Source organism: Aedes aegypti, chromosome 3 (assembly GCF_002204515.2).
Source record: "Aedes aegypti strain LVP_AGWG chromosome 3, AaegL5.0 Primary Assembly, whole genome shotgun sequence".
Classification (NCBI taxonomy): domain Eukaryota; kingdom Metazoa; phylum Arthropoda; class Insecta; order Diptera; family Culicidae; genus Aedes; species Aedes aegypti.
The window spans coordinates 407,444,097-407,580,375 of NC_035109.1; the positions used below are offsets into that span (position 1 = coordinate 407,444,097).

The following is a 136,279-nucleotide window of genomic DNA, read 5'->3' on the forward strand; positions in this document are numbered from 1 at the left end:
TTTAGGTGGTACAAGGCTAAGGAGGTCATTTTTGTGCCGAAGAATCTCAACCCCTCCAACGCATCGGAACTGCGGCCATTTGAAAAGAACTGAGCCTTCATGAAGCAGGCACTTCGGAAGCATCCTAAGGAAGTTAAAGCGGAGGAAGATATGAAGAAAAAATGGACTGCCGCGCCTAAAAAAGTTGGTCCAAGTCCAAGTCCAAGGACCTAGGACCAAGGAGTTGTGTGAAGAGAAAACTTCGTGCTTTTGGATATAGAATTGAAATTGAATAAAACAAACATGGGAAAATATTCATAACATGTTTTATTTTACTCCCTGGAAGTTTGAAGATGATTGGTTGAACGTGCGGATTTAGCCAAATATTTGTGTTTGCCGCAATTTGATTTCGTACACCCTTTAATCAGTTGTCCTCACTGAAGCAAGGTCTACGTCGGTCAAACAAAGCGGTCTCTCGGTGTTAGATTTAAGTAATACTTAATGGAAATAGGAAAAGCTCGGGAGACGATAGAAGGGGGATGACTCACGATTTCAAATCTATGGTCGCAGAACATGTCTTTTCAGGGCTTATTCCCACATTTCATAACGCTCTAGGGGGTGGGTGGGTTTCCTCATGATGTTACGGCTCATACAAAATTTGTTAAATTTTCATACAAAAGGCGTTACAAGGGGGTGGGTGGGTATCAAACATGGCCATTTTTGGCGTTATGAAATAAATGAATGAGCCCTTCAGAGGGTCATAACATAAAGTAGCCTTTATGGTGGACGGAGCCTGCTTCTCAGCTTCGTGTTCTTATGCGCATTTCCAGATTTGTGCTTTTGAATATTTGAGATTTGGCTTAGATTCATCTTCACCTTAACCTTCGGGCTGTCGCTCTGTAGAGATATCTATCGACACCAAACCACAGTTTTTGTTCACAGTGTGGCTCTTTATAATGCGGTAAAATCAACAAACGTGTACAGAAGTCGCTTAATTATGAACACACTATATACCGTTCGAGTAGATCACAGTTGCAAATCGGTATATCTCAAAATCCAGATAATTTCGAAACTTGGGGTCTTCAGTTGTTCGGGACGTAAAGCGCTATCTGATGAAACCTAATTCAATTCGAAATTTGACCGCTAGATGGCACTAGTAGGCATAGAACTTTTACTTTCGGTCTGCAGATATTTCAGGATCCTGACCATTTAGTAGGATGGCGTCTTCGGCAAAGTCCTTCAGTAAGTGAAGGACTATCATTGTTCAAGCTAGTTGATTTAAAATTTTGCCAATAGGCGGCGCTAGTGAGCATTAAACTTTTGTTTTGCAGATATCTCAGGAACCTGACCACTTAGAAAGATAGCGTCTTCGCGAAAGTAGTTCAGTAGCTCAAGGGCTATCAATATTTGAGCCAGGAAATTGGATATTTTGCCATCAGGCGGCGGTGGTGAGCATTAAATTTTTATTTGAAGATACTTCAGGATCCTGACTTTTTAGAAAGATGGCATCTTCGGCAAAGTTGTTCAGAAGATCAGGGGCTATCATTATTTTATCCAACTTCAAGGATTAAACAAAGAAAGCATTTGAGCTACTGAAATACTCTACCGAAGACGCCATCTTTCTAAGTGATCAGACTCCTGAGATATTTACCAAAACAAATGTATTATGCTCCGCCTGGTGGAAAAATTTTGAGTGATCTAGCTCGAACAATGATAGTCCTTGATGTTGGGACATCAATCCAGACGCGCAAGTTGTCTTAGGTACTTTGTTTATTTCTCTCTATCGTTACAGTGTTGCCAATAATAGATGTTAATCACAACATATCTCATTTGTTTTATCAAAAGATAAATAGTTACTCAAATTCGTAGCTTACAGCAAATAATCCTCGAAACGCTTAGGACGTCGCTTTTCACGTGATGGTCGTTCCCCATCCTTCCCTTCGTGTGCTGTGCTGTTCGATTCTGTTATGTTAGCTGGTACCTTGGTCATGGCCTCGACGTTAGGACTCGCAACAAACGGCCTAATATGGGACGTATTACGTTTGTATAGCTGGCCCTCAGATGTCTTGAGCGTGACGCTATTCCCGACTCTATCGACTACTGTAGCTGGCGTTGTCAGGAATTTTGTAGACAGTTTGTTCTGCGGCAGAAGGTTCTTCATTAGAACTTGATCCCCGACGTCAACCAAAGACTCCTTTGCTCCCACTCTTTTATCTCTGTTTTCTTTGGCCTGGTACTTGACAGTCCAGTCCTTATCCCGCAGTTCTCCATCGTCTAACGTAGCTTCTTGCAGATGAGGTATCAGGTCTCGAAAACGCCTACCAAACATCAACTCAGCCGGAGCAACGCCGGTCGTCGAATGCGGAGTGATCGAGTACATGTAGACATACTCTTGTAAGCCGTCTTTCCAGTCTGTTCCGTTATTCTTGCTAATCCGTAAAACCTTTAGTAGCGACCGGTTTTGTCGTTCAGCTTCACCGTTCGCACTTGGCCAGTAGGGAGTGGTGTGCGTCAGCTTAATGCCACGATCAACGCAAAAATCTTTCAAAAGTTGGCTCGAAAAGTTCATGGCGTTGTCCAATGTTATCACCTGGGGTAGTCCCATCCTGGTGAATATTTCCTTCAGGGTACGGATCACATCGCTCGATGAAGTTTGCTTCATAGGTTCCACAATCATATACCTGCTGTACAAATCGATCAGTACAAACAAGTAGAAACCGTTAGGGAGTGGCCCCAGAAAATCTCCGGCCAAGTGAACCCATGGAGCACATGGCAATTCCCTGATTCGTAGCGGTTCTGGTTTTTCAAATGGCGCAACCACTTGACAGTCGAAACATTCCTTACACGATTTCTTCACATCGCCATTTATTCCCGGCCACCATACAGCTGCTCGTAGCCTTCTTTTCATCTTCTCTTGTCCTGGATGTCCTGTGTGTGCTAATGAAAGCACCGTACTTCGTAGTTGTTTTGGAATCACGATTTTGTTCTTCCTCAGTAGTACTTCGGTTGCAAAGCCAACTCCGACTTGAACGGTACGTACTTTTGGAGTGTCTCGTCCCAGTTGTCGCTATGCAATGCTTTCCTCACCTGTTGTGTTTCACCGTCGTCTTGAGAGCACTGTACGATCTCGTCGAAAGTCACCGCTGAGGGTCTGTTAACTTCTACGATCGAGCAAAGGACTTTCTCAGACTCCTTGTCGAACGTTTTTGCGTTTAGCACCTCGCATAGTCTGGACAAAGGATCAGCAATGTTCAGCTCTCCTGGAACGTGCCGTATTGAATACTGGTATGATTGCATACGCAGTACCCATCGCTCTTGACGCTGGTTTGGAATCGATGTCTCGCAGAAGATATTAACCAGCGGTTTATGGTCCGTTAGGATCGTAAAATGCAGTCCTCGTAGATACATTTGGAAACGCTCCGTGGCCCACACGATCCCGAGTGCTTCCTTGTCCAAAGTAGGGTACTTTTTCTCCGTTGGCGAGAGAGTCTTGCTTGCAAAACTGATCACTCGCGGCTGACCATTTACTGTTTGCAGTAGTACTGCACCAAGGCCGCAATCGCTTGCGTCTGTGACCAGAGTTGTTGGGTTGTTAGGACTGTAGTAGCCTAGGTATTTTGGATTCGAAAGGGCTGTTTTCACTTGCTGAAATGCTTCCTTGCGCTGCGCGGTCCAATGAAACTTGGACCCTTTTTGGCTCATTTCACGAAGCGGTGCCGAAATCGTGGATAGATTAGGTACGCACTTACCCAGGTAATTTACTAAGCCTAAAGAGCTTCGCATCTCTTTGGCATCTTGTGGTCGTCGAAAGGCCTGGACTGCCGCTACTTTGTCGTTGGTTGGCAATATTCCTTCCGGTGACAGCGTGTGCCCCATGAAGTCGACGGAAGCCTTACCCAGCTCACATTTTTCTTCGTTTACTGTTAATCCATTTTGTGATAGCCGGTCCAAAACTGCTGCCACTCGCTTATCGTGTTCTTCCTTCGTAGCGGCGTACACCAGGACGTCGTCAATGAAAACTTTGGTTCCAGGTAGACCTTGTAGAACTCGCTGTATTTCGCGCTGAAATATTTCGGCAGCACAGTTCATGCCGAACATCAATCGTTTATAGCGGTAGTAGGCATTCGGTGTAACGAAGGTGGTGATTTCTCTGGATGCGGGTGATAGTTCCAGCTGATGAAACGCTTGAACCAAGTCTATCTTGCTGAAGAATTTGCAACCGTCTAGATGTGGCATGATCTCCTCGAACGTCGGTAATGGATGTCGATCTGGAATGATGGCTTTATTCGCTTGTCGCATGTCGACGCACAGGCGAACACTTTTTCCTCCGTTCTTTGGCGTCACAACCAGTGGTGAAGCCCAGGTGATTCTCAACGGGGCTGGTTCGATAATATCCTGCTGCAACAGTTCCTCCAGCTTGTCCTCGACGGGTTTTTGCAGTGGAATAGGCAACCGCCGGCACGGTTGTTGCACGGGTGTAACGGTCTTATCGATCTTCACGTCGATCTGCACCCCTTCCAGTTTTCCCACCGTCATCTTTCCACGCTGCGAAACGTTGAAAACCTCTCCTCGGATCTCCAAAACTCCCAAGTCGATCGATGTTTGCTTACTGAGCAAGTTGACGCCTTTCTGCTGGTCCACGACATATATCTGATGGTTGACTTTCTTGGACTGCGTTGCAATGTCAGTCTGAATAACTTTGTAGATTCTCAGCTCGCCGTCACCGTATACACGAAGCGCATTCTGAGGCTTCTTCGCAGAAGTGTAATGGCATCCCTTCTCCTTCAGCTCCTTCCATGTTGCCCTGCTGATCACATTCACATGAGCTCCGGAGTCGATCACCCAGTCCAATTTAACGCCACCCGTGTAGCATGTAACGTATGCTTGTTTGCCATTTATGGACCAATGCACGAGTTCACTAATTTGACGCTTGAGCGGTGCCGAATTCACTTGTTGCCATGGTCACGTAAATAACACGGCACCGCTCAAACGTCAAACAGTGAACTCGTGCATCGGTCTATAGCATAAATATGACACACATCGCTGTCAGTGTCACTGGCGCTTACGCTGTCAGCTCCGGAGTCAGCTACCATCAGTACTTTGCCGCGCTTCTTATCTTTCGATGAGTCGGATTTTGTCTTGCACATTTTCTTAAAATGACCAACAATCTTGCAACGGTCGCAGATCTTGTTCCTCGCCTTGTCGTTTGCGAAATGCCCAGTCAGTCCACATCGGAAGCAAACCGCCTTCTTCTTAGTCTTGATCCGGTTGATGCTGGATTCTCCCACTTCAGTTTTCATCGCAGCTTCCTTTCCTTCGTCCTTTTCCTTTGCCATCAGCTCCTTATTTCGATAAACGGTTTCAATCATTCGCGCCTCCTCGACGATTTCGTTCACTGTCATCAGCTTTTTCTTCAAAATGACCTCGCGCAGCTCCTCCGAAAGGCAGTGGTCGAAAATTTGTTCGGTAATCCGCATGTCGAGGGCGTCACCATAATCGCACAGTCTTCCTTGTTCTCGCAAACGACTGACGAATTGGTCCACCGTCTCCTCCTCCTGTTGTCTAATACTGCGGAACACAAATCGGTCGTAAGGAACACTGGCCATTGGCGCAAAGTAGTCATCCAGTAATCGAACCGCCTCCCGATAAACATCTGATCCCATCGGGGGGGCTGCATCGTGTCCTGCAAGTTCGTAGAAGATGTCCTGCACCGCTGGTCCAGCATAGTGCAGTAAATACGACTTTTTACGGGACGCCAGTGCCACCGAGTTTACCTCCAGGAACAATTCCAACGACCGTTTCCATTTCCTCCATCTCGTGGCAATGGACGAAGTGTCTTTCGTGTCGAAAATCGGCAGGGACGTTCTGTTTGAATCCATCCTCACTTGTCTTTACGCAACTCAGGCGAAATCACTTTTCAGGATATTTTTCTTCGGGTCGTCACCCATCCGATAGTATGTTCACTCACCGACGCGTCGCGACGCTGCTCCCGCACAGTGATGTCAATAACAACTTGTAGCCGACAACTTTCCGGAAAAATATGAACTTTTCCCGGCTTTCCAACGAACAACTCCACGTTATGCCGCCGCTAAATTGATCAAATTAACTGCAGCCGACCGAATTTAAACCGATAAACTCGAATTTAATCAAAAAAAAATCTCTGAATTCGTCGCCAAATGTTGGGACATCAATCCAGACGCGCAAGTTGTCTTAGGTACTTTGTTTATTTCTCTCTATCGTTACAGTGTTGCCAATAATAGATGTTAATCACAACACTTGAATTATTGAACAACTTTGCCGAAGACGCCATCTTTCTAAGTAGTCAGGATACTGAGATCCGCAAAACAAAAGTTTCACGCTCACTACCGCCGCCTAGTGGCAAAATCCCAAATTTTTTGGCTAAAATAATGATAGACCTTGAGCTACTGAACAATTTTGCCGAAGACACCATCTTTCTAAGTGGTCAGGCTTCTGGGACTACTCGCGTTATAAAAATTCGCCCGACGACCGAAAGGTTAACAACAATTCAAAATGATAGCAAAACGAGAATAAAACATAACATAAAATATAATAATAAAAAATTGATATTGAATTTAATGATGAAAAACAGACATCAACCGAATAGAAGCAAAGTTCTGACAATCAAAAACTAATTGATTGCTCAACCTGTGCCGAATCTCTAAGCTTCTCGCTTCACGAAAAATAAGAGAACAAAAGTGTATTTTTTCTAGTATTGATGAAAATGCAGTTCAGATCGAAGCTTGGATCGAACGCAATTTATTCCGATCCGATGCAAAATACCCGAAAACCAATTCTGGCTGAACTATTTTTATGAACACTAATATTGACTCTTTAATGAATGTTCGAATCCTCTGAGCAGAATCTCAAATAGAGAAACTTAAAAGTAGATGGAGTACCGTGTACCTTTTAATTCCGCTCCTAAATGCTTATCTTTGACAGATACGCGTATTTCGACTACCACTTGCAGTCTTCTTCAGTGTCAGTTACCCGTATCCACTAATATTGACTTGATGTCATGAGATAGAAGATCTTCAGATAATATCAAACAGTTTCAACACTAAATAAATTTTCATAATTTCACTCATAATCAATAATATTCATCTTTACCACGCGTACTGATTTAATTAATTTAAAGACCATGCGGATTGGATTATCGAACAGCTCATATGGGTCAATATGCAATTTTGTTTCCGAAACTTCTGAACCATACTAAAATTTGATGTTTGTATATCTAATGAATAGCTTGTAACTATTGGTCAGATCTTACAAAAGTTTCAGCATTGTTGTTGGAAAAAGGACCGTGTTCGAAGCTTTCTAGTTTTGTGATATGCTTGGCATTGAGTCTTAAGAGTTTACTTGTATTTGCAGGTAGATTTTAATTTGTTTTTCACGAGACGTTAGGCTTTGAAAACATGTCATAATTATAGCTGAAACAACATTACACATCTCTGTCCTCTGAGCTTATCATCTATTGCATTCACCATTCTCATATACCTCTATGCTTCTTTGCACTTTGCTCCAACCGTTTATGCTAATTGCATTGAGCGCACTTTCGCTTTCCCAACTGTACAACTATTCAACCACCAGTCGCCGAACTCATCTAAATAATTGATTGTTATTCGGATTGACGCAATCTGCGAGAATGTCGATAAACTTAGTAATATTAGAGTGTTAGCTCCACCGTCGTCTTTCTTTCTTTCTTTGTTTCTTGTAGAAGAGTGTCAGTGTAGTTCCGTGCCTCCGGTTCACTGTGCGTACTCGTTGATGACGGCCATCTCGTCGGCCAGGTTGCTGCCATGCTGCTTGAGGCTGTTCGGTGAAATGGCCCCCAGGTCCTCGACCTCCCGGAAGAGTCGCTTGTTGAATTTGCCGTACCGGTCGATTTCGTCAAAGTTGCGCTTGCCGTAGCCGGACATGCTGGGCCGCAGGCGAGAGTTGAATCCTGGGTAGAAGACGAAAAACGAAACAATTGAACATCTCTTAGGTATTATTAAAGAACTTGAGATCAGGTTTAGCCTGTCATCAGTTTTGGTAGCGACGATATACATTTGCAGCTCGTAATTCCAAAGTAATAAATGTTAATCCTCATAGTTAACCACAGACAAACAGACGTAACACTTAGAACAAATCTCGATCCAAATCATAGTCACAAGGACATGTACGCCCAATGCTAGAATTAGTGTATTTGGCCGACGGGCCAACAGATGGCGGTAGTGTGTAAACGTCAAACGCGAACAAAAACGATGCGAGCGCTGCGGGTGGCGGATTGGCCACCTACCATATTTTTGAATCGACCGTTAAAAAGGTGGTCAATGGACAATGATGAGAGTGTGACGTCTGTTTGTCTGTAGTTAACCCTTCTAACGGCAGCAACTCTTTAATTACAGAAAGTATTGCTTAGGTTTTGATATTTTTGCACCATTTTTCACATTTTTCAAAGATATTCTTCTAATTTTAGAATTTGTGTCGATTATGATCATTGGTCATCTAGGTTTGCAGATATTCCGATACTGCTTGGTGAACAAACAAATCCCATATAATATTTATTTTCCGGGCTGGTTGCAGGTTTCCTTTTTAGAGATTTGATCTCTATTTTAATGCAAATATCTAACAAGTTTTTAATTTAAATCGAAGGTTTTTTTTACCAAAACAGTCTCAAAAGTTACTAGTTTCCTCATCCTCATTGCAAGAGTTCTGACTCTAGATACCATATCAGTAAAGGATTACTCTGAAATCATATATTTTTCCAAAAAAATTTCCACCATTTTTTCCAGAAGTTACTCTAGCTTTAGCAGATCTTTCAAAACTTCCTGCAGGGGTTCTTCCATAAAAATCCTCAAAGGTTTATTCCACAGTTTTTGAAGTTAATTTTCCAGAATTCCTCAAAGAAGTTTTTACGCCGATTATCTCATTTATTTTTCCAACCATTTTTAGATGTTTTTTTTTTGTAATTTCAAAGAATTATTCCAGGAAATCTATTTCGAACTCTTCTAGAAATTCCTCGATAAGTTTGACCAAAAATTCATAATTAAGTTCCTTTAAAATTCAGGTGGGATGGAATGGAGACCATCCACGATTGTCCCAAACCGAATATTACTGCAATTATTCCGACCATTTATGCACAAGACTTTTATAGGTTTATGTTTATATTTTTCAAGGAACTCCTCCGAAAAATCCTGCAAGGTTTTATCCATGGATTCGAACATCGATAAATACTCTTAACTATTCATCTAGAAAATCTCCAAAATTTCCTCAGATAATAAGATGTTTTTTTTTCAGAAATTCGCGCAAATTTTCATCATACATTTCTACAAAAGTTTCATCCGAGATTACTATAGGGTTTATTTAACCCTCTAATACCCAACTCCGTCTTTAGACGGGGTACACTTTGGAATTTTGTTTATTTTTTCGTAGCTCGGAAATCAAAATGATTTTATTTTTGGCTTAAACCTTGACTCATAACACGCATATAATAAAAGTTTTTTATGACTGTTAAAACTTATTTGTATTTTTGAAAATTGTTTGAAAAATTGTATTCTTATATAACCTACAGATACCCGGGGTACATTTAACGTGTAATATAAAGAATCGTACCTTTAATATTTTTCTACGATCAACCTATCACAAAAGAAGAGCTTTGTTGTATTAAAATAATTTCAAACCTGTTTTTCCGTTAATTGCACGGAAAATAAAAATATTTCCAGAAAAATATTAAAAATTCAATATTGTTAAAGTATAATAAAAAGTTGAATTTTTATTATTGCCAAAAATCATTAACTAGAAGAGGCTTCAAGAAAAAATGAAAAAGTGTAGAGATGTTCAAAAATAAAAATTATAAAAATCAAAAACCAAAATTCATAGATTAGCGAATAAAAATAAATAATTGCCCAAAACGTGTTTAGAACGATTTTAGATAACTAAAAATGATATTTAGATCGAAAATAAAAATTTCGGTATTAGAGGATTAAGAAATACTTTCCGGGCTTTTTCGGAGATTTCTTCGATATTTTTCAAAAACGTATCTATGACAATTTTTCTGCAAATATTCCTGGATATTGTTTCAATGACTTCATTTGTTAAAGAATTTCTTCAGGGCTTCCTGAAGAAATCACAGAAGGAAACTTTGGAAAAATTTCTGATGGTTACATCAGAGAAATTATTGTTTAAAATAGTGAATAAAATTTTGAACCATTCTGGAGGAAATCGTAAGAAATCAGAAGAAACATCTCTAGAAAAAATCTTGCTTGAGTTCTTGAAGATGTCCTCAACGGAAATATACAGGGTGATTACTAATTCCTGTCAGTAAAGTAAATGTTCGTAGATAAAAGATGTATGTATGAATTTTAATTTCCGGTGTACATTCTGTTTTGCACATCTATAAAGTTTGTTTTGACAAAGTAAATATTGAATCTTTTTTCATTTACCTTAGTTTTTAGTCATATGTGTTGTTTTAAAGGCATTGCACCTGGCACGCACGTTTTCCACAGATATGTATTTTTGACTAAACTTCGCTGACAAAATTTCCTGATTGAAACAGCATGTTACCACAATCTTTTAGACTTACTAAGGAATAGAATGAGACTGATTATGGAAAATTTTAGCGAAAAAAAATTGTATTTTTTGGTTAAAATATATGCTTTTGAATAACGTGCGTGTTAACTGTAATGCTTCTGAAACAATGCTTGTGGCTGGAAATTGAGGTAAAACAATTAATTTGTTATCTGTGTATAGCAAAGACAAATGTTATAGATGTCCTAAACTGGATATGCACTGGTAATTAAAATTCATTTAACCATTTTTTTTCTATTATCACTTTTTTTACTGACAGGATATAGTAATCACCCTGTATAGAGGTATCACTGGATGAACTCCTGAAAAACTTCTTTAATAAAAGTCTCTGGAGTCGGGAGGGACGAATGACCCTCGGGTTAAAGTACCCCTGATCAAACAACAACAATCTCTGGAGTCATTCTCAGACAAATCATGTTGAATTCTTGAAGATATCTTGAACTTATTTCTTGGAGGATTCCCCTGAGAAGGCCGTTAAAGCATCAATAAGTGAATTCCTGTAGAAATCTTAGGAGAAATACCTGAAAGTAACTGGGCAGATACATGAATTAGTTTCTGAATTCTGAAGATGCACACAGTAAAATGCAAGCAGAAATATGTACTTGTAATTACAAAAAAATATATTCATATAAAAATGCATGGCTAGAAATTCAACATGTTGAGTGTTAACAGAGTAAAAACTCATTCTACTACTTAAAATGAAGATGGCGTCAAAATCCAAGATGGCCGCTAGATTTTTTTCACTTGGATTAATACTCTTATTCTTCACTCGACTCGAAGAAATCGATCAACTTGTTTCTTTGTTATACAAACAATTATGTTTTCATTGATTGCCATATACGTCATAATCGTAGAACATGATTTAGAAAATTGTTCATTTCATAGGGTAAATACCATTGGTCACCTAGTTTTTGTAGCCTATCTTACTCAGTTTTTTTTCTCAGCTTTTTGATGGTGACCTTAGAATTCTAAACGAGCGGTACGCTAATGGCGAAAAAACGGTTTTTCTAACAAACTTCAAGATGGCGTACGAGGGGTCCACCAATTTGAGAAAATCACCACAAAACCACCCTTTAGTATTAGCACATACTAGGATCAGTGACAAAAAATTGGAATTCTAACGATGTGTGCCCATGGTGGCCTGGTTTCAGCGAGAATTGCTCAGATAAGCGTCGGTCCCCCCAAGGAAATATCTTCGAAAAAGATGACACAAAATAGAAAAGAGTTTTCGAAAACTTGTGGAAAAATGGTGCTGAAATATCGAAGAACAAAAAGTAATCGGGGTTTAAATATATTTCAGATATCAGAGCTGCTGGCAGGTCTCTTTTAAGAGATTGGTCACTTTATCAATGCAAGTCCCTAACGAGTCTCTACTGTCAATGAATGATCTCTAACGTCTCTTTTTCATCCAACATAGTCTATAGAGTTACTTTTTTTGCCTTTTCTGCTTATAGTGAATCCTGATGCGAAATTTTTACTCTTACGAGAGCATTCCACAAGAATTTTACAAATTCCTCGAAATGCATCAGCAATTTATCGAATGCCTAATACAGAGATTTTTCCTGGAATACCTTCATGTACTCCTTTATGGATCTATATTTGAAAGCAATTTCTCCAGAATGTGCTGCAGGAAATCCTCGAGAACTCCAACGTTACTACTTCCAGTAATTTTTACCGTACTTTTCCCAGGGACTATTTCAGGACTTCCTACAGAAATGTTCGCACTAATTGACAGACCAAACTAGATGATATTTTGAGCTTGTAAAAATAAGTCAAGGATTCCAATAATTCTGATCATAGTTCCTCGCTGTCACTATCAATGCTTAAAATTAGTTGTTTTGTACAGGCCGACTGTTATACAAATCGGGTCATTCTATATCACATCAACATCATGCTGTCTACTCCATCACCAGTGCATTGAAGGTGATAAACTATGGGTATCAAGTTGGGTGAGTATAAGTTTAGCTTTAAATTAGGCAATTAAAATGGCAATTTATCAGTACGATATTTTTGATAGTGCTGCCAATGTATTGAAACTGTATGTTGGTCACTGAGGCTGTGAACCATTTCACCAGTTCGTTTAACTATTTGTTAAAATTTGACATTTCGATAGTTATTTCCCCTCAAATGGTTAAATTGAACTTCGCGGTCGACCCATTTGAGCTTTGACAGTCGAGTAGTTACTTCCAGGGTTATGAAAAATCTGAAATTCACTCTACAGTAGCCAAGCAAAGCCAATCACAGTCAACGAAGCCAGTGAAACTCACGCCCATCGCTGCTGTAAGCAAAATGCCTTGAAAATAACAAAACACCCGTTGCTAAGGGCAACCCAGAATTACTGTAGAAAAATGTTCTATTTCCCGCTGCATTTCCCGCATTTAGAGCCTTCAATGACACTCATGATTTAGAAAATTCGTGCACCTAACATAGGCTACTTGATGAGATTCACGTTTTTGAACTACTGTACTTGGAGAGCCACGTGATTTTCGCGAAAATTCAAGCCTACGACTATTACCATTCATCGGTGAAATGGTTCACAGCCTGAAAAACATTAATAGCTTGGATAATTACCACGTGATCTCTCATTCTGCAGTGATTATGATCTAGAGTGCGATGTCGCATCACTGCTGTTGGTTGTCAAATCAAAGTGATATTGATAGCTCGCAACTGATATTGATAGTTTTAAAACATCAGCCATCAGCTGATATGACTGACATTGAGCAACTCTTATTCTGATATCAAGATGCGATTTTGATACAAATGTTTTATCAAAAAGATAGGCTTCATAATTCAATATTACGGCAAATAATTAAAATATTTTGTTATTCCAATTGCATGAATACACGGGAAAAATATGTTGTAAAAATTACTATTTTAGCTGACTATGCCCATTCTTAAAGCTACCATGGAATTTCCGAACAAATTACTATGTTTGTAGTACATTCCACCACAATACCTGGTACTTTTGACAGCAATCATTTTCATCAATCTGATTTCGACTACAGACATGGTAAAATTAAGCGCATATCTGGTCTGCTGGAAATTGCCGGTGCGAGCGCTTAAGTTAACCCCCTAAAATGGTAGGTTTTACGCACAATTTTTTTGCATGTACGTTTTTGTAAAAACCATTGAAAAGGTCCAGTTTGGTTTACAGGGCTGGTAACAAAACACTTTTTAGTGACTTGGTTACTTTTTTCGACCTTGTCATTAAAAAATCACTAAAGTCGATTTATTTTCAGAAAAATGGTCAATAAAGTCACTATTTTTGAGATCTGATGATAATGAAATTTCAGGCGGGGTTAGCTGTTCAAATACAAACTGCAAGAAATAGATATTTGTTATTATAAAGACAATTATAATTTGACTTGGAAATCAATGTCAAAATTCCTGACTCAAGAAAAATAGGACTCTAGGCTTACTTTCTGGAAGAATTTGGATAAATATTCTGTAGACATTTCTTATGGAAAATGTAAAAATTTTCTGGGAAAAGTTTTGGAGTAGATCCTAGCAATACTTGGAAAACGAGCTTGGGATGAATTTTTCGACAGAAATATTTAAATAAATTTTAATAAAAACCAAGACCAATATCTAACTAACCTACTGAATAAATTAATAGTGAACTTTCTGCAGTAGTCTACGGTTATAAAAACTACTCCGGAAGATAAGGATTAGGAAAAACAACCAAAACAAATTGAAGGTTTTGTCAGAAACTCGTCCAGGACGTCCAGGGACGAGTACTAATTTTGCTAGAAATCATTTCAGTAATTACATTATAAATTACAACATATAAACTATAGAGTGCGTTTTGAAAGCCCGAGCATGTATAAGTTTTTTCCTCTCGAGTTGCGTGATCCTTTTGCCGGGCAGAGCGTTGAAAAGGCCCGAGCAAGCTGTTAATTGAAATATAGATATTTTAAGAACGCGAGGAATAATTTTGTAATTCCTTATGCACAACATTCTCGTTTGTTTTGAGTTCATTTATTTGGAAGAAAGTGTTTAATTTTACAGACATTCTGTCATGAAACCCACGTTAAAATTTCTATTTTTTGTTGTTGATTTTTTTAGAATATTCTGTAATTCGTTTACGATTTTCGCCACAATTTTGTCTGCAAAGGAAAAGTGTTATCCTTCGATGTATTCCACAGATATGTTAAGAAATCTGTAACCGTTTGATTACAAATTGTTGATTTTTGTTTTGTATATGTTGATGTTTGTTGGACCCTTCACGTTTCTTGTGCAAAACAGAAGGAAAATACCACAGGAGTAATAGGGTTAAATAACGCTGTCAATGTCTTCGTCCTTCGTGTTTGCTACCAATTATTAATCATGGCGATGATTCATGAGAAGCGAGATGGCATGCTAAAAAGATGTACTTTGTTGAAAGTGGGAAATCTTTAAAAGAACGGCCATTGCCCAAATTCGGCCTCTTTTAGTATCAGGCGTCCGTGTGCTGTGGACAAGAATTTAGTGAGTGCAGTAAAACAAGTAGAACCCCCCCCCCCATTTTCCCTTAGCAGGAGCTAAGTGGATGCGAGGGAAAATATATCGCTCAGGTAATATAATTTATCCTGCACTGTACTCATGAAAGTTCTATAATTCCCCTGAGTCCAATAGGACCTCTTGTTCTTGTGTTTCGGACCATGAATAGGTTCCGCCGTCCAGCACACGGCTTGGCTTGTGAAGCCATTAGGCTTCCAGGCCTAAATGTTAAGGACCCTGTTCTCTAGTAGGACCAACATCTCGGGCCGAAGGCCCTAAACGTCAAAGAGTTCCCCCTCTCAGCCGCCCAAGATGGCCATGCCACGTTCGGCCGATTGCGTCTAAGAGGGCAGACGCCAGCCCACCTAGTCCAGCAACGCCCGCTGGCCCGTCGAAGAACCCGTCTGTACATCCGCCCGCTTCGCCATTCCGGCGAGAGTTCCGGTCGCACAGCAGGATTGGTGTCGCTGTGTCGGCCATTCGTCCATCATCAAGCAGAAGGCAGCGGTATGTACCGGTACGACAATTAGAAATAGATTACACATAACAAATTTCCACAAAATTGGAACTCGGGTTCTAGCAAATGCTATGAACTGTGATAGATCGACTGCGGTATATTACGAGTTGAAGACAGAAGCATGTGAAATATACAACTACAAACTACGAGAATCGGGATTGAACCCAGCGACCTTCTGGTTATGAAGCAGAAGCGGTAGCCATTGGACCACCAACCCCGTCTACAACAGCACGACAAAAAAAAGGTTTATTCCAGAGTTTTTCGTGTTTTTTTTAGGAAATTGTACAATATTGCCAACTTTTCTAGTGATTTTAACAGCAATTACTGTATGTATTTATTCAGTAATTCATTCACACTTTCCTCCAGGACGTCCCCCAGAGATTATTCGAGGGAATCGATTGAGAATTCTTCCATAAGATAAGATAAGATGACATAAGATGATGGACTTGAAATAAAAAATAAAAGGGATTTACGCAACCATTACTCATCCAAAATCATCAGCTACCGCTGTATGAATTTTTACCTGCAAAATATTTTCTAATGCTTACCAGAGCAAATGAAAAACATATTGGGTGATCATGTTGGATAGCATCTCACAACATTTTCAATGTGGGCTAGTAATGAATATGCATAAAGACCGGATGAAAATTGTGGATAACTATGATACTCCTTCCATTGCATGTGATACGTTGCATGGGTACTAGAAGCTCTGAACGTTCGTCAAGGCTCCATTAAATTCTTCACGAATCGCACAGCAAGTGGATCACGAATCGGAGCAAGAATCGGCTGTGGGACAAACATTCCAGTGGCGAAGCGAAACTATCCAACAATATTCGTAACGAAGGTTTTTGCTTCGTGTCTGTCTTAGGGGAAATTTAGACATGCATTTTTTTCTTGATAGTAAAACAACATTGAAGGCCGGAGACGAACCAGGCACCGGCTGAAATTCTCGATAATAGAGGTAATAATAATGACATTGAAGGCATTGGGCGCATATCTAATTAAAGGCATTTAAAGGAAACGAGCAGATAAGTTCCAGTAGTGTAATCTATGCAATCAATTAGAATCCCAAATTTAGTTTCAACTAAAAACTCATATGACCGTAAACTTCAAACGAAACAGTACGAGTTTAAGTTTGTAGTTTCTTTTTTTATCTAAGATTAAGCTTAATATCCGCTTTGGTACGCACCAAGCTCGTATCAAAGCTGCCACTTTTCAGGTTTAGGTTTACCTTATCGTAGAGGCTTTTAGCCTTAGGTAGGCCCACCTCTTAGCCGTTTTTTATTTGAGCGTTATATTATAACATGGAATCTGATAATGCTACTCGCTCTATGAAAGTTAGCCGAATCATCAAAGATACCCAATATTCTGTAAAAGTGTGCGAACTATTTTGTTTTTATTACTTTTTGAAGGTGTAAGCGCTACAGTTGGAAATGACGGTGCTAAACAATTCACTGAGACTATGTTAACATGTTAACTTTGAGTGTTTAAAATGTTGTGTAAGCTTAAGTATGATCTACTGAACTCATTTTTGATATCATACAGCACAGCAAGTATGGTTTTAACAGGTTTTAACGCATAACACCGTTTATTCTCAAATAATATTCTTATTTCAAGAGAAATTGTCTACATTTAGGCGCACTAGGCAGATTTTCAAAATTTAATTTTGCAATAAAATGATAAAATACTCGAGTTGTAAGAACTTTAACAATATTTTCAGATTCAGGAGACCCAAATTTAGTAGGTAGGGATTTTTTTATTCTTGATCCTGCTTTGTTATATGGTGATCAATTTCGCCCCGAAGTGTCATGTTAATTTATATTAAAAAAAACTATTTTTATGGTACATTTAATATTATTTCATGTAAAGCCGATTACACAAACTTTTAAAGATCAATGGAGTACTGATTGTTTCGAAATTTATTTGACAACAAGCTTACCCAGCGTGGCTAGCCACGCTCGAACAAAATTTGAAAGCGGAAAGCTATGCATAATCTTTCAAAGATTGATAATGTTTATGTTTAACTGCATAATGACAATATGAACTAATGAATTTCTCTGTTCATAACTGTGAAAGTGCTCTTTAATTAATAAGCTGAGAAACACACTCTGCCCCAGTGGAGCTGTAACGTTGGAAGTAGAGGATAATGGTTATAATTTTATTAACACGACCCGACATTGACATGCATCATATATATCATATCATATATATATATATATATAAAATCCTAGAGTTGTCTGTCTGTCAGTAACGCTTTGAAATGTTTCATCGAAAGTTTTCATGCAGCATACAACACCAATTTTAGAGCACTACAACAGTCAATTTTAATATTTGAACAATAAAATTGTAAATGATGGAGCACTACAATAGCTCTTTGACAGAATATTCTGGAGTTTTCTGGAACACTGTCCATCCCAATTCGTAGAATATTCTCGAACCCTTCATCAATGTCATTTGTTCAGGAATCTGCTTGATGACTAAAACGTAAACAAATCAACATCAAGCAAATTGTAGTTCGGACGAATTTGAATCGGGTTGGAGTTGAAAATGTGAAACGGGTTACTTCAGTTCCAACTCAGGTTCAAAAACGAATTCGACATTTGCAAAAGCAAGATAAATATGAATGAGATAAATGTGCGCCAAATATCCGAGTGTTATTAATTTACAGTGAAACCTCCATGAGTTGACTTTCAATTACCGTAAAACGGGGTAACTTTGATAGTTTTTTCGAAGAAAACTTGAATATTTATGCATGCTGTTTCAAAGAATTTTAATTCATATTTTTAAAACAAGTACTGGTATCCTAACTATCGATTCCAGTTGATAGATTTCCAAAAGATTTATTCTTAATGGGTATATAATTTTTCATATAATCGAAAGTCGGTTTTCTGTTTTGGGGTAACTTTGATAATGGAGCATCACTCGAACAAAATTGAATGAATTACAGAACATTTGTAGGGCGTTGCATATCTTTAGGCGTTTAACGCTATATGGAAACTTCTGACTTAGATTACAAAAATGGTCCCAGTTTGTAAAAATAGTATTCGCTAAGAGTTTTGAGATCGAGTTCGAGTTCTTCTATAACTAGGCTATCAGGTATAAGTGACGAATTCATTATGACTTCATCAAATAGTGATCGTAGAACAAATTGTTTGAGAGCATTTCAAAATTGCTAAAATCTTATATATTTTCCATATATGTATATAAATCCTCAAATGTACTTGATTCCAACGGAAATAGCTTTAACATGAAGTGTCATACTAATACTCTTTACTTTTGCATTCGTTTTGCTTAACAGATTAACAGGAACTTTGTTATTTCGTTTAGTATGTTGAGAGTCTCGCATTATCAAAGTTACCCGCATTATCAAAGTTACCCCGTTTTACGGTACTCGATATCGATTCATGCATGGGAAAAAATGCTGTGGTAAAAATAACTAATTTAGCTGACTACGCCCATTCTTAAAACTACCTTGGAAATTCAAATCAATTAACTACGGTACACCCCACCGCATTACTAGTACATGTGACAGAAATAATTAACAACAATCTGATTCCAACTACAGACATGGTACGATCAAGCGCATTTCTGGTCTGCTGAAAATTGCCGGTGCGAGCGCTTAAGTTAATCCTCCAAAATGGTAGTTTTTACCGCACAATTTTTTTGCGTGTGGATGCATACTTAAAACAAAATATTATGCTTACTATGATGATCCCTTAAAACAGTTTTCCAAAACATTCCTGTTCCATGATTCGTCTTTTTATCACAACTTCTTCTTCTTCTTCTTCCTCTTTCTGGCGTTACGTCCCAACTGGGACAAAGCCTGCTTCTCAGATTCTCAGAGTTTTTATGAGCACTTCCACAGTTATTAACTGAGAGCTTTCTTTGCCGATTGACCATTTTTGCATGTGTATATCGTGTGGTAGGTACGAAGATACTCTATGCCCTGGGAATCGAGAAAATTTCCTTTACGAAAAGATCCTCGACCAGCGGGATTCGAACCCACAACCCTCAGCATGGTCATGCTGAATAGCTGCGCGTTTACCGCTACGGCTATCTGGGCCCCTGTGATATTAAAATATGACAATTAATCATACTACACTGCAACAGCTATTGAGGAGAATATGATAGAATTTTTGGTAAGATTCTACTCTCTAATTCATAGAATATTATGGAACTTTTGAATATTTCACAACATAAGAAACATTACAACAGTAAATAAAGCAGTAATTATTTCATAATAGAACACTAAACAGTATTGAGGCCATGTGCTCAAAGGGGTATGGCCCGAGCAGGGATGCCAAGCCAATTTTTAAAAAATCTGGAAGATTTTTAAAATTTGTCTGGAAAAGTCTGGATCGCTTATAACGTATATCAAGAACCTTACAAATTATTGAAAAAATCTTACAAATTCATTTCAATCTTTATCTGGAGCTTCCATATTTTTGTAACATGGGGCCTCAACAATCTGGAATATTTCAGACAAACCTGGAAGGTTGGCAATACTGGGCCCGAGCATAAATATAGGCGATTTGGCGGTCATCAGTATCATACGATTTGAAAGATTCTACATAGCTATTCGCTTTAAAGTTTCGTTGGAAAGTGGCTAGCCACGTCGGGTAAGCTTGTATGATACTAATGACCGCAAAATCGCCTAAATTTATACTCTAACCATACTCTATTGAGCACGTGACCTTAATGCTGTTGTAATGTTCTATTTTAGAATATTTACAGCTCTAATGCTATTGTAGTGTTTCTTCAGCTGTGAAACATTTCGAAACTTCCAGAACATTCTATGAATTAGAGAGAAGAACATTCTCGAATATTCTACTGAACAGCTGTTGCAGAGTTCCATAATACATTGTTGTCTTTCAAAATCACAGTTGTAATGACGCTTGAAAATATCGACTCATAGAACAGGAATAAGCATATATTGAATATGATAGCACAAAATTGATTTTGCAGCATTAGTGAAAATTACACATACACTCCCGTGCATAAGTTTGGGTTCACCCCCTAAAAAACATGCAAAAGTTTTCTGTCCCTATCTCTGTGATTACACGTCCAATTGAAACTCTCTAAGTCGCATTCGAAAGGCAAAGAGTTATTCTTACTTCGTATGTATTTTTCCAAAAAACATTCTTTGAACTTTGTATACTAAATTTTTACTTAAAGTTGTGACATTTTTCAAAAAACACACTAAAAAATCATATCTAATTTCCTCAGCATTGGGTCGACCAAAATTTTAAATCAAAGTGTCATTAGAATCGTAATCTTATATTCTTTGAAGAGACCCCACGAAATGTTTGCGGAAAAATCTGAAAAGTATTCAAAATTAATGAAACATTCAGTCAAGTCATCGTGCAAAAGTTTGGGTTCACTCCTCAGTATGGTGTATCGTGCAAAAGTATGGGTTCACTTGAACTTACTTAAATCTGTGAAATCTCAAACCAATCATGTACGCGCCATTATTTGCGCTCAAAAAAGTTTCAAACTATAAAAATCGGTTGAAAAATGGCAGAGATATTGACAAAATGCGTGCGGCTCAGGTGAACCCAAACTTTTGCATGATTTGTATCATATTGAGGGGTGAACCCAAAATTTTGCACGATGACTTGACTGACTGTTTCATTGATTTTGAATACTTTCCAGATTTTTCCGCCAAAATTCCGTGGGGTCCCTTCAAAGAATATAAGATTTGCCTTTCGAATGCGGCTCAAAGAGTATCAATTGGACGTGTAATCACAGAGATATGGACAGAACACTTTTGTATGTTTTTGAGAAGGTGAACCCAAACTTTTGCACGGGAGGGTAGATATATTAATCCAGAAGAGCTCGATTTTGTTTAAATTTCATTTGAAAGAGAAGTTCCCAAAAATTAAAACAACAACTATGAAAAATTCTAGAACATTCTACGAATGAAGAAGAAATGTGTTCCACGAAACTAGAATATTCTGTCAAATAACTGTTGTAGTGCTCTACATTTGAAATTTTAATGTTCTAGCAATCAAATTAACTATTGTAGTGCTCTAAAATTGCTGTTGTAGCGCTCAGCGAAACTTTTCGGTGAAATATTTCAAAGTGTTACTGACAGACAGACAACTCTGGGATTTTATATGTATGATATTTAAATTCCGAAGGATAATACAACAAAAATTTATAAAATGGTGATCAATTTGCCCCCGGATTACGGTAACAAAAGATATGAAAATGCCATGGCCTCCTGTATAACCATTAATACAAACTCCAAGATATCCATGGAGACGCATGGTTGCTCAATTTTGCTATCCAATATGGCGGACTACTTCGAAACCCCGAGCACCTACCTGCCCACTGGTCAATCTCGTCAAAGTTGCGCTTGATGGTGCTGTGCCTCTCCTGGGGCGTCATGAACTCGTAGTTGCGTTTGCCGCCGAACGTGGAGTAGCGATCGATCTCGTCGAAGTTACGCTTGTCGTACATCGGGGCCAGTCCACGTGCATAGTACTGGTACAGCAGCGTACGCCGGTCCGAGTTGTTGAGCGATCGTTTGGTTTTTAACGAACCGGTGCTGGGATCCGGCGCTAGGTGGCTGTAAATGGTATATGAATTGTATTAGAAAAGGATGTACGGTCAACTCTCGCTAAACTTTTCCTTACGACCTATCTAGCATTGAGAGATTCTCTCTTCTCTTGCTCTCTTTCAATTTTTATAGAGTAATACTAAATCTTTTGGTGACTTTTTCGCTATAGATCGATAAACAATGCCCTTGACTAGACGATTTGTACAAAAAGCGTAACGTAAGATGTCGGCTAGGCTCTAGATTGAAGAGAAACTAAATGAAGAGTGGGTCCCAATCGTACTTAGCTAGTTTAGAAAAGTACAGTGAGTTACTTTTCATAACCCAGGGCTGATAGCAGGTGTCTTCCCAAGCAACCAAAAGTTCGTATTCTACTTGAGCAGTGAAATCAAAAGTTCACTTCTAGTAGATTTTAGGTTCCAACGAAACTATATCGCTGAATAAGAGAACATAACAGATACTAACAAAATTTGATTCTTGAAAAAGTAACTGATGTACTTATCAAAAACTAGAAAGTTCATAACAACTTCGAGTCGTACTTTTTCTGTACTTTATGGCAACAAACTTAAATATGCTTTACGTGAACTGAAGTTCGGCTGGTTACTTAAAAAGTGAACTGCTTAAACCAAAAGATGCCATTTTATCTGAACTATTGGTTGCTTGGGTTGGCTTCTATTTTAATGCAAATCTCTAACTAGTAGAGTTTTGTACAAAGGATACAAACTCTAGTTGGAATTAAATGACATAATACTAAGTTCGAGTTTCATTTACTCACAGGTTTATTACAGGTCGAGAATTTTTCGCGTAACTTTCAAAAACTTATGTAACAATGAGTCATTCTCTCCTCTAGAGGTCTGTTTTTTCGATTATAGCAGTGCAATATCGAAGTTTTCGAGTAGTTTTTCACATTGGCGTAAATACGGGGTGGCTAAGGGGATCTTAGCTCCTCTAGAAAAAAAAATCCTCCATGAGGACATCCCTCAGTAGATTTTATAGATATTTGCGCACCTCCTAGATCAGCAAAAATTTCCAATCCTTGATAATACATTTTATCCAAGCCCCTTGCTTCCATGACTGGCTGAACTCGTAGAGCTATGTACCTAATTTCTTTGGTTTGAAGTGTTTTTTAGATTTTATTTACCAGCGACTACAACGCCGTAATAGTAGATCTTTTTTTTATTATTATTTTTTCATTGTCTTTAGCAGAGAAGAGGGAAGGCTTATAGGTCTAAAGCATTCTTCCCATGAACAGAACCGATGTTAAACTTTGGTTTGAACCTTGCAAATTGTGTTGAACTGCAAACGCGCTGCTTCTCTGTACCAGTGTACCATGCCAAACCCGGTACATGTGTACTTCGGTTCAAACTTAGGAGTCTATTTTGTAAGTCGAGTGAATTTACGTGACTCATCCGAAGTAATTGTCGATCAAAGTAAGCATGCATATTTCAGATGTCACCCGTCGACTCCCGTAGTAATCCAATCATATAGAGTGACAAACTGTCGATAAACTCGAGTGACAGAGCCAAGTCGAGCGAAATTTTTGGTCGACAGTGACTCTAGTCGAGTCGTTTTTGATCGACTCGACTTATAAAATAGGATCCTTAGGTTCAAGTAATGGCACAATGTCTGCTTTGATAGAGAACGATTGAAATCCACGCGGATAAATTTCTACGATCATATATAGAACTTTTTGGCACAAATCGCAAGACCCTTGAGGCTTGAACAAATGTTTTATTCAAGTAGGTCAACTAAGATCAATATTTTAGGTAACATTTAGCGGTAACTTAATGAAAAAAATAAGGATTTTACTATATCTTACAACAAGACACGATAAAATAGAAATTGATAAGCGTGGATTTCACCGTTTTCTGTCTGTCCGTTTTGCAGCAACCGATGATTTGCAACAAAATTTGAACCGCGGTGGCAATCGAGATGGAAATGGACCGGTTTTCAAACCGGTGTAAAAACCGATTTTCACTTTGTACATGTTTGGGTTTAGGTTCAGGATCGAGCGTTTCGGTTTGCACACGAAAAGAGAGTACAAGGAGAGTACCAAACCACGAGAACCAACGTGTTCGGTGTTCATTTGGGAAGACTGGTCTAAAGGCCTTGGGAGTTGTTTTATCCTTTCTTCCAGGTTTTGGAATGTAAATAACTCGAACCTTTTGCTGCGCTTTTGGAATTGTTGGAGTAGGCCGATCCACTGACGACCAATCAAGGAGGCTTAGAACCGAAGGTGTCAAACAGGAGTTAATTTTTATTATTCTCAAATAAACCGTTATTAAAGCAAGACGTGTATGCGTATTACTCTGGCCACTTCCAACAGGTTATGGGCCTTATTTGGATTACAACAGAAGAATAACAAGATCACGAACAAGTGCCTAACGAAACGGTAAACCCCGGAAGTTCTGGTAGCGGTGGAAACGGAGATGGAGCTTGGGCGAACCCTACGAGCTACAGCGTATCAAGTCTGCCTGCAATACAGCGTCTGCAAGGAAGGGAAAACTGGACGACCTGGAAATTTGCAGTACAGTCACTGTTCGAGCTGGAAGAGCTATGGGACGTAGTCAAGCCCTCTACCGGGTGCCGCTGGAGAGTTGCCGGAGGTGGATGCGAAGAAGGATAGAAGAGCGAAAGCGAAGCTTATTTTGCTGCTCGAACCTGTAAATTACGTCCATGTTCAAGAAGCAAAGTCTGCCCGCGAAGCTTGGACGTGTCTGGAAAATGTTTTTGAAGATTCAGGAACTGAACGGAAAGTAGGGCTGCTGAGTAAGTTGATCAATACCCGATTGGTGAACTGTTCGTCAATGGTCGACTACGTCAACGGGATCGTTTCAACGTCACACCAGTTGCGAGGAATCGGATTCGACGTGAGCGAAGAGTGGGTAGGAGCCTTACTACTTGCTGGCCTTCCTCCAGAGTACCGATGGTGATGGCGATCTCAAGTTTCGGCGTAGCGATTAAAGGAGACCTGATCAAGACTAAATTACCACACACCTGACCAAGAACCGGAAGCTATTGAACAATTTGCGGCCTGGAAGTGGAACCGTAGTTGCAGTGAACAAAGGTACCATGCAGGTGCAAGCGGTTGGTGACATGAGGTTGAAATCCGAATGCTGTCCAGAAGAACCGGAAATAGATGTGCGCAACGTTCAACTGACTCCCGAACTTTCAACGAATTTGTTGTCTGTAAGTCAGATAGTTGAAAACGGTAACGAGGTGATTTTCAAAAAGGATGGCTGCCGAGTGGTGAAAGCTGCTGGAGAAATTTTCGCTACCGGATCTCGGAAGAATGGATTGTTCAAGTTCAACCAAGCCTCAACATGCATCGACGGTCCTCGCATGTTCCGAAATGACAAATCTGGAGCTGTGGCATACAAGAATGGGACATCTACATCTGAATGGTCTCAAGCAACTCCGGAAGGATTTAGTCACCGGAATATCGTTTGAAGAGAAGATGTTCGAGGCGTGCAAGATTTGTGCTCTAGGGAAGCAATCAAGATTACCATTCAACAAGCAAGGACATCGAGCGAAGGAGGTCCTAGAAACTGTTCATACGGATATCTGTGGTCCTATGGAGGAGTCGTCAATCGGCGGCAACCGTTTCTTCATTACCTTCACTGATGATAAAACCCGAAGAATCTACGTATATTTTTTGAAGACGAAGTCGGCTGAGGAGGTCGTCGAAGCGTTTCAAGAATACCATAGTCTGGCGGAACGACAAACGGGTCGCAAACTAATGGTGATTCGTTCGGATAACGGTAAGGAGTTTACGAACCGGAAATTTCAAGAGCTGTTAAAGAAGCATGGTATCAAGCACCAAACAACCATTGACTACACTCCGGAACAAAACGGTCTGGCTGAGCGGTCGAACAGATCAATCGTTGAACGGGCAAGGTGTATGTTATTCGAAGCAAATCTTTCGAAGCGATTCTGGGGAGAAGCGGTGGCGACGTCGGTCTACTTACTGAACCTTTCTCCGACAAAAGGACATAACATGACACCGGAAGAAATGTGGTCAAATAGGAAACCGGATCTGGCGCATTTGAGGATTTTCGGTACAACCGTCATGGCACACGTTCCCCGGCAGAAGCGACAGAAGTGGGATAGAAAAGCGGAAGAATGCATACTGGTTGGTTACGAGGAAGATTCGAAAGGCTATAGACTGTATAACAAGAGGTCGCGGATGATTATCAAGAGTAGTGATGTGAATTTCCTGGATGAAGGCAGAATCAACAAGAACTCACCGGTTGATGTAGGTCAAGTGAGCGTCGACGTAGGGCCTGTATATGTGAAGTTAGACCTCATCGAAGTGACCAACGGACAAGGTGCAACCCGGCCCGCTGAACCAATTCGTTGCGAAAATCCCGAAATCGAAAATGAAGAGGCCAACGGACAAGGATCATTACGTCCCCCTGAACCAAACCATGACGAGATTCAAGAAGTTGAAGATGACGAAGCCGATGAACCCTTTGCAGATGCCACCGGTGACGTGAAAAATTCCCCGGCGCTCCCACCGCACACAACTTCAAATCCACCCGTGTCACAGGTGTTGAGGCGAAGCGGTAGGGAGCGCGCCATACCAGGCAAGTTGACTTTTTCAGAGCCGTCTACCAATTATGATTCTGAATCGAATGCGGACACCGATACCGAGATGGGAACGGCACAGCAGAGCCTGGTGGCAAAGAAGCGTAAGAAGCAGTTGGGCACCAAGCGAACTTCAGATGATCCCCTGACACCGGCTGAAGCTTTGAGCAGTGACAAGGCTGATCAATGGAAGGTTGCGATGGAAGAGGAGTATTCAGCGCTCATGAAGAACGGGACCTGGGAGCTAGTCGATCCACCACCGGAACGAAAAGTTGTCGGAAGCAAATGGATTTTTAAATCGAAGCGTGATGAAAATGGTGCGGTTGTCCGTCATAAAGCTTGACTCGTCGCTCAAGGTTTTACACAAAAGTTCGGATGTGATTACGACGAAGTATTCGCTCCAGTTGTAAGACAGACGACCTTCAGGACGCTGCTGGCTGTAGCTGCGAAACGAAACATGGTAGTGAAGCAATACGACGTCAAGACCGCCTTCCTAAACGGCGAACTTGAGGTGCAGATTTATATGCGTCAACCACCAGGTTTCATCGTGAAAGGCACCGAACGCAAGGTGTGCAAGCTGAAGCGTAGCTTATACACGCAAAAAAATTGTCCGGTAAAAACTACCATTTTAGGGGGTTAACTTAAGCGCTCGCACCGGCAATTTTCAGCAGACCAGAAATGCGCTTGATTTTACCATGTCTGTAGTCGAAATCAGATTGTTGTAAATTATTTCTGTCATACGTACCTGTAATGTGGTGGGATGCACCGTAAACATAGTAAATTGGACTGAAATTCCATGGTAGTTTCAAGAATGGGCGTAGTCAGCTAAAATAGTAATTTTAACCACGGAATTTTTTTCCGTGTATGGTTTGAAGCAAGCAGCGCGAGCCTGGAATCAAAAAACTGAACGCGATATTGGAGCAGCAGGGATTCAAGCGGTGCGACGCTGATCCGTGCCTATACAGCAAGACGAGGAAAGGCAAGAAGTGCTACGTGTTAGTTTACGTCGATGATTTGATCGTGGCAAGCGAAGATGACCGGATGATCAAAATTCTTGTGGAGGTGTTGGAGCAAAACTTCGAGATCAACAGTTTGGGCGACATCCGTTTCTACCTCGGCATTGAAGTGGAGCGCGACGCGGAAGGAGATTTTTTCATTAATCAACGGAAATACATCAACCACGTTGTGGACAGTGCTGGACTGACGGATGCAAAAGAATCGAAGTTTCCATTAGACCCTAACTACCAGAAGTTCGAAAACCAAGGAGAACCACTTCCAGATAATCACGAATATCAGAAGGTGATAGGTCAGCTACTCTACCTGTCTATCAACACAAGACCAGATATCTCCGCAGCAGTATCGATTCTCAGCAGGAAGACGAGTGCGCCGACACAGATGGACTGGACTGAACTGAAACGTGTTATACGCTACCTGAAAGGAATCAGCGGTTATCGTTTGCGGATTGGTAGGTGCAAGGACCATGAAGGGCTGATCGGTTTTGCAGACGCGGATTGGGCGGAGTGTTCTACTGACAGAAAATCGAATAGCGGACAAATTTTCAAATTCAATGGCGGAACTATCAGTTGGAGCTGCCGTAAACAAACAAGTGTTTTACTTTCTACTGCTGAAGCTGAATTCATTGCATTAGCAGAAGCAACACAAGAAGCACTTTGGATCAAGCAGTTGCTGATGGACCTGGATGAACCAACTTTGTTCGAGACATCAGCGAGAAGAAAGAGGTGAAGTTTGTATACTGCCCCTCAGAATATATGGTGGCAGATCTTTTGACGAAGCAATTTACTGGAGTTCGAATCACAAGACTGGCAGCGGCTAGCGGATTGGAAGCAGCAGATCGAGGAGGAGTGTTGGAGTAGGCCGATCCACTGACGACCAATCAAGGAGGCTTAGAACCGAAGGTGTCAAACAGGAGTTAATTTTTATTATTCTCAAATAAACCGTTATTAAAGCAAGACGTGTTTGCGTATTACTCTGGCCACTTCCAACAGGAATGTATGAAAGCACAACATTGACTTTGAATATTTCGGTTAACAGCAGACAAAACGTGTTTTTTTCTTGTTGTAGTAAGACTGGCAAAATTTCGCCTTTCCCGGCAGATTTGAGAGGCTGAAAAGAACTCAATGCCCGCTAGTCCTTTGATGGCGTGACGCTTCTACAAACTTCCTGATAGGCATCATAGTTCTCATCATTACTATCAATGTTTCAGAAGAAACAACAGTATAACTAACGTCTCCTTAAGGCTACCTAGACCATTTGGATGGTCTTTTGAAAGGACTTTGTGCAGCCTTGCAGCTGCAGGAGCGTTGTAGATGTTTTCACATACCCATGATCAGTCCTTACGTTAAGCGTGCCTTAATTTTCTATTATATTTTGTTAAGGCTTTTTTTGTATTCAAAAAAGGTTACCTACCTTTGTTGAATAGGACAGCTAGCATGATAAGATTAGATCATTGTTCAGTTGTGAAACAGTCGTGAACTGCTCACCATTGTACGAATTCTTTTTTGTTAAATTAAAACGATAGATATCAAAAATGCTTTTCTTTAGGTTTCTATAGCTTTCTGTTATTTCTGGTCTTTTAAATCAAACCGAATTTGTTTATAATCTGACAATGATTCTTCATCAGAAACATGCCAATTCACAATCTTCTCCGATAGCAGATCTCTACCGATCGTGAATCTTCTGTCGGATAGCATTTACAAAAGTAGAAGAGTCCCCACTAAGAGTCCACTATGATACACTACCCACCATAAGTATGGAATCGCAGCACCTAGTATTGCAACACCCCAATAGAACATTGCAGCACCCCCGAAAAAGTTGTTCAGCAGCCTTATGGCGTTCATTAGTCATAGTCCAATAGACTCTAGCTCGTGATCCTGGCCACCTAGAAAGTTCGTGTCTTCAGCAAAGTTGTTCAGAAGCTTGAAAGGAATTTGCTGCCACGTCGCGTGTATGCATGTAAATTTGGTGATATTATAGCAGGCTCTAGCTCATCATCCTTGCCACCTTGAGTGTTCCTACGTTTAGCAAAATTGTTGAGAAGAAATTTGAGGCAGGTAGTTAGTTCAGCAAAATTGATATTTGGAATTTTGAAAACATACTACTATTTGTTTTGAATTTTGTCTAAGTAAACAACTTTGTAGAAACGGCTCTGGGGCACGAAGAACATTAGGCCTAATGGATCATTGCGCCGAACGAGTCAATAGGCATCTTCTTCGAATACTGACACCAGTTTAGACTTATGAGAAAAGTGTTTCTGTGCCAATAGAATATTGCTGTGTGCGCTTGAAATGCAAATATTAAATGCGGGAACATCAAACGCGGTAAGATTTTTTACAAGGAAAGCGAAGTCAAAGATTGATTTTTTTTGCTAGGTTGGCGTTGATATGGATCATGCTTACTAAGTATCTTTTGATTACTTTTGGTCGCATTTTACGGTTAGACTTGATTTGCACGTCAAACGCAAACAGCAATAAATTGGGGCAAAAGTTCGAATGGGACAAAATCTACTTTTTAAGAGTTCTAGTGCAAATCAAAATAAATGGTATGGTAATTAGAATGCTATATAAGCAAGGGACTTTCATTCAAAATATTATAGAAATCGATTGAGATTTAGAGAAGTTGTTGCTATTTGTTGTTTTTAGCCGTGGAAATTGTAATTTTCGGACGAACTCTCATTGCCTAAAAAAATGATTTTCTTTATGCAAAAGCGTTTCTAGACATATCATAAGGATGTTTTAACATTTATTAGTTTTTGCATAAACGCTTGGAAACCACTTTTGGCCCATAGTGGGACAAAAGCTCGAATCAACGCGCGCTAAAAAAAATGCTAATCAAACAGTGCTGCCTCAAATTGCATTTAAGTTTTGAACAACTTTGCTGTAGGAAAGACCTTTCTATTGGGATCAAGAGCTAGGGTTTATTGGAATATGACCAAATTTACATGCACACTTTTGCACTCACTTCTTAAAAATTGGTCTGGATCGTCGAATATTACCAAAATTTAAATGCACACTAGTGCCACGTAGCGGCAACATTGTGATGATTGCAAATTATCGATGAATTAGAGAACCATTTTGTCCATAACTGGTACACCTACCCTAGTTCGAATTGTACTTAAGCAATGAGCTCCAAAGACCACTTTTGAAATAAATTTAGTTTCAGTTAAAGTTTTTCGCTGATTAAGAGAGCACTTCGAATAATAACGGAACTTAATTCTCGAAAGAATTACTCTTGTACTTGTCAACAACTAGAATGTTCAGAACAAGTTTGAATTGAACTTCTCTTTTACTTGAAGATAAATGTCATTCTCTATAATCAACTTATACGAACTTTATGTAAACCATAAAGTTCGGTTAATTACTTAAAGAGTGAGCTGATTAAGCCAAGACATGTCCTTTTCTTCGAACTTCTGGTTGCTCGAGCAAATTCATACACACTAGCGCCACGGAGCGACATAATTGCACATTAATAATTTCACCTAATAAATGCCATAAGGCTGCTGAACAACTTTGCTGAAGACCGCAAATTCATAGATAGTAAGGATTCCGAGATACTGCATCATAAATATCATAGTTTTTAGGTGATGCTAAACTTTTCGGGTGTTGCAATACTAGGTGATGTGGTTTTATACTTATGGTGTGTAGTGTATATCTGTTTTGTTGAACGACAAGAGATTAAAGAGATCTTCTTCTCTGTTATCTATATGGGTGCTGCTAAAAATTGCATGATAAGCGTTTGCATCGCACCCAGGTGGGCATTAATTTTCGTACAGTAGTTGACAAAATTAACGACCGAGTATGGAGGCACATCTTCAACAACTCCAGTAGGCGAGTTCCGGCACATAATTTTCTTCGAAAAAAAGAAAATTTTCTTACTTGAAGTGATGGAAGAAATTCTTCGCCGGAATTCGCCTACAGGAAAGTAAGCAGAAGCAATACATACCTCCGTTTTCCCCCGGATAGTTGGCACCTCCATTTTGATCGCAACAATGTCTCCACAGACAAATTCTGTAATTGGGACAAATTTTGTGTCCCTATTTACAAGAATAGCTATTCTTGTAACTTCTTCTTCTCTACAACTGCTCGAAGGGCGACCAAGTGCTCTGCCATTATTTATCCAGAGCTCTTGATGTAGTCCCACATTAATATTTTCTTTGGTGAACCTTCTGCTGAGCACTACTGAACCAGTGCTGGGAATGGTAATAGTAGTAGGCTTGAATTTCGAGAAAGTCACGTGGCTTTTCCCAGTACAGTAGTTCAAAAACGTGAACCCCATCAAGTAGCCTATGTAGGGTGCTTGAATTTTCTAAATCATTAGTGTCATTGAAGGCTGTAAATGCGGGAAATGCAGCGGGAAACAGAACATTTTTCTACAGTAATTTTAGGTTGTCCCTAGCAACGGGTGTTTTGCTATTTTTAAGGCTTTTTGCCTACAGCAGCGATGGGCGTGAGTTTCACTGGCTTCGCTGACTGTGATTTGCTTTGCTTGGCTACTGTAGAGTGAATTTCAAGATTTTTCCCAACCCTGCTACCTTTGCATGATGAAGGTTCACCTGGATGATTTTTTATACGATTCATAACATGGCCCCACTCGTATTAATTTATTTGAACATGAGTAACCGAATCCAATTTTTGCCAATGAACAGTTCGGATTCCGCCATGCACATTCGACCACTCATCAACTTTTACGTGTAACAAATTTGATCCGTTCCAAAAAATCTGAAGGCTATTCTACAGGTCTTGCTCTTCTAGACATAAAAAACCATTCGACAGTGTTTGGCATGAAGGCTTGATCGGAAAATTAAAAAAAAAAACTTAAATTTTCCAACATACATTGTTAGAATAATTCAAAGTCATCTGTCAAATCGTACACTTCAGATTAATTATCAAGTTCAGCGTGACATAATTTGTGTATCATCCCTTATCGAATTATAGAACCATAGTAAACGATGATTTCCATGGCTACCTCGATGGCCCTTTGAAATGCTGTTGCACTGCTTTTTATGTGCTGTAAATCAATATCTGTTTTACTTGATGGTCTCTTCAATATCGAGCTCTAAAGAGTTGACTGTATGACGGTTTTTAGATTGCGGAATTGAATGGTAATATTTTCTTTTGAGTAAAAATCATGGGAAAACGATATGAGTTTTGATATTCTGCAAGGTATTTTGAGTTTTGCTTATTGACATTTGCCCTGCCTATTCTGAGATGCCGGTAAGATTACCGGCCGTAGCTACTTGTAACATCCGTGTGAATTCTAGTACTACGATAATTATGTTATTTTCTAGACAATTTTGGACGTCGGTGGAGATTCAGATGTTTATAAAGTAATTCTAAATTTTACGTGTGAATTCTAACATCACAGATTCTCAGATTTCCTTTAGAATTCCGAAATTCCTGTATGAACTTTGGGATTCCGATAGGCATGTCGGATTTTTAATGATAATTCTGGAATATGAAAAGCCATTCTAGGAATATTGCGGAAATATTAGAAATCTGGTAAAAATACTAGCTTTCGGGTGGGAATGGGATTCCGGTTTTTAATCTCTTGCAATTCTGTGGGTATCTTTGAGACGGTATTTCTGTAAGAATCTATGAGATTTCGGTGGGATTCCTGCGATTTATGTGTGAATATTTGGAATTCTGAAAATCAATCTTTGGAATTATTGTAAAAATCTTTAAAATTCCGTTGATCTCCAGTTCCTTTGAGATCCTCATTGAATTCTAACGACTATCATCAGAGTTACTACACTTTCCCATAAAAATCTCTACATTCTACATTCTAGAAATTCCAAGGGTACTATCAGGAACCCATATGCCTCTCTGCTAAAGAACGGAGACTGCGTGTCATCTGTAGCAGATTGCATGAAAGTTTGGATATTTTTTCTTGATACTTGCAGAAATGGAAGATTTCACACAATGCTTCCAAATCTCAACTTATAATATTTTCACATAGAGTAAAGTGGGGCAAAAGTTCGAGTGGGGTAAGAGTTTCTTTTCAAGATTTCTAGCTCAATTCAAAACAAATCTTATAAATGTCACGGTGGTTCGAATGCTATTCAAGTTAGAGACTTTCAATCCAAATATCATAAAAATCGATTGAGATTTGGAAAAGTTATGGCTATTTGTAGTTTTTCGACGTGAATATTGTAATTTTTGGCCAAACTTTCGTTGCATGGAACCAATTGAAGATAAAATCTTTTTAAATATTTTATGTAAGGTCGTTTCTAGGCCTATCATAACGTTGCTTTGAGGTGTATTAGTTTTTGCATAAATGCTTGAAAACAATTTTTGACCCATAGTGGGGCAAAAGTTCGAATCAGCGGGGCAAAAGTTCGACCCATGTATAAAATCACGGAAAAATTTGCAAATTGCCCAAAAACCACATATTATCTTCAAATTCAGTTTAATTTGTGTGATCGTGTGAAAACTGCTACCAAAATTTTACATTTCCACTTAGTTTTGCGAAAAACTGCTATTTTTGAGTATATTACAATTAACTCGGTTTTGGGCATTTTTTTTATGAAAATTTAGTGTGTATTTTTCGTCAAACTTAAGTTTACGGCTGGTGTAAAGTATGTCTGTCATAAAAGAATCGATATTTTGTGTTTTCGCCAGCGAACTTTTGCCCCACACTAGATTCGATCTCTTGCCCCACCGGTGGGGCAAAAGTTCGAATAAGACAATCAATTTTGAAACTGTTATAACTAAAAATGGGTAAATATTTTGACACAAGTTTGTTCAGCAAAATTATAGCCAATATGTTGAAGGTTCACTGTATGGTATTTGTTTTGTTTTCACTGCTAATGTTTTCCTGGAAACTTTGATTATACCACTAAGGTCGAAATTTTGCCCCACCTTACTCTAAACTAAAAACTCTTTATTTGAAATGTTCATCTAGACGTAAGGACTGTTCATATAACATGTATGTATCAACAGAAAAGTGAAACTTTTTCTCAAGAATTAGCTTTTGACCTTCAAACAAATTTTCAGGCCGACTGTTGTATGCTGTAATGGATTAACAGTTGTAATACCTCAGAGAATGCTCTGCACAGGATTAAACATTAAATTTTGAAATTGAATCTGAATCTCCCTCACTGGTATTATACTGGTTTGGTATTAATAGTACTAATCAATTGCATGCAATCTTCTATCGTCCCGATAAGTGCTTTATTATTTAGGTTAGATAAAATTATCTCTATTAAAAAAGCACTTTTTACACTTATAAACAGGTAAATTCAAATCACCTGTAAAAATTCTGAACTTCTACGACAAATGCAATGTAATATGTTGTTAACAAAATATTAATAATAGCTTAATTTAGTTTTATCAAATTAAATTGATAGTGTTGCTTAACACAGAACACCTAGGTTTAAGACCTAAACGTAATATTTGAAATGATACTAAAAAAGGAATTGAAAAAAAAACGATTTTAGCGTTGAATTACCTTCTTTCCTTTTCGCCACCACCACTGCTGTGCGGATCCGTTGGAGCAATCTGGGAAGCTTGAATGGTAAATGGCGTTTTATTACACAGAATCAAAAAAAAAGTATCGTTTTCTATTTATAGTAAAAGACAAGTCTACAGGATTCAATCAACCTTAATCTTTATTAGTATGAACAGAGTTTAGAGTTTAGAACGTAGTTTATCAAGACACACCGATCGGGCAAAAAGGTCTTCCAACGGTTTCCACTTTCGATTTATATGTTGTTGTTGCGCCCAAAGTTTGACAAAATTACTAAGTTGATTTTCGTTCCATCCCGTCGTTCAGGGATATTCATCATCGAAATGCGATAAAGCGGGCGGTAACGAGGTAAAGATTTTTTTTTCACGGACATCCCACACTCTTTCTATGGAGGGTAATTGTCCTATAGTTCATCTCAGGCTGCTATATTCATCCTATTGGGAAACATGCGAGTTGGGTTGCTTAGGGGAAAAATAATCTGAACATGAAACAAAACTTTCAAAATGTTTAGTGCCTTGGAAGTTTTTTAAAAACACATTTGAAATTACAGTCAACCCTCCCTTACTCGATATTCCGTATCTCGATTTCGAGTTAGAGAACCATAGCAAAAGTTGGTTTCCATGGCCTCCTAGATGGTCCCATGGCACGCATTTGCACTGGTTTTGTGTTCTATAACTCGTTGCCTCCCTAATTCGATGGTCCCCTCAATATCGAGTTATGGAGAGTTGACTATAGTATGGAAATCAGCCCTTGGCAAATTTGCTATCATTATGTGAATTGAAATGTAATTGAGCCTATAGATTGAAATCTTTTTAAATCTTTGGTGATATCAAAGCTGAGATGCTGAAGCGCAATAAGTTTGTATTATGCTTAGAAATATGAGCTCCTTCGAACGAACTACTGTGAATTTCACATCGCTAATGAACCCAATTTTTCACCGTTTGCTTCGGTTCTTTTTTATTAGTTGTAAAGTTTCGTCTAACAAAAATTTCAAGAATAAAAGACAAAGTATGCTGTGGTTCAATGCATGGGATGAACATAGGAGCACTAGGATGAATCATTTGAACGCTTACCCCATCTGTCCCATACCGTTTCACAACCATTATTCTCAAAAATGTATGACGATTGAATTAGGAAATATACAGCTGGAAAGTATACTCATTCGTTGTTGTACGTCTGGGGGCTAATAAATTCTAAAGTCAAACATAATTATTTCCCTTCCATTTGTTTTGGCGGGCGGTGGAATTATTTCTTCAGCAGATTGCCGCCACCGATCGAGTCCAGGGACCGTTTCAACAGGTTTCCTCCGCCGATCGAGTCCAGGGAGCGTTGATTGCGCCCAAAGGTGTTGACACGGGATGGGGCCAGTTCCAGCGGGGACCCTCCATTCAGCAGCAAGCGGTTGAAGTAGAGATACTCTATCCGAATGGAAAACGGGGGCCGAGGCGACGTCGTGTGAAACAACATAGACGTAAAATTGATTAGATTTCGGGATAATGCTGGAAGGTTCTTTTAGGCGTACATAATACATATACCTGAATTTTGCATGAGAAAAGTGGCACAAACAAACACACAAATGTGGACACACATTTAATATTCACGTGGGACACACAAAATGTAACACATTTATTTCCTCCTGCGACGGTGGTCGGTTTCTTTCGAGATGTATCTGAGTGCAAACCAAGAAATAGATGATTGATTGTGATGATGGTAGAAAGCGTGAACAGTAGCGGAAGAACACGATTTAGACGACAGTAATTAAGGGGATTTGGGAGAACTTTCAATTAGCGTTTCGGGTGAAGAGTTGAATCTATGATGTAGTGGTTCCGTCTTGGTTCAGTAGGCGTTGGAAATCATGATAAGCTTTACGAAAATTGGTTTGTTTGATGCCTACTAGGATGCTATCAGAGGTTTTGATTAGTTTGTAGGCTAGAGTTCATCGGTTCAAGTTCAGCTAGGTATGCTGTTCCGGTCAAGGAAAGTAAAAATTTCTGCGCAAGAAATGGTCAAAAAAAATTCTACAGTGAGCTCCATTTGAATCGACATTTCTTTTCAACTGCGTACTGTGATCAAAGAAAAATACTTTTCTTAAGTATTTCTTGCAAGAAATTTTCCACGCACTGTTGAAGTGCATTTTTCGCTTAATTCCTAACAAAGGTTTTGGAAATTTTTTTGAACTACCACAGATATCTGCTCTGCATGCTTAACATTTTTCCACGCATCTTCATTTTCCTATCACATTCTTGACATGGGAGGAGATGGATTTTTAACAAGTTTCCATTTTGAATCTTTTCACGGAATAAGTGTTGACATTTGTGATGGATTTTCGTTAAAATTTGCTTTAAAAAATAACCAATGAATTCTTCTTGAACAATTGGACAAATGTTGAGAACGCGGGCGGATTCTAGCCAATATTTACCCCTTGAAGAAAAAAATCTGGTGAAAGCTCCACAGCATTCCTTGAAAAATTTTACTGTAGAATATTTTTGCAAGGTTCCTGAAATAGCTGTTTTACTTAAAAAAAAACGGCTAAACGCTCTTTGTGTGAAATATCTTGTTTTTGTAACATGCAAGCATTCAAAAAAAAAAACAAATTATTGTAACTGACAAACCCATCAATTGCTGCAACTTTGTATTTTGTACAACAAAAGTGGAGAAGTTGGTAGGACGAGTAGAACATGCCCTATGCACAAAAATACCTGGGTATGACAGGTAAAGAATTGTCCTACCCATGATTCAACACGAAGTGACATCATTACTATCGAATTTCTACAACCAGATGTACATGCTCTCGGATTAATTGCCATGAGCATTACTGGAAGTATTTCTTGACAAACTACTGGAATATGCATGGAGAACTATCAAGAGATTTCCAAAGAATCGTTAGAATATTTCAAGGATTTACCTTAGACCTATGGCATCGTGAGTAATCCTGAGCATACGCATCATAAACAAATTCGTTTGTTATACACAGCACGAGCGTAGTGCTGCTGGCGATGATCACTGGTGCTTTTGATTTCTCAAGGCATTTCTGGAAGAATCTGTCGAGCAATTCCTGTAAAACTTCCATAGCACACTTTGTAGAAGTACTTGGCTGAATTGTTGTAAACAGTTATGCAAGATATTCCTAGTTCATAAAAAATGATAGATCATATTTCCCATGATTCGTAAAAATATAATATATTTTGAAGAAAATTCGAAACAATTTTGTTCGGCAACACTGAAAATGCTTGCAGAATCGCTGAATGAATTCCAATTGTCTCGGAAGTTTCTAGCTTCTGTGATATCCAGTTTGCGTCATTGCAATGAATTGCAATTCAAATTGAGTTGATATAAGTCTTCAAAATATCTTCCAATGACCTTTCAGTTACACCAATGATACAATACGATTTTTTTTGTTAAATTAGGAAACGAAATAAGCGCAAAAACATCTCAGTAAATTATGCCTTAACTACATGTAAAAAAGAGACTGACTTGCGAAAAAAATGCAGTCGACTCTCCACTAATTTACCATTGATATTGCGTAACTCGATGGATTTTTCAGTCCCTTCAAACTGCCATACATCGTGCTCTCAATAACTCGATGTTTCTACTAGTTGTCACGTATGAGGCAAATATATTTCCATAACTAGACATTTATTCGAATTCCTTATTATTTGGGGAAACATTCTTGTTGGGAAGTGAATAAAGACTTGCAAGTTGCAATGAAAGTGGAAAAACATTTGAATAAACATATTGATTCTCAATAAAAAAAAAAATGATTTTTTCGACCATATCGAAAACAATAAATTGAAATAATATTTTTCATAATCAACAAAATAATATTGTTTTATCAAAGAAGCGATCATAACAGTACCTATTGTAAATACATACATTTGTTCCTCTGTTTTTGGATTATGTTCCATAACTCGTTTGTGTCGTTATGTTCCATAACTCGATAATTCTATAAGTCTCTCTCTCTCTTCTGGCGTTACGTCCCCACTGGGACAGAGCCTGCATCTCAGCTTAGTGTTCTTATGAGCACTTCCACAGTTATTAACTGAGAGCTTACTATGCCAATGACCATTTTTGCATGTGTATATCGTGTGGCAGGTACGAAGATACTCTATGCCCAGGGAAGTCGAGAAAATTTCCAACCCGGAAAGATCCTCGACCGGTGGGATTCGAACCCACGACCCTCAGCTTGGTCTTGCTGAATAGCTGCGCGTTTACCGCTACGGCTATCTGGGCCCAATTCTATAAGTCGATGACCTATTGAAAAAAAAAGTTATGGAAAGTCGACTGTGTTTGTTTCTTCCAGAAAGTTCAGTTAAGCTTCCTCGAGAACCTTTACTTCACAATTCTGCGAGGAATCCAAAGAAAAAAAAATAAATAAATAAACAGTTTCACAGCATTTTGAAGTTTAAATAAGGAAACCATACGACAATATCACTGGCTGTTAGGTTTCACAATTTGTTATAGTTTTTGTCAAATATATCTAAGTGATGGTCTGAAAAAGGATATACACTTTGATCAAAGTGAATCAAAAATTGGTCTTAATTTGAACCTTGACATTTTTGATCATGTTTGACGTGAACTTAGTCGACAAATACGCCACAGGGGTTCCGCTTTTTTACACTGGGGTTGTTCCTATCTGACATTTTGGAACGACCACGAGAAAAATACATCCAAAATTTGAGTTTAAACCAAGGGGTGTGACAAGGAATGGATCAAACGAACGAAAAACATTAAAAAATTGAGTAAACATGTATTTCTGGCCAAAACTTAAGCGTTTGGTACCAAAATTCGGAAAAGACTTTAGGCCCCTAAATGATTTCATAAATTTTCATTTCATAAATCCCTTGCATATAAAGATTTTGCCACCGTTTGTCCTACCCATGGTTTTGAATGTGAATGCGCCTCTGAGCGTCAACAAGGTAGTTCTGGAGTTGGTCAATAACGCAACGGCTGGTCAACAAATCTGAATTTGAATTAATTGTTCATTGCATATTTATTTTTGGAGCCTTCCTTAGCCGAGTGGTTAGGTCCACGGCTTCAAATCGAAGCCATGCTGAAGATTCTATGCAAAATGCAAGCCTACTTTATGACTATCAAAAATGCACTTTATCCTGACGTCCAATCAAAATCTGATCTTCGGCAAAATAGTAGCTGGATAGATTTCACATGAGAATAGTTTGCTCACTTTTCCATAAAATATTATGACGAAGAGATAGAGGACTGAATGTAGAAGGTTGGCGTTTTTTCATAGCAATCTCCACATAAACTTCATGTTGCGTGTCACAGTCAAATTTCTTCCGAATCATTTCATACTTTGAGAAGATAATAGAAATCGTTAAAAATTTAAAAATTTGCATCTCTCCAATGCCTATGCTCAGAAAAAATAAGAAAAACTCGCCGGGGAAATATACAAACTTGAGTGAAAATAAAACCATATTTTTTTAATGGGATCCTTAAAACGGTCTAGTAGGTGGCAATACTACGCAATGTTTGCCGGCCCAACTAGTATATAAATTTATAATGCTATAATAATGCCGAAAAGGCTAAATGTTAGCTTTCTATTACAGTCACCCCACAGTTATGGATAGCACACAGATAAGGATCAAAGTTGGCTTAATCGGAGAATATCTCATCAAATAGAGTTGCAATTACACAGAACACATTTTATCTACGTGAATCATACATCTGTACAGCATTGCAATCAATCATAACATATTCTAGCATATTTTATTCGTCCGTATGAAATAAAATGTTTTCCGTATTCATAGAATTGTTGATTCATAATTGAAACCTGTACCACAGTTATGATTCAACGATAAGACGATTTCGAAAGAAACTATCTATCTATCTAAATCGACACTTTTTCGTAAATAACCGCAATTTTTTAAGTGTATTCTGGAAAAGAACTATATTCGGCATTGACAGGCGGGTTATTTTGTTTTGTACAAGGTCACCATGATTCGTGTTAGCTGATCCATAACAGTGGGGTGACTGTATATACGTGTTGCATCTGTCAAAACTCTGAATAGAATTGAAAAATGCACTACATGCGCACGTGAATCCAATATTGCGCAAATCTTCACCACTGGAGAATCGCAGAAGTTTTTACAAGCGCGGAAATGATAATAAAAGTGCGCATTTGCGTCAAATCGAGTCGGTGTCTTCAGCGGGGTTATTCCTCGCAGTTCAAAGAATAAGTGATTTGATGGAATCCTGCACTTTAATTCGCATTTTTGCACTTATGGACCCGCATTTCGTAGTCCAGTAGTGAAAGAAATACACAATATATAAGCACTACACTGAAAACATTCTTCAAACTCGATCAACGTGTTTCACACGTGAATTTTCACTAATTGTAAAACACATCATACGATGGTGTAAAACCAGTCGCTATCGGCAATCCATATTCAAACGTAAAACACGTTAATTTACAAATTACACAGCGTAACAAAAATGATATTTTTGCGTGTCTCAAGAACCAAATTATGTATCTCTAGTAGTTTTGGAGTTGCTGAATCTGATGCCATTCTCAGAAATGTTCCAGCACGTTACAATTTTTAGCTACAGGTCACCAAAGCAGGGTGACCAGTGCACCGGGAAATCGGAAAAACCGGGAATTGCAAATCACCGGGAGAAAACCGGGAAATATACGGGAATTTCAATTAACGCCGGGAAAATTTTGCATGCTAGTACTTGCTACATTTTTCTAAGCAAGCTTGCAATTTACGATGCTCCAACTTTGCAAAAACAACTTTCTATGAATCTTAGCTGTAGTCCATCCAGTAAATACTTAGGCTTCATTGCTAAAATATATTTTTAGAATCCTTTGGATAATATTATTTTAAGCATATTCAGGAAGCATTTTATAGTTTTACCTAACTTTTCCAAAACATTATTTCTGTGAATTTAACATATAAATATAGATATAACCAAGCTTCTTTTTAAAATTTTGAAAAATATCGTTCCCAATATATTGTGTATTTCTTTCACTACTGGACTGCGGAGTGCGGCTTCATAATTGCGAAAATTCGAAAAAAAGTGTGGGATTGCATCGAATCATGTTGGTGTCTTCAGAGCACTTATTCTTTGGACTTCGATAAATAACCCTGCTGAAGACACCGACTCGATTTGATGCAATCGCGCACTTTTAATATCGTTCCCGCATTTGTTAAAACTTATGCGATAGTCCAGTGGTGAAAGAAATGCGCAATATTTGGAATATTTAAAGCTATGATCATGTTATAAAATTTGATACCACTCGCTTCTAGTTTGATAATAATAAAAAATATTATAAAACTCTAATCCATTATGGAACAATAACTTTATGAATTTCCATGCTGATGAACAAAATTTTCAACAATTGATAAACTCTTTTTAAAGTCTACCAAGACTGTGTGGTTTTTTTAAATTGAAACTATGGCTAGATTATCCTACAAGCATTGGTCAAATTTTTAATGAAACTCAACATGTTCATAAAAATAATAAATTCCACGGTTAAGTATGCTGTTCCAGTCATGAAAAGTAAACCAGTTTGCGGCAGAATGGGTTAACAAATTTTCAACTGCGAACTCAATTTGAAATGAAATTTCACCTCAGCTGCGTACTGTAATGAAAAAATGATTTTGTTGATCATTTCTGAAAAGAAATTTAAAAGTCGCGGCAACAAATCTAATTTGCTTTTTTTCGGATTCACCCTAATAGTAATGCTTCGATGTATGGCCAAACTCGTACTTCAAGCCGTTTTAAACGGCAAACAAATTCGCAATAAACTTTTTTTTGCTTTTAACGAAACGGGGAATAATTATGAAACACCGGGAAAAACCAGGAGAAAACCGGGAAGTTGAAATTGAATTTTCACTGGCCACCCTGCCAAAGTTGTATAAAACACTGGTTTTATTGATGATTTTATGTTAAACAATGATTTATCAAAAAAATATTATTATCTAATCTACCAAGCATGCAAAATACGACTTTAACTTTCATTTCAAATAAAATTTGATTGAAATTGCACGACTTAATTGAGGTTAAATCGATTTTTTCAACATGATTGCAGTCTCCATACGAAGTTCTTCGTTTCTCTTATATGGCAAAATACAATACTTTTCTACACCAACAAAAAAAAAACTTTTGAGCATCGGGAGTATGATGAACATTAATGATAAGTATTGTTATACACATGAAGTTTGAGTTCTGAGGCAAATTAAGCAAATAAAATGCCATACAAGCTGGATAACTTGCATGCAAGTTGGTTGAAATAGTAAAATTTAGCAAATTCAACAGCCACACTGAAAACATTCTACAAGCTCGATTAATGTGTTTCACGCGTGAATTTTCACTAATTGTAAAACACATTAATCGATGGTGCAAAACCAGTCGCTATCGACAATCGAAATTCAAATGTAAAACACGTTAATTCAAAAATTTTCGAAAGCTGTGGTGTACTGTTTGTTAGCGATTCCTGGATTTTATGATACCAGGCACCCATTACGAGCGTCCGGAATATCAAAAAAAAAAAAAAAAAAAAAAAATAACATGTTCGTTAACATGTCACGCGTGAATAGCAAATGTGAGTCCTTGTGATGATAGACAAACTAGTTTTACTAGTGATGCATATCGGCATTGTAAAACGTGATCAAATCATGTGAAAAAGTCTTTGCTATCGAACCAAAGTCAATCCTTAACAGAATTATAGATTTTACACGTTATTTCACGTTGCCAATCGACACGACAGATTCACGTTAAAAATAATTTGTATCGAACGTGTAGATTATTTTCAGTGTAGGATCGAACGTGTGGATTATTTTCAGTGTACATTTTCTTTGCTTATTAGGATGCGGCTTATTTTACAAAAGTTCTCGAAACCAAAAATTCGTGTGCTCTTCTAGATTCAAATCACATAAAAAGGCAAACCTCAAAATTTGAGCCAAAAATATAAATATTTGGAGGTGGCCCAAGTACCTTGAAGGTGAATTTTCAAGTTATGTAATATGACATTCAGTGAAGTCTTAATAACTTTGTTGTTTTCTAACCAATTTCGAAGCTCTTAGCACCTATTCAAAATTAAATTTAGGGAAAGTTTGTAGAATACTAAATTTGTCTAAAAATAAAACTAGTTTTAGTTAGAAGTAGTTTTCTCCAAATTTTTCCTCATTTTACTAAAAAATAATCTTTGTTTGTCCTTAATTTCATGAGTACTTAACCGATCCCACATTTTTTACATGATGTTGAAGCTTATGTAGTGGATTTCAAATTGTGGTACCGTAATCCGGGGCAACATTGACCGGTATGACCATTCTCGTAAAAAGTTTGAATCATCATTTATTGGTGGATTATTTTCAAAGCATAAACGGTGCCGTTCTTTCTTACATTCATTAGCTAATAAAAATTGAGGTTTGAGCGAAAATTGAATTTAGTTCATGCCTAAATTTGTCAACTTTTTGAATCTATTATTTTCATCATTATGGATGAGACTACCAAAGATCCATGTCTTACATGAGTTCTGCAAATGGCAAGAGCAAGGGAAAAGTGGTTGTTAGTAAAAATGGCATTGCCGAAAAGTATTTCGTTGTCAAATCTTCACAAGTTTATTCAACCAAGCTACATTAACGAACTACTATTAAGAATGCTGAATTTTCTTAGAAACTTGCCTACCTTTAGGCATATTCCGTAGTTCAAAATGTTGTTCTTTTTGAAATAACTCAAAAAGTAAATGACTTGTAAGAGTTTGGTCTTCAGAGGCCATGATTGAGGTAGGTAACGACATTTTCAATGTTACCGAACGTTGTTTATATGGGTCATCAATGTTACATATCAGCTAAACTAAAAATCACTTTAAACATTTATTTAAATAAGTAAAATAAAATCTTTTGAAAACCAAAAAACGATATACAATCACGAATGGTGGGTACCAGTACTTATTTTAAAAATATAAAACTTGCGACATTTGCATTTTCAAATAAAAAATTATGAAATATCCCATAAGCTGATCAATGTTACCCTGGAGTACGGTACAATAAGTTTATTTAAAAAATAGTTTTGATTTAGTTATTTAACAAAAACTGCCAAAAAACATGGAATTTTAACAGAAAATACTTTATTTTTCAAATATGTGCCAGTTTAATGGTAATATTTGAGTAGATGAAAAAACTGAATTTAGTACTATACCATTTAATTCCACTAGAGTTTGTATCCTTTGACAGATACGCGTATTTCGTCCTCAACTGTAAGGCCGTCTTCAGTGTCGTGTACTAGACTCGACTAGAGTCTAGTACACGACACTGAGTAGAAATGATGTTAACGCTATTATCTAAATAATAATTTCAAACTAGTCAAATATAAGATAATCTTGTAACTTCAGAATAGGTGTAAACAATATTTTTAGTAAATCACGCACGCAGATTCTCACTTTTCCAATATTTCTGGTGGAACTTAACTTTCAATTGAAAGCTTTTAAGATGCATGAGTGTTTTACTCTTTAATGACTGACTTCCGGTTCAAAAAACAGTCGTGCAATCAATTTGTTGACAATTTATGGCAGAAATTTTCTATAGCCACTGCCCACGTATCAAATCCAAGAAATTACTTTTCAGCAGCAAGTTGACCTTTGAAGAAAAGTGATGCAGTAATGGCCAATCTAGATGTGTGGGAAATTATTTACTTTTCGGAAAGTCTCGAAAAAAATGTTTTTCTTTGATCGCATTGATATGCAGTTGAGAAGAAATGTCATTCAAAAGGAAGCTCTTCGTGGAAAAGTATTCGACTAATTCGGTCAAGGAAATTTGTCAATTTTCTAGTGCGAAACAGTACAATAATTTGTAATGAAAAATCAAAAGTTCTAACACTCCACGCCTTTAATGAATAGATCAATAATTTGCCAACCCTAAAAAACACTCTACATTTCATCACGTGCTGGTAAACTTAGTATTTATAATTGGTGTTGGTCAGTTTTATTACCAACTTTCAAAGTAGCCATCATACCCACCTTCAACCTCTATGCATGTGACATCATTTCCTGCGGAAATAAAACCTCTTCTGATAGAGACCGGCACAGTATACTAGACGCCATTTAGGGCCAGCAACACGTCCTCCCATGGCTAAACGCAGGCGACAAACGTGACAAATTATGTTCTTGAAGTCATTTTGCTGGCATTCTCAAGGCAAAAAAAACTGTAAACTATACATAGTAGGCTATGGGTCAGAAAGAGCAGAGATGCACTCGCTGTGAATTGCTGTGCTAACACGATGGAAATGGCAAAACAACTCTCAACATCTCCAGTTCAGAGAAATGGTGACTTTCTAGACACTCTCCTCGTTTCCAATCTAATGAATGAACAACTTCAACAGTCATTCTCAAGTATTTCTAATTTCTCAATCATAAATTATTCAGTTTCAATCACAACGAAGCACTTGCCAGTCAACGCTTTTGAGATAATTTTCTTGGGTAAATCACATGTTTCTGCATTTTTTTGCAATGCTGAAGCAGCTTTGACAATTTCTCAGTCTTGACTCGTGAAGTGGGAAAGACTACAAACAGTCCTTATAATTGAAGTAGGTACGAAAACAAGCATCATTCGCTACCGAAAGGACGTTTGAGTAAGACGAGAAGGTTGATCAATTTGGTTGTTTATGATTCGTATCCAAGGTAATGATTATGCTCATTCACATGTCAATGGTGTGCAAAAAATGACAAGTAGGAAATAAGGCCAACTTGATTGGGTGCGTGAGGAGTGAGTCAGATGATTGCGGAAAATCGTTATGCGATCATAATCGTTTGCGTCTCACATGCTTTTTTGAGGAGTGAATGCGAAAGCAAGTGAAGTAAAAAGTAGCGAGTCCTACAGGTGCCCTAGAAACTAGAAAAAAGTGCTTAATCACGATTCGCAGTTCTAGGGCATTGATGGTACAATGTTTAAAGCAAATAATAAAAAATAATCGAGAAATGTGTCATTTCACCTACTAGTTTTTATCCCAGCCATTAAAATAGAGTTCAGAACAATGTTTCTTTTGGCACTATCATAGCAACCAGCGCCAGAACTCCCAAACAGGTGTGTAAATAAAGTAATGAGCTCGAAAAGTTAAAAAGTTGCATTTTGTCGAAATGTTACACATCTTGATGGTTATCTGTTTCCGTAGAGATCGTCGCTTTTTTCCTCGTGACGCTGAAAAAGTTTGCGCGAAATTTACACCCACGGGTGTGAAAAAAACCTTGTACAATTTTATCATCCGCCATCGCGTGCAGCCTCTCATTTTATGCATAGATAAATGACCGTTTTACGACCACAATAAAGATACCGAACATCGCGCGGCGCGGATGATGAAAATTGACTCTCCTTGCCAACTGCCAACCAGCATTTTGCTGATCATTTTTACGACCAAAGTCACCCGTTGCATTTCGTCGTTTTGCCTACTGTGTGTAAGTGCAACAAAGGACACAGCCTACTGTGTGGCGTCGACTTCATTTGTTGAGTGGAGCTTTTTTTTAAACTCTGTCGCCATTCTCGGTCGATGGATGATTGATTGCATTAAAGTGAAAGAGGAGGTCCTGTACAAATGTTCGAACATTATTGGTCAAAGAGTTCTCCTGACCAGTTGTTGGCTTTTCACACGCACACGACGTCTGTTTGATTGTGAGAGCACAGAGGGAAAAAGCACAAACGAACAGCGGAAAACATCAAGCTGTGTGGTTTGATGTCGTTTTCATGTATTTTCCCATGGCTTGCTACGTTTGCTTATGCACTTTCCTGCTGCTGCCCCTCCGATGCAACAGCTGGTTGAATAAGAATAACATCGCAATGAAAACGGTGATGGGTTAGAATTGTGAATTGGAACTGAATTAACTGGGCCATTATGGCTTATTGTGTGACGCGAGCTGTTCGATTCAATGCTTACCTTATGGATTGACAATATATGCTCTAAACTCTTCCAAGTATCGTTGATAATTTAACGGCACCTATGGGAACGCATGGTAGCTCATTCGATGTTAAATTAACAATCGATTTTTAAACACGAAAAGTTCGATGTTGTCCATGGCAATGCATGCCAGTTTAATTAATGGCAAACTGAGTTTTGAAATCAGATTAAAAGCAAAGATCTGAAAGAAAACATTGAATGGCATTGTTAAGTTCTCTGACATAGATAATTCTCTTCTTCGTGGTATTATATTCCAAGTGGATGTGAGCCTGCTTCTTGGCTTACCCTAGAGCACTCTAGGAAGATCTGGCACAGAAGAAGACTATGAGCTTTCTTGCGATATTTTCCAAATTCTCAACAACACAAATTCGTTTGTCGCTTTCTCGGCATAATACATCGCAACCAGCCCAATGCAGTCTGCCGATTTTTATCCGATCTACAGTGATTTATGCAACCACGGTAATTTATTTTAACACGAAGGAACTTTTTTGCTTTGTTATGGTTTTGAATAAGTTTATCGAACTAAATGCGCACAATTAATTGCTGTGATAGATTATCGGAGCTTTTGGTAAAATTTGTGGGGATGCGCCATAAAGATTGTTAAACAGAATATTTGAAGCAGTTTTTGGTTGGATTTCCTAGCAAAAAAGTATCTACTATAGTTGTTATTGTACAAAGTACAATTCTCGCGTAACATTACTAAAGGACCTATGTACAAATGAGAGATTCTCTCCTCTCTCGTTCTCTTTCGATTATAACAGTGGAACACTAAAGATTTTGGGAAGTTTTTCACTATAGATCGAAAGTCAATTTCCTTGCCTAGCGTTTCATACAAAAAACGCAATAGATGAGATTAATGTGACTCAGTTATTAATGAAAGAGAAAGTAAACAAAGAGAGCCTCTCAATGTTAGATAGGTCCTTTAGTAATGTTACGCGAGAATTGTGTGTTTTTTTCTGCGGATCGATTGGAATATGCGTTGCAGAGCCTGTAGGAGCATTTCCAGGCGTTGAATTCCGAGAAAATTGGAAGCCAAGGACGAAAAAATCCTGGACCGACCGGGAATCGAACTCAGACACCTTCAGCATGGCTTTGCATTGTAGCCGCGGACTCTAACCACTCGGCTAAGGATGGTCTACTGCTACATCTCTGGTTATATCTGGGGGTTAACAGTGCATGATAAAACCTAAAAGCTTCAAACCTGGTGGCACTATTACTATGAGCTTTTTAATTTGTTGAAAACTTAGATTTTTTGTTGGAAATTTCGTGTGAACAAAACAGGTACCGTAATTCGGGGGCAAATTGATCACTATTTTACAACTTTTCGTTGGGTTAACCTTCGAAATCAAAATATTGTCTAATAAATTTCGACAAAATCAGTACTTCATTGATTTATATCAGTTTATGTAATCGACTTTTCATGAAATAATATTTAACATATCATAAAAATAGTTTTAATATAAAAAAAATAAAATGACACACTGAGTTGAAATTGATCATCATATAACAAAGCAGGTTTAAGAATAAAAAAAAAATTGAAAATCTGCATAATACACATAAATGTATGCAATTTTCCTTGAAATAAAAAAGCTATACTTGCTATGCTGTATGATATCAAAAATCAGTACAGTAGTTCATACCTAAGCTTACACAACAATTTAAACACTCAAAGTCGGCATGTAGGCATAGATCCAGTGGATTGTTTGGCACCAACAAGTTGGAATATTGCTTACACTTTCAAAAAGTGTGAATATTTCTATGCAAATCTGACCCTAGCAAAAATTAAATAGTTCAAAATCATCATAAGGCGTCTATAAACTAGAAAAAATGGAATGACTGTGGCGCCAACGAAACCTTCAGCATCCTTGGGAGAAAATGTGTTTTGGTACCGACCTGAACAAATTCGCCCCTGGATTACGATATGTCAAAAATATCTCCATGATTTTCCTCAGAAATCTCCCTAGTGAATATGCCAGAAATATCTTTGGACAGATAATTATCTCAGAAAAAGGAACTTCATCTACGAAATCGCTAGAAATAGGGTCCTAAAACCCTATCCCAAATTTAGTGCCAAACGCTGAAGTATAGGCCAAAAACACATGTTTACTCAATTTGTTAATGTTTTTCGTTTGTTTGAGTCCAAAAAAAACATTTTTTTATGTTTATTTTAGTCCCACCCCTTGGCTTAAACTCAAAAATTTTGGGTGTATTTTGTTTTACGTATCCCTTCCGAAATGTCAGATAGCAACAACCCCAGTGTTAAAACTAAAACCCCTGTGGCGTTTTTGCCGACTAAGCGAACGTCAAACATGATCAAAAGTGTCATGGTTTATTTATGGACCCAATTTTTATATTAAACTTTAAGTATGACATAGCCGTTATTTGAGTGGGAAAAATTGCTAAAGAAGTTGCAGTACCATGCTCTTTCATGTTATTAAATAAAAACAAGATCCCATTAAACATTTTAGGACCCAATAGACCTTAGAATCTTTCCATAATTTTGGGATTCTTAACCCGTAGGCTACGGGGCTGACATGCAAATTGTTTAAATTGTTCGGTTCTGAGCATAGATCATTAGTTTTTCATGATTAGTAGATTACGACCCGAATATCCAATGTTTCAACAAAATTTTCGTACACGTCTGTTGAGGCTTAGTGGATGCTGTAAAGATATTCCGGCAGATATTGTACAGGAATTTTGCGAAAAAGAAGTTAACATTTTCCAAGAATTGTATCAATATATCCATTATAAATTATGCCACAAAATTTTCGTGAGATTTCACCAAAAAGTCCAGTAAGAACACCTGAAGGTTGTAAATTGACTGGCCGGCCCCATTTTGTATGGCAACTTAAAGACTGTATTCGATGGAATTTGGACACACGCAATTGTTCGTAACTTTTTAGCGTGTGGGTAAAAATTATTGGAATTTCGACTGAATATATTTCATTGTGTAATGTTTACATAGGCTGAGTTTTGTGAAAATCGGTCGAGTGATTTCAGTGGTGGCTTCGAATGAAGAAGTAGTGCGCCAACAAATTTTGGGCACTCACTTCGTAAACTCAAACGTTTCTCATCGATGGATCGGAAAACATCTCGGAATCGCATTTACGAGATCCAGTCAATTTGTTTGCTTCGCGGATGATATGGACATCGTCGGCCGAACATTTGAAAAGGTGGCAGACCTGTACACCCGCCTGAAACGCGAGGCAGCAAAAGTTGGACTGGTGGTGAATGCGGCCAAGACAAAGTACATGCTAGCTGGTGGGGCCGAGCGCGACAGGGCTCGCCTAGGTAGCAGTGTTACGATAGACGGGGATACTTTCGAGGTGGTCGACGAGTTCGTCTACCTTGGATCCTTGCTGACGGCTGACAATAACGTTAGCCGTGAAATACGGAGGCGCATCATCAGTGGAAGTCGGGCCTACTATAGCCTCCAGAAGAAGCTGCGGTCGAAAAAGATTCACGCCCGCACCAAATGTACCATGTACAAAACGCTCATAAGGCCGGTAGTCCTCTACGGGCATGAAACGTGGACGATGCTCGAGGAGGACCTGCAAGCACTTGGAGTCTTCGAACGTCGGGTGCTTAGGACGATCTTCGGCGGTGTGCAGGAGAACGGTGTGTGGCGGCGAAGGATGAACCACGAGCTCGCCCAACTCTACGGCGAACCCAGTATCCAGAAGGTGGCCAAAGCTGGAAGGATACGATGGGCAGGGCATGTTGCAAGAATGCCGGACAGCAACCCTGCAAAGATGGTGTTCGCCTCGGATCCGGTTGGTACAAGAAGGCGGGGAGCGCAGCGAGCTAGGTGGGCGGATCAATTGCGTATCGATTTGGCGAGCGTGGGGCAGAACCGAGGATGGAGAGATGCGGCCACGAACCGAGTATTGTGGCGTTAAATTGTTGATTCAGTGTTATCTGTGTAGATGTTAACTAAATAAATGAAATGAATGACACTCATGATTTAGAAAATTCGTGCACCCAACAGAGGCTACTTGATGAGATTCACGTTTTTGAACTACTGTACTGGGAGAGCCACGTGATTTTCGCGAAAAGTCAAGCCTACTACTATTACCATTCCCAGCACTGGTTATGACTATTGCAACACTGCAATAATTCAGTGCAGGAAAGTAGGCCGTTTCATGTCAAATTAGCGTGATGAAAAACAGTGATAAGAAATTGCGGAAAAGTTACATTTAACAGAATGTGAACCATCACATCAACTTTTCATTCCAATGAACAGTTCAGATTCCAACATGGACATTCGATCTCTCATCAATTTTTACTGATATCGAGTTTTATTCGTTTTAACAAATCTGAAGGCTTTTCAAGTGGCCTTATTCTTCTAAGCATAGAATAAACATTCAAAAGTGTTTGGTAGGATGTTGCGATTAAGAAATTGAAAAAATATTGTATGAATAATTCAAAGTTATCTGTTAATCGCACACTGTAGGATCAGAACTTCAAATCTGACAAAGGAATTATTCTCATAATGTTTGCACGGAAGCTTTTTATTTGAAATCTTTAAGTAGACATTTTGGCACAGTGAGGGGCTCCAATAAATTGAACATATAATACTCAATATCTTAATACCATGTTAGATGAAAATTTAACTTTCAAATGTGAGATTGAGGGCATTCAAGCCATAAAATGTTGAAGCATTACACTGCCCATAACTGCATATTTGTAACATTCGACAAAAGTAGGCATTGGGTAAATGGGATATCAAGTTTGCACTTTACTGCAGTATGGGAGGAAATTGAAATTTCAAAAAATCTTTAAGAATTCAAAAGAGCTTATTTGAGGCTGAAATTTTGTACAACTCATATCGCATATTGGGTGAATAAGCAGAAAATAATTCTAATAGAAATTTCGTTGCTACTGCATTATGAGTCTCATGTATAATCTCAGTGTGACTGTTATGCAGTTACAATTGCCAATGTGTTCGAATTTTCTAGAACAATCTCATAGATTTTAGTAAGTTGATCGAAAGTATTTATCAATTGATGACTCTCCATGGTATTAACTCCAATTTGTCAAAAATATCGAATGTGACTGTTATGCGGTTATGGGCAGTACACCAAATTTCTGTAAATATCAAAACTTTTTGGCAAAAATCGTTGCCCTCGCCAATTACCAATTCTTTATGTATTTAGGTTATATTAGGTCAAGTTTAATAAAAAGAGTTCAACTGTAAAAAATCTGAACTGCAACGCCTAATGAAGTGTTTATGTATACAATGCAAAGATAATAAAATGCTAATAAAAACTTAAAAAAATGTATCAAATCAGTATTATTTAGAACACCTACACAATCAATCTGATAAATTCATGTAAAGAGCAATAAACTGTACCGCAGCACACTGGTTACAAATCTTGTGAAACACTCATTATAAGATACTAACGTCCTAATCCAAAATTTAGCTCCAAGTGCTTCCATGAGGACTTGATTATGTTTCACGCTTAGTTAATGCTGACTGCTTTGTAATTTTCGTAACGTCCGAAAGCGAACGAAAAAAAGAAAAAGAAAAGCACAGCTACATGCAATGAGGCGGAAATTAAAAAAGGATTTTCATCGTACTGGATGTAGCCAATTTTTTTTTTCGTTGGAGGAAAAGACATTCCGCTTGGCGGAAAAAATGTACGTTGGAACGCTTATGACTTACTTCCTTTCACGCTGATTTTCACATGAGAAAATAATCACCAGGCACTGACGACACACACAGAGCCTACTACTGTGCGATGACGATTGCTGTTTGCTAGATTAAATGCCACTGCTCTTTTTCTTCTTTGGTGAAAACACATAGCACACTTTGACAGTTGACTCAGGACATGGCCGTTACAATGGACGGTGCGACTCGACAAAGGACAAATGCTTGATTTATGTACATCGTGTTGATTTTGCTTCTTGAACTTGGGACAGGTCACTAATGATTTCGGACGCGGACAAAACTTGACACACAAAACAGTTTCAAGATATTTACCATCGTTCAGTTGTTTGAGTTGCTGTAGTTTGTAAATTAGATCCTCAACTTCCTGGTCCTTCACCGGTTGTGCGTTGGACCAGCTAAGGAGGGCAAACAGGAAAATAGCACAAATCACGTGTAACTTGAACATTTTGACACTAGTTGCTCGCTGTTTTGGGCGCCAACGGTTTTTTTCCAGAACAGAGAAAGCTGACGTTTATCAGTCGACGGATGTTTCGTGATTGTTGGTCTTTCGGTGTGATGGAATCCTTTTTATATGCTCTCTCCGGGCACTACAGGATCAAACATCGGTGCTCTCTGACTTGTTGCTTCGTTTATTGGTAACGATGGTGACGATGGTGGCCTTTTTTGCTATTACTCGCTCGGAGCAGGCGGTGATTAGCAAATCAGAGGCAATAATCGTCGCCTACTTTGTCAACCACTTGGCAGCACTGCTAAACACGTGAAAACCACGTCCAACGGAAATGAAAGATAAAATACATAGTGCACTAGGATAATAGAGCACATTATTGGCGCTCATCAGAGCTTCTTTCTTATCGGCTATTGGGGGAATGTTTGATGAGTGCGTGAATAATAGATCGAATTAAAAAATGGACCAGTGATGGAACAGAAGGTTCAATAAAAAAAAAATGCTTTCATCAATATAGTCCCCCGGATGTGTCGGTAATCTAGCAAAAGAAGAGTGGATTTTCAAGAAGGGTGCTGAAACACGACATTAATCTATCAATTAGTGGGTAGAACACCTTCAGCAGCATATTGTGGGCAATTGAGTGATAAAAGGTACCACAACATGTGTCACAGATGTTCTCCTGTGGCGTATAACTCCTTTCCGCCCTTTAGTAGCCATATAATGGAGTGGACGTGTTTTGCCTGGAGAAGTACTTGACAATATTTGGAAGCCGTTTTCCGGTAAATGTTTACTAGCAATCTAGTAAGCCTTGACGTAGGTTCCAGTCGTGTCCAATGGACAGTGTGCGGAGCACAGTAGATTTTCACAAAATTGTTCTGGATATTATCACCAGTTAAAATATTAAAAAAAGAAAACGTAAAAGAGTTTTATGGTATGATAACCTGTTCAGGGCTGGAAATTTTGTAGACCTCCCAGGGCATAGAGTTTGTTCGTACCTGCCACATATGTGAAAATGGTCAATTGGCAAAGGAAGATCTCAGTTAAAAGGAAAATAACCATCATCGTTAATTATCAAAACCAGTTTTTTTTTATTGAAAATAGAAGCAACGGTCGCGAAAACCTAATATTGCATTGAATGTGTCATCCGTAATACGATGATAAGTTCTCATAATTTGTTTAAATTTAAGCGAAAAAACTGTTTTATTTTTCTTTATTAACGAAATTTTTAGTCCTGGGCTAGTTCATCTCGGGACCAACGTCTGTACTTCCCTTCCGAAGGAAGTCGTCATTACAACTTTTTTGTCAGTGACTATCTCGGGGATGGGATTCGATCCCAGGTCCTCGGCGTGAAAGGCGTGTGTTCTAACCACTACACCAGGTCCGTCCCATAACTGGTTTTTAATTAATGATGATGATTGAATGATCGATTCTTGAGCCTTAATAACTGTGGAAGTGCTCCAAAGAACACTGTTCCAGTTGATAATAGGAACACTGTTCCTTAAGTGGAGCTATGTTTTTAGTTTGATTCTTTTAATAGTGCAATCCATAGTTTTCTTATGGGACCATTCACTATGAGTACTGATGCACCACTATTGGAATTACCTCCACTAGGTGTAGTTTACCCTTTTTGCCCACAGATTTATCCATGCAAGTTTTCGGGGATTCCTATGATTTTATTTCAATGATAAGTATTATTTTGAAAATCGGCTAGATTTTTTTAGGTATCCTTTCTATGATTCTTTCCCATCTTACTCCAGGCAATACTTCAAGGAAATCTTCCAGCAATTTCAGCAATATTTCTCCATTAATTCCTAAGCAATTTCACAAATAAAAAGTATATTAATCGAGGCATTCCTACAACAGCCTTTTCAGAAGATTTACAAAGAACTTCTCAAGGAGGTATTTAGGGAAAGTGTGCCAGTTATGGCAATAGTGGTTATCTACTTGGACATATACGGATTTTACATTTCGAATGCATTTGAATATTTTAACATCAAGATGTATTTCCCAAGGAACAATTGGTAGCTTTTAAGCTACTTACATGTTTAATACAAGCTGCATAGCAGCAATCATTGCTGAACAATTTTTTAGTTGAATCATTAATTGAATAAAATTAATTTCCGCTTATAAAAAAGCTGTTATTCTACTTGAAGTTTGTGTTTTGAATAAGAGCTGAATAAACCTCCGAAAATGCAAATATAGTAGCTTTTGTTCTGCAACACATAAGAAGTTTAACAATTGACTGATTAAAAGCTTCTATAGGTTGTAGCCATCATATTTTTAGTAAAATATTGAACATTTGATTAACAACAAATCGTACAAAAGTTTCAGTGTCTTATACTTAAAATGTTGACCAGCATGATTAGTAAAACTGCAAAACAATGCGAATAACAGTATATGAGTATGCTTTTATTCAAGCAAAACATATCATGTCTCTTTATGTTATTTTCAAATGTTTCTAATGTTTTTCAAATCAAATCTAAGACATGTAGGTGACTATGGATCAACGAGGGTAATGTTCGAATTGGATTGAAAACATCATTATTTAAATTTTCCAAATGTAGTGATCATCATCTGCGACGTTATTGATATCGGAAAAAGTTACTAACCATAACATTTTTAATGATAATCGAAGTATACATAATAATTTTACAATAATCACATGAAAGTTGTTACCAAACTTACAGTCCAGAGTCACAAATAAACATACATATTCAATTATTGTTGAATAATGGTGACAGCTGAAAAAATGCCCTACAAAGAGCTGAGAGGATGCTATTTAGATCCAAATTTAAGACAATGTTCAACATTTGTCATTGGAATGAATAATAGTAGTATCAACACTTATTAAACTTCTCCAAAGAATCTCTGCCGACTTGTCAAGATTGTTTTACTAATAAGTTGAACAAGTCATTTTTCCTTCTATTAAAGAGCCAATATTCCACCAAATAAATATAATAATTGTGTGAACAGATGTACAGGAGACGAACTAACGTTTTGGTTGCTTCGCACTTCAGCTGTTTCCATGCTTAAGATGAGCATGATTGAAAGCTGAATAGGTATTTTATATAGTCTTAATACAACATAGATATATCATCCGAGCAGTTAATCCAAAGAAGGCCAAAATAACGATTAATAAACGCATTGTTCAGCAACAAATAAGCCTTACAAAAGTGGTCACACCATAGCCAAATTTTCTAAAAATGGACAAAATATTTAAAAATAGCGTTGTATTCCTAATGTATTACAATGTTCAACTTACAAATATTATTATTATTTATTTATATTTGAGCGGCTTATCGCCCTTGGCGAATTCATCACTAACTTACTAATATATAAAAACATATTGGAAACAATAATAACTGATGCTTTCTCAATACAATTATTCAATTATGTTTAGAAAATATTTTGAATCAGTCTTTTGATATAGGATTATTTTGAAAAACAAAAAGAGCACATTTAACATACAAATGGTTGAAATATACTTTATATTTCTATAATGCTTAATATATGGAAAAGTATGACAAATACTTAAAATATTAATCTTATAAAAATATTATATTTGAAATAAATGAATTTTAGTATAGTTAGATGAACAATTAAATTATAGTTTTAACAAGTTAAAACTTATTATGAAATTCGATTAATCATTTCAGACTTTTTATTTTGTGAATAAACTTTATTTTTGACCAGCATTGACATAAATTTTCTCACTGTGCGCTATAAATAGCCGACTGAATTCAGCTCGCATCAGTACTGAACAGCAGTAGAAGTAATGCGCTTGTTCAGTTGTTGATCAGCATAGCACTTGTTGATTAAACATTGTTGAACAGAAGCTCAAGCATGATCAATGTTCAACTACAAGAGGTTTATATTGGGCACTGGAAAGCTGATATATGAATTCAAGGATGGCGCAGATGGCAAGGTATACCGCTGACGATGGGAAGGTCTCGAGTTTGAATCCAGTATCCAGGTAATTATTGAAAGTGGTTATTAATTCATAGTAAAAGTGTACGATGCATTTCCTTTTTTTCACTTAATTTTGTGGCAGTTGAATAAAAGCTGAGATAAAAGCTTACAAAGCGATTTTGAAGTTGTAGAATAAAGTCAATAATACAACGACACACTTTATAATTTCTCCAAATTTGTGTGAACAACGCCCGAACAAAGGTTTCACATGCAAATAATTAAAATGTTGTTAAACATGATGCTGAATTAAACTGCAATAATGTTGTTTATTAAATAAGCGATGTTAAATCATCAATCCTTATTAGGCTAAGTGAAACCCTGAACAAACATCATTTCAATATATTATTACAGTCACTAAATGATTTGTAGCCTAATAATTTCGCCAGATTTGCTTGAACAATGTGTGCGTAGCAGCTGTAAAGTAATATAATAAAGCAACTATTCAGTATGTAGTTGTGAAAAATTGCTTAATAAATCATTATAAAATAGGCAGATGTTTCTTGGGTTGATACCAAAGTACTTGAAAACACAAAATGATTAAAAATTTGACAACAAATAAATTATCACGTATGGTGAAATAGGGAACCTTTTTGTCCATAACTGATACTCCTACCCTATTTATAATTTCAAGAATTTATTTCTCCTATCCTCCTATATAGAGTTCCATGATTCCCTTTGGCATGGGGGGTTTTTCTCGGCTGAATTGTCTGAAACTTTGCAATAATAAGCACTTCGATATGACACATATTGTACCCAAACATGAGATCAGTAGCTTTAAGAAAAACCCACTGTTGAATTGATTCAAAAGTGCCAAGAATATAGTATCCGGGTCCCTATATGTCCTTCAAAACTGAGTACAGGGACCGATTTCTGAAGTCATTCGGCACCTCTGGGCCTATTCTAAAAAAATCCCTGTGGTGAATCTCGAGAAATATTGATTCGAATGATGATAAATCTTCGAGCTGTTTAGTAGAATGAAAAAAAAAAAAAGAATTTAGTACTATACCATTTAATTCCACTAGAGTTTGTATCCTTTGACAGATACGCGTATTTCGACCTCAACTGTAAGGCCGTCTTCAGTGTTGTGTACGTGAGTTTATACAATCAATTCTATAAATAAATATGCACACTTAAATTATTTTACGGATTCCTGTAAAATTCTCAACAGCTGAACAGTTCGGTGAAATAAATTAACGGAGTACGGTAAATTTTTACAGTATCCCGTTAAAAATCACCGGAATCCGTAAAATTTCGACGGAATTACGGTGTTTTATTTCACCGAACTGTTCAGCTGTTGAGATTACGGTGAAATTCACCGTAAGAGCTTAGTGTGTGGTATCCATGTTAGTCGAACAAACCACCAAAACAGACTGTGTTCAGCATGTTTTTCCGTTGAGCCAATGCTGAACAAAGCCTACTATTTTCTATACTCGTAATCATAAGTAATAATGGCATCAATGACTTTTCTTCAACAGCTTACAAATAACATGTCATTCAATCTTGTTTAATAAACGCTGAACAAGCATTTCTGTATGTTCTATGGAAACCTGGTGGTTAAAATGTTTAATAAACGTTGTAGTTGCCACTTATAATGTCACTATTGTTGAACAGCCAAGGTGAGATCATTGAATAAACATGTATTAGTTTTATTTTAACTAATTCATTTATTAAGCAAATAATAGTGTAATAAAACAGCTCTGAGCAACTTTTCTTAAAGAAAAAAAATGTTTCTTGGGTTATGGTACAAAAATCATAATCCTAACCACACGGAGAAAAACGAAAACTCTATTTAGATTTTTGTTTAATACATATTGAATTGTATCATCTTTATATTTTACAAATCATATAAAATAAGCACATGGAGCATGTATGCTAATTATTTTTTAATCATTCCAATGCATTTTTGAGAATTATTTTTCCACGTGCATATGAGTCGTTTCACGCTACACTTGAGACTTTGTGATATTTTCCGGATCCACAACCGATATCAATTGCTGCAATACGGTTTAAGCAAACATGAAAAAAAAACTCGATCTAGTGCGAGTTTCAGTTTAATTTATTCGTTGAAAAAGTCGAAATATCAAAGTTGGGCCTCGATAACAAAAAGTCGGTGTTTATCGAAGTGAAATTCGTACAAAAGCCTCAAAACAGCAGGGTTTCTGCCGCACGGAGATTATGAACATGGAAAAAGCTGGCAGTAGAAACGCTTTGAACAAGAATGTTCCTGGGAAGGCACGAAGGAGACATTATGGTAAGTTACATTATATTAGTCTTTCTCTGTGTTTTTCACTAATCACGGAATATCGCAGGGGATTTCATCGTTGTTCACATGGAAGCTCAGGAGTGCCCAGGAACCCGGACCTGGCATACGAAACCTTATAATACTCGGAAGTGAATCTGAACCTGGAAGATGGAGCAGCAATTGGAGCAACCGAAACAAATTTCGTCGGCCAAAAAACTACCGGAATCTGCGAACCAAACTGATACCTGCACAGGTACCGTTTTGATTCATATTACGGACACTTAAGGCCTCAGTGAAGTATAACCCAGCTTGGACCATACAAAATAAATCATTCTGTATGATTTTTTAGCGTTATCGAGCGTCGGAAGCCCTTAACTTTCGGATGGTGGGTAAAGAATACGCGTCCGCAACTTGAATAATTTTAAATAAATCGAAATAAATTGCCTCATATTCCGGACGCTTTGATTCGAATTACGGACAGCTCATGATAATCCTTAATGTAACAGTCAAATCATCAATTGAAATCGTTCAACCACTTAAGAGACGTCTAAGTTAGTTGGACATTATAAATTTGCAATGATATTTATGGAAAAAACCTAATAAAACGAGCCTCGAAAATGAGAACTTTTGGACGGCGAAAATTGAAACATTTCGTGTGAAATGTTTCCCATACAAACGAGAGTGTCTGGAATTTGAAGCTGTCCGTAAATGAATCAAAACGGTACCTATTGAAATGATTATTTGCACTAATCTTTGTTTAGTTGAATGTGATGTGCAATAATTTAATGAATCAGCAAAATAAAAAGTATTCATTGATTAGTTTTATTCCCATTTGATTTTTTTTTTTCTGATGTTCTAATTCCAAGAGGAAAGTAAACAGAAGCTTGAAAGTCAGTATGAGAATTTAATCGTTTTAAGCATTACAACGATTAAACCCCGTTTATCTTTTGACACAATAATGCAGGGATATGCCTTGTAAGGAGTGAATAGATCGAATATGGTTTTAGTATGGTTTATAAGCATTTTAGATTTTTTTTTTATATTTAACCGTGCACCATTCTAGATGTATAAAAGCATCTTTCATTAAGAAATACTCTCCCAATACATTCCAGATACGTATTGGAAGCGCAGAGACCATGGCACATCGGGACCAACTCAGGATTCGTAAAGGTGACTCAACGTGGCAAATGCCTAACGTTTTCATCACGCGATATGACCCGAACAAAACATTGAACGATGCAGTTGTGAATCCAAGCGAAGAACAAGAGATTCGCAAAGGCGTAGACGATGGAACACAAAGCAGAAAAAGGAAGCGTGTGGTCCCCGAAGCTGATTTACGGGAGCCTAGACGGTCGAAGCGAAATAAAAAAGTGAACCGAAGTGATGATTATCATTATGATTAAGTTTTGAATTATCTATTAACGAGCTCATGCTTATATTTAAAATTTTTGAATTCGATTTCTTGATAAATGTCAAGTTCTGATTATATAATATACCGTCAAGCTACCATTCACCGTGCATTTAAGAAAAATTTGCACTTCAATAAATTGTATAACTTTTCCAAATCATTTGATGCGTACTAGAATACCACTACGTAGCGTGCAATTATATAATAATTCAGGAAAAAATATAAAACTAGTGTTGAATAACAAAAAATACTCTTAAAATATGTTTGAAAATGTTATGTTAAGGTCGCCTCGTACCGTTCTATGTCACCATTTACCGTGCACACTAGTGCACCATTCACCGTGCATATAGTTTTCGTCATGATTAAATTTTGTATCTTGAAGAAACGTTGGCAATGGAGCAACTATGTTGCTAGTAGTGTGCGCACTCATTTTTAAGAGTATTAAAATCTTCATTTATTATAAAAACCATAAAAAGTTTAAAAATTTACTAAATAAATAATTTTTCATTAAAATCGTTATAGGAGGTTTGACTGTATTGTCCAAACCATTTCATATTCACTCAAACACTCAATATGAAGTTTTTTTAATTACGACATAACAATAAATCTAATATTACCGAATAATTTCAAGCTTTTTACAGTAATGCACGGTAATGGGAACCATACATATTGAAAAGGGTCCATTTACCGTGCATTTAGCTTTTGACTGAAACACAATAAAAAAATATAAATTGCATAAAATTTCATTGCTCATACGATGAAATACATCTAACTAGTAGTATCCACAGTGTAAACTTGTTGAAATTTTGAAAAATTTCATACTCTAACGTTAAAATGAAAAATGATAATTTTTGGCGTTTCTACTAAGAGTGTTGAAAAATCTCATTATCAAACAGAATTCACATGATTTTGACTACATAAACTAGGTTTTTCAAAATGCTTTGTGACAAAAACTACTTCATTTTATCAGTTTTATCTTATTTTGCTGACAAATGAATAATTTGTGAAAATTGTATGAATATTCTGTAGGAATTTGTATATGTGCACGGTGAATGGAGCCCGCACGGTGACTGGTGACTTAACGGTACTTCCTTTGTAAAGGGGGAGAACTGTCATGTACCTGCGCATTCTAAGCGCCGTCGAACTGTCATTCGATGCGAAGTTCGTATGACGAACATGCGAACCGAAGGGTTCGATCTCGAACGGGAATAAATTGATGATTAGTCTGATCTGAAACTTCAAGCCTATCGGTCTGAACTCTAAAGCATCACACGTCCAATTGCTGTTACCAAATTCGGTGTCTCTTTAAGGTTGGTCTTTTCCACCCTTCGATTAAATATTTAAAAAAATTGTTACACGCAAATCGGTGTAACATTTTTTAACTGTGTACAATCAAATTTGATTTAAAGTGAGACAAGGCCCCTTTAGACCAATATTGATATTATAATTCATAACATTGACTCAATATTTGTGGGGCCTTTTTTCACTGTTAATCCAATATAGGCCTCTGCACTGTTTTAATTTTGTATGGGATTTTGACTTTTACTGGCCTTGTTGTTTACAAATTTCATGAAAGATTGAAAGGGAGGGATACATTTTTGTGCAGAGCCCCATAACTGTAGTTATTTAGCAATGCAGGTTCTATGTACACTAGAGTGATGCAAAATTTGAAATTTTGGCTCCTCTATGTTTAAACGATTTCTCATATGGTAAATAGCATTCTCCTAAAGAATGAAATGATTTGGAAGAAATTTGACTGTGTACAAGCCATTTGAAGTTTACATCGATATTAATATGGAAAATGCCAACATTTTGTGTTCAGCCCTCTATCTCTTTATCATAATATTTTATGGAAAAGTGAACACACTCTTCTTATATGAAATCCTTTTAGCTACAACTTAGCCGAAGACCACATATTTATTGGACGTCAGGATAAATTGTTATTGTTTATCATAAAGTGGATTTGCAATGTACATGCTTCACCAACTGTTCGGCAGGCAACAGTGGAGCTCCTGGCGGGAAGAAGATCAAAGTAATCCAGGCTACTATGTTCTGCAGCAAAAAGGCAGTGTTACTCTGAATGTGATTGATTGATCATCTCAGCATGATTTAGACAATAATAACAAATTATCCTTATACCCCATCAAAATGTGGTCTTCGGCAAAGTTGTAACTGGGCAATGACCCATATGCATTTTTATGATAGCTTAGGAGAAGTAACTGCATTGAAATCATAGACATGTTTTTTTTCTGTTTCTGTTCGGGATGAACCACTGCGACCAGTTTTCTTTGAATCTTTTGTGGTATACCCGTGCCCTTTGTTTAGTATATGTCGTTCTACTCCACTACTATTGAGAAATAATGAAGTAGTCGTTTTTAATACAATTATCATTCTTTACCATTTTGCATAGAGCCTTTTTAGAAAGAGATACCGCTATTTATACCTTTTGGAGAAACAGTTTGTCACCTTTGAACTCACAAAACCGCGCCCCTCAAACAGGATCGGCCACTAAGCTGGTTGAATGATACTGATTTTGACCATGCATCGGTACTCTAGCGTATCAAATTATTGCTTCTACTTATAAGTTTCAAAATCGTTTTTTGAAACTGTGAACAGGTTTCATCGCATTAAACATTCCTTGTAATAAGAAGCTTATGTTAGAAGGTGGAGGTCTGCTACACCACTAATTTGGAATCGTTTACCTCCTAGATATCGAAATATAAGCACTTGAACTCGGAAAGAATTTGTCTCATGAATTAAACCCAGCCTCAGTTCCTGATTGAGTCATTTTTCCACTTCGATTTCCTCATCATCTAGGACAAATCTCGCGGAACATTACTAAAGGACCTATCTAACATTGAGAGGCTCTCTTTGTTTACTTTCTCTTTCATTAATAACTGAGTCACATTAACCTCTTCTGTTGCGTTTTTTGTATGAAACGCTAGTCAAGGAAATTGACTTTCGATCTATAGTGAAAAACTTTCCAAAATCTTCAGTATTCCACTGTTATAATCGAAAGAGAACGAGAGAGGAGAGAATCTCTCATTTGTACATAGGTCCTTTAGTAATGTTACGCGAGAAATAGGTGGGTCTTAGGGGCTTGTTACTCTCTCATACTCTTCCGACCGTAACTTATAAGTATTGACAAGAACAGCTACAATAAGAGTACCTCGTAACGCACCTCGAAAATGTGATCTAGCCGCGTTACGGGTTATGTACTTCAAAGTTGATTTGGGAATGCATTCTCTCACTTCAAAAATTTGCAGCTAATATTGCTATCACAGACAAACAGACGTAACTCGCGATAAATGTTCACCGTACAGCAAAATAACACAGAATTTTGATATATAGTAGTTGGCTAATGGTTCACTCGTGGAACTTGCATAGCTTTTGTTGGAGTTTGACGGTTACACACTACCGCCACCTAGCTTCCAATTGGCCAAACACAGTATTTTTAGTATTGAGCGTAAATGTTCACATGACTATCTTCTAAATAGGTATTGGTTATAGCTTTTTCGTCTGGTTATCTGTGATACTATAGTTCTTTACTTGGAGCATGGGCATCGATGAATAGAAGGCAATGATAAATCAGATGAACCGGCAAGAGTTGGACCTCTGGATCTAAATATAAACTAGGACCAGAGTCTTTCTGTGTAGTCTCATCTTGCTCTATTAAAATGGTGGTCAGGAACTGGAAAAGTCCGAAAAGTTTTTAAAATCCAATAAATCAAATACACAAAATCTTCTCGCATTGTCAAAAAAAGACCTGTATACATACACAGGACTAATTACAGGAAACTGTTCAGTTAACGTTCAAGAATACGTCATCGTAGTTTTTCTGTTGAAAACTGAAGCTTATTCGATTTAAATGTGTTCACTGTGTTTCAGTTGGAGAATAAAATAATGTTCTGATTTATGCTTCATGTGCACAAATTTCTTGTGAAAAAGCAAAAGAAATTACACACATGAGCGGTTCCACAGAAAATTACGGCTTTTTTTTTCCCAAATTTCATTTTTATTTTAGGTTATTGTTGGGACTATCTGAAAAAAAAATATACACTGTAAAAAATGTTGTAATATTTTTATATTTCAAAAATAAAGCTTAAAAATCAATTTTCTCAAAAATCGTATTTTTAATTTTTTTTTATTTTTTTATATGTTAAAGTAGACAAAAAATGAAGTCTTTTGCACAGTGGGTCAAGATGGAGAAATCATGGACAAAAAAGTTATGTTTTTTTTTTAAAAGGTGAAATTTTGAAAATGGTCATAATCAGCCCTGTCGTCGTAAAATTTGAGCTTCTTAGTCGTCCCTTTTTGAGGGGGGCGTTACTATAGCCCAGAGGGCGCTTCTGTTTCCAGGCGGTGTGATGTTTTCTCATAAGAAACATCACACATATTTTAATATATAGGGATCAACTATCACGGAGATTATATTTGCTATGGGTTTTCGACGTTTGGTCTGTACAGATCGTAAACGGAAGCGTTAGCGTTAGCGTATATATATTTTAATATATAGGGATCAACTATCACGGAGATTATATTTGCTATGGGTTTTCGACGTTTGGTCTGTACAGATCGTAAACGGAAATCCAAAAACCCTTAGCAACATTTAATATATAAAAATTACAAATATCACAAATATTTCAATATACATTCCTAACAAACGAAAACCAATATGCTTTTGCACGTATTTAGTTTGTATTCCATTTCTATTAAAATATGGAACGAAGAGATCAAGTACATAGGCTTAAAATTATTCAGTTGATAAATTTGCTAATGTTAAAAGTGAAAATTATTTACTCCTTGTACCAGTTCAATCTACCATAACAATGCCTGTGACTATTTATTAGAGTCTAACAACTAAGACTATTACGATGTGCACTTTAAAAATAAATCTCAATCCATGAAATAAACTCAGTATTTTAGAACTTATCACTCAATGTAAAACGAATCATCGAGTGCAAATCCAAAAACCTCATCGAACCGTTTACTTGGAAACGTTTTTGTGTCTGCCTCAAATTTAAATGTTTTTCTTATGCTCGGCATTTTGCTTGTAAAACAATATATTGTTATTGCATTTCACTTTTTAAACAAAATTGTGAAAAATTTAAGCAAATTGATGCAACAGTCAAAAGCATAATTTTGACAATACAACTGAATTGTATGATATTTTTTATTACTTGACTTTCTTGTATTTCATTTAGTTTGATAAATTGACTAAGAACAAAATGTCCTTGTACAAAATATGATGTTTGCATTTAATCAGAAATTCCTTCATTCGGTTAATATTATTGGACAGTTTAGGCAGCTGCACAAACTCAGTTTTTTATAAGCTTTTTAATGCTGATCTCAGAATTCAAAACGAAGCGCTAACGGTGAAACACGTTTTTCTGATAAAATTCAAAATGGAGTCGTCGAATTCGAAATGGTCGCCAAAATTATTTTAAATTAGACTACATCTCTCCTTCATGCGATGCCCCTAAGATTGCTTTGTGTTTGAAGGAATATATGAGAAGAAAGATACGTGAAGAAATACATAGATTTTTTTTTTAACTGAGCTTTTTGCAAACTGTCAAGCCTAGGGTTCAGCATTTTTAGTTATTTTTTATTTATGAGGGTTTAAACTTGATTAGCCAGTTCATTCGCCTCCCAATATTAATTAACCAAAACGCTTCTCCTCTAGTTTTATGAAATTGAAGCGAAATGTGACACAAACTGTAGTTCTAATTATGTATGCCAATGGTAATCACATTTCAGCGATAATTACTCAACCATAACTCGAAACATTTTTAATGAAGAATTATGCGTATTCTCAGTCCTGGCAGACTAAGAAAATTTGATTAGGAAGCAAAGAAAGGTTTTAAAGTTAAGCATAAATAAATTAATACTTAAGATTAAATGTTTCAAATGATTGATTATGTTTGAACGTAAAGTATTCATATACAGTCATCTCTCCCTTACTCGATATTTCGTATCTCGATATCGAGTTAGCGAACCATAGTAAAAGTTGGTTTTCATGGCTACCTCGATGGTCCCTTAGATCGCAGTTGCACTAATTTCGTATTCTGTAACTGATGGTCCCTTCAATATCGAGTTATGGAGAGATGACTGTATTATACATACATATAGAAAAATATTATATTTTTTTCTTTAAAAAAATAAATCAAATAATTAAGTTAACAAAGACTTATTTTGAGTTTTCTAAAAGCAGGACATCTAGAACGTTCGATTTTTTTAACTTTAAGAAGAGGTGTTCAATTTTCAGCAAAATCTTCTTTCTAGCATTACGTCCCCACTGGGACAGAGCCTGCTTCTCAGCTTAGTGTTCTTATGAGCACTTCCACAGTTATTAACTGAGAGCTTACTGTGCCAATGACCATTTTTTGCATGCGTATATCGTGTGGCAGGTACGAAGATACTATATGCCTTGGGAAGTCGAGAAAATTTCCAACCCGAAAAGATCCTTGACCGGTGGGATTCGAACCCACGACCCTCAGCTTGGTCTTGCTGAATAGCTGCGCGTTTACCGCTACGGCTGGCTTAAATTAAAATAAAAAATCGCTCTTGAAGTGATATCAAAATGAAAAAAAAGTCAACAATTGCTCTGGATTTCAATATATTTCGCTATGGTTTTATCTTTTGTAGTTTTACGTTGGATGTATTAGTGAATCTTGGAATTGTCAAGTATCAATTACAGAATTTCATCAAATTTAATAACACGAAAATGCTGCTCTTTTTGCATACTTGATTATGAAAGTTCACTTGAAAATTATTGGTCCAAAATAAACAAGGGTATGAACTGACTGTCTTAAGAACATATAAGTTGAAGATTTTTTCAGCTTTAAACATTAACATATTTCATCAAACTTAGAGAGTGGTCTTGGGCCTCTTAATAATCACGTGCTGTTATCGAAGGTTCTCTCAAGTTAATTTAACCAACAATTTCTCTAATAATACCGAATATTTGGGATAAAGCGCATAGAGCCCATTTAATTAAGGGATTGTGCTACTTTGCCCTAAATATTGATTCCCCAAATGTCGTTTCCTCGAATGCAGTCCCTTGCATGTCTGTTCTCCGAATATCCTGTTTCACAACTTCCTACATTTCAGAGTAGTGAACGGACCAGTCATCTGGTAGCACTCTGTCGCTGAAAACTATTCTTGCACCTTCATGAACTGCATCACTTCTCGAAGTGACAGGTCATTCGGAAAAATGGGATTCGAGGAAAAGGGTTATTCGGGGAACTGTAATTCGAGGAAAAGTAGCAACATCGTTTGACAAATAGTATGGAAATATAATATGAGACAAAATATAGATATTACAAACAACATATAAAACGGAAAGAACTCACCAATATAATAAATAAATTGCTCAGCATATACACAATCAACATTGATCTTGATTGCATCGCTCGTTCTCGCAAAAGCAGACGACGCAACGAAAGTACCAAATACTACTCTTCACTTGATATACGTTAGTTAAGGTCGTAGAGCAAATAAAACTTAATTGTTTTTTTTACAGGGCGTTAAGATGCAGCTGATATTATTTGGTTTGCATACACTTGGACCCCTCATATTCAAGAACGACAAAACTATTTTACCAGCTGTACTGCGGAAAAAGGCGTTGAGTTTGGCTCATGAAGGCCATGTTGGTGAAGTAGCGACGAAACGTATAATGCGACAATTCTTCTGGTGGCCTCGAATGTCTACGGAAGTATCTCGGTTCATAAAGCAATGCGAAACGTGTGCCTTACTATCTAAAAAGAATCCACCATTACCACTAGCCAGCAGAATGCTACCAGAGGGACCCTGGGAAATTTTACAGATCGATTTCCTTTCGGTACCTCATTTCGGTTCTGGAGAATTACTAGTGGTTATCGATACATATTCCCGTTATTTATGCGTTGTAGAAATGAAGGGCCTGGATGCTGAAAGTACTAATCAAGCTCTCAGCGAAGTTTTTCAAATGTGGGGTTGCCCATTAGTCGTCCAAAGCGACAACGGACCACCGTTCCAGAGCACGGCATTCACTCAGTTTTGGCAAGATAAAGGCGTTGAAATCCGGAAAGCAATACCATTAAGTCCACAGTCAAATGGATCGGTCGAACGCCAAAACCAAGGCATAATCAAGGCACTTGCAGCATCAAGGCTCGACAAACGGAACTGGCGGCTTGCCTTGCGAGAATATGTACACCGGCACAACACGCTAATCCCACATTCCCGCTTGGGAGTAACTCCGTTCGAAATGATGGTTGGCTGGAAGCACCGCGGGACCTTCCCAAGTCTGTGGTTCAACGCAGAAAGCGATCACGATCGAGAGGAAATAGCCGAGAAAGACGCTGAAGCTAAACTGATTAGCAAAAAATACGCCGATGCCTCACGAGGAGCCAAGGAATCAGATATTGGTGTGGGAGATATTGTGCTGCTAGCTCAACCGAAAAAGACCAAAGTAGATCCGACTTTTTCATCCGAACGGTATACAGTAATCGCGAGAGAGGGGGCCAAAGTAGTCGTCATGAGTAAGTCGGGATTGCAATACGGCCGCAACGTACGAGAGGTCAAAAAAGCTCCTGAAACCGAAACAACACCTGTTCCGCCACCTATTGAAACAAACGAAGAGATCGAAGTTAAATCTAGCATTGAACATGAACAGGCTGTTCTGCCAGAGGGTAAGCTGCAAGGAACATCTGAACCGTGTTCTGAAAACGGTATTTCAAATGCGACCACCTCCAGGAATCTTCGTCAGCGCTCAGGAATCAAACGTCCAACACGATTTGACGACGGATATGTTTATCGCGTATTTTTCTGATTTCCTAAAGAGAAAAGAAAAGAAAAATAAATGAGCGAAAATTTGCAGGCAAATATCAAACTAAGAAAAAAAAAACACGAATACTTCGAAAATAAACGTCACTTTGAAATCCATGAACTAACAATAAACTTCTTGAAATTCAATATGTGTTTCCATAATCTAGTTTTTTCAAACCTTTGGTTTCCTTGTAGAAGCTTTTACTGTTGTTTAGGAATCGGATGAGCCAGGATGATTTCGTTTTTTTCAATCCAGTTGGAGTAGAGGCGAGAGGAGATGTAGTAAATAGCCTAACGGTATACGAAGAACGCGAAAAACTGAGCAAACCAAGCAAACACTGTTGAATCAGGAGAAACACAGAATGTAAATAAAAGAGTGTATAATGGAATTGGATTTGACAGAAAGTATATAGAAGAATAACACTGCACAGTGAAATGTGCGAAAAGACGTTTAAAATTACCCAGTCGGTAAAGCAGGTTCGAACCATGCTTCGAAAAAAGGTTCGAATATACACTGGAAAAACAACAATGGTTATATTTGGAGAGTCCTATGAAAAACGCAAAAAAAAAGTGAAATGTGTAGAATAAGGAGAAACGCAAAAGCTGTTGCGGAAGTGAATTGCAACATCGACGAGGAACGAATCAGGGTAATAGAGGAAGTAGGAAGCCATCTGGATTCAGTGTTCGGATTTTGGCAAGTACGGACGCGTTTAAAATTTCGGCTAATTTTCAAATTCGGAGTGCGTGTGATTTGGAGTTCCAGTTCAGTATTTTATTTAAAAAAATGAAATACGGCTACGAATACGACAACGTGAAACAAAGTATTATCACTTCAGGGCGTTGATACAGAATGAAAAATTTGATTGATTTTTACATGGCGTTACGATTCAATTCATTAATGTAGACTTAAGTTAAACTACTGCAGGATGTTGATAGAGCTTGGAATTTTCAATTAATGACCTACAGAGCATTGAGATCTACCTGATCTAAATAGAATAAGGTCAAATTACTCCAGGGCGGTAATACAGTATATTCCAAATTCAATTGATGTTCTAAAGGGCGTTAAGATGCACTTGAACTACATAAGAAAAGCTTAAAATATTCCAGGACGTTGAACAGGCTAGAATTTCCAATTGATGGCATATAGGACGTTAAGATGAATTTAATATACGTGAGAAAGGAACAAATTAATCCTGGGCGTTGATATATTTTGACAATTTCGATGACATCAATCAGAGCGTTGAGATGCACCTGATCTTCAAAGGATAAAGTCAAATTACTCCAGGGCGTTGATACTGCTAAGAATTTTCTATTGATTTTCAACAGGGCGTAAATATCCTCCAGATCTTGCAAAGATCTATATGAAATAAAACAGAATTACTTCAGACCATTGGTATAGCTTGGTCGATTGATGTTATACAAAGTGTTAAGATATTTCTGAACTATGTGAAATAAGGCCAAATTACTCCAGGGCGTTGCAAAAGCTTGGAATTTTTAAATGATGTCCTACATGGCGTTGCGATGTACCTGATCTACATGAAATAAGCTCAAATTACTCCAGGGCATTGATACAGCTTGGAATTTTCAATGGATAAAGGGCATTAGGTTGCGCCTGATTTACGTAAGATAAGGTCATTGGGCAAGGTCGTAAGACAAGGAAAATAGATATCGAACAGGGCGTTAATATGAATTGATTACATGACACGAGTTCAAATTACTCCAGGACGTTGATACTGCATGGAGTTTTCAATTGATGGCCTAATGTGCACCTTATCTCAGATCTACGTGAGACAAGGTCGAATTACTCCAGGGCGTCAATACAGATTGGAATTTTCAATCGATACAGGGCATTGAGGTGCACCTGATCTTCGTAAGACAAGGTCAAATAAGTGAAGGGCGTTTATACATCTTGACATTTGTCCCACAGGGCGTAAAAATGCAGCTTATTTACATGAAACAAGGTCAATTCACTCCAGGGCGTTGATAAATCTTGGAATATTCAATTGATGTTCTACAGGGCGTAAAGATGCACTTGGTCTACGAAAAATTAGGTCACATTACTCCAGGACGTTTATAAAGCTTGAATTTTCAATTGATGTCCTACAGGGCGATGAGATGTATTTGATCGACATAGGATTAGGTTAAATTACTCCAGGGCGTTGATAGTGCTTGGAGTTTCTATTGAGGTCACACAGGGCGTCAAGATGTACTTTGGGATGAGCTTAAATTATTCTAGGGCTTTTAAACAGCTTGAATTTTTTTAATATTGTCCTACAGCCCTGTACGTTGAGATGCTGCTGATCTATGTGAGACAAGTTCAAATCACTCTAGGGCGTCAATAGATTGTAGCTTTCAATTGATGCAGGTCATTGAGGTACACCTGATCTAGGTGGACAAGGTCAAATCAATCAAGGGCGTTTGTACATCTTGACATTTGTCCCACAGGGCGTTAAGATGTAGCTGATTTACATGGTACGAGTCCAAATTACTCCAGGGCGTTGATAATGCTTAAAATATTCAAGTGATGTGGGGCTTAAAGATGGGCGTAAAGATGCACTTGGTCTACATAAGGGATGTCAAGTTACTCTTAGGCGTTGATAAAGCTTGAATTTTAAATTGATGTCATACAGGGCGTTAGGATGCTACGGATCTATATGGGGCGAAGTAAAATTACTCCAGGGCGTTGATACAGCTCAAAAATTTCGATGGAATTTTTACAGGGCGGTAATATGTTCAATATGAAGTTCTGAAAGAAATAGGGTAACAGAGCGTTGGTAGGTACAGATTGGAAATTTCGATTGAAATCTTATGGGGCGTTTGATTGTTGTTGATTTTGCACATTTTTTTTCTATGACTTCGGGTGAAAAATTCAAAAAAAAAAATCTGAGAAAAGCTTCTTAGTCGTCGACTAAGCGCGACTAAGCAGGACGACAGGGCTGGTCATAATAAACAATTAAATGTTTTTCAACTCGATTTTATGAAAGTACACAAAATTTACAACAATAAAGGTATACGGAAAAATCAGGCTAACTTTTACCGTTTTAAAGATATAACGATTTTAATACAAAATTTTGATATAATTTTCAATTTTCGGTCATTTTCGAATGTTTTTCGAGGCTCATAAGCCTAGAAGTTTGTTCATTGTCTGAATGAGCAGATAATTTTTGTCTAAAATGTTTGAAAAAATATTGATTTGGTAATTTGGTATGAGGCGAAATAAAAAATGTGCCCTGTAAAAATGATTTATTTATTTTTTTAACGAAACACAACTTCAACATTCATCATTGTGATATTTTGATATGTAATTATCAAGAAAATATGGAACAAAATGTTAAAAGTTAAAAAATAACGAATATAAAGCAATCAATATGGAAATGCATTTATATCGATTTAAGATAATGAAATTTTTCCATTCGAAAACAAAAACTTTATGAGTAGAGGAGTAACGTGCCCAGTTGTCTCACACAAATATACCTGATGTTTTCTTAAAGTACAGCACGTTGGTATATTTGTGTGGTCGGACAGAAACGTACCTAATAGTTGATTCAAGTACCCATGTTGGTATAAAAAAGAGCTGATGCAGCAAAGGCACAAGCAAGTGATAATCAAGTGAAATGTAAAAGATAGCTTAGATCAATGAAGCATAAAATGAACACCATCAACAAAGGTTGTGTAAATGTGTTTTCAAATAAGTGTTCAACAAGTTACCGAAATCTCACGGAAAGTAATATCCCCAGCAACACACATGTTATAATTCTGTATTATCAACTGATATAAGACCAAAACTAGTCATATTTAAGTTGATCATACACAACTATAACATGTGTGTTGCTCGGGATTGCCAAATTAGTTGAACTAGAATTTGCAGATGAAAATCAGCTTAATAACCAATTTAAAATTTGCGATTCGTGTCGTTTACAATTGGCCAAAAGAACAGCATTATCAAGCAGTGATGACTTGTCAAGTAGTGAAGAGGAAGATGTTTGCATGGAAGAGGAAACAATAGAAGCATCAGCATCAGCAACTTCAATACAGTCAACGGGTTCCAATATGAATATTCCTAGTCAGGAATCATTGGAAGCAACGTGCAACTTCAATAGAATCAACAAACTCCAACTTGAATTTTTCTAGTAAGGAGACATTAGAAGCAAGTTTCCTATTTCATTCAAAAGTTAGAAAAATTGATATCACATGATTGAATTAAAAAAGAGCAGTCTACATTTTTGAAAAATAAAAAAATAACTTGCAGGAAAGAGAATTGGGTCCCAAAATTTGTAATGAAATCTTGTTTTTATTTAATAACACGAAAAAGCATGTTACTGTAATTACTTAAGCAATTTTTCCCGCTCAAATAATGGCTTTATCATGTTCAAACTTTAATTTAAAAATTTGGTCCATAAGAGCATCTTTAACGGGGGCGACTATTCCGGTGAATAAAATGATCACCTACAGAGCTGTCATTTTAGTTTAGTCACTCATTCTCACACCGGTCGCTACTATATTTAGTAACTCGTTTCCGTACCGGTCGTTGCCTTTTGGGTCAACATATTGGGTTGTGAAAATAATGGTGATTATTTCAGCTTGGGAATTTTTTTGGAACTCTACTGGAATATCTATTACATTGTGGTGCGGGATTCCGACTGGAATCCTTGGGATTCCAACTGAAATTCTTGGGATTCCGACTGGAATTCTTGGGATTCCGACTGGAATTCTTGGGATTCCAACTGGAATCTTGAGGATTCCAACCGGAATCCAGAGGATTCCAACCGGAATCCAGAGGATTCCAACCGGAATCCAGAGGATTCCAACCGGAATCCAGAGGATTCCAACCGGAATCCAGAGGATTCCAACCGGAATCCAGAGGATTCCAACCGGAATCCAGAGGATTCCAACCGGAATCCAGAGGATTCCAACCGGAATCCAGAGGATTCCAACCGGAATCCAAAGGATTCCAACCGGAATCCAAAGGATTCCAACCGGAATCCAAAGGATTCCAACCGGAATCCAGAGGATTCCAACCGGAATCCAGAGGATTCCAACCGGAATCCAGAGGATTCCAACCGGAATCCAGAGGATTCCAACCGGAATCCAGAGGATTCCAACCGGAATCCAGAGGATTCCAACCGGAATCCAGAGGATTCCAACCGGAATCCAGAGGATTCCAACCGGAATCCAGAGGATTCCAACCGGAATCCAGAGGATTCCAACCGGAATCCAGAGGATTCCAACCGGAATCCAGAGGATTCCAACCGGAATCCAGAGGATTCCAACCGGAATCCAGAGGATTCCAACCGGAATCCAGAGGATTCCAACCGGAATCCAGAGGATTCCAACCGGAATCCAACCGGAATTCCAGTCGGAATCCAACCGGAATTCCAGTCGGAATCCAACCGGAATTCCAGTCGGAATCCAACCGGAATTCCAGTCGGAATCCAACCGGAATTCCAGTCGGAATCCAACCGGAATTCCAGTCGGAATCCAACCGGAATTCCAGTCGGAATCCAACCGGAATTCCAGTCGGAATCCAACCGGAATTCCAGTCGGAATCCAACCGGAATTCCAGTCGGAATCCAACCGGAATTCCAGTCGGAATCCAACCGGAATTCCAGTCGGAATCCAACCGGAATTCCAGTCGGAATCCAACCGGAATTCCAGTCGGAATCCAACCGGAATTCCAGTCGGAATCCAACCGGAATTCCAGTCGGAATCCAACCGGAATTCCAGTCGGAATCCAACCGGAATTCCAGTCGGAATCCAACCGGAATTCCAGTCGGAATCCAACCGGAATTCCAGTCGGAATCCAACCGGAATTCCAGTCGGAATCCAACCGGAATTCCAGTCGGAATCCAACCGGAATTCCAGTCGGAATCCACCGGAATTCCAGTCGGAATCCCAAGGATTCCAGTCGGAATCCCAAGGATTCCAGTTGGAATCCCAAGGATTCCAGTCGGAATCCCAAGGATTCCAGTCGGAATCCCAAGGATTCCAGTTGAAATCTGGTTGGAATCCTAAAGATTCCGGTTGTAATACCAAGGATTCTTGTTGGAATCCCAAGAATTCCGGTTGGAATCTCAAGGATTCCAGTTGGAATCTCAAGGTTTCCGGTTGGAGTCCCAAAGATTCGAGGTGAAATCCTGAAAGATAAATTCTTTCGAGGAACCGAATGTATCAAAAATTTCTCTCGGATTTCCATTAATCACATCGGATTCCTACACTGCAAAAATTGTAATAATTTTCTACATGTGTATCGACACATCAATATTAGAACCTATCTCACACATTGAATTCATATAAATGAGATTGAATGAACCTTGTTACTGTGAATAAAAAATATGTGTGAATCCACATAGCAAAAATCTATATAGTTTCACACATAACGCTTATATGGAAAATGAACTAGTGAACATCAACAACAAGAACGAGGAAAACAGATCGAGTGCAGATCAACCATTTTGTAAAACGAAAACCTTTTTCGTTAAACAAGTAATTTGGTAAGTTTGTCGAATATTTATTGAAAACTTGAGTACATAACTAATTGAATTATTCATTTTTGCATTTTGAGGGTGAGAAGACGGAACCAAAGGAAGGCAGCCAGCGAAACCACCCTGTAAGCATCACAATGGTCATCATTCCCTCGCTTATACGAACAATCCCGTATCACCAGAAATTCTCCCGGTTTCTTTATTGCTGGGTCATTGTGACAAAAATAATTCTTAAGAAGAAATTATGATTATTATTGTGATTGAAATGAGAATAAACAATCATTTTTATTACTATATATGATTGAGAATTTGCAACTAAATTCTAAACTAAAATCCGAGCTAAGATCAATAATATTATTCATAAATTATCTTCATAAAACTCATGGTTTTCAATAATAATTATCATGTGAACTGACACATAGCTTCAATATATTTTGAATGAACTCCAGTTATTTGTTTCACACATAGTCAACATGTGTCGACACAAATTGCAAAATACTATGTGTGGAACAAATACTAACGATATGAGGAATTTTTCTAGTGCACTAGTAGTACTATAGTATTCTTAAAAAACCTTGAAATTTTGCCCGAATTCCCAAAATTTCATAATTTGCATAATGTGGAAATCATCAAATTTTTCAAAATTCCCACCAGAATCTCAGAACTCCCACTGTATGCTTAAATTAAAATCGAATAGCAGCGCTACTATCGCGCAACTAAATTTGCTCACCCGATGCTTCCCGAAAGCAGCGCTGTCTTTTTGCTACCCCGGTTAGCAGCGCCCGGTACGGATCAGCGTAATGATGCTGCGCAATGTAATTTAGTTTAGTCGCGCACCGTTAAAGTTGCTCTAAATGAACCTTGACACTTTTGATCATGTTTGACGTTCGCTTAGTCGACAAAAACACCACAGGGGTTTTAGTTCGACCACTGGGGTTGTTCCTATCTGACATTTCGTAAGGGACACGGAAAACAAAATAAACCCAAAATTTGAGTTTAAGCCAAAGAATGTGACAAAATCTAATAAAAATGTTTTTGGGCTTAAACCAACGGAAAACATTAGAAAATTGAGTAAACATGTGTTTTTGGCCTAAACTTAAGCGTTTGGCACTAAAATTGGGACAGGGCTTTAGGACCCAATTTGTAGCTATATGTGATTTTTCAGAAAATTACACTTTTGTACTTCAGGATGAATTTCAAAGTCATCACTGGAATGCGCAGCAAGCAACTATTCATACTTACTTACTTATTTGGCTTTACATCAATTATCTTGATAAAGCCTCGCCAACAATATTTCGCCAATTCCCTCGGTTCATGGCCGCTTCTCTCCATCCTCGACTGTGACCCACGCTCTCCAGGTCCTGGTGTACCTGGTCAATCCACCTAGCTCGCTGCGCCCCACGCCTTCTTGTTCCGACCGGATTCGTGGCGAACACCATCTTTACAGGGTTGTTGTCCGGCATTCTTGCAACATGCCCTGCCCAGCGTATCCTTCCAGCTTTAGCTACCTTCACGATACTGGGTTCGCCGTAGAGTTGAGCGAGCTCGTGGTTCATCCTTCGCCGCCACACGCCGTTCTCCTGCACGCCGCCGAAGATCGTCCTTAGCACTCGGCGTTCGAAAACCCCAAGAGCTTGCAAGTCCTCCTCGAGCATAGTCCACGCCTCATGCCCATAGAGGACTACCGGTCTTATAAGCGTTTTGTACATCGTGCATTTGGTGCGGGAGTGAATCTTTCTTGACCGCAGTTTCTTCTGGAGCCCATAGTAGGCACGACTTCCGCTGATGATGCGCCTTCGTATTTCCCGACTAACATTGTTGTCAGCCGTCAACAAGGATCCGAGGTAGACGAACTCCTCCACCACCTCGAAGGTATCCCCGTCTATCGTAACACTGCTTCCTAGGCGGGTCCTGTCGCGCTCAGTTCTGCCAACCAGCATGTACTTTGTTTTCGACGCATTCACCATTAGCTCGACTCTTGTTGCTTCGCGTTTCAGGCGGGTGAACAAATCTGCCACCGTTTCAAATTTTCTCCCAATAATATCCATGTCGTCCGCGAAGCAAACAAATTGTCCGGATCTCGTGAAAATCGTGCCTCGACTGTTAAGTCCGGCTCTCCGCATGACACCTTCAAGCGCAATATTGAACAACAGGCACGAAAGTCCATCGCCCTGTCGTAGTCCCCGCCGAGACTCGAACGAACTGGAGTGTTCGCCCGAGATCTTCACGCAGTTTTGCACACCGTCCATCGTTGCTCTGATCAATCTTGTGAGCTTCCCGGGAAAGCTGTTCTCGGCCATGATTTTCCATAGCTCTATGCGGTCGATACTATCGTATGCCGCCTTGAAATCGATGAACAAATGGTGCGTAGGGACCTGGTACTCACGGCATTTCTGGAGGATTTGCCGCACGGAAAAGATCTGGTCCGTTGTCGAGCGGCCGTCGATGAAACCTGCTTGATAACTTCCCACGAACTCGTTTGCTATAGGTGATAGACGACGGAAGAGAATCTGGGATAGCACTTTATAGGCGGCGTTTAGGATGGTGATTGCACGATAATTTTCACACTCCAGTTTGTCGCCCTTTTTGTAGATAGGGCATATAACGCCTTGCTTCCACTCCTCCGGTAGCTGTTCCGTTTCCCAGATTCTGACTATCAGCCGATGCAGACAAGCGGCCAACCTGTCCGGGCCCATCTTGATGAGTTCGGCTCCGATACCATCCTTGCCAGCGGCTTTGTTGTTCTTGAGCTGTTGAATGGCATCCTTAACTTCCCCCATCGTGGGAGCTGGTTGATTTCCGCTATCCGCTGTGCTGACGTAGCCATCGCCTTCGCTGTCCTGACCTTCTGTGCCTGTGTTCTCTGCGCCATTCAGGTGTTCATCGTAGTGCTGCTTCCACCTTTCGATCACCTCGCGTCCGTCCGTCAAGATGCTCCCATCCTTATCCCGGCACATCTCAGCTCGCGGCACGAAGCCTTTGCGGGATGTGTTGAGCTTCTGATAGAACTTCCGCGTTTCTTGAGAACGGTACAGCAACTCCATCTCTTGGCATTCCACCTCTTCCAGGCGGCGCTTTTTGTCCCGGAATAGGCGGGTTTGCTGTTTCCGCTTCAGTCTGTATCGTTCCACGTTTTGCCGCGTACCATGCTGCAGCATTGCAGCCCGCGCTGCATTCTTCTCCTCTAAAACCTCTTGGCACTCCTCGTCGAACCAATCGTTTCTTGAGCTCCGTTCCACATATCCGACAACGCTTTCGGCAGCGTCGTTAATGGCTGCTTTGACTGTCCTCCAGCAGTCCTCAAGAGGGGCCCTATCGAGCTCACCCTCATCCGGCAACGCTGCCTCAAGATGCTGCGCGTACGCATTGGCGACATCCGGTTGTTTCAGCCGCTCGAGATTGTACCGGGGCGGGCGTCGGTACCGTACATTGTTGACGATGGATAGTTTTGGGCGCAGTTTCACCATCACCAGGTAGTGGTCGGAGTCAATGTTGGCGCCACGATAGGTTCTGACGTCGGTTATGTCGGAGAAGTGCCGTCCATCGATCAAAACGTGGTCGATTTGCGATTCTGTCTGCTGAGGTGATCTCCAGGTGTACCGATACGGGAGGCTGTGCTGGAAATAGGTGCTACGAATGGCCATGTTCTTGGAGGCGGCAAAACCTATCAGTCGTAGGCCGTTCTCGTTCGTCAGCCGGTGGGCACTGAACTTTCCAATCGTCGGTCTGAACTCCTCCTCCTGGCCAACCTGAGCATTCAAATCTCCTATGATGATCTTGACGTCGTGGCTTGGGCAGCGGTCGTACTCGCGTTCGAGCTGCGCGTAAAATGCGTCCTTGTCATCATCAGTGCTTCCGGAGTGTGGGCTATGCACGTTGATTATGCTGAAGTTAAAGAATCGGCCTTTGATTCTTAACTTGCACATTCGTTCATTGATCGGCCACCACCCGATCACGCGCCTTTGCATATCACCCATCACTATAAAAGCTGTTCCCAGCTCGCGTGTGTTGCCGCAGCTCTGGTAGATGGTATGATTACCTCTAAACGTTCGCACCAATGCTCCTGTCCAGCACACCTCCTGCAGCGCTACGATGTCGAAACCGCGGGTCTTCAGTACATCGGAGAGTATGCGAGTACTTCCAATGAAGTTGAGAGATTTGCAGTTCCACGTACCGAGTTTCCAATCGCTAGTCCATTTTCGTCGCTGTGGTCTTTGCCGATTGTTCCGGTCCGTATTCTCTCGTTGACGTTCCTGTGCTGATGTGATCTTACGGCTGGCTCGCAGGGCCTGACACCAACCCCCTAGATTTCCGGAGGACCATTCCCCCTAAATGTTCGGAGGGCCATAGTGCGCAGTTTAGCTTAGAGTCCTTCTCTGGCACTCGGACGATGATCAGCCGCCCCTGACATGGGGAACAGACGCTGTTGTGAGCCGCTCCTAACGTGGAGTACAGACGCTCCAGGTTTGAAAAAGCAAACCCCCCCTTCCCTGTCAGCATACGACCAAAGTTCCCACCGGGGGTTGGTTACCCGATCTTCCCCAAGGTTACTCGTACCCCGGCCAGTACCACGAGGAGGTAGGGATAGGAGTTGCTGGGCAAGAGGCTAAGGACCGCACATAGGGGTCTATTTTATTCCTGCAGGTACGCGAGGTACCAATGGTACGCCATGCTCAGCCATTTACCGCGCCAAGCAACTATTCATCCATTTGCGAATTATTTTAAGGAAAATGGCATGCTCAATCATTTAAGTTTTGTAGTAATTTCCGAAGATTTGCGGCATGATTCTACACCCGTTAACTTATTTATCTCAAAAATGATAATTTCATACGCCAAGAAAAGCACTTAAATTTGAACAAAATTTATTTCATGTCCGATGGAGCTGCATCACAATATAAAAATAGAAAGAACTTTTCTAGTCTTTGCCAATTTAAGAAAAACTATGATATAGATGTTGAATGGCTTTTTTTCGCAACATCGCATGGCAAAGGGCCCTACGAAGCATTAGGGGAAACAAAAAACGCATGGCTACAAGGGCTAGTCTAGCTAAAGAACGTGAACATCCCATCAAAAATGCCAAGGAATTATTTGATTGGGCTCAAAAGCGAAAGGAGGAGCAACTAACACAAATTTTCTTTTCTTATGCAACTACAACAGAGTATGAACATACCAAGGAACAGCTTAATGAACAATATTCGAAAGCAATAACTATTCAGGGAACACAAAAATACCATTCATTTATTCCAGTTTCCGTAGATAAAATAGAAGTTAGGCAATTTTCAAACTGTAATGATGGTAAAAAAAATTGTAAACATTATGAAAAAGTAAGAAATCTGTATCAAAATAGGACGCTCCATCATTGTATAAGAACATGAAATAAAATGCTTTCAGAAAAAAATATTTATTCTATCAACTCGAAAAACATCCGAAAACAACCAAAAGTTGTGAATTTTCAGTAAATTTAGTTTTAAAATCGCTGTATCTCGGAAACGGTAGCTGTTAATGCCAAATTAGAGTAGCTCGTATATAAATTAGTTTCACTGTAAAGCTATGAATTCTAGCAGTTACAAACAATGCTTAGACATTCTAATAAGATCATATTGATCCTTTTCATGCCATTTTAAGAGCTTCGGGCTTATTTCGGCTTTCGCGCCATTAGCATTGTTCTATTGCCTATATAAGACAATCAAAACCTTCTACAACTAGCCAGTAGTATATAAGACTAAAGAACGTGTAACTAGTGAAAATATAAGCCCAACGTACCTGTTACAAAGTTAAGTGTCTGTTGTTTAGTGTTACAATAAACTGTTTGATCCAGCCATTCTGTGTTCATTTTCTGTATCCGGAAGAAAAGTTCGTCGTTCTTGTGTTCCTTTCGAAAGCTGGTCATTTCACGGCACTGACCTCACAAACGCTGGAATGTGCGTCAACAGTAGCAATTAGCAAAATTTTCTCATACACCTTTTTTGTTGCAAATTTTGCGTACTTTCATAAAATCGGGTCGAAAGGCATTCAAAAAGTTTATTTAGACCATATTGAAAAATCAACCTTTTTTTTAAATCATAACTTTTTTGTCCATGATTTCTCCATCTTGACCCACTGTGCAGAAGACTCCATTTTTTGGCTACTTCAAAATATAAAAAAATAAAAGAAATAAAAAAAACGATTTTTGAAAAAATGGATTTTTAAGCTTTATTTTCGAAAAAAAATTTACAGTGTATATTTTTTCCAGATAGTTCCAACAATAACCAACAATAACTTTGCGGAAGACACCAAACCGATCAGATAAAAAGTTTCTGAGTTTTAACTTTTGAAAATTGCTAAGGTTTTTTTTCTTAGGCCCTTCTCAAAAGTAACGCTAGGGTAAAAATGGCGAACCGATGTTGAAAATAGGTATTTTTAGGTATAAAGAAAGCATGTGCCAAAATTCAGCCAAATCAAAAGATTCAAAAGTAAACCGACATTCGAATTCAAATGGAACCGCTCACATGATGTTTTGGTCCAGAAATGCTCGATTGTGCGAATCGTACCTATTCAATTTTGTATAATTTCGTTTAAGTGTGTGACTTGATCAAGGGTTTTTACAGCTCGCTGATATATGCCTCCTTAGGGGTCATGCACAAATTACGTCACGCTCCAAGGGGGGGGAGGGTTTCGAGCCAAGCGTGACAAGCCTTACAAAATTTTCAGAGGACTCATACAAAAAGTGTGACAAAGGGGGGGGGGGGAGGGGGTCGAAAAAGTTGAAATTTAGCGTGACATAATTTGTGTACCATCCCTTAGCTTCGTCTAAAGCTAATTGGTATATGCAACATATTATTCCCCATTTGAAAGTTCCGGAAATCATGAGTTGAGAATATATGTTAATAGTAATCTATCACCTTGATAATACGGATGTTAATTAAAATGAGAGTTTCACAAACAAACATCAAACAAATGGTCATAGTAATAATGTACCCAACACAGTAAAAAAAAATGTCAAAAGTTTTTTTTTTGATCTATTAACATAATTCGCTTCATTCGGACTCGATCCAAATTTTTAGCATTGAATTTATCGATTTACTTTGCCACAACCTTAGCGTCTAAATTTAAGAGGAATTGGTGTGAGTGTAGATAATGGGAATAGAATGTAGTCATGTTATAACAAACATTGTGATGTAATTGATATAACAATGAGCTAAATTACTTAAAAAGACATTTTTCTCTAGGCAACCTAGATAAGTAATCAACATATTGTAATTCTAAACATACATATAAGTTCTATAAAATGACTGACGACAATATAAAATTCCTTTAGAATTGAATCACATCTGAATCTGACAGAACGAAAACCCACGTTCTGAATCTGATCCGTCGATGTGAACCACAATATTTAAAACATAAGCGGTTTTTCCAGTTATTTTTTTGTTAAAAACATTTATAGGAAATATTGTAATCTGTTATAATTTAGTTATGCATAATTAAATTTGATTCAATTCAATAAGCTTTATTATTGTATAAATTATAACGTATTTTAACATATTCTTTCATGACGTAGTTATATTTTTTCTTATTTTTACTATTAGAGAGCCTCATTTGATTGGAATAAGTTGTGGTAACTTAATAATAATATTTGTTATAACTCTGTTGAAGTTCGCTGGTCGAAATAGTACGTATATGCAGCGTCTTCTGTAATTATTTGTTGGTTCAACTTATGATTATCAATATGATTAAAACGATTTGCACAAATAAAATCTCCCACGCTGAACCAAAATAATCACAATCTCAGGATGAAGCAACCGATAAAGGCGCTGTGTCTGCAATAATTGCTTTGCAATAGAGGCCCACCTGTTGTGTAAAGGAAATCATTTTCGCGGACAAAATCGTAGCCACTTCGATCTCCCTTGGACCAATCTTACATCAATGGCGCACGCTAGTTAGATTTTTCCCTGCTTCCTCTGGATACTGATGGTAAATATGACGGAAACGCGACGCATCTATCTATGAGACACCCGTGGCGTTATGAGACACATGGGAAGCTCATCTAATTAAGTAAGCACCGTCATCCCAGCGCGAAAACGGTCACTCGACTGATGAGTGGGGCACGCTGCTGACTGACTCAACAAGAAACAGGATATGGTTTCTAAGCAGGGATTCATAATGATGAACAAATTTTCGTTACAGCGTATGCTACTGTTTTGCCAAATTCGAAGCAAACTGATCTCATCTACTGACCACAGATTAAGCTATATTTTCAAGATTTTTTTTGCATTGTATATTCACCATAAAAAGATAAAATCCACAGAAAGGCGTTGTTGCTCAACTGATAAAACACCTTCTGCAAACAATGATGATGGCTAGATGGCTTGTTGCCGCGCAATTGACACAAATCAATGAAAATGCAATTCTATGCTTCACGCTTTTTCGCTTTGCCTATGCTAGCGCATGGTTATGTTCGTGTCTATGGCTAAGCCTTAGAGATCTATTGCGCTAAAGAAATAGAAATTGTCTCAATTAAACAGCAGCTTGCAAACGAATTCCAGACCCGCTTTTTTTCCTTCTCAATTTGAAAAGGCGACAATAGAAGTTTTCCATTGATATCACCTTGTAGCATCGGTCGATGACGGTAAGGAATTTCCTCCCCAAAATAATTGACCCAATCTTTTCTTCTCAGGAGCCGTGGAAAATGGTTGGGTTACTATGATTGGAACGTCGTCGTTTTTGCTACTAATGTTAGAGTTAAAGTGCTCCGCCCCCTCATACAATCAAGGAGGCCATGGATGGGGGATCGTAAACAAACAATCAGTGTTTGGGGATGTTAAACGTCCATTTGTGACGTTGGCAACGGATTTTATTGGTAACAGGAAGCTAGGGCAATAAATATTAAACATGCTGTAAATTAGCAATTAAATATAGTAACTTTAACGGCTGATTTCCTGCAGTAGTTGGTCTTGCCAATTTTCTACCATCACCTCCGTTCAAAATGACATTTTTTACGCATACGTCGTTTTACCCCTCAAATCAATTAGTTTGATGAACGATTGATATGGATGAATTGACGTAAACACCAGGTCACTGTCAGCAACTTGGTTTAAAGCATACCCGACCAGAACCACATAACAAAATCATAACACATTCCTATCAGCAGCAGTTAAAAATAACAGAAGTTGATAAAATTTTGTTATCAAGATGGCTTTGTTCTCAACTTGTTATATTTTAGTAACACATTTATAACAGCATTTGTTATATTTTTGACATCGCATTTATAAGTTTGTTGCAAATAGCATCCGATGTCATAAACAGTAACATAATTTGCAATAATTTTGTTATTTGGTAACAAACTTGCAACATATTCTGTAATAATTTTGATATAATTGTAACAGAGTTTGTTATATTTTAGTTTAATTTGGTGCACACTTTGTTAGAATTTTTGTTATTTTAACTACTAACGGTTTATGTTTTATAACAACTGGTGATATAAAAAAATCATATCAGGGGAACACATTCTGTTATAATCTTGTTTCTTCCGTCTGGTCGGGTAAGCATAAGCATTGATGATCGTACAATTCGTAGTTGCTGTTACAATCAAAATTGTACAGGGAACCAACAGATGCAGCTTGGATGTAGCATCCATCTTCAATGTACAATTTTGAGAACTCCAAATGTAGTAATATCAATAACTGCGCCGGCCACGTCCTTACGGTCATCGGGGAATGTTAGTGTGACGTCCATTGCTACTAGAGACCGAGATCACCTCTGCATCTCCGTGGTTTTCACAGGAAGGAGTTTTGTTAGTGGGAAGGTTCAGCTGCTAATCAGGATTCACCATGGTAAGTGATGCGATTCTTCTTCTTCTTCTTCTTGGCATTAACGTCCTCACTGGGACAGAGCCTGCTTCTCAGCTTAGTGTTCTTATGAGCACTTCCACAGTTATTAACTGCGAGCTTTCTTTGCCAAAGTTGCCATTTTTGCATTCGTATATCGTGTGGCAGGTACGATTATACTCTATGCCCATGGAAGTCAAGGAAATTTCCATTACGAAAAGATCCTGGACCGACCGGGAATCGAACCCAGACACCTTCAGCATGGCTTTGTTTAGTTGAAACCCCTGGTTTCAATTATAATTTGCTGGCTCCACCATCAAGCTAAATCCTTCACAATCCCTAAATTCCCAATAAATAAGAAGAACATAGGCGCCTCCTTAATTATGGCTTGAAGGAGAGCGAACCTTGTTCCCCTTTCACATTTACCCATTATTTAGAATATTCATTCGAGCAGTTTGAGCTCGGGCAAAATATCACCCAGCCCTGTTAGAATAAAATCTATCACAGATGGCGCTGACGTAAAACACGGAATACCAACCACATTCTATCTGTCATGCACCAATACATCTAAAAAGGGGTTTCATTTTAATAAAAACTCATCGACGGACCATGATCGTCCTCTTTCCAAACCAGATCCTCGAGTGAATTAGTAGTGCGCGACGTGACTAGTTTATCCATAAATTTGAGGTAGTCATTGTTAAAAGCCTCAAGTGGTGAATTTTCTAATAAGTTTGTGTTGTTCTTAATAGGCAAAAATCAAGCTGGCAAAAAGGCAGTTTTTGTTCAATAGTACGAAGTAGTGAATAGTATTACGGTATGTGGTGAAACCATTGTTTAAAAGTACTTTATGCTCATTGTATTTAATGTTATAGCCAGCCATTGTAGCCATAAAAGCATCATTGTTCTATTGTTTGCTTGTGAAGAGTTGTTAAGAAAAAGGTAATTATCGGGTAAAAGGAGGAAAAGTGGATCAGGTGACGTCACATGGGGTATTAATGAGGTGGTCAGGTCCCAGCAAAGGACCTTTTTCTTTTTATTTGGTGTTTTCCCAGAGCCCAGTCGGAAGTTCAGTGGTCCATCAGCGAGAACAAATCGAGCTTTCGAAAGAATCGAAAGTACGGCCTCTCTGTCGTCACGTTTAGCCGGAAATCCTTCAGAAGCACTACCGTCGCCATTGTTCTACGACCACGCGGTGGATCCGCGAAGAATCCGACATACCACTGGGAAAGCCATCTTCTGTCCGGTCGTCCGCCGAAAGTTCAGCTATTATTCTTCCCGGCAGTTCGCCGTGGATCAAGCCACCACCAGTTCCGGCAGTCCGCCGAGTGATCCGCGACCAAGTCCCCATCCGTTCGGCATTCCGCCGAAGATCAGCCATCTTCTGTCCGGCCGTCCGCCGACAAACAAGCCATCCGTTCGGCAGTCCGCCGAAGACCAAGCCATCTCCAGTCCGGCCGTCCGCCGACCAGCAAGCCACCCTTTGGACAGTCCGCCGAAAGCTCAGCCATTTTCCATCCGGCAGTCCGCCGTCAACCAAGCTGCACTAAGCTACGGCCGTCAGCCGAGTCAAACTACAACCACCGTCCGCCGAGAGTCGCCGATTACGCTTATTCCGGCAACCCGTCCAATAGCCAACCAACCACCAATCCAGCCACCCTGTGTCGTCAATATGTGCCACCGCCAGCCTAGAATGACGTCACTATGACCAACAGCAGCCAAAACCACCCACAAGAACCCGCAAGATCGCCAAGCATGCAAGTATACCCCAAGTTTGTGACGTCACTACAATAAATACCTGTTAAGATGAATTGATTCGGTGGTCGCCCATTATTTGTAAAAGCGCAGCCCTGATTTATTAGTTTTTCACCACTTTTTCGTTTGTCCGCCTTGTTCGGGTTCATAACGGAACCACCAAGCCTCGTTCCTTGGGGATCTTTCTATTAGCATGTGAGAACCCATGGTGCTGAGTTGGTACTTCGATTTACACGTGCGACACCTGTGAATAGGTGTCCCTTTTCAATTGTAGTTCCTGTTTGGAGTGAGTTTCTTCTTATTGGCGTAATAATAAGTGAAAGGTAAGCCATATAAGCGACCCTAAGATACTAATTACCTCTCCTGAGAGCTAGCAAATTACATAGTAGCCGCGGACTCTAACCACTCGGCTAAGGAAGGACCCATGATTGATGCGATTCATGTAGCCTAAATTGAAATAGTTATTTATTATTGCGTCGACATTTTTATGTGTCGAACTATTCAAAATCATTTTTTAGTAATTGCGAAAAATAAATACAAGAATAGCTACATGTATCCATAATTTCATCACATTTATCCGCCTACATTTATACAACACGAATGGCATTTATCATTCGTGGAAGATAACGAGCCATGAACGAAAACAAGACAGACACACACCACCCACTGTTTGGCGCCGATCACTGTGTGTCAACACTTATAACATTCGCTGACCCACTCTTATTCTGATCAAGAAACGGAGGCGAATATTTGTTATTTTCTGTGCTATGCTGGCAATCAGAGGGCTGTTCAATGGTCCAAAACATAAATCACTCGAATGGCTCGATACTGTTGCACTCTGTGAGAGTTGCTGCTCTTGAACGCTCTCGTGCCACGTACCAAACGAGAGAGTGATTGTTTACATTCATTGGGCTCTCCGAATGGGATGTGCCACGAACTGTTATGGTTCGCAAACTATTAGGGTAAAAGCACCGGTTTTGGCCAGCCTAAGAGAAAACGTCAATAAAAATTAAATGGGAAGCCGTATTTATTCTACAAATATGTCAAATGCAAGCTTTCAATCCATATTATGTGTGTAAAATATTAAAACTGAGCTAAAACCATTTTTTTGCTTTGAAAATCCCGTTGGTCAATATAGGCCAACGGAACCAGTTTCGGCCAGAGATTTAACATTGGTTCCTAAATTGGCCAATTGCATTGAATTGCATCTCATGAGAGTGGCCAAATTAGGAGTGCCCTGGCCAAATTAGGTGTATGGGAGTTAAAATTATAAGGAAAATGAATTGTTTTTCTTATGTTTTGAATCAATTTGGACGAGTAAATGAATGTAGCTCTATCATATAAATGTGATCTACTGAACACAAAAGGTTCCATGCTGATTGACTATGTAAAACGGTGTATAATCCACTATGGCTACAACTGGCGTATGGCCAAAACCGGCGCTTCTACCCTACACTCTCCTAATATGATTCGATTGGCTTATTCGGTTCAAAATCCAAACATTGAAATAGTAAGTGGTCAGAATCCTGAGATATTCGCAAAAAAAATCATGCTCACTAGCGCCGCCTGGTGGCAAAATTTTAAATCTAATAACTTTTATAATGATACACTGTAAACATTCTACAAGCTAGATCAATGTGTTTCACACGTGAATTTTCACTAATTGTAAAACTCATCAAACGATTTAAATTAATTTAAATTTACAATTTATCGTAAACTTTGCAGTAGGATTTATTAGCGATTGCGTGATTTTTATTATTTATATAATTTCTTCATCAGTATCATCCAAACATTACAATTATTTCTTATATCTAGGTGTTCTGTGTTATTAGACAACACTATCATCCTATTTTGGTAAAACAAATTTAAGATTTTATTAACATTTTGTTAACAACATATTACATTTTATTTGCCGTAGCAGTTCAGATTTTTTACAGGTGAGTTGATTTCACCTGCTTATAAGAGAAAAAAAAACGCTTTGAATATACTTAACCTAACTTAACCTAAACATATAACGCATTAATCGTGGCAATAGAAGATTGTAACGATTTTTGCCTAAAATTATTGATAATAAACCTTCGAACTGTTTAGTAGCATACCTATAAGTAGATGAAAAAATCGAATTTAGTACTATACTATTTAATTACACTAGAGTTTGTATCCTTTGACAGATACGCGTATTTCGACCTCAACTGTAAGGCCATCTTCAGTGTCGTGTACTAGACTCGCCTAAGTCGAGTCTAGTACACGACACTGAAGACGGCCTTACAGTTGAGGTCGAAATACGCGTATCTTTCAAAGGATACAAACTCTAGTGGAATTAAATAGTATAGTACTAAATTCGATTTTTTCATCTACCTGAAATTATTAATTATTATATTTGACATTGGTTCCAATGTTTCAACATTGGATTTTCTATATAACTCATTTGTACTATACCAGGGAGGAAGGTTCAGAATCATTTTCAAAATTTTATTGCTTGATTTTCTGATTCCAGGCACCCATTACGGGCACCCGGTTTCTCCAAAAATAACATGTCCTGTCACCAGAGCCGTAGCGTGCCCTCATGGCGCCCTTGGCGAACCTTTATATGGGCGCCCCTAAGCCTAATTTTGTTTTAGTTGGTAAAATACCTACAAGTTTGTAGAAGGAATAAGTCTTAGTGAAGTATACCAGATATATTTCATAAGAGATACTTTTTTGAAATCTAGAGGAATAAAATCTTCAAAAGATATCAAGGTGCTTCAACTAATCAAGACTCATCCATTGATTTACAGGAATTGAGGCAAATCCCTTTGGGTAAAGAAAGAAGAAAGTCTTGTTTTCCTGGAAAATTGAGAGGAATAAAATCAAGATTTTTTTAAGGAAATATAACAATTTTCGGAAGATTGGTTAAAAGCTTAATTTTAAGAGAGTTACAAAAAAGTAAATGAATAATATGGTCATTAGTGAATAGAAATCTCTTAAAATGTTACGCAGAGTTCCTCTCTAAATTCTCTTAAAAAAAATCTGCTTAGGATTCTAAGACAATCTCTAGATTGGATTGATTGACAATTATACCTTATGAAAATTATGAGCAAAAACTTAAGAATATTCTGCCCAAATTCCTAATTTGGATTTGGAACCCCTAATTACCTTGGATGGGCCTACTCAGGTTTTTCTGTTAGAGTTATGTTTCGTATTCTATGACAATCTTGTAGAGGATTATGTGAATACCATGGCAAAGAATTCGCAAGAATCCTTCCCAAAGTTACGTGAAAATCTGGCTAAAGTTTTCGAGAATCCAATTGCCCATTCAAATTTTGTTATGTATTCTGTAGAATTCTTTCTTAGTTGTTCAAAATTTTTGATCAATTTTATTTGATAATTTCTTCTAGGACTTTATTAAAGTTAAAATTGTGACTAAAGGCCGATTTGCTGCTGACAAGAAAAGTAATCGCCTATCTCGATGTCAATAGTAAGTAATAATAAAATAATTCTATTTTTTGATTACAGCGCCACTAGCGTTCTTCTAATCATATTTCTATTCAGTACGCAGATGAGAAGAAATGTCATTTCAAATGGAGCTCTTTGTAGGAAATTTCTTGACCCATTCAGTCAAGGAATCTATTTACTTTCCTTGAGCGAAACAGCATACTTTAGCCACAGACAAACAGACGTAACAGCTTGAACAATTATCAATTAAAAACATAGTCACGTGAACATTTAGGCCCATTGCTAAAAATACTTTATTTGGCCAACCGTGAACTAGGTGGCGGTAGTGAGCACGAGTGGCCAGTTGGCCAACTACCATATATTAGAATTGAGTGCTATTCTGCTGTGCGATGAAAATAATTAGAGTGTTATGTCTGTTTGTCTGTGCTTTAGCTTAAGAATGCAATCTTATTTAAAAGCCCCTTCCGTTTTTTTTTCAAGTTAGTCAAGCATTTTGGCGCCCCCTAAAGGCTGGCGCCCTTGGCGGGTGCCAACCTGGCCAACCGCACGCTACGGCACTGCCTGTCACGCGTTAACGGCAAATGTGAGTCCTTGTCATGATAGGAAAACAAGTTCTACTGGTGATGGATATCGCAATTGTAAAAAACGTTCAAATCATGTATAAAAGACTTTGCTATCGAACCAAAGTCAATCCTTCACAGAATCACAAGTTTAACACGTCATTTCACCTTGCAATTCGACACGACAGATCCATGTTGAAAATAATTAGGATCAAACGTGTGGATTACTTTCATTGTAGCGCTTGAGCTACTGAACAACTTTGCCGAAGACGCCATCTTTCTAAGTGCCAGGATCCTGAGCTATCCGCAAAATAAAAGTTCTATGCGCACTAGCGCCGCCTGGTGGCAAAATTTCGAATCTCATAACTTTTATAATCATAACGCTTGAGCTGCTGAGCAACTCTGCCGAAGGCGCCATCTTCCTAAGTGGTCAGGATCCTGAGATATCCGCAAAACAAAATTTTCATGCTCACTAGCGCCGCCTGGTGGCAAAATTTTGAACCTCATAGCAATTATAATGATAGTCCTTGAGCTACTGAACAACTTTGCCGAAGACGCCATCTTTATAAATGGCCAGGATCTGGAGCTATCCGCAAAACAAAATTCTATGCTCACTAACGCCGCCTGGTGGCAAAATCTCGAATCTCTTGGCTAGAATTATGATAGTCCTTGAGCTACTGAACAACTTTGCCGTAGACGCCATCTTTCTAAGTGGTCAGGATCCTGAGCTTTCCGCAAAACAAAAATTCTATGCTCACTAGCGCCGCCTGGTGGCAAAATTTTGAACCTCATAGCGTTTGTAATGGTAGTCCTTGAGCTACTGAACAACTTTGCCGAAGACGCCATCTTTCTAAGTGGTCAGGATCCTGAGATATCCGCAAAACAATAGTTGCATGCACATTTGTACTGCCTGGTGGCGCAATTTCACTTAAGCACTGTTGCCAGCTACGAAAAAAAAATTGAACCCTTCATGAAAAACTGGATTACAGTTGAAGAGTATTGCTATGTTGCTAAGCATTATATTTTTCTGTTCCGCTCAAGTTTGATGGTTATGATCTTTACTTTATTCTTCTTAAACAGTGTTGCCAGTTACATGATTATTTGTGATTCGGCCGATTGTATGGCACGCAACATTTCCTTCGACTTTGGTGAACATTCGGTATCGTTATCTTTAAATTTTTTTGGTATTTGCATATCACACCCCCATAAAATTGGCTCTTTTGATAAAAATCGAGCAGTGTTGCCATCTTTTACCAAAATATGAAAACTTGAACGGCCATTTTGGAAAGTTCTCAACCCATGCTTCAACTTTGCCGAAGATCTCGAATCAGTATTTCCACATCTAGACATTGCAATTTTCAACAACATGATTGTAACCCTGATTTTTTTTACGACCGATTTCTTTTACGACCCCCCGATAACGGTCGTAAAAAGAGGTTGGGGTGTATTATATTTATATGTCGATTCTCCACAGCTCGATGTTCTATATCTCGATATATCTATCTATATCGATGATTACTTCGGTCTCTTTAGTCTGCATACATTTTACTTCTTATCCTTCTTATCTCGATGTGCACCTGTTGATTTTTTGTTCCAAATTTTCTCTACGTATGTCGATATGACCATAATCAAAGGTGACTAGACTAGATTTTAGGGATTCAAAACAATTTCAGAACGCGTCTGCTTATTTATTATTTTCCTGGCAACCGAGTGATTTTCAATCTAGTGTTCATTAAAAACTCTCCGTATCTCGATAGTCCTTTCGATATCGAGATGTGGAGAGGCAACTGTAATATATTTTTACTTAAAATGTGTATTTTTTGGGTAAAATAATGTAAAAAATATGGGACCGTGACAAAGTGGAAAAATCTTGGACTTATTGCCCAGGTCACACGCGAAATTACAAGAATTTTGTCGCGAATTTCCATTGTCCCTAGCGATGACCAATCACTGCTCTACAAATCTTCAACTACTCTGAACTAAAAAAAAACAACATTCGAGGTTTTCTAATTAACCGTGTGAAATTCCCAAGATTCGTTCTGAAACTATTTTTCAAAACACAAGCTGTATCAATACATCCCTCCCTTGGACTACAACAGCCATCATCCGGTTAATCGACGAACAAATCACACCGACCAAACTTTCAGCTAAGCAATTCAAAATCTCCGGACCACAACGACCGGTAAATATGAAACAAACTGAACTTCTGATTTTTATATAACGAACACCATTTGCTAACTGGACAGCTTTTTCATTTCTTGAATTTTGCTTAACGCTCAGCATCATCCAAACTTTTAATTTAAAATTCTAGAGAACGATCAGAACCGTGACAGCAAAAAATAAACACCCGTCCGCGCGCATAGCCTACTTCGATTATCTATGCTCTATAATTTGATTTTCTGTTTTAAAAGTAACACATTCACAAAATTAATTACTCACCTTGATGACGACAATTAACTGACACAAGATCATTTTTTTTCATGGCATACTATATCATTTGAACCATTGAAAAATAAAAACATACATGTACACATTTTGAATCTATGCTTACATCTACTTTACTCGATATAAACTCAAAAGACTGCTCTAAAACCAAATTTCATGGCTACTATGATGGCTTATTTAAACAGTTTTCTAAATGTTTTTGTTCTATGACTCGTTATTTCCAAAAGTCAAACGTCTTTTCAGATCGACTCATGAAAATCTATTTGCGTTTTTAGAGATATATGTCTGTAGATGGTTCTCGTTGGTACAAAATACTTTTCCGAAGACATCAAATGCTGGAAATGATTCGTTACCGTTATTAATTTTGTCCCGCTTGATTTTTTCCTTGGCAATCTTTCAGATAATTATAATGGAAGTACACTGTAGCATCTCAATTTACGAACTAGATCGGAGTTAGTTAATTGAATTTGTTCGTGAGTTGAATTAGTACGTAAAAAGAGGAAGTTTAGTTCGCAAAAGAGGTCGCCATCTTGGATTCCAAAATGGCGTCGGACCTCGATTTTCGTCATCCCCTCGGCGTACCCGTTTTGAAAATATCCATTTTGCATGAGTTTTCAATGATTTACTCGAACCGGAGGTCGCCGTCTTTAATCTCAAAATGGCGTCGGATTCGGCGTGCCCGTTCCGAAAATACCCATGTTGCATGGGTTTCCAACGATTTTCCCAAACCGGAGGTCGCCATGTTGAAATACTAGATGGCGTCGAACATTGATTTTCTCGATTTCATTACATAATTTCCCACAAACTTTTCTAAATTCAATTTACGCACTTCGTAAAAAAAATGACGTGAACTGAATTTACTTACTGCAAATAAGTGACGTAAATTGAATTTGCGTAAAAAGGACTTTGTAAATTGAGGTTTTAGTGTACTTATAGACATGACTCTAAAGCATGCTCTGTTTCAGTCAGAGCTGGATTTATTGGGGCACGGGAACTTCACTATTGGTGGGGCCTTTTCCCAGAAAACCATAGAATGCAATAGAAACCATATAATTTAGGTCTACACTTAATGCCCATGTAAATCACGATAATTTTCAAGTAGGAAAGTCCAGGTCCCTACTTTGAATTGATGGATTTTGAGTAATGCTTTGTAGAGATGGGCAAAATGATCCAATTTTGGGAGCGAATCGTGGGTGATTTACTCACAAAACTGAATCGATTCTTTTGATCGATTCAGTGACTTAATAAAAAAAAATAATGCATTTCGCATAAGGAACGAAAAATATGACAGTATTTGAATGAGAACATGTTACATATACAGCCATTCCATGAAAAACCGATCTAGTGGGTCTTCGAATTCCATAAAAAATTGCTATTTTGTTCCTTATCCGAAATAAGGATACACGTATTTTTGGATTTTTTGATTAGGGTGACCATTTCCGAAATAGGGTGACCAGAAAAATCGCGATTTTGCAAAATTTTTATTTTTAAAAAATTTTAACTTTTGAACCGTTTGACCGATTTTCAATCTTTTTGGACGAAATGAACGCTAGAGATTTTAACTTTTCAGGAAAAATATAAAATTTCACAAAAAGTGTGTTTTTTACATAAAAAAACTCAATAGTTTCCGTTTTTTTGTGTTTTGAAGGCCTCGGGACCATTGCTGTTGCTGTTCTCATTTTTTCAAGGTCATAAAATTTTACGTCTACTGTCAAATTTTCAGCGATGTATGTTTTTTAGTTTTTGAGATATATTTTTTTGAAAATAAAAAATCAGTCATTTTTAATCGGCACACATTGTAGGTCTCAGCGCATTAGATCTTTTATTTAAAAAAAAATCATAACTTTTGAACAGCTTAACCGATTTCCAATCTTTTTTTATGGAATAAAAGCTTAAAATTTCATCTTTTCAGACAAAATTGAAAAATCAGATAAAAATATGTTTAAACGTGAAAAATATAAAAATTTCTATATAAATTTTATATATTTTAATGAAAAAAAATAACTTTTCAAAGTTTTCTATTTTTTCTGAAAAGTTGAAATCTTTACCTTTCATTCCATGAAAAAAGATTGGAAATCCGTTGAGCAGTTCAAAAGTTATGATTTTTTTAAGCATTAAAAATTCAATGCTGTGAGATCTACAGTGTGTGCCGATGAAAGAGGACTGATTTTTTATTTTCAAAAAAATATATCTCAAAAACTAAAAAACATACATCGCTGAAAATTTGACAGTAGACGTAAAATTTTCTGAACTTTCAAGAAAAAATGAGAACAGCAATTGCCCCTTTGGTCCCGAGGCCTTCAAAACACAAAAAAAAAACGGAAACAATTGAGTTTTTTTATGTAAAAAACACACTTTTTGTGAAATTTTATATTTTTCTCGAAAAGTTAAAATCTCTAGCCTTCATTTCGTCCAAAAATATTGAAAATCGGTCAAACGGTTCAAAAGTTATAAATTTTTTAAAAATAAAAATTTTGCAAAATCGCGATTTTTCTAGTCACTTTTTTTGGAAATGGTCACCCTAATCAAAAAATCCAAAAATACGTGTATCCTTATTTCGGATAAGGAACAAAATAGCAAATTTTCACGGAATTCGGTGACCCACTAGATCGGTTTTTCATGGAATGGCTGTATAATCAAGTTTTAAGTTCTTCCATATTCAACTGATTGGATGTAACAAATTCGATATTTTTATTAGGTTTATGAACAACATATCCATATAACCAAATAAAAATAACGAATTTCATTACCCTTCGAACTATTTGAATACGAATAGACATAAAACTTAATTATGTAATCTTAAAAATCTCAGCAATTACAAAACATGTCATGATACCAAAATTTAATGTTCTGCAGTAATTAGAAAATTAAAACTCATCTCAATGCAATGATAATAAAACTATATCTATATCTTGGGAATTTCAAACAAAGCTGTGACATCAAAAAATGACCATGTGTAGTTCTTTCGCCGGGTTTGAATACCTACGATTTCTGAATGCCAAATAAATAAAAAAATATGATATGATAGCATATTTTGTTATTCACATGTTGCCAAAACACATACCGCAATTTTTCAGCTACTGCCCTACCAATTCTGATGAACATTGGTAGGTAATAAGCTAATATTATGCCAGAGTCACATACGAAAAATCAGCTGAGAAATTGCCCTGGCAGGAAAGTGGTTGGTAGTGTCGTATAAGAGAGCTGACTGTTTGTGATAAATAAGGCTTTTCCAAAAGATATGACCACTGTGACAAACCATGAATGAATAGGATCAAAAATATATCAAAACACAATAAAAGAAAAGTCACAGACGCCAGGGAAAAAAACAATTTTTTTCAGTAAAATTTTGTTACGCATTTTCAAACAGCCTACAGCGAGACAGAACAGGGTTTGTAGGGTGAACTGGTTTGAAGAAGAAAAATTAGAAATTCATCAACTGCCTAAAAAAAACAAGGTAAGATGTTTAAATTTCCAATTATTTTGCGTTACCTGCTAGTTATTGTTCCAAGTGCACAATATTAAAAAAAAACGAGTAGGCATATAAAAAATGAAGTTTTGAATATTTTTGATCAAATTATGACTAATATTACTGAACATTTTGTCCAAGTGATGATTATTGTACACTTTACGTATACAATATCGTCCAATTTTATTTTTATCGATATTAACAACGTGATTTATTTTGTTTGTTTGATGCTCTTCAAATATATTGAAAAAATATAATTAATTAGCATTATAATAGGAAAAAACATCGAAAATTTGCCTAAAATCGCGCATTTTGTATATAAATTATCAAATTATATACCCATTTAAACACAATCCTAATGTGTTGAATATACGTTTAAGAGGTTTATCATAAAACCAGTCCAAAAATGTTATCCTGCAAAGTTTTCCTACATAAAATAACCATATTTGAAAACATTTAGTATTTTTTGCAATGAAATATGATTATTTTAGACTTAACAATCTTGCAACATTGTTTTGCCAATGCCAGAAACATAATATCAATTAATTTCAACAGGGATTTCCTTCTCCTACTTGGCATTACGTCCTCACTGGGACAGAGCCTGCTTCTCAGCTTAGTGTTCTTATGAGCACTTCCACAGTTCCACAGAGACTGCGAGCTTTCTTTGCCGAAGTTGCCATTTTCGCATTCGTATATCGTGTGGCAGGTACGATGATGCTTTATGCCCAGGGAAGTCAAGGAAATTTCCATTACGAAAAGATCCTGGCCCGACCGGGAATCGAACCCAGATACCGTCAGCATGGCTTTGCTTAGTAGCCGTGGACTCTTAACCACTTGGCTAAGGAAGGTCCCAGAACAGGGATTTGTCAAGACTTTTTCTAGCTCAACCATAAGCATTGAAAGTTACGAAAGGATGAACACTTGCTTATTTAAATAGCAGCTTGCGTTATTGGTCATATAATTTAGATAAGCTTAATTTGTTATATACACAGCTAAAAATATGTTGCAAATTTAAGTTTATTTTCATGCACATATTTGGAGCATCGAAATAAACGTAAATTTCAACGACCAATTATTTTTCAATTGAATTCACTTTAAATTTACACAAGCATGTAATATTCAACCATTTTTAGTTGAAAATTAAATGTATATTAATTACAATTTACATGATAATGTAATAACACACGAATTTGATTTATTTTTACAGTAGACTTCAGTTTACATTACATTGAAAATTAAATATTTTTTTCTGTGTATGTCAAGTATATCTGTTATATTAATTTCGATGAAATAATTTTCAAATAATTAGTTTTCAAAAATTAATAAATACGTTGTACCCAAAGTTTGGTGAAATAAAAGAACCAATACTTTTCCTGTACAAATAAACCTCAATTTCATTTTTTTTTCCATTTTTTGAATCCACGAAAAGTAGTTCGATCCAATATGCAGTGTTCTACCAAACAATACAGCAATAACAGGGCATTTTTTCAGTTGCGTTAGTAATTACAAGTTTTTCATGCGATCCATAATAACAAAGATGGTTAAAAGGAAAAAGATGATCGACTCTTTATTTTGCCATACGTTTTTCCAACGACACGCTATTCAAGTAACACTACTGTCATCTGTTGAGTGAAAAGCGCGTAAACATTATTTTTGACTAAATTTAAATCATCGTGCAATTAAAAAACGATGATGAAGCAAAATAAATCAAAACAAAAACGCTTTAAAAAATTTACACAGGAAATTTTACAGGAATGAGTACAACTCACATAAAATCAAGCTCTTCTGGACCAACACAAAATTGGTTTAATTTTCACACATACTAAAAAAATGTTCCTGTGCTGTTTTTTTTCTTCTTCTCTTACATTTTATGGCATTTATAAATGATTGTCAATATCGAACATCCCCATTTGAGCTGTGTAGCTTTTCTTAAGCGTGAATGTCATAAACGAACACTTCAGCATCTGGTGGTCACTAGGAGAAAGTTACTTATTAGTTAGCTTTCGACTCACCAGAGCGGCGCTATTCATGTCGCCTAGAAAAGACAGCAGTCGGTTAACTTTTTCCTTCTAACCATCTTTGATAATAAGTAAATTTTATAAGGAAATATTTTGACCATCTGATACTTGTCTTAACGCTTTTTATAAATAATTTTCATGAAAGTTTGATGTTATATTGCATCCAACGAAGGTTTTTTTTTTCTAAAAGGTTTCGTAGTTTATGATTGGTACCATCCATCACAAATATGTCATAGCATTTCATTATGATTGAGTATTCTTTCAGTAGCAACGAACAATATTTATGTGTCTTTCAGCCCATTTGCAGATTTCATTTTCAATTTTTCAATATTTCGTAACTATCACTTCCAATTCGTGCTAACAGCAACAAATATATTGCCGTAAGGTGACTAACCTGTTAGATTTGAACAATATTTTTTTTGGAAATTATATAACGCATTGTGTTTGAACTGATATTGTTAAAGGTCTACTTACCCCAAAGTCCCTTATGTCAAAAATATTTTTGAATGTCTGAGAAACTGTTAAAATCTCATTCAAATCTGTTCATAGATAACCCAGATATAACCCTCTAAAGTTGACCATTTTTTAAGGAAAATCGATAAGGTTACAAATGTTTTGTCCAATACTGTAAATAAAAATGGAATGGTGTTTGTATGTCACGAGTCAGACTAATGTATTTGAACAATTCTTTCACTTTGTATTTGCCCAGGACTTCGACGTGTTCGTGTGAAAAAAAGTTGATGGAAGTAATACTAGAAAAATGAAAACAGAGAAAACTTATCTATCATTTTGTATGGCAGTTTTCATGACGATTTCTAAACGGTCTTTTTAATTTCACATCGAAATAAATTTTATTGTAGAAACTACTGAATCCATGCTAAAATTAAGAACTACTCCAACGATTTTCCACCGACTATATTAATCTGTTAAATCTACCAATACGTAGTCAACACCACTACAGCAGAAAATATAATCGATTTATATAGCCAGAGTTGCAGTATTTATGATTGGGAATATTCTTGATTTGTCAAATTTGGCATTACACTTTTGACCACACTATATTGTATGGTGGATGACACTGATTGAAATACAATGCTTTGTAGAGGATGCTACTATGGACATGGTCACATTTACTGCACTGCTCAGTGATTTTTACCAGATAATAGTTAACCTAACAGATTTATGTAATCGGTTGAAAATCATTGGTGCAGTTTTTGATTCTACCATGGATTCGGTAGATTATACAACAAAATTTGTTAGCATGCAGGCCGAAGTTTTCCGGTACCACTAGTATAAAACGTGTCCCAGAAAGTATGGGCACGATTTTGCCATACTGCCATTTCAAGACTAGTGCAGTTAAAAATCTGATTTGCACACAATTTATTCTTGCACTTATCAAGAGTAGACTTTGAATTTAGAGAGATTTTTTTCGCTTCATGCTTTTTGACGGTGGTACATTTCTAGAAGCTTCTCTTATAAGTTTTGAACAAATCGCGTTATTTCGAAATTTGTGCTAGGTCAAAAGGCACGTACGACGGACATTTGGAAAGGGTCAAAGTTTTTTTTTACTTTTTTTATAAACCAGTATAACTCGAAAACGGTAAGACCTACAAAAAAGTGTTGTATGGGGGACTGTCGTGTAATTTCCTGACGTTTTAGAGAAAAATATTGAAAAAATAAAAACACATTTTCTACACTGAAAAAAAAAATCAAAACTTTAAAGTCGATTTAAAAAAAAAAAACGGCCATTTCAGATTTTGATCATCCTTAAGCAAAAAGTTTCGTAATTAAATTTACTAAAAGTCGTCTATACATTGCAAATTGGGCATATCTAAGGGAAAAAAGTTTTTCTAACAACGAATTTTTCAAGTCTAAACCGTCAAATATGATCTTGTTTTCAAGTGATAAATGAGTTTGAATCAGAAATAAATTGTATTTTTTATTGAGAATAGTTAAAAAACGGAATTATGCAGTGATTATGTTTTTTAAATGAAGGCAATCTATGGATTTCGCCTCTGCCTATGAGAAAATCAACTCCGTCTAACAATCCGACGGAATTTTATGTTCCGAAAGATTGCAAACATTGAAAAGGAACAACCTGATCCATACCCCATTAAATTTTCTTCTAGAAAATACTACTAAACGTACCTGCGTTACAAGCCAGATGAATAAGAAATAATGTTTGTATTGTTATCTACCTAAAATGTCCGTTGACGACCTGAGTTACTCAACAATCACCGCGTGAGTGTATAGAAAGATAGGTATTTAACTTATAATTGGCGTTCTACCTATGCATATAACTATTTAAGCTTGATGTCAATAAAACTCTTTTCATTTTATCTAAGTCATTTGTGAAAAGAAGTTAAAGATGGTTCAACAAGATTTATCGCGCATTAAATTTTCGAGATGTTGCGCCGGTATAAACAATCCTAAGTGCAGGCGTAATAATTGTTGAGCAGATGCGTGATTACACAGGAAATCAAATCAGCTTGTTCGGTGATTCAAAACGTAATAAATGTATTTTTCTCTCCTCCTCTTAACAACTGTCAACTAACTAAACCAATGCCTACTTGATCTTGCACATACTTCCAACACTCCTCCTCAAGATAAAGTTAGCATGTTTTCTTGTTCTTCATTGCCTTACTAATCTCAGTTCAATTCATTTACATGTTCAATCGGTAAAACTTTCCAACTTTCTGTCCTACTATGACAACACTACCATATTTCATAATTTTACATTCTTCTGAATTAAATATTACTTCATACCCTTGTCTAGTTATAACTTCAACTGACACCAAGTTTATAGAAAGTCCTGGTACAACAACAACGTTATTCAACTTGACTTCAACTGGTCGCCTGTTTGGACCATTCGCAGACAGAATCAATCGTCCCTCTGCAACAGAATTTAAAACGTTACCATTCGCCAGGCTCACACGTTGTTTCGTCGTTTTCTTATGCCAGTCCAAAATTTTCCCGTTACCTGTCATGTGAGTGGATGCAGCAGAGTCAAGATACCAGTGTTCTTCATTCTCCTCCTGAAATGCAGCAAAGCAGACTTGACGATCTGATTCAACATCATGATGTGCGGACCTTGCAGTTTCTATTCGAATACTTTTTTGCAGCACCTCTTGACGGTTTCTCTTGCATGTGTTCCAGCTTGTCACAGTCGCGGATTAAATGCTCTGGACTTCCGCAAGCGTAACACAATCGCTTGAATTCAATTCTCCTCTCCGTCTTAGCAACCATTGCTTTGAAGTCGACGATCGTATTCTTCAAGCAGCTTTGTCTTCACGAAATTCATCGTGAAAACTTCCATTCTCCCTTGTATCGCAGCAACAGTATTCTCGTACGATTCCGGAAGACTCGCTAGTATGAAAGCTGCTTTCATATCTTCACCCATACGACATCCCGCGTTTTCAATCTTCTCGAATAACTGTTCCAAATCCACCAGATGCTGCCGCAAATCGCCTGCCTCAGACAGTTCTGTTTTGGACAGTTTCTTGATAAGAGCAACCTTACCCACCGATGAATCCTTGATGTAGTAGTTCCGTAGTATATTCCAAGCATTTTTAGCAGTCACAGCTTCCTGTATCAGCCTAAGCTGTGCGTCTTCTACTAGAATCCCGATTGTCTGCAAAGCCAGGTTGTTCTTCGTTTCCCATTCCGGCGATTTCTCCTTCACATCCGGCAAGTCATCCTCAAACTTGTCGTGCTCACAATTTCCTACTTTCGTAATTATCGTAACCTAGCCTCTGGAAACTCATTTTCGCAAACTCTATGCTTTCTACTCGCTCGTGACAAACTGCTCCAAAAAAACTGCTAACAAAGTACTACACACGCACCACCTTTTTAATTTCCTGCAATTCTGGGCCCACAACCTGTTGAGCAGATGCGTGATTACACAGGAAATCAAACCAGCTTGTTCGGTGATTCAAAACGTAATAAATGTAGATGAAGAAAACCGAATTTAGTACTATACCATTTAATTCCACTAGAGTTTGTATCCTTTGACAGATACGCGTATTTCGACCTCAACTGTAAGGCCGTCTTCAGTGTCGTGTACTAGACTCGACTTGAAGAAAACCATCGTATGCACACATTATATATTAACACTAGGTATAAACGTATTTCCCTACCCATTATTATTTTATTAATAATGGGTAGGGAAATACGTTTATACCTAGTGTTAATATATAATGTGTGCATACGATGGTTTTCTTCAAGTCGAGTCTAGTACACGACACTGAAGACGGCCTTACAGTTGAGGTCGAAATACGCGTATCTGTCAAAGGATACAAACTCTAGTGGAATTAAATGGTATAGTACTAAATTCGGTTTTCTTCATCTACTTATAGGTATTCTACTAAACAGCTCGAAGATTTATTATTATGTAATAAATGTATTTTTCTCTCCTCCTCTTAACAACTGTCAACTAACTAAACCAATGCCTACTTGATCTTACACATACTTCCAACAATAATACATTGAAAAACGTTAGTTTTATTATAATATCAGAAGTGTTGACCCATGATACAGTAGCAGTTCAGATATTTATTTCAAAATTGATAAATTTTGTTAAACAAAAAATAAATTTCTCAAAAGTTATTTTTATGTCAGATGGAGCTGCAGCTCATTATAAAAATAAAAAAAAAATTGCCAGCTTATGTAATTTCATGAAAATATATGGATTGGAAGCAGAATGGCACTTTTTTGCCACATCCCACGGCAAAGGCCCCTGTGACGCTATTGGTGGCACTCTCAAGCGAATGGCAAAAAGAGCAAGTCTTGCAAAAGACTATGGAAACACAATCGCAACTCCGCGAGAACTATTCGACTGGGCAGTGAAACAAACTGATACATGTATCACCAAATTAAATTTCTGTTATATATCTAATGAACAGTATGTTAAAATGTCAGAGGAATTGATGGAATTGTTTGATAAGGTTAAAACTGTCCCTGGTACCCAAAAATATCATTGCTTTATGCCTATTAGTGATACACAAATTGCAGCCAAACGGTATACCAATTCAGAGGATGAACCAAAAATATTCAATTTATTCAGTAAAGCCCAAAAATAATGTAAATATTCATGTGCAGATACTACGTTTTAGGATGTATAGCAATAATAAAAATAATGATGCATGACAAAAAAAAAAACACGACTTTTTTTATAAGCATAATATTGACCCTTTCCAGACACCTGTTAAGATTGGCTTTGACCAAATAAGAAATAAAATATTATTGTGATATCTTTCCAACCATTAAAAATCCATCGGATTGTTAGACGGAGCTCATTTTCTCATAAGCGGTTTGGTGCGAGATCAATTGTATTTAATTAAAAAAAAAAACTCTGTATAATTCCGTTTGATTTCTTTTAACTACTCCCAATAAAACAAATATAATCTATTTTGTGATTAAAACTCATTTATCACTTCAAAATATGAGCATACTAGACTATTTAAAGCGAAATAAAAAAATTCGTTGTTAGAAAAACTTTTTTTTCCCTAAAATATGCCCAATTTGCAATGTATGGACGACTTTTAGTAAATTTAATTACGAAACTTTTTGCTTAAGGATGATCAAAATCTGAAATGGTCGTTTTTTTAAATCGACTTTAAAGTTTTGAATAATTGTTTTTTTTTTCGGTGTAGAAAATGTTTTTTTATTTTTTCAATATTTTTTTTCTAAAACTTCAGGAAATTTCACGACAGTCCCCCATACAACACTTTTTTGTAGGTCTTACCGTTTTCGAGTTATACGGGTTTATAAAAAAAGTAAAAAAAAACTTTGACCCTTTTCAAATGTTAGTCTAGATCGATTTTGAAAATACAAAATATGCAAAGTATCTTAGTTTCACATAGTTTTGACATCCAGAAAGTTTCATTGAATTCTGAAGGGGTGCTGCCAATCGCGTGTCGAGTTGGCGTGAAATCCGTCAGAGATTTTTTTCGCTTCATGCTTTTTGACGGTGGTACATTTCTAGAAGCTTCCTTATAAGTTTTGCATAAATCGCGTTATTTCGAAATTTGTGCTAGGTCAAAAGGCACGTACAACAAAAATCTGAGAAAACATATTTATCATTGCCGATACGATTGATGATCAAACTGTTACTTTATTTAATGGAAATGATAAACCTGGGTATATGAAATCTACCATTTGAAAAAAAAAAACTAAAAATCCGATTTCAGCTGTGGTCAATTTTTGAAAGGGTCCAAATCGTATACAGTCGACTCTCCACAACTCGATGTTCTATAACTCGATATACTCTATGAGTCGATGGGTTTTTCGGTCCCTTCAAATTTCCATGCATCGTGCTCTCCATAAGTCGATATTTCTGTAACTCGATATCTCCACTAGTCGATGTCACGTGAGAGTTAAATTTCTCGCCATAACTCAATATCTATTTTAAAATCTTTTTTATATGGGGAAACGTGGTCTAATTCTTGTTTGGAGATGAAAAAATACTTGCAAGTTGTAATACAAGTTGAAAAAAATGAAAAAAAAAATTGGCAGACAAAATAATGTGATTTTTTGAAAAAGTTTTCAAATAATAGTTTGTAAAGTATAATAAAAAAAAATAATATTACTTTCTTTCAGAGGTGATCATTTATGTATTAGAAATACAGAAATTCGTTCCTTCGATTTCGTAATTTGTTGTTTCGGTACATTCTATAACTCGATAATTCTATAAGTCGATGGTCCCTTGAATGACGAGTTATGGAGTGTCAACTGTAGTATATACGTTAAAATGAGTAAAAATCTATAATTTGTGTTGCCTACCCAAAAGTATAGATATTTGACATAAATAAATCTGAAATGAATTAGTTTTATTTATATTGAAAATACCTCAAAATCAATGATTTCTTCAAATTATCTTATGTGGAGAGAAAAACTAATGATTTTCTAGAATTTCACCATTTTGTCGAATGTTTTCTAGCAAAACCGAATAGAATTTCAAACAAAAGTTCTGTGGAACGTCTTTGATACAATGTACTTGATCTCATGACATCGAAGGATTTTGCTAAAAATGTTCATAACTAGTTAAGATCCAACATAACACAAATATAGGGTCTGTGTTGGATAGATAATACAGTCAACTCTCCCTAACTCGATATTGAAGGGACCATCGAGTTAGGGAGGTATCGAGTTATAGAACACTAAACCAGTGCAACTGCGATCCAATGGAATATCGAGTTAGCCATGAAAACCAACTGGTTGGTTCTCTAGCTCGATATCGAGATACGGAATATCGAGTAAGGGAGAGTTAACTGTAATTGATTTTTCAAAATAAAAAATTTCAATGTAAATAGTTATTTTATCAAACCATTTTTTTACAGGCAACATTCAAAATGCCCCAAGAAAAAAAATTTTTTTTTGGTTGAAAAATAGTTTGATTCTCGTTATCAAAGTCGTGGCCATACTTTCTGGGGCACCCCATATCAAATATGTAATTTTGTATGTCGAAAATCAACAAAAAAATCAATTTCGTTATCATGCTGTTAAGCTATTGAATAGCACCATTTTCATCTAGATGGTTCATGCTCTAGTTGAAAGTAACATTTTCACCACGACGGTGTATAGCGTGGTAGGCGTAGCACAGCTAACTAGATGGGTGTTATGCGTATGAAACATTTCAACCAACATGGTGAGAAATACAAGGGAAGCTTTCGATCTAGTGAGCTTTTTTCGCTCGTTTAAGAGCCGGCGAAAGGTGGAAAAAAGTATGAATCACTATGCTTTTATTTCCGAGCTTTTGATGCTGGTATATGTTTATTGACGAAGATGATGATTTGTAAGGAGCATAAAATAACTTAATTATTTCAGATTCATTCTGCACATTGCCAACCGAAATTAGTGTCAATATTTTAGTTTGAAGAATTTTGGTGTAGAAAACAATATGAAGTACTTGTTGTACTTGTTGTGTACAAAAGCATGCTTCTACAACATGATGCATATATTAATATCTATCTTTACAACTATATACAGTCAACTCTCCCCTACTCGATATTTCGTATCTCGATATCGAGTTAGAGAACCATAGTAAATGTTGGTTTTCATGGTTACCTTGCCAATCCCTTGGATCGCAGTTGCACCGTTTTGTTTGGTCTATTACTCGATACATCCCTAACTCGATGATCCCTTTGATATCGAGTTATGGAGAGTTGATTTTATTATACAAATTTAAAAATAATGGTGTTTGTATGTCACGAGATGACTCGATAACGGGACAACCGATTTTCACAATTCTTTCACTTTTTTCTTCTTTAAGGATTCTGACATGGAAAGTAGGAACTCAGTAAAAGTCAGTAAAACGAAAAAAAACTAACTACGAAATAATATTTAATTTTTTGTGGGAAGTTCCATGGCATGTGTCAACAGACTACTTGATGGAAACACGAAGAGAGGTTTTGCATCTTTGAAATACGTACGCATTATTTATTTTAATGGAATTATTAACTATACTCGAGATAGTTTTGTAAGTATGTAACATGGTTTAACCAATTCACCTTCTACGGGATCTACATTTGTTCAATCACCCGCTCATTCTCCCATAACGTGGTCTATAATTTCATATATGCGAGAGAGAAGCTGGCTTTGTTGCATTTGGTACGTATAGCCAGGAATAAGAAGAATATCTCCTTCTTATGCACCTAACCATCCTAAGCAATCAAGCATGTGCAAAAAAAAGCCTACTTATCCCACATGAATGCGACTCGTTTACCTTCCACAGCCAACTCGTTTTAGGAAAGTTATAGCCTAAAAAGTAAAACATCCCTAAACCTAAAAATCGACACAAAAAGTCCTGATTGCCGTCCAAACCAAATAGCTTCCTTGCCACAATGCCCACAAAACAGTCTGGTCAGTTAAGGTAAATTGAATCAACACGCCCTCCCGGGCATGAGGCGAAACAGTTTAAAATTGAGACGCAGGATGAGAGTTGTATCAAGGCAAAAAACGGACCTTCCGTGACCCGGTCGACCCCGGCAAAGTTCGTAGCAGACGGTCGCCGGTCGATAACACTTTCCGCTCGGATCAAAATATTCCAACTTACCTAAGCCAAGGTGCACCGGCAGCTCTGTGATGGTGTTGCGGTGACTTTGAGGTTGGGGAACGTCAAATTGCCTGTCACATAGCATGCCGCCAAGTCTGGTAGGACTTCGTCGGAATCGAATCGGAAGTGAATCGGGTTGGTCCCTATCCCATTCTTTGGCCGGTGTCTACGAACGACGATCGTTCAAATGTTACGTAACGCAATTATTGATAAGTTTTGACAACACCCCCCTTCGGTTGTTCCTTTCTCAAGTAATCTCGTGACATACAAAAACTTTTTTATTTTTAACTATATGCAGTCAATTCTCCATCAGATACAAATAGATTTACACGTTATTTAACAATGCTACAATAAAGAGAAGATTCTCCTCTATATCCTAGTGGTAATAGTTTTTATCTTGATGCATTCACTTACTTAAAAACAACGAGCTATGATGTGATGTTGGATCCCTTCTCCTCCTAAGCACGTTACGTAATATTTGAACGATCCTACACATGCATGATGGCCAACGATGGCACTAGGGTCCTGGCAACGAGCTTCCCAACATAAAAGGGGGTGGTGGGAGAAAGTGTATGTTTGTTGAACTACATTTCGCCTGATCCATGCGGCGACGGGAGTAAGTAAGCGTCGTCGGTAGGTTAGGGATGATGTGGGGCAGCATGGCGGTTCTCTTCCTCGGGAATCCTTCCGGGATGGCGTTTTTATGCTACTGGTACATTGGCGTCGTCGCCATCGAGACTGCAGGGACGCACCGAGGTAAATGGCTTGACATATTTTGCTGCAACTGTGTGTCTGTATATCATCATAACGGTCGACGGCTGGCGGCGTCGTCATCGCAGTAGACGCTGAAAACAGTCTCCCAGTCTCATCCCCCTGGAAACGATGGCGTGGCGGCAAATAGCAACCGCGCCGCTTCCTATGTATTGACGCGGACGTTTGCTGCTTTGGCAGCTCTGGTGACGGGGAAAAGCCAAAAGTGGCGTGGATTTTAAACATTTTTTCCTGGAGTTTCCTTTAGGGTTGAATTACGTCTAGGGGGCATGGCCGGCCGGCAGGTGGGTGGCAGACACACAGAGGGGACTATCCTATGTGCTCTCCCGGTTTGGAAGGCGCTTTCGCGGAGTACTTTGACTCCTTGTCGGCAATGCGGATATTTTCCAACCATCCCAGTCGGGGATGAATGTACGGCACTAAATATCGAAGGAGAATGTTCCAGACGCCGGACTAGGAAAAGGGATAGTTATGCTCCGATGTGGCGGGAACGGTATGTATGATGGTACGAGTCAAATTCACTTTTGTTTCTCTTGGGAAAATGTTCTATTGGTTCAGCAGTAATCCGAGCAAGCTTTTACTTTTCCGTTCTAGTAATGATGGGACAGGTAGATGACCTATGTAGCTCAGTAGGCCTGACTGCGCATCGGGATCTTGTATGGTCATCAAATAGCAACATCCTCGAGTAAAGTAGGATGTCTTATGTTCAAAAATTACGCGGCAGATCTCCCAGAAAACTATTGTGGTCAAGAAACATCGAGGATAAGGGGCGTCCACAAATGACGTAGCATTTTTTACTGTTTTTTTTACACCCCCCTCCCTCCTCGTAGCATTTCGTCACAAATGCCGAATCCCTTCCTTAGAAAATACGTAGCATATCAAGCACCCCCCCCCTTAGTTTTTTTTAATTTGTTTTCCTCAGTGGCTAAAACGAAACATTGAAATCCAGAAATTCAAATTTTGATATTAATCACTGACTGAAACGTCAGAATAATCTGACGAATGATAGTTTGATATACAGTTGCGCTCAAAAATCATTTGGAAAACAGATTAAACTAACTTATTTCCTGTATAAGTTACATAATTTTGGTTCGCAGTTCAAATTTAATTTGGTTAAATTTAGGTTAAATTCGATTTGTAGTACTTTTATATTGTTAAAACCTAACACAAGCTCGGATTGATAAATCTAACAGCAATAAGTAAGGTTTCAAAATATTTTAAAATATATTAAACAGAAATATTGTTGTATTAGAGATTTTTTTTCAATTTTTCGCGGTTGAGAAGCAGATTTCAGTGAATATGATCAACAAAATACCTTAATTTGTAAAGGACCTCTGTAATTATTCGCTAAATTCAAATCCATTCAGCAAACAGATAGAGAAAAAATAACATTTGTAATATTTGAAACTAACGATGTTTATACAATCAACTTTATTAGTATTTCAACTAAACTTCACCATCGTCACCTATACTGAAATATTCTCACACAAATTGAAGATAAACAAGTTCAAGTACGCCATCTTTATTGGGAGAATTTGTAAATAAATACAGTAATAAATTTGTAATGAACAACCTAAAAGGAACTAAAATGCACGAAAATACTGAAAATAATGGTAAAAGAGGATTCTGGTGGTCTTCTTCTTCTTGGCATTAACGTCCTCACTGGGACAGAGGCTGCTTCTCAGCTTAGTGTGCTTATGAGCACTTCCACAGTTATTAACTGAGAGCTTTCTTTGCCAAAGTTGCCATTTTTGCATTCGTATATCGTGTGGCAGGTACGATTATCTATGCCCAGGGAAGTCAAGGAAATTTCCATTACGAAAAGATCCTGGACCGACCGGGAATCGAACCCAGACACCTTCAACATGGCTTTGCTTTATAGCCACGGACTCGGCTAAGGAAGGCCTCAGGTGGTCCTGGGAAGATAATCCAGATTATTATAATCCAGGCTGTTCCATCAAGATCATAGATATATCAAAACGAATTGTTGAGTTGACTGAGTGGAGATATCTCGTAACTCTTAAACATCTTGTTTTACTATAATAACGTTAATATTTGCCTAAATGAACATATTATATTCTTTTGAGGAATTAAAGCTCCAACAAAAAATGTGTAATAAAGTATAACAGTTAATTCTATGTCTTGTTAATGAATTAAAAAAAACATTATTTTCCAAGTCAATGAAGCGTTGATTTTTACTTAACTTATAAAACTTTTAATTTGTTAATTTATAAATCAAATAATTTGGAGACAAATACAATATAAAATTCACATAACTATTTAAAGCTTCATAAAATATGCTTAGTTGTCAGAAAAATTACAAATTGCTTAGATATTTTAGAATTTTATAATATTGATGTTATGAATGTTTGAAATTTTAACTTAAGTGAAAAAAATCAGACAAAGAAGTTCGATAAAAAAACTGTTTGTCAATTTTTTCTACTCTTTTTAACGAAATTATTCAAAATGCTACGTCCACAAGTTGAGACCACTCCCTCTCCCTCGTCACACATCATCACAAATTCGAGGAGCCCCCTCCCCCCTAAAATGCTACGTCATTTATGGACGACCCCTAATGAGTTGATGGTGTGTTTCGGTGGGATGGCTCTTTTACACAGCGTTCAATGGTTATTACCGAAAAGACGAATACAGCATAGAAAGGACAAATATGAGGTTGGAAAGGTTACGTGTGGACGAGAATTATTTTCAATTTGTAGGCAACTTCTACAAGCAGTAAAAAGGAGCCCCAATAAGAAACCCTCTATCGTTTTTGTGAATGCTGTTCATAACTAAAAATTTAAAGAAAAAAGGAGAATTACTAGACAAATGACGAAGATATGTACACTGCATGAATACGGTTTCCCGGAAAAACTGATAAGATTGATCAAGGCGACGATGGAGCGAGGGATGTGCGTAGTCCGAGTATCAGGGACACTCTCAAGTCCCTTCGAATCTCACGCCTTTCGTGTTCAATGTTCAATATTGCGTTAGATGATGTGATAAGGGGTTTTGGACAGCTTTCTGTCTGACGACGCATACTGGGCTGGCCTCGCGTCAGAGCCCTGTTGAACCTCTTCTGGACGCTCATGTGCACTTCGTTGCTCCACGACGACTCGCTCTCCGCTGCTGCTGTTTGAGCTCTCCTGGTTGACCAGTTGGATGCCGAGGTCGGTCCAGCAATTCCGGTTGGAGGATGGCTTCCGGTTCACAGGCGCTCCGACGACTCAAGCCGGTGATACGCTACGTACTACTCAGAGTAGTCCCAGGCGGTGGATCTATCTTACTCCGACGGAGATTTCCCTTGGCGGTGGAAGATCTCCCGAACCGATGCTATCCGGGCAGATGCCGAGGTCAGTCCTGCGATTCCGGTGGTGGGAAGCTTCCGGTTCACAGGCGCCCCGACAATCATTTGCCGATGCTATTTCGCGAATTACTCAGCCAGACCCCGGTGGTGGACTCAGCCTACTCCGACTCGACGTTGGTCGGCCAAGTTCCAGGGTCGGTTCTGCAATTCCGGTTGGAGGATGGCTTCCGGTTTGCAGGCGCCCGACGACTATTAACCAATACTACGCTACGCCCGCTCTACTCGGTCTAGTCCCCGACGGAGGACCTAGCCTACTCCGATCGCGACCCAGAGCTCTCTGGTCTCCACGCCAACTCCTTTGCAGCAACGACATAATCGCCGTTATTCCCCTGTTCACCGCATTCCAGGTGCATTCATGCTGGCACATGTTCTGCACGATGTTGTCCGGATTTAGGACGCTTGCGGGTTCTGGCATCATCTCGCTTCGTATATCCCTGAATCGAATATAACATGCTCCGGTGTCTCCTCGATATTTGGACAGGCCGGACAATGTGGAGATTCTGCGTGTCCGAATCTGTGCAGATATTTCCGGAAGCATCCATGGCCTGACATAAACTGGGTCAGGAAGAAGTTGACTTCTCCATGCTTTCTGGTCGTCCACACCGATACGTTAGGAATGAGCCTGTGGGTCCACCTTCCTTTCTCCGAGTTATTTCACTCCTGCTGCCACCTGGCCATTGTTTCCAACCTAATGGTATTCCTTACATTCCTAGTGTCCCTTTGATGGTAGCATGCGATGTCCTCAGCCAAAGTGATGCAGATGGGGATCATTCCGGCGATAACACACACTGCCTCCGATGATATAGTACGGTAGGCACTCGCCACTCGTATAGCCATGAGCCGGAACGTACTTGCCAGCTTATCTCGGTTACGTTTGGTTCCCAACGCTGCCGCCCAAGCCGGGACTCCATACCTTAGTATAGACGATGATACGGTCCCCAGAAGACGCCTCGTGCTGCTTCTTGGTCCTCCAATCTTGGGCATGATCCTAGCTACGGTGTTAGCAGTTTTCGCTGCCTTTTCGCAAACATAGTCTACGTGGCTGTTGAAGTTTAGCCTGTCGTCGACCATTAGTCCAAGATGCTTTAGAGAGCGCTTCGATGGGATTGCGTGCCCTCCGACGTTGATCTCCAACTGCTGAACCACTTTGCAGTTGCTGACCAGCACCACCTCCGTTTTATGATGAGCCAACTTCAGCTTGACTCCAGTTATCCACGATTCAATGGTGTCTAGCGATTCCGCCGTCAGCATCCCCACCTCCTCCGCAGTCTCACCTGTTATCGCAAGAACGACGTCATCTGCGAACCCGACGATCTCGACTCCATTCGGCAGTGACAAGGTTAGCACTTCATCATACATCATGTTCCACCATGTTGGACCAAGTATGGATCCCTGTGGAACTCCCGCCGTGACTTCAATTGACATCCGTCCCTGGTTTGTGTCGTAGACCAGTACCCGGTTCTGAAAGTAACTTTGCAGAACTTTACACAGATATCCGGGAACCCGCATTCTGTGTAGGGCTGCGGCGATAGCCTCCCAACTGGCACTGTTGAACGCGTTCTTGATATCTATTGTTACCACTGCGCAGTATCTGTTTGCAACTCGGAATAATCACCCAACGCATTGACAGCCCCCTCGTTGAAACATAAGTTGTTCGCTTAGCCGAATTACACGACTCATCATAAGAGCGAGAGATTGCTCCCGAACGAAGCATGTAACGATGACGTAACAACGTAATTACTTCGTGTCTCCATAGTTTTTTGTGTAACGTAGTTTGTAAGAGAATATAGTTTTCCCAACGTCGGCACCCAGCTCGGTTGTAGCTAATAATTATCATTTTTAACTCTTGACGCGAAATAGATAAATGTTATTTGTGTACTAAAATAAATGTGTTTTTGCCCAATAAATGTGTAGATAATTATGTACCAAAATTTTGTGGAATAAATAGTGTAAATGTGCGTAATTTGAAGTGTCCCAAGTGATTAACCGGAGAGAAACCCACCCAAGACTATTGGAAGACAGTATCCAATCCATCGAAGAACTTGTCCGCCCAGGAATTCCCACCGGTTAACCCACAAGGCCCCTAATACAGTCCACTCACTCGGAAGGAAAAGGACCAGCTCCCAAACATTGGTCCTTCGAGCCGGATCATCGGAAAGGATAGGGAAACGAAAACGCCATTACACACTTCCCGAAAGGTGCACTCACCGTTTTGGAGAAGAAGATTTTGCGAGCGACCATCCCACCATTCAGTTTCTTCAACCACAACGCAGCCGGACCATCAAATTCCAATTGGAAATCGCAACTTCGATCACCATTCTGTTGTGATACTAACACCGTGGAAACGTTCAACCAGGCAAATTGCCTTGGTTCATCCAGGTAATTGAACACTTATAAAGTATATGTCCTGCCGTTGCTGGACCACTTTCGGTATCTACAACGTTATTTTCTTCTACCATCACAACAAACCACCACTGCACTGCCGACAAACTGTGAGCCGACGGGAATGAATGAAACCAAAACAAACACGACGACGATCAGCTGCTAATTCATTATCCCGTGTTCGAATCGTAATTTAATTCGATTCCACCCGAAATTCATCGCACTTTCAACCCAATTCAACCGGGATTTTGTTGATTCACCATATAAGCACTGTCACCGATCGAGAGGGGAAATTGCCTGCACTTTTTTCACCGGTAAACGCGCCGATCAAAGCAGCCAAAACACCACCGACGAGAAGTAAACCGAGACTGTCGTTTTCTACTGATCCCGACGGCAAACCTGTGGACTGGACGGAGAGCAATATAAACAACACCACCGACGGCGTTCAACACAGCGCGCGACTGGACCATTGATGACGACGAACTGCTTGTTTGTACAGGTCAGTGTTTTGTATTACACCAATGTATATGTCTTGTCGAAGCGGGAGTAGATAGCTTACTACAAACATAAATATTTCTCTCGTGACTGTGGATGTGTCCAACATATTTTCGTGGAAGCATAATCGAGGGGCCCGCTGATGCGAATTTCGATTGAAGTTTTCACTATTGCGGAAAAACAGTTTTGTGAACCGTGATATTCCGGCACACTGTTATTTTGGATCATTTGAAGCGCAAATACTGATTTCTCAGGTTAGTTAGAACAGTATATGCCTTGCCGAAGTTGGACACCACAGATTACTACATAATTGCTTCTACTTTCGTGTGATATTTCTGGACGTTTGAGGGATCTGTCGATACAAGTCTTCAACCAAATAAATTACCAACCGGTTAGGATCTGCTTGAGGTGCATACCTGTAGAGAGGGTGCAAAATCCTGTTTTTCCAGGTAAATATAGAACAGCTCTACAGTGTATGTCTAGCCGAAGCTAGGAATTAGCAGAATATTACACCTACGTTTTTTGTATTCGAACCCTCTGTCCAAGCGCGAGTGTGAAGATGCCGGCGACGACGTCCACCGCTAAGAAAACTCCAGCCATGAGGACCCTGAAGACAACGTTGCGGTCGCTACTCAACATGTTCCAGGACATTTGTGGGTTTGTCGATAAGTTGAGTGTAGTGACAAGTGCGAGTCAGGTGACGGTGCGACTAGAGAAATTAGATGAATTGTGGGAGAAGGTGAACGATGTGATCCTGGACATCGAGACCCACGAGGACTTCACCGATGAGGATGAGATATACTCCACGCAGCGATCCGAGTTCGGCAGCAAGTATTACGATATGAAGTCACTGCTGCTGGACAAAATAAAGGAACAGGAGGAACCCCCAGCTTAAAACCAATCCATTCGCAGTCTGGATACATCGCAACAGCCGACCATGGAGCACGTGCGATTGCCGCAAATCAAGTTGCAGATTTTCGACGGCAACATTGACGAGTGGCTGAGCTTCCGCGACTTGTATACGTCGCTCATACACTGGAAGGCGGACTTACCAGATGTGGAAAAATTCCATTATCTGAAAGGATGCTTGGCAGGCGAAGCGAAGGCTCTGGTGGACCCACTGGCAATAACAAGGGCCAACTATCAGATCGCATGGGACACACTCACCAAGCGATACAACGACAGCAAGCAGTTGAAGCGGAGGCAAGTGCAAGCACTCTTCAAGCTCCCGAAGCTGACTAAGGAGTCGGCTCCCGATTTGCAATCCCTGCTGGAAGGATTTGAACGAACGATTCAAACCTTGGATCAGTTAGTTCAACCCGCCGATTACAAGGATCTACTGCTTATGGATATCCTGTGCGCTCGCCTAGATCCAGCGACAAGGAGAAGCTGGGAGGAATTTTCATCGACGAAGGAGCAGGACAGCGTCAAGGATCTGACCGAATTCCTCCATCGTAGAGTCAAGGTTCTGGGATCCCTACCTACGAAATCGTCTGAGTTGAAGCCAGAGCTTCCAGTGTTGAAGAGGAAACCATCCAACCTACACTCCAGCTACAATACAGTTCAGTCAACAGTGGGACGCTGTGTAGCATGCTCGGAAACCCACCTGCTTTACCAATGCCCGACTTTCCAACAGATGTCCACAACCGACCGCGACAAGGTGTTGCGAAACAACGCTCTCTGCAGGAACTGTTTAGGCGCGGACATCGAGCGATGGATTGTCCCTCTCGTTTTGTGTGTCGGAACTGTAGGGGCAAACACCACACTTTGGTTTGTTTCCGACCGTCTTCCAATGAGAACAGGAATGGATCCCCGATCGAACGAACTGCAGCAGTGGGCAGCAGTACCCAATCACCAGGGAAGTCGAAGATTCCCCACGGAACACCTACCCTGGTATCCTCCAACGTATCCAGCAACCGTACATCGTCGGTGCTTCTAGCGACAGCTATCGTTTTAGTGGAAGGTGAGGATGGAACTCATGTTCCGGCCAGAGCACTTTTGGATTCCGGATCAGAGTGCAAATTCATGACGGATCGCTTTTCGCAATAGTTGAAGGTTCAACGGCAACGATCTGAGGTTTCAGTGTTTGGAATCGGGCAAGCCAGCACGAAGGTGAAGCAAAAGGTCGCAGTTACAATAAGATCAAGAAAGTCAGAATTCTCGAGAAGGATGGAGTTCCTGTTACTACCAAGGGTGACAGCGAATCTTCCAATAGCCCATGTGAACATGGCTGGATGGGAAATCCCAGCCGGCGTGGAATTGGCAGACCCAGCCTTTTTCACATCCAAGACTGTCGACTTAGTGCTAGGAATCCAGCACTTTTTCACCTTTTTCAATACCGGAAATGAAGTCCTGTTAGGAGAAGGTCTACCCTCTTTAAATGAGTCGGTGTTTGGATGGGTAGTGTCCGGATGTGTGAACGGACCACACGATAACAATCGCATAACCTGCAATATTGCGATTCGTTTGAAGGAGCGACTTCCCGATTTTGGTCCTGCGAAAGATCGATTCACCAAATAATTATTCCCGGGAGGAAGTGCGCTGCAAGGAACAGTATATTCAATCGGTTCGAAGAGGTTCGGACGATCGATACGTAGTCGCACTACCAAGAAGTGAAGCCGTTTTTTTGGAAGGCTTGGCGAGTCAAGGGATATCGCTTACCGACGGTTTCAAAGCCTGGAACGTAGATTGTTGAAGGATTCAGTGCTACGTAACCAATACAACCAGTTTATGGAGGAATACCTAGAGCTAGGTCATATGCGCAAGGTGGATGCGTATTCGGAAGGGCACAACAAGATTTGTTCTTACCTACTCCATCATCCAGTAGTAATGGAGGAAAGCACCACAACGAAGGTTCGAGTGGTGTTTGACGCGTCGTGTAAAACGTCAACAGGGACGTCGCTTAACGATACGTTACTGGCAGGACCGGTTATTCAAGATGATCTTCGGTCAATGATTGCGGACGTCGAGAAGATGTTCCGGCCAATTGGAATAAGCGAAGAAGACGCATCACTTCAAAGCATCCTATGGCGCACGGATCCCAGTGAAGAAGACACTGAAGCAGCTTGCTTTGGATGAGCAAGCCGACTACTCAATAGCGGCGAAGACCGCAACGGAGGACGTCTACATGGACGACGTTCTAAGTGGTGCGGACAATCCGGAAGCAGCTTTGGAGCTGCCAACCCAGCTAGACAAGATGACCCGAAAAGGCAGATTCCGGCTGAGGAAATGGGCTTCCAATTGTCCATTGGTATTGCAGGGCAAACCAGAAGAAGATCTCGCTGTAGTGAGAAAGGAAGGAGTCCAACTAGATCCCGGTCCAGCGGTGCGAACCCTAGGACTAGTGTGGCATCCGACGGCAGATGTCTTGAAATTCCGGTTCAAGATACTCGAAATCGACACGGTGGAATAACTGACGAAGCAAAGAGTCTTGTCGATCATCGCAGATGCTCTTTAACCCTCTAGATCTGATTGGACCGGTCACTACGTTAGCAAAGGTATTCGCGCAGCTACAAGGGAGAACGTTGGCGACCAGCAGTCCCAATATCTGTTGGCCAGTTAGTCGTGATTCGAGAGGGTAGCGTACCATCCATCCGGTGGAAAATAGATTCTCGAGCTACACCCTAGAGATGACGGAATAATTTGAGCTGTCACCTTGAAGACCGCGACAGGAAGCTGTTGAAACATTGTGTATCCATCATCGGTTCAAGGCAATATCGAAAGGTAAAGACAGTTAGACCGTCCACATGCGCACGAGAGATTTTCTTTCTTTTCAGAAATCCAGCAATTTCAGGGCGGGCGGGAATGTTTGCAACTCGGAATAATCACCCAACGCATTGACAGCCCCCTCGTTGAAACATAAGTAGTTCGCTTAGCCGAATTACACGACTCATCATAAGAGCGAGAGATTGCTCCCGAACGAAGCATGTAACGATGACGTAACAACGTAATTACTTCGTGTCTCCATAGTATTTTGTGTAACGTAGTTTGTAAGAGAATATAGTTTTCCCAACGTCGGCACCCAGCTCGGTTGTAGCTAATAATTATCATTTTTAACTCTTGACGCGAAATAGATAAATGTTATTTGTGTACTAAAATAAATGTGTTTTTGCCCAATAAATGTGTAGATAATTATGTACCAAAATTTTGTGGAATAAATAGTGTAAATGTGCGTAATTTGAAGTGTCCCAAGTGATTAACCGGAGAGAAACCCACCCAAGACTATTGGAAGACAGTATCCAATCCATCGAAGAACTTGTCCGCCCAGGAATTCCCACCGGTTAACCCACAAGGCCCCTAATACAGTCCACTCACTCGGAAGGAAAAGGACCAGCTCCCAAACAGTATCGATTGCCTCTCCTCTTCTGCTTGGACGCTTTCTCCGCGTACGCGATGACAGCCCGAATAGCATCCACCGTCGAAGTCTTTTTACGGAATCCGAACTGCCTTTTCGACAATCCGTTCTCGCCTTCCGTGTAGATCGTCAGCCTGCCGAGGATGACCGTCTCCAGAAGTTTGCCAAGAGTATCCAGCAAGCATATTGGCCTTAGCCTGGCTGGTAAGGTAAGTATGTCGACGACATATTCAGCGTGAGGGAAAACTTCCATTTTTGGATCTACTTGTCATTAAGGAAGAAAGTTCTTTATTCAACATCGAAGTCTATAGGAAGCCTACTAACATCTATTGCATCATCCCTTTACACCAAATCAAGGACGATTCTGGGCCCTTCTCATAGAGGATGTTTGCCAAAAAGTAGGGCGTTTCAAGTTATACTGTTTCAATTTATGTGGTCCCTTCACCATCTTATACAATTTTCTCTTGGGAAAAATACTGTAGCAAACATTTATCACCTCTACATCACATGTTTCTACACGATCAATCATCTGGGAATAATGATCGACGATCGGCTGAATTTCAACAGCCACGTTGATTACGCATGCGAAAATTCCGAGAAGGCAATAGGGAGAATCATGCCAAACTTAGGCGGTCCAAGCAGCAGTACGAGGCGTCTGTTAGCTAACGTCTCGTCATCGATATTGATGTATGGAGTTCCTGCTTGGGGCAAGGCACTTGTAACAAAGTGAAACCGCGAAAAGCTGAACAGCGCGTTTTGGCTGATGGTAACACGAGTCGCGAGTATGTATAGAACAATATCATCAGGTGCTGTATGCGTTATAGCCGGTATGATCCCCATTTGCATAATTTTGGCGAACGATATCGAGTGCTACCAACGAAGAGACGTCAGAAACGTACGGAAGATGGCCAGAGTCGGCAGAGTGGCAGCACGAGTGGGACTGCGCGGAGAAAGGCCGATGGACCCACTGGCTCAACCCAAACTTTTCGACGTGGATGAATAGGAAGTATGGAGAGGTGAACTTCTACCTGACACAGTTCTTATCAGGTCGTGGATGTTTCAAAAAGTATCCTCATTGATTCGAGTACGCACTGCCCAGACTGGCCAAACATCGAGGAGACACCGCAACATCCAAGATACGCAAAAGTGCGGAACAGAATGCTCGGAAACAGCGACGGAGATTTAAACCCCGACAACATCGTGCAGGAAATGTGTCAATACGTAAGTACGTGGCACGCGGTAAACAGAGCGATAACCGAGCGCTGTAACAGAAATGACGAGAAGATCAGATGGCGTCGAGTCGCGATCGGAGTAGACTAGATCCTCCGTCAGGGACTATGCCTTATAGTTTGAGCGTCATGCAGTATCGGTAATGGGTAGTCAGGGCACCTGCGAACCGGAAGCCTTCCTCCACCGGAATTGCAGGTCTGATCTCGGCACCATACCGACCACCATCGAGTCGGAGTAGATTAGATCCTCGGCCGGGGACTAGCTGAGAAGATCGCGAAACAGCACCAGCAAATGGTTGTCGGGGCGCCTGTGAACCGGAAGTTTCCCTCCACTGGAATCGCAGAACCGACCTCGGCATCTGCCCGGATAGCATCGCTTCGAGGGATCTTCCGCCATCGGGAAAATCTTCGTCGGAGTAGGATAGATCCATCGTCGGGGACTATTCTGTTGATATTGACCCCGACCACTACCTGGATGGACTATGAAACTTCGCCCAAAACTATCCGTCATCAACAATGGACGGTACCGACGTCCGCCTCGGTACACTGAAACAACCAGATGTCGCCAATGCGTACGCGCAGCATCTTGAAGCAGCCTTGCCTGGTGAGGAAGAGCTCGATAGGATCCCTCTTGAGGACTGCTGGAAGACAGTCAACGACGACGCTAGCATAGTCGGATACGTGGAACAGTTGGTTCGATGAGGAGTGTCAAGAGGTTTTGGAGAAGAAGAATGCAGCGTGAGCAGCAATGCTGTAGCATGGTACGTGGCAAAACGTGGAACAATACAGACTAAATCAGAAACAGCAAACCCGTCTATCCCGGACAAAAAGCACCGCGTGGAAGAAGTGGAATGCTAAGATATGGAGTTGCTGTACCGCTTTCAAAAAACGCGGAAGTTCTATCAGAAGCTCAACGTATCCCGCAAAGGCTTTGTGTCGAGAGTTGAAATGTGCAGGGATAAGGATGGGAAAGTTTTGACGGACGTACGCGAGGGAATCGAAAGGTGGAAGAAGAACTACGATGAACATCTAAATGGAGCAGAGAACACAGGCACATAGGGTCGAGACAGTGAGGGTAATTACTACGTCAGCACAGCGGTCAGTGGAAATCAATCAGCTCCCACGATGGGGGAAGTTAAGGATGCCATTTAACAGCTTAAAAAGAACAAGGTCGCTGCCCAGACAACCAGAAATCGCATTAAAGTTCACGTTATAACTCGTTTATTCATACTAATTACATCAATCTCGCAAAACACCGTGGATAAACTCGTCAGATTGATTAGTTTCCTCGCATAAAACACTTCTTTTCTGAGTTCATTTGTACATTTTGTTTCGTCCCGTACACTCGTACAAAGTAAGTCGAATCAATCCGTAGCAGCTGTCAAATCAACATTTGTTATCATAAGTTAAGTCGCAGAAGATCACAGGTTAGTTCGGTAGAATATTTATACACTCGCATTGTATGTTATTATTTATCACATAATATATGCACGCATATCGCCTCCACTTTTGTACGTAGAAGGTCTTTTCGCGACATCTTATAAGTGAAATTTTGCACATATAAGGCCTCCAGGTGATTTCGTTGTTTTGGTTGTCTGGGTGGTACCGATGGTATCGGAGCCGAACTCATCAAAATGGGCCTGGAGAGGTTGGCCGCTTGTCTGTATTGGATGATAGTCAGAATGTGGAGACGTAACAGCTACTGGAAGAATGGAAGCATGACTTTATACGCCCTATCTACAAAAAGGGTAATAAGCTGGAGTGTGAAAATTATCGTGCAGCCGCTATCCTAGAAGCCGCCAACAAAGTGCTGGTATCTTCCATCGTCTGCCACCTATACTGCCCTTCTACGCCTACTTTTCTTTTTCCTTCTAAGCAATGGGGAGATAATCTGCTTAACAGACTCCAGACTGAGGTCCGGGAGTGTGGGGTTGGGGACCATTTACTACATGCAAGCAGTAAACAGGACTACACCCCTGACCCACTAAACTATTTCCATTGCCGCCAAACCCTTCGTCTCTCCGGGACCACCAAGAAGGCATTGCTTCGGAGAGGGGCTATTGCACATCGCATCCTCCAGGTTAGCTGCGTAGCCATGCAGCAACGAACATCAATGACACGCATTGGGGGGTCCACCAAGGTAGCATGCTGGCGCATTGCCAGCTTCCCGGGTGATCCTCACCTCCCGTTGTCCGCTGAAAGCGTCTTCACACATCCTCTGGACCAAATTGTCCGGAGTCGTGTCCCGACCGCATGTGGCAAACATTGTGGCATTGTGCGGAAACGCGGGCACACGAACAAAACGTGTTCCGCCGTTTCCTCTAAACCTGCACAAACTGGACATTTGGGAGAACCCGCCTGACCGAAACGGTGTAGATACTGTCTAAAGCAACCATGGCCCGAAAGGACCTGTGTCAGGTGGAATGTTAGTTCCCCAGGCGCCTATTGACCCAGATATCTAACCTCGGAATCAACCTGTGAGCCTACACTCCCTTGGTGGAACTGTCCCACGCACGCTGCCATTTGACCATGGAGACCAGTCTGGCAGTCCTGCGTATGCCTCTTGTGCCGCGCTTTTCGAAGCACTCTATGTCTTCCATGATAAGGATACCAATAGGCACCATACCGGTGATGACACAGAGTGCATCGTGTGACACGGTATGGTACGCGCTCGCAACCCTCAGGCACATTAGCCTATAAGTACTCTCTAGTTTGCTACGGTAGCTATCGGTACTCAAAGCCGTGCCCCAAGCCGGGCCACCATACCTCAGTATGGACGAGGCGACACTGGCCAGAAGCTTACGCTTACTGGCGTACACCGCAGAGCTATTGGACATCATCCGGGACAGTGCCACAATAGCTGTGGAGGCTCTCTTGCAGGCATAATCGACATGGCTACCAAAGGTAAGCTTATCGTCATCATCACCCCCCAGTCGCCTACACTGATCACCGCTTGCTGCACCGACTTTCGGTTGTTGACAACAACAGCCTCAGTTTTGTGGTGAGCCAATTCCAGTTTCCTGGAGCTCATCCACTTCTCCACAATTGCGATCGAGTGGGCTGCAGTCAATTCCACTTCTTCAATCGATTCACCGTAGACCTCCAGCGTAATATCGTCGGCAAAGCCAACGATGACCACACCCGCCGGGAATTTTAATCTCAACACCTCGTCGTACATGACATTCCATAACACCGGACCCAGGATGGAACCTTGCGGGACTCCTGAGGTTATGTGAAAGCATTTCCGACTCACCTCTGTATCATAGACTAATACCCGATTCTGGAAGTAACTTCCGAGAATCTTGTACAGGTACTCGGGTATCCCCAGACGCAGGAGCGCATCAGCAATAGCCGCCCAACTGGCACTATTAAATGCGTTCCTTACACCCAGAGTCACTACTGCGCAGTAGCGAATACCCCTCCTCTTACGCTGGAGTGCTATCTCAGCGGTTTTCTTAACCGTCAGAATAGCGTCTACGGTGAACCTCCCTTTCCGGAAGCCGAACTGGTTGCTTGAGAGACCATTTACACCCTCAGTGTACCTCAACAGTCTGTTGGGGAAGATCTTCTCGAGCACCTTCCCCACCGTGTCAATCAAGCATATTGGTCTATACGCCGACAGGTCACCGGGTGGTTTCCCCGCCGCAATAGTACCAGGCTCTGCCTCTTCCACACATCTGGAAATAATCCCTCGTCCAGGCATATCTGCATAGCAGATCTGAACATACCGGGAGCCTCCAAGATTGCGACTTTGAGGGCCAGGTTCGGAACTCCGTCCAGACCTGGTGCCTTCCCCATGCTTAGGGATTTTGCAATCCCTACAAGTTCCTCTTCGGTTACCCTATCCTCATCGCCAGCCCCAATCCCCGGCTGTCCTACGAAAGGAGGCCATGGGCTAGGGTTGTGGCGCGGAAAGAGCCCCTCGATGATCCCCTCCAGCATCTCTGGAGATTGCTCTGTAGGAGCCATTGCACCTCTTGTCTTCGCCATAACGATCCTGTAGGCATCACCCTACGGATTCGCGTTGGCACTCTGACAGAGTCCCTCAAAGCAGGCCTTTTTGCTTGCCCTTATCTCGGACTTCAGCGCGACTTTGGCAGCGGTAAACACCGCCCGTCGTTCTTCACGCTCCTGCTCGGTACGTGCTCGCTTCATCCGTCTCCTGGCCCGTAGGCAGGCACGGCGCAGGTTCGCAATAGCTTGAGTCCACCAAGTCGTGGTCTCCCATTCCTAGGGTGGACTTTTCTAGGCACGGTCGCATCGTATGCACGCGAAAGCACCGCTATCAGTTCGTCCCCGCTTAGGCCGAGTAGGTTACGCTCACGGCGGAGCGCCTCCCTAAGTACTTCGTCATTGAAGTACGATGTCTTCCACCTACGAGGGCTTGGCCTTGACCTAGCCGCTTCCTCAACCCGCTGCAATTGCTGTTGGCGGGTGGGTACTCGGTATGGGTCCGATATGATGGCGATGTCCGTCCCCCACTCAGCAACTGACTGATACAGCAGTTGTTGAGCTGCGTCACAATGGTTCAGGTTCAGCTGCGTTACTTGCACTGTGACTTTTCGTTTATGGCTCTTTTTAAGGTCGGGCACCTTGAGCTTCCCGTTGGATGCTTGTTGTTCACGGACTTCCCGTAACAAATCAAGCACTTGGGAGGGTTCTTGCAGCCTAGTGCCTTATGACCTTCCTCACCACAACGCCTACACAACTTGGTCCTATCAGGGCCTTTACAGCCCCAGGACTTGTGTCCTGGTTCCCTACACCTAAAGCTGATCACCGGTTGCTCATGTATGTTCAGTGAACATACTGACCAACCAACCTTGATCTTGCCTACCTTAGCGGACTTATTTGCGTCCGCCACAGGTAGGTATACTAAGGCCACCTGAGTACGTGCCGGACCTTTCCGTAGCTGAACGGCAGCGGTGGGCACCTGAATCTCGCACTGTTGCCGCAGTGCCGTGACGAGCTCTTCTGCGTTGGTAGATAGATAGAAAATTTTTATTTGAGTGACCCTTTAACTTATTGTCTTTCGGGTCACTTAGTATTAATTTTACATTTGATTGCTTATAACTAATTCACTTTTTCATTTTGCTTAAACATTATTGATGCTGGCAATGGATTTTGCCGCCTGAATACCTTTGTTCATCCATCTTTTCCTCATCGTCTTGAAGATTATTTTTGTCACCATCAGTAGCAGGATGATTATTTGCAGTGCGATAACTGCCATCAGGAGTCCTTGTTGTTGTCGATGTTCCTCCGTGTGGGCATCTTGGGTTTGTATCACGGTAACCAGCTGGTTTCCGTGGGTGTGGGCTGTATTCTCTTCCTTCGAGTTCTTTCCTCCCATGGTGTTCCGTGGATATGTTATTGCAGGTTGAGTTGATTGGACTGATGGCTGCGTTGGTGATCTCGTCAAGATTCATCACCTTCAGAGTCACTGACTGCGTCAGAGCCCTCACTTCAACACCCTCGCCAAGGACCTCTTTCGCCAAACTTTTGTAGGCGGCGCCCTTGCGCTCCTTGTCGCGCTTAAGCTCGAGAATCATTTCACCTGTACGAGTGCGTCTGACACTGCGTACATCGACTCCTAGATCTGCGAGCTTCGCGTCACTGCGCATCGCCTTCAGGACTTCCGAGTACTTGGACTCTTCCGTCTTGATGATGATCGCATCACCCTTTTCGCGCTTGGCACCTACCCTCCTACCTTTCTTTGGCCTGGTATCCCTGCGCTCCTGCACTTCCTTCTTCTTCTTCTTCTTCTTCTTTCTCACTACGGTTGTCCAGGGGGCGTCCCCCCCCTGATCCGCCCTAACCTTTGGTGATTGAGGACCTCTCAAAGGTCGCAACCCCATGTTCCCATCACTCCGTGAGGGGCCAGCCTTTTCGGGCCCACCCTTCTCGGCTTTCCGGGACGCCTGGCTGTGGTCCGATTTTCCGGCACTTCTGTTGGTTTTCGGGGTTAATATCCGCATGGCCCTGCGAGCGCCGCCGGGTAGCTCCTCCCCTGACGGCTGCCTCGCGCGCTTCTGCGATTGCTTGTTGTAAGCATTCGCTTCCGCACTTTTGGGGCTACCCGCGAAGACGAAGGGCTCCGTCTGGGTAGACTTCGGCACCTTCAATTCCACGGGTTCTGCCGCAGGCACAGTCGCCATGGGTTCAGCATGGTTCTGCTTGGCCGCCAACATCGACTTACGAAGTCTGAACAGGGCCTGCTTGAGGTCCTTGCTGATGTTAGACTTCGAGGACGCAAAGTCAATGATGGAGTCGAGCTGCTGTGCAGCCACTTCCATCGCAGAGAGCCCATCTCTACATTTATTGATGGCCCTCATCAACCAAACCATCCATCCATAACCTCACCCGATGTTTTAGCCGGGGATGAAATATGGTTTCCAGCACTGGCACTACGTGCACTGCTGCCTCCTCCTGCTTCCACTCTCCTCAACGGAGACCTAGCTAACCCGTTTCTTGCGAAGGGGTTCGCTTCCCTACTACTGCTACTACCTGCACTACCACTACTATTTTGATTTTGGTTTGAAATTGTACTCATTTTTGGATCCCACGAGTAGCACGGGAAAAGAGGTCCACCACGCCAGAGCCCTGCATTAACGCGGTAAGGGACAAAATACTGTGAGGGGTGCCCAGGTGCCCCACAGGCTCCGTTAATGGCCGAACATCTTTTTCACCCCTTCGACCATTCATTCCTCAGCACGGTTTTTCGCTTCACACCTTGAATTGGAGTTACCCTGTTTGGAGGACTCTCAACAAACCTATTTATCGATTGCAACGACAGTATTAGTGTAGAGCTATGGAAGATCATGAACAAGAACAGCTTACCCGAGGAGCTCGCAAGATTGAGCAACGATAAAACTGCGCGAAGAATTCGAATCCCCACAGAGCACGTGGACCCTTTTCATAAGCCACGTCTATCCATCTCATGTATACGACACACGCGCGCAGAGCGAGTGCGATTTATATTGTGTTGAAATGTTCTGTTGTGTGGGGATTTGAATTTGAAACTTGTAACTAACTGAGTTATTGGGTCACCAAGTGGCTCGGTAGCTTAGTTGGTAAAGTGTCCTGGGTTCAAATCCCAGCCGAGCACGTGGATTTTTTCATAATTTCACTCATAATTTATCCATCTTTACGCGTAATTTATCTATCACGCGTAATGAGTTAATTAATTTAATAACCATGCGGATTGAATTACCGAAAAAGCTCAATATATGGGTTACTATATTAAATTGAATGCTCTAATAAATTCGACGTGTGTCATTTATAGAACTCTTCAAAATCACTTATTGGGGTGCTTGAAAATTTCCTTGAAAATCCTTGTAGTAGTGTACGAAGAATCTTTGTAAAAAGTATCAGGGTAGATTCTGCTTGTTGTAACATAAAACTATTGTTCTCATTTTTCCACAAATAGATCAATAAACTAGTACCAAAGAAATAAAATTAGTTTGGTCGGAGGCTTTCGACAAACGTGTGCCATTTCCATAAATAATTCCACCGTTTCCTACCAGCTTTTCCGTTTCCGACCAACCAACCCACCATTTGGCAACAGACAGTCACCGCCAGTAATAGCACCATCAATAGAATTATGCTGCCACATCGGAAAAGTAGTGCAATCCGTCCTCCTCCCCCCCCCCTTTCATCAGGAGGCTTCGAGTGGCTTCGTTGCCCAGTTTCTCCCCTGTTTCGTCTGTCCTGGCGATTTGTACCGCTTCCTTGAAAATTTCGTTCGTTCCGAATCTGGGCTAGGAATTTTGCAGACGGCCGCCTCTACGCAGGCGTCGATTTGTACATTTTCAAATTGCAAGGTCGGCGAACGCAAGTACATAGCATATAAATGTTGCGGAAATATACTCGTCCGCGACGGCAAAAGGACCCTCCTGATCCGACCCACAGTGGCCTGAGGCTGTATAAAAATCGCTCAAAAATGAGTTAACCATGCGATAATGATAAATAATTCCGAAAAATGCACAATATAAATCAGAGTAAAAGAGCCTCATGAAAAATCTATTTCAAAACTTTTTTTCCAACCAGTCAGTTTTTGTGTGATTCAATACATTTTCAACCCTTTTCTGGACACTTTTGATTTTTGACCATTTTTTTTCTCAAGGTGGAGCCACTGTACGACCCGTCCTGTCCCGACCTACCTCCACATGTTCCCTTCATCGCTCGCAGCAAAAGCCAGGAATCTGATGTAGAGTGTGGTGCACTCTCACTGCCACTGCCACTGCCATCACCATGGGTACACAACAAAACACAGCACACTATGTGGGGTGCAGGTTTTGGGGTTCAGAAGCGCTGCTGTAAATACGAACTAGGGAGAACGCCCGTCAACACGATGGTTTGGGGGTCTGTCTGCTGCACTCACCCTACCATCAGCTGGATCCTGGTAGGCTGTGTCTGCCGTGGGGTGGGTTTGGGGTAGAAATGCACAATTATTTTCCACGTAGTAGGCATACTTTGTGGAGTGCAGAAGTGGCAGACGAGAAATTGAAGAAGAGTAGTAGGCCATTGAGCCGTCGGGGATGAATCAGGGCCACACATACATAAGGTGGAGTTGGAACAAGGGTGCAAAGTGTACTAGCATTTCGAAGGAAGGAATAATTCTGCCTGCGTGTCGTGTCTGCTGCTCCATTGTGTCGAGTAGATTGTCTATGTTTGTTCTTACAGCAGGCTCGACTGGGCAACTGGATGGATAGGCCTTGTTTGGAAGTTTGGGCGACCAGGGGCAGGGTCGTAGGATCACCAAGTTTATATGTTGCCAACTATGGCGATGATTCCAGTGATGCTAAGTTTGATATTTTATGTCATTCCATGTGACCAAGAGATCTGGGTTTCGCATTGAAATCTTCCTTCTGATGAATTATTTTCATTGGTCAAGTCTTTGATCTGGATGTTTAGTTTTACGGCATCACTGCCAAACTATGAATAAAATACAATCTACCATTGCTGTCTATAATTCAACTCTCCATATCTCGATGTTGAAGCGACTATCGATTTAGGGAGATAGTTATGAAGCACAAAATCAGAGCAACTGTGGTTCAAAGGATCATCGAGAATTCAAACGTTTCGTGATACGGGATATCGAGATATGAAGAGTTGACTGTATAACGTAGGCCAAAGGGCAAATCCAGACACTGTCATTTTTCTATCAGTGATCAATATTACGGCAGTATACAAATTAAAAGTATCAAATGACAAGTGATCCGATGGTTATCAATTGAAAATTTACAAAATTTTCATCATGCTCTTAAAATTTGTATCTGCACATTTAGCAACCAATAAACCATCATAGAACTCGTTAAAAGACGTAACTATTCAAAATTTCGAAAGTTTTCCACTTGACGTCGAAGCAGATGTGATTCGATTATAGATTGTGAGAAATGCATACTTCAAGGGTAATCAAGCGCGAAAGAAAACCTGCTAGACTGGAAAACAAAATATTGGGTCCTTGAGAAGAAAGCGTTCCTTGTGAATGATGCATCGGCTCCAAATACCTTGCAGCAAACGACGTGGGATGGCAAATGTCTTACGGAAAATAAGTCTCCACCATTCAAAGCATATAATATTCGAGCATCTTCTTCGAATACTGTGTGCTTCCAAAAATGGGTATCGCATTGGTGGTTTTTGGTTTTCGATTTCAAACACATCTAGGCTATAATTGGTTTATCTTAAGTCCACGGACCACCGACCATGTGGACAGCTCGCTGAAAAGTGCACCTGTCAGCAAGCCGTTTTTCTGTGATTACCAAGGTTGGGAAACAGATATTACAGTCGTTTTCACATTTTCATGTCATTTTCCTGAAAATATTGTTCATTATTTGCGATAGCCTAGCATTCGGGATTCGTTTTGCACTTACAAGAAGCCCGTTTCACAATTTCGAGCTGAACACATGAACCGCACCGCGACAGACAGCGAAAGTGGAGAAAGAACCATCGCAGCAGCCCGGTCAGGTTGGCAGGACAAAAAGACGTCGGGAAATCAACATGCCATGACATTGTTGTAATAGCGTACCGACGACAGACTAACACTGGAAAAATAGTGAGGGTGGATTTTTTTATGCGACAGGAATCGGGAAATTGTATTGCGTATTCTTCCTTTTCTTACGCCTGAAAGCTGAACAGCTAGACTAGACGTAATATTTCTAACCGATGGTGAAGGAGTGTTCCCGAGACTGCGATAAAAATCTACCATCCGTTGCAGTCTGGGCCGCGATTGTCCCTATAGAAGGGATGAACAATAGGGAAATCTCCCTTCGGACGAGGCTTGGCAATGACTTACTTAATAATGAGAGGACACTGACAATGCCGGGCGCGTGGAATAGAATAAAAGACCTAACGTTGGGCTGAAAAGTGGTGGTTTGTCTAGGCTGCCCTTCCGTGTGTTTGCTTTCGGTATTATGCGCCAGTCTATCTCTTAATTGCCATCAGTCCAGACAGCGGAATGAAAAATGATCGGTTATGCATTATAAAATAAAGCATAATAATGAGTCTCAAGAGATGAAAAGCGATCCCAACATTGCGAAAATTTGTATTATTGCTAGACTGTGTACCTAGAGAATATAAATTCAATAGCAATTAACCCCTCTACCGGCAGCTTCATTTTTACCGCAATGAAAAGGTTAACTTTTTTATTTCTAGATATTTTTTGCATCTTTCACAAGTTCTCAAAAAACTCTTCTAGCTTAAGAATCTATGTCGATATCTGTCATTGACGATCTGGTTTTAAAGATATTCCGATGTTTCTTGGGGGACCGACATTCACCATATCAAATGTCTTTGGCGGCCATTTTGTTTGACGTCAATTTATCAAAAAAATAAAGATAAAATAAAATGTGGGTTACACAAAACAAAAATACCGAGAAGCAAAAAAGTTATAGAAGTTTGAACATTTTTATTGTGGTAAAATATGAAGCTGCCGGTAGAGGGGTTAATTTCTCTTACAAAGGAATTTTACGAATATACGTTTCCAGAGATCTGACAAATCAATAACAATGGATAAATAATTAATGAAATTCTTATATTGGTATTGGAGAAAATATACTGAAACTAAAATAATAATTCGCATTTCATAAACCTAGTTTTAAAACCCCCATGAATATCACACACATCTCCAACAATTTCCTGTACCCAAAAACTCTTATATGTTTTCGCCAAAAACGTACTCGAGAATGTCAGTATCGCCCAAAGTTATGAGCCTGTCATCGATATCATTTTCAATATCACCTATTACTTTTACGGCGTGTTCATATTTTGATTTCAATTGGGTCCTAAAATGTTCAATGAATTCTTGTTTTTATTTAATAATACGAAAGAGCATGTTCTTGCAACTACTTTATCAATTTTTCCAGGTCAAATAACGGCTATAACCGTTTTAAAATTAAATTTTAAAAATAGTTCCAAATATGAACCTTGACACTTGTGATCATGTTTGACATTCACTTTTTCGACAAAATTGCCACAGGGCTTATAGTTTTAACACTGGGGTTGTTCCCAGGGTTGCGATGGATCTTCTTCGTGAACAATGATCGACGCATCTTCGCGATCCAACATTCGCCAAAATTCATTTTTCATTTTTGCGTCACGAAGAGCATCGCAAAAAGCGAACGGATGCAACGTCGAAGAAGCAAAATGAACACACCGATAAGTGGTTCGCGAAGCCTCTCCCCTCGTAGGATTCATTTATCCACGTGCTGTTCATTCTCGTGATTTATTGCAAGGTTGCTTCTTCTCGTAAAGTCAAGCAAACACTCCACGCTAAGCCAGCTCCACGCAGCGCATGTGTTAAAACTACACAGAATGAGGCAACCAATGCAGAACTGGCTGACTGAGTGAAAATTCTGAGTAGGTCGCACTAATTCTGTGAGTTGCCGACTTTTCGCCTTCGGCTGTCCGAGATCGATGGAAAGGGAACTGTCAATGGTATCCCGCGTGGCAGCAAACAGTTGGCCGTTGGTAAGATGGGGAGTTTTCTGAGATGTTTTCTAGCGAAAAGCCGGAAGGTGGTCGCAAATGCGAAAGTTTTTTCCCCATTTGCTTCCGCTTCGGCTATTCAAATGAAAAAATCTCTGAAAATCTTTAAAATTGGAATGTTTTTTTTTAATGTTTTCAGAAGCAAAACAAAAATGGAAACGAATTCCGCATTCCAAGCGTTCCTCCTCTGTGCGCAATTCACTCATTGAGTTTTGTTTACCACCGTTTGCACAAAACTGTGTACAGCCCCTTTGCACAGAATCTGTGCTGCACGAAAAGAGGTCAATTTTGTGCGCTCGGCACTCATTTTTGAGCGGAGCAAGTTTAGCGTGATTGTTGCAAGCCCACATGAAGATGATCGAAATGAATATTTTTCTGTTCTTCGCGAAGAGCAGGCGGCGTGGATCGTACCGTTCACATTACCAAGCGATGGAAAATCACCCGATGATAGCGTCGGGAGAAACAGCGATCCGAAAATGAAACACGAACGAATGAAGCGCCCGAACGGTTGTTTGTGTTTATTCGCAGATTCTGTTTTGATGCCTACGAAAATTCATCGTGCCTCGCGTTTCCGATCGTTGTTCAGCAACATTGGTTGTTCCTATCTGACATTTCGGAAGGGACACGGAAAACAAAATATACCCAAAATTTGAGTTTAAACCAAGGGGCGTGACAAAATCTCGAAAGTCATAGAAAAAATTTTTTTGTACTTAAATCAATGAAAATCATTTGAAAATTGAGTAAACATGTGTTTCTGTCCTAAACTTAAGCGTTTGATACTAAAATTGGGACAGGGCTTTAGGACCCTATTAAGCCCACCGTGTCCGCTTAGTTTATTTTTTTTGTGTGCAGTGTCGCCGTTTACTATCGCCGTGTTTTGATTTCGTTTTCAGATTCGTCCATCACTTTGATAAACAAAAACACAGGCGTTTTACATGAGGTGAAGTTTCGTCTTCTACAAATTTGCGTTTTTTGAATAGTTAAATTATCAGTAGGAGAAAAGTTTAAGAGCGGGGAAAAGACAATCAAACTACAATTTCATCGCTATATTTTCTTGAATTGTGTACATTTTGTCATTTTCACTCATATCGCAAAGCACCCCGGTTTTCAAATAATGCTGCTGTCTTGTTACCTTTTCATTGATTGACTGTGTCATCGAACTTATGTAGCGTTTCTTCTCATTTAACTTATGTAGTGTTCTCGCATAGTTATGTCTTAAAGTGTTCCGATGTGTTTATGTGTATAAAAAGTTCATGATATTTACCGGGAATGTCGAAAAATGAAAGTAAAAAAAAATCCTCTATGGTTGTCATCAAAACAGTTCCAGAGTTTTGCAAAAACATCATACTATTATTTATATAAAAACTCATCTATAATAGTTAGTGAACCAACATAAATTCATCATGTTTCAAGTATCTTCAGAGTTTCATCCAGAAAGTCTACCAGGAATTCCACAGAAAACCTTCCAGGAATTTCTCCTGGATTTTCTTTCCTGAATCCTTCTATGAACATCTTCAAGGAAATTCTTCAGATATTTATATGTTTTTTATTATGGTACCATAGAAATGCAGGATATTTTCTGAAATTATTCTACGAAATCAGAATCAGAATAATCATTCAAGATAAACTCTGAAAGTTTCTAACAGAAGTAATAAATTTAATTCCATCTACATCATTCGTGCAATTGACATTTGTAGATAAATCGATTATCTTAACATTGTGATAATACAATTCAATATTTTTTTATACTATAGTTCCATGTATCAGTTTTTTCATGGTTCATGGTATGTTATTTTTATTTTTTTATTTTTCAATTATTTATTTCAATATATTTATCAATGAGAATTTATTTTCTTTCTTTACTTATGAGTTTGGAAGAGTAGCTAAAGAGTGCGCTTCTGAAACCCGGGCAAGCGGTTTCTTGGGTTAACAGCCGGAGTGAATTTTCTTTCGGTTTTCCCGTTTTTACGGGCGTTTTTACTGGTGACGAAATTAGAAATGATTAGCATCTGCCCTATTAACGATGAAGTACTAATTGATGGGCTCGT

General features: G+C 39.1%; 1 protein-coding gene across 1 annotated transcript; it reads right to left on the bottom strand.

Moving 5' to 3' along the window:
• Window positions 1-7,337: 7,337 nt before the first annotated feature.
• On the bottom strand, window positions 7,338-54,386 carry LOC5569132. The gene is made up of 4 exons (XM_021848435.1): window positions 54,082-54,386; window positions 35,175-35,232; window positions 21,892-22,136; window positions 7,338-7,942 (listed from the first exon to the last, which is right to left on the bottom strand). Exons 1-4 carry the CDS (start codon window positions 54,212-54,214, stop codon window positions 7,746-7,748), a joined length of 633 nt encoding a protein of 210 aa, XP_021704127.1. The 5' UTR covers window positions 54,215-54,386; the 3' UTR covers window positions 7,338-7,745.
• Window positions 54,387-136,279: the final 81,893 nt, after the last annotated feature.

Excerpts from the sequence above, each read along its gene's own strand:
- LOC5569132 (XM_021848435.1), bottom strand. The coding sequence starts at position 54,214 with ATGTTCAAGTTACACGTGATTTGTGCTATTTTCCTGTTTGCCCTCCTT. Across the intron at positions 35,233-54,081 it reads ACTCAAACAACTGAACGATG|CTTCCCAGATTGCTCCAACG; the intron begins GTAAATATCTTG and ends TTACCATTCAAG. Across the intron at positions 22,137-35,174 it reads GGTGGCGAAAAGGAAAGAAG|CCACCTAGCGCCGGATCCCA; the intron begins GTAATTCAACGC and ends TACCATTTACAG.